Source organism: Engystomops pustulosus, chromosome 3, assembly GCF_040894005.1.
Source record: "Engystomops pustulosus chromosome 3, aEngPut4.maternal, whole genome shotgun sequence".
Classification (NCBI taxonomy): Eukaryota; Metazoa; Chordata; class Amphibia; order Anura; family Leptodactylidae; genus Engystomops; species Engystomops pustulosus.
In genome coordinates, this window is record NC_092413.1 from 148227498 (window position 1) to 148329532 (window position 102035).

Genomic DNA, 102035 nt, shown 5'->3' on the forward strand with positions numbered 1-102035 from the left:
GTCCCTTTTGCGCACAATCATGGTGGGGTGGGTCACTGCACCATGGCTGAGTGGCCATGCTGCAAATTATAGAGCAGGTATCTTTCCTTACCATATTGCGCCCCGGCTCCTACGGAGATGGAGAGGTGAGCAGTGCACTGTTTACACTGTTGTTATTTTTGAGTTGTTAGAGTAGTCCAATATCAACCAGGTAGAAAGTAATTAATTAAATAATATATTGGCCAAATAACATAGACACAAGCAAGTATAGTTGTATCCACGGAGATCTGATGAGACCTTCATGTATCTTTAATTTATACCCTTCTTAATGTATCAATTTACGTAAGTAACTCAAGACAGTATAATTGATTATATGCAAAAAAATTGCTAAATCGTAAGAAATAGAACATGGAAATGTGTTTCTCATTAAGACAAATATGTAGAAATCATCTTATTGTTATTGGACCTCGAATTATACTCCTCTTTCTCAGAAACTCAAATTTAAACAGAAGGCCAACTATTGTTCAAGAACCACAAACCACATTCCTCTATCTTATGCTGTTAGTGTGTACAAAGTTCATTCTTACATATAGTGAAGAAGCTGATAAGTTCAATGCTCTAAATTTTTATCTAATACAACTAAGTGAATTAAACTACTTTAACATTCCCCTCTTTTTATCAATTCTTCACTAGATACATGGACTGTTCATCTCTCCCTATCCTCAAAATCCTTGGGAAACGGTGTATAAGATCATCCTATCTACATGAAATGTGGGAATACCAATTCTCACAAATTGTGAAATGTCCAGCATGCATCCAAAATGTCCATATAAACTAGCGAAGATTAATGGGATGTTATTCACTTCAAAAGATTCCACTAAATAAGTCCATTATAAGTCCGTAATAAATCCATTAAATGAGTTCTTCATAGAGTTTTTATAACATAACTCCACAATAGATGCAATTGGCGAGATTCTCCATGACTTGCCGTCTACAGTAAATGCAGTTATACTGTGAGGCTGATAGTTTTGAGGTTGTTGTGTCTGAAGTGTTTACTTCAGATGATGACAATAAGGTATTGTCATCATCATAACCTGGGATGGTGAATCTTTAATGATGGTCAGATTGGCTGATTTTGATTTCCCTGGAAAACAGTTTGATTTTAGAATCCTTTTTAATAGTAAAAGAAAAACTTTCACCAGGATAAAGATAAGTAGAATTAGAAAACAACCTTGTGTCAACATGTGGAAAATTCCTGATATCCACCCTCTAATTGAACCCATTAAATGGATTAAGCCATGACAACCAATCTGGCCAGGTAAATTCAGGTGGTGCCAAATGGACGCTCCTGAACCCCTCTTTTAATTGATTGGCTGGGTTTAAATCATGAGTGATCTGAAACATGCCATTAAGATTAATAAAATGACAACATGCGGACCCCACGATCTGGCCTAATCCCCCTTGAGCAGCAGTAAGGTAAGCTATCACTACTGCATGCTGGTTAGTGACTATCAGCTGCTTCAAATATATCGAAGTAACAGCCACCCCATCAAAAAGGTAATCTGTAATATTATCAAATAATTCCCCCAAATCCTTAATTTCTTTAGCATTTCTGAGGATCCCTTCTGAAAGAAAGTAGCTGTTTATTACTGGGACATACATACCTACACTCTCAACCCAAGTAGGCTTTGCATGTATTAATTTAGTGGGATGTTTACATTTTCTCAGACATATCAGGCAAAAGAGGAGACTCTCTTTTTGACAACATATGTGCTGGTAAATGCTCAAATGGAATACCTTCCCACTACTTTGTGGATGATAATGAGTGTGAAAATGGCTTCTGGGCATCCCGAAAGAGATTCACACACTAGGACAGTGATGGCGAACCTATGGCACTGGTGCCAGAGGTGGCACTTGGAGCCCTTTCTGTGGGCACTCAGGCCATGACCAGAGATGACTCCAGGTATCTTCCTGCAGTCCCAGACAGCCCAGGACTTGCTGTGCACAGAGCTATTTTAAAGGGACAGCTCTACCTGGGACTATTTCTGCTTTATTGGTGTCCTCAGGGTGTTGGTATCAATGAAAACTGTGACAGAGAAGGGAGTATAAATCAAATTAAATTTCTGTGTTGGCACTTTGCGATAAATAAGCGGGTCTTTGTTGTAGTTTGGGCACTCGGCCTCTAAAAGGTTTGCCATCACTGCACTAGGACATTCATATGTGCCTACCCCTGGAAGTGAAATCAAATCTGTCTGCAGTCTCTGAAATGGGTACAATGGCTTTGGGGTGCACCGCAAAGGTACTTTAACAGGGCAATCCTCAGACGTCAGAAGCTGCATACCAAATTCAATTGTACTAAACAATCTTATAAGGTAAAGGCTTTGTTTCTTGTAACAAACCTACAACTTGTGTAGTCCCTAGACACTCACTTGGAATATCACGGGTAGCTTCCTCCATATTCAAAACACAAACCCCTTCTCCTAAGGCTGTTCAAAATCTCATTCATCCTACCCCTGCCTCTGTGCATTCCATCTCTTTCCCAATTTCTCCTTTCAATTTGCTGATTCCCTCCCCTGCTGACTACTTGTGCAGGGCTAGCAACTTGAGCAACAACCATCACTGGAATAGCTGCCTGTTGAGCAGCCTGCTTCTTTTGATTAATCTGGTCCTCTTAATCTCTAAGCAATCTCAGCGATTGCTCAATGGGAATGTGTATACATTCTGGGCAGATTGTCAACAGTTCTGTTATCAATTCTAGTCTTAAGCCATTTATAAAACACATTCTAATTATTCACCCATCCCTGCTTTCTGGACGAGATACATCAAAAATAGAAATCAATCTAACATAGTATCTGTATTAGTCATGACTGACTGGATATCTCTGTGATAACCACCTTAAGTCTCTTCATAAAGGTCTCTCCTGACTTGCTTACCCTCGCATTTGCTCCAGTTGGCACTGCATCTACATTATCTGTGGTAGGCACCCTTATAATCCTTTCAACAAAAGGAAGCCCTGCTGCTGCACCACACAAAGCATACAAATCAACCCAGACAGCATCATATGTTAGGCGTACCCTGTCTATGTTGTTATAGAATCTGCTTGGGTTTTTATATGGATTTGGCAATGTATCTGCCAACATCTGCTGCTCATCTTGGGACAAGTATTCACACATTACTAGTTGTGTAGCAGCTGAGACTACAGACCGGCAACAGTCATCCCTTTCCATAGTATTCTGAGTTATTATAGGAAAGGTTTCTAATGCAGGAGAGCTCACCCCAAGTTTACTCTGCCCATATGTTGGGCAAACAGAACTGGAAGCATAATTATGTAAAGGTTTAACCCATGTTGTGGATAAGAAATTTATCTTGTTTCTACCAGACTTCTCAGATTTCTTATCTGGCTCTGTTGCCACATTAGAAACAGTCATTCTCTCGTTCTCTTTCTCCTTGCTTATGGTATGCTAATTATCTCCCTCTCTAACTATACAGGTGACTGGTTGATCGTATTGGTTCCCAACAGACCCCTGCAAACTCATCCTTGATTGTCATACATTTTTCACATCTGTTAGCACTTTCAAGATTACAATTGCCACACTCTTTACATTCCCATCCATGCTCTCCCCCCCGGAAGAGAGACTTGAGGGAGACAATGGGGGTCATTTACTAAGGGCCCGATTCGCGTTTTCCCGACGTGTTACCCGAATATTTCAGATTTGCGCGGTTGTACCTGAATTGGCGCACACGCAATCGGATTGTGGCGCATCGGCGCCGGCATGCGCCCGACGGAAATCGAGGGCGTGGCTGAACGAAAACCTGACATATTCGGAAAAACCACCGCATTTAAAAAACGGAAAATGTATTGGTCGAGACGCGCTTACCTTCACTCAGCCGGCCTCGGTGAATTCCGGCGCGTTCAGATGCTTTTCAGCACAGAAAACGCGGCCGGACCCGAATCCAGCGCAGAAAACGCGCCGCTGGATCGCGAATGGACCGGGTAAGTAAATCTGCCCCAATGGGTTTGAGGGTTTCCATGTTGCTGCGCTCGTATACACTGGAGATCTGGAGTGAGCTCTCTCTAAACCTGTCATATCCCCATATTCAGTACTAGTACTGGGGGGGGGGGCTCAAATCCTTTAAGGGTGATAAATTTGAACCACTGGGCGCAGGTGCAACTGCGGTTCTTGGAGGAAGTGTATCTGAACTAAACCTTGCATGCCTTGGTGCTTGATTATGAGAGTTCCTCACTCTATATTCCTCCGCATCCCCATGAGTATAGTAAAGGGGATCATGCCTCATTGAGGTGCTTAACCACGCATGTACCTGCGTGTCATATCCATGCCTGTTTATTTATTCATTCTCCGCAACTAAAAATCTCATCCACCTATTGGCATCCAAACAGCCAACCTTAGGCATACCAGCATTCTTAAGAATGATTTTAACATTCTTAACTGCCCATCTCCCATGTTCTACCTTAACTAAATGCTTCATCGTAATCCTTGAGATGAAATGTTCCACTCCCCGTCCTGATTTAGAAAAGGTAAGTCCCATAGCAGTAGCTAATTGCACAGTGGGATATCTCACTATGTAAAAATCTGAGATTTAAAAAAACTTCTAGGTAGGTCAGACTAGATATCTGTCTGGTGACAAATCCTGCACCACAAGTATGTATTTACAAAGAACCACAAGGATAATCCTATAACAATAGCTATATACTCTTCATACTTTAGTCTCCGTGTTCACCACTCTGCTATCAATACTGTTCTATCAAGGCTAACTCCAGACCTCTAAGCAATGTATACTCACAGTGATCCTATACAATCTATTTTGGCAGCAAAATAGGGCAACGGGTCAATGATATCCTATATCAATGTGTTAGTAATTACGAGGATACAAGCAGTCTGCCTGCTCTCTAGCAGGCAAAGCCGTATAGAGAGTGTCCACAAACTCCACACTTAACACTGATTATTATAGGCAGGATGTGTTAATAGCAGATATAACATAAAACAAACTGATTCATGACTCGGTGCCCCTGGCGGACCAGGTTTCTCACTGAGAACTACAGAAGTCCTATCCCGACTCAATTGGACCTCCCCTGTTGCCAGGATCAGCCACTTCACTCAGGCTGCGTGGGACTAATGAGGTATCAACCCTTTACAGGGACAATTCAACAGAAACAATCACATGAACAATGTGCCTGGGTGTTTTCACTGTTATACTGAAATATTAGACTAATTGAAGTTTCAATACCTGCAACTTCAAATGTATTTAATTATACTACCAGACTGCTTTATATCAGTCAAGCAGAGCGTTATTACTTCAGCTCTTCATGCAGGGTTTTATGTATTTAACCCTCATACATACATTCCAGCAAGCAAGGAGTAGCATATCAAAGTAAATCAGCAAATATGGTATGATATGATATGGCCGTGTACAAAACTTCAGAGACATAAACCAAAATACAAAATCAGGGAAGGCGAAAGAAAAAAATTATCACCAAAAGCCAAGGAAAAAGAAACCTTATCACCAAAACCCTCCCATCAAAAAAATGTTATATCAAAAAGCTACAATCTACAATCTACCTGCGATGATGCCTGGAACCTTCAATCTGGACTGATCCACAGAGCACCCCTCGGCTCAGGACAGCAGTCACTGCTTACTAATCCTAGGTAAGTGAGTGCTTACCTGAGGGACTGCTCTTCCTGTTTAGTCTCCAGACCAGTGATCAGGATCTCGCTGGGGCCTCCAAATTATTAGAGTAGTCCACTATCAACCAGGCAGAAAGTAATTAATTAAATTATATATTGGCCAAATAAGGTAGACACAAGCAAGTATATAAGAGAAAATAATTCTTCAGCTCACCCCTTTAAGATGTCCGCTGTGCTGTAAGGCCGTTGCTCGGACGTGCTGTGCAGGGACCAGAAATAACTTCAGAGAAAGAAAAACGGGTTGTCGAGCATCCAGGCAATTGGCTTGTGAATTGATTAAAATTCCACTTTTATTGAATATTCTTTAAAATCATAAAGACGTCTAAAACATAATCAAACTGACGCATTTCGGACTAACATCAGTCCTTAGTCGTAGCCTAGTGATACGTTCAAGTATAGTTGTATCCACGGAAATCTGATGAGACCTTAATGTATCTTTAATTTATACACTTCTTAATGAAGGAGGGCTTATCAATTTACTTAAGTAACTCAAGACAGTATAATTGATGATATACAAAAAATGTACAAAATCGTAAGAAATAGAACATGGAAATGTGTTCCACATTAAGACAAATATGCGGAAGTCATCATATTGTTATTGAACCGCAAATTATACTCCTCTGCATCCTTTCTCAGAAACTCAAATTTAAACCGAAGGCCAACTATTGTTCAAGAACCACAAACCACATTCCTGTATCTTCTGCTGTTAGTGTGTACAAAGTTCATTCTTACATATAGTGAAGAAGCTGATACGTTCAATGCTCTAAATATTTCTCTACTACAACTAAGTGAATTAAACTACTTTAACAGAGAGTATCTATCTTCCCTTTATTAGATGCAAAGTTAAGACAGATAATTCATTTGGAGATAAGTTGTGGTGGTTATGTTGCAAAAACGCATGTCACAATGGTCTACTCTAACAGCCAAAATTTAAGAGTTTAGACAGCTTTAAGGGCTCTCTCTGCTTTAGTAAGGATTCATGCTAAGAAGCACAAAATGACACAGCACAAAATGATGTCACTACCATGTGATTATAAACACACAGTGGGGATTATCTATCATCTATCACTGGCCATAGGTGCTCCAGAGTACAATGAAGGTCCCGCCCCTATGGCATTTTATTTATATAAGGAGGCCCTAAAGAGGGCGTAAAGGGGGAAATTATTTCAGGTCTTGTATACCAGAAAACGGTTGTACACTCCCTGATAAATAACTCCCTGTATGTACACATAAGATTGCTCAGGTACAATCCAATTGCTTTTGTTCATACAGATCACTGACATGTGCAAAGCCTCTCCTCCATGGAATTTTTGTGGATAGGGGAAAATTAGATTTTTCACTTAAGTAGCTGGACAACCCCTTTAAGTCAGTGGTTGTTAGTATGCTAGCTATTCAGTAACATATCTACTGCTGATTTGACTATTTGACTCTGTATAGTGTAAATCTCTAGAAGTGTCTGCAGTATGACCCCCTTATCCACAACTTTCACATCCCCAATCTGTAATTTACTTTTATATTTTTTTATTTCAGTCCCCTTAGTGAATTGAAACCAAACATGTAGCCCACTCTAAAATGATAAAACGGTACATTTCAGTGTCCCATCGCCTGCTTCTTCTCCCAGCTCTTCTGTTGGGGACTTCTGTTGCTGCTGTCTCATTGCCAAAAACATAGATGCCTGTATTTCTGATGGGCAATTTGGGAGGCCAAACGCTGTGCAAGTTGACCCTTGGTGGCTGCCTACATAGTTTACATTATAATCTGCCATTGTTTAATAGGCCTTTTCTCCTGTAGGTGGCTTCAGATACACTTGGGGAGTCCCCGACCACTGCACCTAACATCGCTGACGATGGGCTCCTCCATCTTAGATGGTCACCCCCCCTGTGACATCATTGGAGGGTGGCAATTGTTTGCCATGGCAACCTACAGTCTCATAGAGTCTCATGGGCTTTCCATGTATAATGACAGTAAAATTTCTATATACAGGCGGTCCCCTACTTAAGAACACCTGACTTACAGACGACCCCTAGTTACAAATGGGCCTCTGGATTTTTGTAATTTACTTTACTTTGGTCACAGGATAAAATAAACAGCTATAACTGTTATCCCAGGCGTCTGCAATTAAGATTTATTGTTAATCCTGGTTCCTACGACAACCCAACATTTTTAAAATCCTATTGTCACAGAGACAAAAAAATATTTTCTGGAGTTACAAATATAAAATATACAGTTCCGACTTGCATACAAACTCAACTTAAGAACAAAACTACAGAACTTATCTTGTATGTAACCCGGGGACTTGTATATATATATATATACAAGAAAAAGCAAAAAAAAAGTTGCAATTACAGCTCACTAACTTTTCGCCATTTTCCCATCCATGAATCAAACGGTCATACAGTTCCCTAATTGGTATAAATTAAAATGCCAGTACGTACCATAAATATGTCCGTACACCAAAGTGTGAAAAAGTTATTGGCCTCAGAATTTGGCAAATATTTTTTTGTACAACAGATTAGAATTTTTCAAAATCTACTAAAACGTAATAAAACCTGTGTAAATTTGGTATCCCTGGGACTGTACCGACCCAAAGAATAAATAGATGTATTATTTGGAGCGCAGAATGAAAGCGTAAAAACAGAGCCCACAAGAAAATGCAGCAAATGTGTCAATTTCACTGCACTTGGAATCTTTTCCAGCTTTCCAGTACATTGCATGTAATGTAATGATGTTGGCTGTCAAAAACTTGTGATTGGGGTACTTTTTGATATACATTTATAGTCTGTTTTTTAGGTGTGTTTAAAGAAATAGCATAACGTTATTAAAATGCATAATTTATTAAAATTGCCATGTACATAAATAAGGCATTGAACTTTTTATATTAAAATCACAATTTCATGTTATGAAATTCCAAGTTCCAAGTACTATTGCATTGTTTTGTTAAATAAAACATTTAGAAGAGAAAATATTATATGTCTTTAATCAATATTTATGTAAATCTGATACAAAAATAGATTTCTTTTATCAGAAACGGCTGCAAGGAATCAGTGCATCCTAATGTTCAGAAACCCCTGCTTTTCTGTTCAAGTTTCCAAGACACAAATAACATAATTTAATAGATCTAAATTTTTTTAACATAAGAAAGGATAAAAAAAATTACTCCTGTACCTTCCCATTTAGCTATTCATGATTATATTCTAGTGATGCCTAGTTATGTCCAGGATCTGTAGCAGCCAGCTTGTAAACATCATGATTTGGATAAATAAGGAAGATTTATAAGTTGTTTATGCTCATTAAATCATTACAAATCCACATTGTTCAAACAATGTACAACACAAGACAACAGGCAGCATTGTGAAGGGTCCAAATACAATAAATAATTTCATTTTTTTTTACAAGGTGAAGTGCCAGGCTACACTTGGTGTGATATACAAACAGACACACAATCTTTGTTCTTTGCATGATGAATACATCTCAGTTTTAGATAATCTAAAACATCATAGAAATATATGCAGCTTGCTCAGATTTCTATTTTGGAATCTCATAGTCATTTCTGGCTTCTGGTCGTTTTAGCTTTACCTACAAAAAACATAAAAAGATATGTCATTGGTAAGATCAGTGATTTCCAACACATTTTTTTACATTTTTAATTTGATTGTTTCCAAGGTCAGCCTGGCCCACCAGTGTAACAGAGGAGGGTCTACCAGTGTACCAGAGAAGGGCCCACCAGTGTACCAGAGAAGGGCCCACAAGTGTACCAGAGAAGGGTAAGAAGAATCTAAGGTCAGAGTCAGCCCCTGACAAAATTGGGAGCTTTACTGGTCCTGTATAATACATACCTCATAGTCATTTCTGACTTCTGGCCGTTTTAAATTGACCTACAGGAAAACATAAATAGATGCCATTGGTAAGATCGGTGATTTCCAACACATTTTTTTATATTTTTAATTTGATTGTTTTCAAGGTCAAACTGGCCTACCAGTGTGACAGAGAAGGGCTCACCAGTGTAAGAAGGGCCCACCAGTGTATCAGAAAGGGTCAAAAAGTGTTCCAGAGAATGGCCCACCAGTGTACCAGAGAAGGGCCCACCAGTGTACGAGAGACAGGTCCACCAGTGTACCAGAGAAAGGCCCAAGAGTGTAACAGTGAAGGGCCCACCAGTGTACCAGAGAAGGGCCCACCAGTGTACCAGAGAAGGGTCCACCAGTGTAACAGAGAGGGGCCCTCCAGTTTAACAGAGTAGGGCCCACTAGTGTACCAATGAATTCTCCACCTGTGTAACAGAGTAGGGCCCACTAGTGTACCAGTGAATTCTCCACCAGTCTAATAGAGAAGGGCCCACTAGTGTACAAAAGAATCTATGGTCAGAGTCAGCCCCTGACAAAATTGGGAGCATTACTGGTCCTGTATAATACATACCTCATAGTCATTTCTGACTTCTGGTCGTTTTATATTGACCTACAAAAAAACATAAATAGATGTCATTGGTAAGATTGGTGATTTCCAACACATTTTTTTTATATTTTTAATTTGATTGTTTTTGAGGTCAAACTGGCCTACCAGTGTGACAGAGAAGGGCTCACCAATGTAAGAAGGGTCCACCAGTATATCAGAAAGGGTCAAAAAGTGTTCCAGAGAATGGCCCACCAGTGTACCAGAGAAGGGCCTACCAGTGTACAAGAGACAGGTCCACCACTGTATCAGAGAAGGATCCACCAGTGTAACAGAGAAGGACCCAAGAGTGTAATAGTGAAGGGCCCACCAGTGTACCAGAGAAGGACCCACCAGTGTACCAGAGAAGGCCCCACCAGTGTACCAGAGAAGGGTCCACCAGTGTAACAGAGAAGGGCCCACCGGTATACCAGAGAAGGGCCCACCAGTGTAAAAAAGGATCTAAGGGCAGAGTAAGCCCCTGACAAAATTAGGGGCTTCACTGTATAATACGACCCCATTTGGAGCCAGCTAGGACCCAGTAACTTGCCACTTAGGGTCTATTTCTTATTGTTCTATTGACATATAATGTACTTGACATGTTCTTAAGAAAAAGAACAGAGTACTGAGTGATCACTGCTCTTGCCTGTGAGTATTTGTATATGTTTTTCCTGAACTCTTTTGCGTTTCCTTATCATTCATACCAGGACTTGTGATAATGTGGTGGTGCTCTCTTCCAAACAAAGGGTAATGTCCATTTTCATTTCAAAGTAAAGAAAAAATAGAAACGGCTGTAGTTCACTTGTAATCATGCATGTCTCCTACCCTCCCCGTGTACGCATTTTAGTATATGAGTATTTTTTTTCCAATAAAGGAACAAACAAGAAGTACTTTGATGAGTGCAATTCTATTTTTTCTTCACTTTGAAATGAAAACATAATTTACTTGACCTTACTGCCTCCTGCATACACTGGCTATATTACAAGGCTCCAGTCTCATCATATATATGCAGTGCAGGCAAATTCCATACCAGATCCTGTGCTATAATAAGAGCCAATTCTTCCGCTATTGCTGCCATCTGGGGGCACAGTTAGCCACCGGGCACAGTCCCATTAAAACTGTTAGAGGGAATTTGAAGCAATTGCTGCTTCTTCACTAAACAGAAGTGCGTAACATCATTAACTGAAGCAATGAAAAATGGGTTGGAAAGCTACACATGAAATTAAACATAATTATTATAGTGCTACAAATATATACCATTAATGCAGAAATACATTTATGACTTAATACCTCTGTAAAACTGTTGACTTTTTCAAGGTGAGGTTTCCAGCTAACCAAATGTGGAATTTTAGTGTCTTTTTTTACGTTTGGTATTTCTGATTCTTCAAGCCGCTGAAAGGCTAAAAAAAATAAAAATCAACATTAGTTAATATTAGTAAAATGTTTAGATTGATATACAATTCTGATTAAAATGTTTCATTCGATCTGGTCCTATTTATTTACCCTATATTCACTCTTTTGTTTCTTAGAATTTAGGACATTCATGAACTTCTTTATTTATGTTATTTATATAGCATGCTATCTGCAGATTACACTGCATATATTATTATTCTTACTCTTCGGTCTCATGCACATGAACAGATAATTCCGGCTGTGTGCTTCCCTTACTGTACGGGTAGTACACAGCCATCTATTTGAATAGCCATATTGCCCACAGTACTGTGCCATGCTCTATCTGTTACTGTAAGTATGGCCAAGCTACATTGCTCCATATGGAGAGGGGAGGGGTGAGCAGCGCCCAGGACCGGGAGAAGCAAACGTGCATAGTTTTTAATATTTGGTAACATTTATAATAACATGAAGAACACATCATAAGTACTTACATGAAAATGGTGATTTCTTGATAATCCTAGATTCATACCTTCAGGTAAAGAAAATAAAATAAATAGCATTAAAAGATTATGCAAAAATTAAAGCATAACTAGCTTTGCATTCACAAATCTCTTGACAATAATAACCCTATATATTGTTATTATACATTAAATTTTGAGCAGTTTTTCTTCCTCAAGTCTCCATAATTTTCTCAGTATGCAAGTGGACATTATATACTATAATGTCTCCCATACAGCAGCCAGAACGTAGATGAGAATTTGTTCCATACAGTGACTCTCTCTCATACTCAGAAGCTGCAGTGGAATTGGTTGGAGGGTATCTCTCTCATCCTATCATTAGGCTCCTAATCATTTACTTCCATCCCCTTTCAAAAGAGATTTATTGTGCGTTATATGAAACCTTATAAACCTGTTTAATTACCAAAACTGATTCAATTCAGATTTTTCTCTATTCCCCACCAGTTGTTAGTTGTCATTGGCATTGTGACTGGTGGGGTTCTGAAGATAACGCATCTCCCTAAGACCTGAACAAAGACACTTTACTTCTACTTGCACTAGTAACTGCATCGTCTATAAGAAGGAATTAATTTGGATTTGCTGCTTCTTTGGATTTGCTGCTTCTTTACCAGACACATGGTATAAGTGGCAACTTTTTCACTCTAAATGCCATTTAGGCAACAATTCCAAACCACCCGCCGGGCAGTGGTGATCCTTCATTAGCATATTGGGGACTGAATTATTTAGAATTATTGGGGGAAAGAGAAAAATATTCAATAACACCATAATTAATGCCATCTAATGACCAGTCATATAACATAAAGGTTTTCTTTTTTTGCCATACATGTCAAGGTATTTCAATAAACATTTGGAACAAATTAATGAACCCCCCTACTCAAGAATGAACCCACTGACTGCACTAATTAGTGAGAGTGGTGCACAGATCACACAGTATGCCAGTATTAACTCATCTAGGACCCCCTGCTGACTTTAAACGTCAGTGGGTGCAGGACCCACAAAAAAATTTAAGGTAGTACGCAAAAAAAAAAAGTTATGGCCCTTAAATCGGCGCTTACAAAAATTCGCTAAAAATGCCCGGTCACCAGAGCCTTTTCAGGCCGCATCTCTAAGGGTTAATAGATCTGTCCCTATGTTTTCAAATTAGAAGCACAGCTGAAGGAGATGCTGTCTATTCGATGATGACCTACATTTGCTTTTAAAGCAAACAGTCATTGGTTACTTATCATCGTACATATGAAACTGGTATCTTTGTAGATGTAGTTGTCACTTACCAATTTGCAGCATTATTTTCCTGTTTTTTCCTCCTATAGTAGTATATTCCGAGCCCTATTCCCAGGATTAGTAGCAGGAAGGCCAAAGTTCCAAATAATAAGCCAAAGAATGCATTAAGGTTCATAGAGAGAGTGTCACATTGTGGTCCAGATGTGACATACATGGTGAAAGGTTTACAACTAAAATAAAATAGAAATATACAGTTTTGTGATTTATTAGTGCTGCTGTGTATGTCAGAATCATGACACTGTTATTTGCTATAAGCTTCATTGCACTCTAACTCACCTTTGCAAATACAAATGAGACAATAAGGGTAAACGCTGCCCTCAAAAGGGCAAATTTGTTGCTGCCCTCACCATAACTAAGTATAAAATAGTCTACATTGCAGCTTAAAACCTTGGGATATTTCAAGGGATATTCCCATTTTATCATTCACATTTAATTTAATTCATTTCCCACATATATGCATAATTTATCTGTGTGAAGATAATTTCCTACAAATGTAGTCATCTGTTCATGGATACAACCCCCTCTTCTGGAGTGTTTGTGCAAAGAAACACATTTATTGTGCATATGAAATGTCCCGGTTGTATCCAAGGACAAGTAACTGGTTTCTATGGAACAACCTGACTACATTTATGTGAAATTATCTTTATCCAGGTGCAGTGTATATATTTTAATAACGTGCCATTGAAGAAATATATATATATATATATATATATATATATATATATATGTACATTAAATTAAAAATTACATGTAAAATTACATTATTTTAAATTAAAAATATTCCCATATTAAAGGGGTATTCCACCATAGAGAGTTTTTTTTTACCTCTATTGGAAAAGCTAAATTGGTGGAGTTCTGAGTTGTGTGACCCTTACTGACTAAATTAGTGGGGGAGTTATGTTCTCTATTTCCCTCACAAAATTGTGGCAAGGAGGAGACTGAATGGGGCCACAGTTGTAAATATGCATCTCACTGCATCGCATCTCCTCAGACGCCCATCTTTGAAAGGACACATGTTGTAATGTTTCTCCATTCAAACCACTTCTACTGCAGTTGTATCTCACATTTATATTCATATTTAGTGAACAAGATGTTCCAGCTTCTGCTTCCAGCTGCATTAATGAAGAATCTTTGAGAATCTCATATAAACAAATTCTACTTTATAGTATGGCAAAGTAATCAAATCCATTATGGCTGAATGTAGTCTTTGAGCATATTTACATAGTGAGACAAAGTAACTGCTGCACCATTTTGCAGTGTGTGAATTGTTGCTAATATTCTCATTATCTAGAATTTATTAGGATGCATTTCTATCCCACACACATATTGGGTGAGATTTATCATTAGGCAGGATTTTGAGCAGTTGTCTATGGGTGGGTGGGGGGGGGGGGGGCGTATTTATTAATTCTGTCGCAACCAAGTCAGTTGGTATCTGAGATCCAACTTTTGAAAGCAAAGCCTGATGTATTAACGTAGCGCATGGCTGTAAGTAACTTATGTGCAGACAGAACTAATCAATCGGGCGCCATAAAAATGCTGACACAAATGAGATGTGCGCCAAAATCTTAGATGGGCTGCGCCTGTTTTCTTATTGTTTTGATTTCAGACCATTTTTTTCCTGGTCTGTTCTGCACCAAAAATTGCACCTAAAAACAAACCCTGCAAAAACGATGTTTGCACAAAAATTTGCGACAATTAGACACCAAGAAGCTACATAGGACTATTGATAAATCTCCCCCACTGTTTTTAATATTTGCAACCTCTGTTGAGAGCTACCTGCTAGTTCCAGTCCCTTTCAATATTGTACTAGTAACAAAATTTTAAGGAGAAAGAATTTCAATATTAATACAGTAAGAACATAGTGTATCTTGATTATGTACCTGCAGCTAATATTCCCATTAATAAGCACGCACGTGCCATTGTTCTTGCAGTATGAGGTGTTGTTGTAACACTTTGAATAACACATCAAATCACTTGAATTTACTTCATATCCCGGATAACCACAGCTTGACAACTTTGCCAATTCTTGAAGACTCACTGGGGGAAAAAGAATTGTTACAAAAAGGCACTGGCAATTATAAGGCACATGAGGAAAATTTTACAAATCTGCCAGAATCGTGGTCTGAAATGAAGTGCCAGGCCACACGTGGGAACAGCATTCAGTTTTAAGGGGCTGCACATGAACCCCTGTTCTCCAGATTGTTGGGGGTCCCAATGGACAAGCCCCCAGCAATCTCACACCTATCACATATATGTTGGGACAACCATTTTAAGTCAAAAACTGTGACAACTTGAATTGATAAATCAACAATCTATGGCCTGTTATGAATTTCACTTTATAAGTCAATAACATGCATAATATTATCAAATATAGATAGGTCCTATTTTTGATATATTAACATAGGGAAACACTTACATTTGTAGTCATCAACTACGTTGGAAATAGTAAGTTGATCTGCTGAACGTTTGCTTCTAGTTGTTTTAATAAGATTTGCCAGGTCGTTGTTTAGATAGTTTGCTAGTGTTACATTTGCCACATAAGACCATTTTGCTACATATATTGATTTGAAAGTGCCTGGCGCATACCTGGAAAAACACATAAAATATAAAGACTTGAGATAACATCAATTCAGTAGGGAAGTTTATTACATGTTAATTTCTCACAATACTTAGCTGATATGGTGCATACAAAACACAGCATTACCCGTTACCTTCATTTCTTTTGAGGAGGGCCTAAAAAGAACCACTACCTATAAACATCATTATAAGTTACATGCAAACTATTTTAAGTATACTGTATACATCCTGTATTGTAATCCCCTGTTGATGGAGGAACACATGTCCTACCTAAGAGGGGTTGGCCTACAATTTAAAGAAAATCTACCATCAAAAACAAACATGATAAACCAGGAACACCTACCATGGAACTGTTACCGTGGTAATCTTCTAATATTTGTTATTCATGACTTCAATCCTTCGAAAATAAACTATTACAATTATGCTAATGAGTCTGGGGGCCTCTGGGGGGTTGTTTCCAGAGCCCCTTAGTGATTTTCACTCAATGTTATAATGAGAAGAACATGTCTCCCCTCCCCCTGCTCTATCCCCCTCTCTCTGCCTGTGTAATCTAGCAATAGCAGGAAGCTATTTCTGGCGATCCCCCCTCATACTTCATACTTCTTGAGCAAACCCGTAAAGGTACTAAGTGATATATATATGTATACAGTTCATGTCACTTTTTTAATATAAAGATCACAGTTGTGGAGGTATTATTAATGGTATGTATGCATTTCTGTGGTACAATTTTAAAAGCATGAATACAACATTGAGTAGTAAATGAAAATAAAGAGTGTGGATTACTCACCCGAGGTTATCTATTTTACTGTTAGTTTTATCAAACAGGTTTATCAAAGCTGAACCATAAGTGGCCTTACTTAATATTTGGGAAATCTGTGAAAAATCAAATGAAAATAAAATAACTTTAAGCTTATTTAAAGTAAAGTGACTGTCTGAACTTAAGCTTAATCATAAAAACCCATGTGTCTCTCTATATAGAACTTCTCCTTGCCCAACATAGCTTAGCTCTCATTTAGCCTGTATGGGTCCCGCTGGAAAAAAGTAGAGGGAAATGTCTCAATGCTGTTCACCCTGTCCCACAGGCCGCACTGGAAATACCAAGTGGCTTTGACCTTTTAGTATATATGATGCACAACCATGCGACCAGTTCATTTTAGAATTGCAGTCTGCCGATGCAGGCTGTATATAGTGTGTCAGGCCACTTCACGACCCAGCAGGAGCCACTCCACACTCTTCTATGCCCACTTGCTATGGAGGTGGCCTTGGAGGAGGGGAATCGCACTTCCAGGGCTCCCATAGTCACCAATCAAATGTTATAAGCCATCTAAAAGTATATTTCTAGAGGTAATTATAGAATATATTTTTATGATAATGTTCTATGGAAGCTTAACATAATTGTATCCTGAAAATGTACAATATAAGCTCATATCAACATTAATCGAGTAAAATATATCCAAAAGCAATCCTTTTAGCCTTTCATTAGCTGAAAAATGCTTGGCATTCGTTGTAAAAAATTTTGAATGTTCATTAGTTAACAAACAATCTTTCAGCGAAAGATCCTTTACCGTTGCACAGTGTCCCTGAATGATTGTAAATGCCAACATGGAAACAATATGTATTCATGTGTTGTCTAAGCAACAGTTCACTAGACATTGTCCTACTTCAACCAACAACCTACCTCTATCTGGCTACTGCTAATACAAATTATATAAATGTCAATCATTACCAAAGGCATAACTTGAAGTTGCTTACCCACCGTGCAAAATCCGTACAAGGCCCCCCAATCAGTCTCAAGGTGTACCCCTGATAATTGCATGCTTTTTACATATATCATTTGAACCTCACCCCTGGATTTATCAAAAGTAAAAGTTCAATAGATGTGGAAATATCTACCTTGTCATAACAATCAGAAGAATTGATAGAGCTGGAAGAAGTAAACGTCACATTTATAGACCTTCGTTTTGTAGCTAAAGAAAACAAAGATACAGCATATCATTAGAGTTGAAAATGATTAGAAACCGATCAATAAATGTCCTACCCAATAAAGTGCCTATAAGCTAAGCATAATAACTTACCCGGACTCAAGACTGCCATATAGAAATCCACCGCATCTTTACATGTTTCACCAGAGAACGCAACAGGACATTGACAATGCTGAGTGCAAGATTGACCTATTCTTGTACATGTCCCACCATTACTACAGTAGTTTTCGTTACACTGGTCACAGGTACAGGTATAGCTTCCTAATGTATTTATGCATGATGCATATGATGAACAGGAATTGCTGGTCTGGCATTCATCAATATCAGCACAAAAGGTTCCATTACCTAATCAATACAAAATGTATCAAACATAAATCAAATGTAACGTTTCATTATTCAGCATCTGCCACCTAGGAGAATTAATGACATATAAATGTACTACTCTATTTTGTAATATGGTGACTTCTAAAGGAAATTTGACACACATGGGAGGATTTATCTTTGCATGAGCACCAGTTTTATGGCGTATTGTGTCCACAAATTGTGGCATTTGCCTATTTCCCCTATCTTTCCCACTTTCAATTCTCCTGACTTGTAAATTGTTGCACGACTTTACTCAGAATCACTCTACTCTCTTGCTGGCATAGGGAACTAGGGTTGAATGGATTGAGCAGAAATGTTGTACTTATTGGCAACATTTTGAAGAAAGTTGCAAAAAAATTCAACAGATCTGCCAGATTTAACACCCTGTTTAATACCCCACAAACAATCAAACAAACCTAGCCCCTCCCCCATCCCCAAAAAAGAAATGGAGCTAATTTCCAGGATAAAGGTAAATGGGCCCCATAATGTGTAACTTATCAGTTATGGTCCCTTCATTAAGAATAACATGGCAATTCTACAATTATACCGTATAGTTAAAAATGTGATCAGTTCATTTTCTTACCCGTGAATCCATTCTTACAGGTACAGGTATAGCTTCCTAATGTATTTTTGCAAAATGCATCTGATGAACAGGAATTGCTGGTCTGGCATTCATCTTTATCAGCACAATAGATTCCATTACCTAATCAATACAAAATGTAACTCATTTCTTAACAAACTTTTTATTAATCAGCATCTGCCAACTATAATGAGACTAAATTACATAGAGTACTTTATGCCAGTTTCATGGCATATTACTGTCAGTAAATTGTTGCATTTGCTGATTTGCAGTTTTTTTGCCACATTGCCACATTTCTATTCTCCTAGCCTGTGCCATATTTATTAAGAGAAACAAGATGGCTTAGGCTACATGCACACTGCCGTGTGCCCGCTGCACCGTGGCACAGCAGGCACACGGCAGCGCGGGGAGAGGAGGGGGAGGTGAGCGCCGCTCACCCCCGCCCCTCTCCATAGGAACATATGGGCCACGGCGCCGTAATACGGGAAAAGGTAGGACATGTACGGTGCCGCACGTGTGCTGCACCATACCGCACCATACCGCACCATGCCGTGAGCCCATAGAAGTGTATGGGGGACGTATATCGGCCGTACATACGTCGGCTGTATATACGTCCCCCATACATGTGCGTGAATGCAACCTTAGTCTTATTTATGATGTGAGACTTTCCCTAAACCACTCCAGTCCTCCCATGATGTGCGAAATTGTTTAGAACGGGTTGCTCAAAAATGTTTGACTTTTATGTGACTTTAAAAAAAAGATACACAAATACACTGTAAACTTTAACACCACACATTTCAATAAGGAAAACCCACTATGATAAATCAATCATACAGAAGAGCACCAAAACTAAAGCACAATTACTACCTAATGATACATGCCCGCCACTATGTGTTCTTTAGGCTTGAAGGGTACATTTGTACAATTTGCTAATTGTACCAGGGTATGATGGTGCCCCTGCCCCCCGACAGCTGCTGGATCTACGGTGGATCTCACGGTGGACAGCCTCCCTGATAAATGTGCCCCTCAGAATGCAGGATGCATAAATAAGCATGCCACACTTAGCAAGTTTTTAATGTACTAACATTTTAATCCCTTCCCGACGCGCGCCGTGATAATACACCACATGTCGGCTGCGGGTGGTTGGAGAGCCCTCTCCATAGCTGGCAAGTCTTTGCTGGATTTAACCCCATATAATGCCATACTGTATATATAAACAGCATATAAATTAACACTAAAAATCATAAACACATTAGGTATTGCCCGATCTATTAAAATATAATATAATAAAGGCGTTTAACCTATAGCGGAAATTAGCACTCAAAGTAAAAAATGGCACTCTTTAGCCATTTTGAAAGATATAAAAAAGTCAATAAAAATTGTTCAAAAGGCCATACAGTCCTAAAAATAGAAGCATTGAAAACATCCTCAAAAGTCGCAAAGAATGACACCACCCACAGCTTCGTACACTGAAGTATGAAAAAGTTATTAGCGCCAGAAGATGGCAAAATCGAAATAGTCTTTACACGACATTTGTATTTAGCCTTCAAAGACCTTTTTCAGAATACTGCTGAACCTCCCACAAGGCATAATGCTCATAATAGTTCCCTTTTAGATAAAGGTATGCACAGGAAACTATAACACTGCGCTTAGACAATATATTTCTAGTTTTATTATACAATATTATTATGAGTCATTGTAGATACATATTTTTGTCTTTGTCTTAATCGGAAAATCTAATATATAAAGCTGAGCTTGCTAAAGGAATCTGCATTTACAATCACCAGATTTTGCACAGCCGCTCTCTGTAGAGAGAACGTCATAGACTTGGTATTGAGCTGAAATGTTTACCCCGCGCTTTCCAAAATCCAGTTATTAACCACTATGTACAGGAGCCATTGTCTGCTGCTGCTGTGGCAGTTGGAAGCTGAGCCGTGACTGGTTGCTATTCTGCCACAGGTCATTAATATGAGCTCTGAGCTTTGATTGGTTACTATAGGCAATAAGTATAAGATGCTTATTTGTGAGGTAAGATGGATAGGGATACAGAGATAGGGAGAGATTTATCAGAAATGTCTGAGGTAAAACTGATCCAGTTGCCCATGGAAAATACAGATTAGCTGTAATTTTATAAACATCTGTGGGAAAATGAAGCTTGAGCTCTGATTCGTTGCCGTGGGGAACTAGAACAGTTCTGCTCTCAGACACTTCTGATAAATGTCCCCATAGACAAAAACAGAGATAGCCAGAGACAGACAGAGACAAACAGTGTCAGAGACAGACAGAGACAGTGAGAGAAAATTAGAGACAGTCAGAGACAGACAGAGACAGTTGGAGAAAGTCAGAGATAGTCAGAGACAGACAGAGACAATCACAGACAGAGATGGTCAGACAGTCAGAGATGGTCAGAGACAGTTAGTGACAGAGACGGTCAGTGCCAGAGACAGTTGTAAACAGAGACAGATAGACCCAGTCAGAGACACTCAGAGACAGAAACGTCCAGAAACAGACATAGAGAAATAAAATACAAATAAAATATTTTTTTGTTAACCCATTCTATTTTGTTATAGCAAAGAGCAGTTATTTACTATCTCGGGCAACGCTGGGGGCTACAGCTAGTACTTAATATAAGTTGATAAATCATGGCAATTCTATGGTAATACTAAGCAATTAAAAATGTGCTTATCTTATTTGCTTACCTTCAAATCCATTCTTACAGATACAGGAATAATTTCCTGATGTACTAATGCAGGATGCATTTGGTGAACAGGAATTCTGGCATTTATCAATTTCAACACAAGAGAATCCATTACCTATTCAATACAAAATGTTTCACAGTTAAAGTCGACCTCACCTTTAAACAAACCTTGCTTTTATCGGTAATATGATGTATATATAAGGTCTTTTATGGAGTTGAAAAATAGGGAGATAAGTAAAAGAAGGAAGAAAACTTTTCTCATAAGGTAATTTACGAAGTTTCTTATATTCATTTGTACAATCCGTCTGTCCATAAGAAGTGTTGTGTTTCAAAAGTTGTGAGTGTCGTAAAACTGATGTTTTTGTGACACAGACACTTTTGAAATCTGTGGCAGATTTCGAACAGACCCAAAAGTAAAAAACCCTGGATTGTCCAACAAGGAAGTGCAAAGCTATTATTAAATGTGCCCCTTTGTAATGGTACTGTTATATATGCAATATTATGTAGAATGAGAAAAACTGATTAGTCTCAGATCAAATGAAAAAGCTTGAGGTGAAATATATACCTCCTAGTTTTTTCACTACCTCTGAGGAATGCAGACTATTTTTGTTTCCTACTACTGGTCTTTTTTGGGCTGAAGCGTTTTGAGATAGCATCAATCCACATTTAAAGGAAATCTACCATTTGATTTCATGCATTATAGACCAAACATACCATGAGAATGCTGTATCTACACTGATCCACAAACATATCTTGTTTAATCCTTGAGCTGAGTGGTTTTGTTAAAAAAACTATGATAAAATTCAGGACTATGGGAAAGCTGGGTTGCATGCTGCCTGCCGTTCATAAACACAATACACAGAGCTACCTGAACTGTCCTGACAGAACTCATCAACGTGAGCTGGATGACTTATACACAGCAGCTGGGGGAAGGTGCAGCGGTTGATTACTTCTGCCTGTCAGGGACAACACAGTGATTACATCATTCTCTGAAGCAGTGCAAGAGGAGAAGCGGCGAGGCAGCCACAGGAGAGACAGAGTCTCTTTATCCTGAATCTTATAATAGTTTTTTCAGCAAAATCACTTAGCTCCAGGATTAAACAAGATATGATCCTGTATCAGTGTAGCTACAGCATTCTCAAGGTATGTTTGGTTCATAATGCAACAAATCAAATGGTAGGTTTCCTTTAACCCCTTAGCGCTCTGCGGGCGATGATTGCAGTCTTAGCGAGATATCGGACGCAGAACTGATGCTGGTTCAGCTCGAGATCTGAGCCGAACCGGTATCAGGACACTGCTGACTACAACCAACTAATAGCTGACACCCCAATGTAATACCCATGGTCAGATTGGCTCCGATTCCGGGTGTTTAACCCTTTAAATTCTGCGGTCATCGCGACCACGGCATTTAACCTGCCGGTCTTTGCCCCACAAAAGCCCCCCCCCCCCCGCACCATCTTCAGGGGGCGCCGATCATTGCTATGGCAGCCCTGGGGTCCGCATGTGCATAGGCTGGCACTGCTAATACCCTGCAGTACATCAGCATTGCAGAGTATTGTCATGAACAAGCTATATTTTTATGTCACAGTAGGCTTGTTGGCCATTTCTTACAATGCAATAGACAGCGTGTGATATTTTCAGGCATTCAGTGACGACTCACCTGTAAAACCAATATTGCATTCGCATGTGAAGTTCCCTTGTGTATTTGTACATGTAGAATTCATTGAACATTGGTTTTGTAAACATTCATTTATATCTGTTGATAGACATTACAGACAATACATTTCATTAGTGGTGTATTTTAGAATTGTTTACCATATAATATACAAATAGAGAACGCATATTTTACCTGAACAATGTAGTCCATCCCCAGTGAAGCCAGGTGGACAGGCGCCACAACCAGTTTTGTTGTCACATTGTACACCAGGGTAGCACCCTTGAGCACACAGATTAGGTGGGATTTCACAAAAATCTCCAGTGTTATTATTGTTGCAGTTGCAGCTTGTGATCTATAATTAATGTCAAGATAATGTTCAGTACCTAAAATCTAACACCTTATTTATATTTCTACATATTACAGATTTGCGCTGTCTTAATCATATTTTGTATATGGACATTGTTTTTGTAAACTTGTTTCCTATATCTCCTATGGTGTAAAAATCATCACACTGATGGAATACATAGTAGAGGATATACAGGCAGTCCCCGGGTTACATACAAGATAGGGACTGTAGGTTTGTTCTTAAGTTGAATTTGTATGTAAGTCGAAACTGTATATTTTATCATTGTAGTTCCCAACAAATTTTTTTTTTGCCCCAGTGACAATTGGAGTTTCAAATTTTTTTGCTGTAATAGGACCAAGAATTATCAATAAAGCTTCATTACAGACAATTTTAAGCTGATTATTGCAGTCTGGGACTATTTTAAAGCATCCAGAGAGCTTCACCAGAGGTCACAGTGGGCAGAGGGGTCTGTCTGTAACTATGGGTTGTCTGTAAGTCGGGTGTCCTTAAGTAGGGGACCGCCTGTATTGCCTTGAAGGCTATTTGTTGTATTATTATAATGTGCAATTTCTGGTATTGTGGAATGATTTTAACAAAATTCGATAATGTAGTGAAGCATTGTATAGATATTTGTGACTTTTTTGTGACTTTTCACTGCAGGTTTGTCATTGTTTCCCAGATGTTCCGTGCAACTTTTCACTTATGTATCACTTTTTTGGCTTATTTTTGCGACTTTTTAGGCACAAATCTGCACCTGGTCTAGAGCAGGTGTAAATTAAGGATTTTTTTCATGGACCCTACTTTAACATTTAAATTGGAATTATTTCACATGCTTTTAATGTTTTTAAATTTTGCACAGTAACCTGTTTTTTGAAAATCCAGAAATTTACATTTTATTAAATTTTTTTTCTACGGGTACGGTCATACGTAGTGTTTTAATTGCGCTTTAATTGCATTTTGAAACCTATTACAGCAGCTGAGGAGAGGTGATTTGCCTAATGCGTTAAAGTTAACATTTGCATTTACAAAATGCAATTTAAACATGACGTTAACACATGTGTTAACATCATGTTAGCATTTTGTGGATTTGAGATATTTGCAACAAAAAGTCTAAAAAAAAAGAAGCCAAAATTTGTGTCTGCCGGGACAGGAAAAACTGAACATGTATCACATGTAAAAAGACATGATCATACATAAGGCACGAAAAAGAGCTACCAAATGCCTCAAAAATTCACCACAGAGAGACAAAACTATGATACATGTCCTCCTTAGAGTCTCTTAGTCGCCTAAATACAATGGAACAGTAACATGAAATACATTTTATAAACTTAGATGCATTTTACACAGCAGTAAAGTCTACAGCTAACTGTACAATAATGGTATAATCACAAACTGCTTGAAAGAAACATAAATATGTAAACTATTTTCTTGCTACTTACATAAAGTGAACTTGCATTGACTTTTGATTTCTCAGCATAGTTACACTGGGAAGAAAGTTGACAACCGCATAGAACAAAAGTTATCAATAAAGTTGACGAAAGATTTTTGGAGTCAGTTGCTGTTAGAGTAAAAGTTAATTCTCCCATACTTGTTGGTTTCCATGTCAAAATTCCGTTTTCTTTTGTAGGAATTAAAAAAAAATGTGCATATTAAAATATATAATAATATACAGTAAGTATTCTATTCTTAGTAATATAGCCAAAGAGAAACCTGGCGATCTCTGATTTTGGAATCCTCATGATTTCTGATCCTCATGATTAACTTTGTACTTGCATACAATAGATACCATAATGTTATACATTTACACAAAAAGTCAAGATTAAGCCATTTAGTCAAGACCCTTTGATGCCCTGTTATCAGGATTTTACATTTCAATCTGACTGCTGCAAGCAAGAAAAAGTGGAGAGTAGGGTGGAGTTGGGAGCAAGATGGAGGGGGGGGGAGATGAGGGAGTGTGAAAGAAGATGACTCAATGACACAGGGACTTGGTGCACTGAAGCTGATGCCCACATGGTTCGATAGTGCTTGCTAGTAGGAAGCACCATTTTTGGAAGATTGATTATAAAACCAGTAATGTATATACTGTGCATTACACACACTTCTTCAGTCACTATAGAAGTATCCAAAAGGTGTTTACCAGCTGTTATTCTACACAAGGCTGCAGAAAGGGTTAGGTTTTGACCCTGCAGATCTGTTTTGCTAGTAGCAGCAGAACTCTGACAAATGGATTTATATTTCAGGATTGTAGCTGGACCAGGAGAAATACTGTATTTATTTATTTCTGCATCAAACTGCTCTCTACCACTTTCCCACTTCTGTTTTTTCTAAACAGAAGCTTGATACTGCTTTTTCGCAGATAAGAGGGGAGGAGCTGAGCTGGGTTCAGTGAAGAGGTCCCACACACCAGTGCACCTAAGTGTATCAAGTCCAGCAACAATTCTGTAATATAAATGCTGCAATGCAAAGGCCCGATCAAATAGATCTCCAGGACTAATACCTAACATGGTATGCCTGATTGCATGACATAATCTGCTGGTAGATACTGGACATATCATCATTGTATCAATGTCCACAGCAAAGTGTCAAGGTACACAGTTGTACCCACCAAACTAATGGATCAAAGAGAATAAATACCACTGCTTTGCTATACAGTAACATAAATGAGTGCATTAGCTGTGCTTGGACTCCAATGGGTACTAGCCTGAATCTTGAAGTTGACATAATTTTCAGATCTGCAGCAAGTAACCATTATCCTGTGCATCCACAGAGCTAGAATCCGCTCCCAATTTAATGTAATAGATTTACATGAAAATAATAATATCCTGCATAAAGCAACCTCTGCTTTTTCTGATCATATGCGTTTATTGAGTTTACTCACCAGTTAGTTTAATATCTGAATATGTATCAGCAGAGAAATGTACTCCTGTGCTGTTGGGCACACTGTACTCTACTGTAACAGTAGTCCCTAGGAAGGCTGTAATTGTTGTATTTCCTGAAATCGATGGAGGCTCAGCCTCTAAAAGTACAGAGAATGCATAAAATATAAGTTTGATAGTTACATTTCTTAATTGTTAAGATGTTTAGAAGACACAATCATTTATGTTAAATTAATACTATGTTTTATCGCTTCTTACATTGCAGTTACCGTACATCATGAGCTTTGGATGGCACAGCTTTCTATATGTTGTGTTAATAATTACACACTATTATGTTAATATTCTTATGAAACTATAGACCTATAGACTAGATGCTAGCACTGTTTCTTTTACAGTTCTTTAGATTTTAGCTATCAAAGTGAGATATATAGTAACACAACATGAATCATCTTTCTAAAATGTGTTCCCGCTAATTCGTCATGATAAAATACAAGATTAATTATAAGCTATAGAAGGAAAGTAAAGTATCGAAAAAAAGTTTCAGCTCGGATACTTACTTAAAAGGGTTTTGGTTGCGAACAGTTGTTCTGATACAGTCAGTGTTGCTAAGCCAAGCTGTGTGTTGTTAGTGCTCATAGCATCATAAATACATTCAATGTTATTGCCACAGGCATCCTGGAACTTTGCATACTGAGGCAAATTTTGGAGATCACTAAAGAAAATTGGTATAAATATGTCTCTGCCCATTACTTGCACCTGGGTAAACAAGCTAGTTCCTGAAACTGCCCCTGCAAACATAGAAAAGATATAATGTTGTATTCATGTTGTTATGCCATACTGGGGCACATATACTTACAGGGTCACCGGAGTTCACAGAAAGTGCATTGTCCGTGTATAATGCAGTGTGCGGCTATTAACTAAGATTGTGGGCCTGATCATCAATGTATTGCTTTCCCGCACAAATCCGACAGAGTTCACCATCTTTTTGGTGGTGCACCTTTAACATAGGGCGTGCAACACAATTTAAAAGTTAAAGGGGTATTCTCATCTGGGCATTAAAAAAAATTACCCCTGTGAAGATAATTTCTCATAAATGTAGTCATATGGTCCCTTAGAGACAAGACTGACTCCTCAGATACGGCCACCTCTGCTGGAGGGATTGCACAAAGAAACAAAAGGTTTTTGTACATGAAATGTCCGGGAGTTACTGCATGTCCCACAGCCGTCCTGTGGTAATGATTGCTGAATCCAGGTGCTCAGGCAGAGCTCTATAGCGCATGTCTGGCCACCACTGCCAGAGTGTGGGGTGGTCGTATCCGAGGAAGTTATCTGGTTTCCAAGGGACATCATGGCAACATTTATGAGAAATTATCTTCACACAGGAGCTTATTTTTTAATAGCATCCATTTGAAGAAATTTTTACCTATCGCAAATGGATAAAATTAAATGTGAATGCCCAGATGAAAATACCCCTTTAAATCCTCTCTCTGTCTGAATCAGTTGCGCAGGCCCCTAATTTGTGTCGCATGGAAGCCAGCGCAACTGCACCACAAAAGGGTCACGTGTGACACTGTAGCGGCGCATACACTTCTTAAACATCTGTTCAAGCCGTTTTATCCCCAAAAAAGGTTCACAATCCAACTAAAGTGTGCAGCGTGACCCATAGTAAATTAGCCCCATAAGTGTACAATCACAATCTAGACGTGATATCATTGAAATATGTTAATTCATTATATTGTGAGCTAAACCACGCATTGTGATCCTACAATGGAAATCTGTACAGTCACTACAGTAATAAGATATTACTTACAATCCAATCCATAGTAGAATATCTGGCTTTCAGAACTGTTGAGAGGAAGGGTTGTGCCATTCTTGAAACAGAAATCATCACTCTGATCATTGTTCCAGTTACCTACAAAAAGTTGCATTACAATTAATGGTTAGAATTCTGAGGTATCAGCACATAGGGACAAAATTACTAATAGAGGGTCCATGTTAGCAAATCTCCTACAACTAGATCCCAGATGCAAGACAGACCCCAGTAGCTAAGGGTCTTGCTGCCCCCCTTTATCAGTTCCTGATATTAGAGTGTATGTAAATGTCTGTGCTAATAGCTTCCACATTGATTGTTGAATTGAGGTATGGAATTAATTGGGGCCCCTTTATTGTTCCTGCTTTAGAGTTCTCTGTCTGTGTCATAAATGTACAACCCTGACTTGTACAAAATACATCCTATGATAATGATCTGTGAATAAAATGAAAGGAATTCAAACAATGTTATGCTAAAATTTGATATGAAATTACCAACTAGATTTTAAATGAAGCATCTGGAACTTACCCAGCAGTCCTTTGGTGTTGTTAAAGAAAGTATCCGGAAGATTGGTCACGGCAGTCAGCATGTCAAACACAGCTGACACTTCCACTGAAATAAAACCTTCAAAAGTTGCAGTGATCTTTGAGTTATCATTTTTGAGGAATACGGCTGTATTGTTGTTATAAATATTGGTATCCATGTCTAGAAATAAAAGTAGAGATTAAATAAGTTCCACCATGATCTTTCTGCAAGTTTTGTTAAAGAGACTAATTTCTCACGATACAAATACAAAGCATCATTGTGACATAGAACATGACTTTTGGATATGGGATAAACCCTGACTTCATATTAACCCTGCCGATCCGTATCTACTAAAAGGTTCCGGCCTCTTAGTACAAATAGGTGGAATCTCCACCAGGTTGGACATGGTTGGACTTGTTTAGATCAGGAATCTGTTTAGAAGGATAACACCAACTTCATGTCATCATAAAGCTGTCAAATGACAATATTCATAAAAAGTGGAGCACGAATGTATAGTATGCAACACAATTTGGTCCAGTTGCGGTAATAAATTTTAAGCACTGGAACGCCCCTTTACGGGCACAAATTTGTTTGCACTGAAAGAATGTACAAAGTCAGACAAAAAATTGGCACGGGACTTTAATAAATGTGGGCCACAGTGGAAAAGGGAAAGTCGGAGGAACAATTCCTCCTGTTCTTTTGGTAAGAGAAAGGAGAAGAGAGAGACAGGACACTCATTTGCCCCAACCCTTCTGACAGTACCATATTACACACCAGATACTCTGTCTTCTTAAAATGGACCCCCGTGTTAAATTAATTCCACCATATTGAATGCAGGTATTCTAGCCCCCCCCCCCCCCCCCCTTGCTTATGGCTCCGGGGGTGTCTATCCCCATCACAATAAATGTGCTCCAGAGCAAAGAAATATAACACATACATTTCCGGCTATATGTTTTTTTAACCCCTTTCATTTTTCACTCCCCACCTTCAAAAATCTATAACCTTTTTATTTTTCCATGCAGAGAGTTGTGTGAGGGCTTGTTTTCTGTGTAACAAATTTCACTTCATAGTGACAGTAGATTCTATTCCATGTACAGGGAAGCGGGAAAAAAATTCCACATGCATTTAAATGGGAGAAAAAATGCTTTCTTGTTGGCTTGGATTTTATGGCTTTCACTGTGTGCCCCAAATGACATGTCTCCTTCACTCGTTGGGTGGGTGTGATCACAGAGTTACCAAATTTATATTGATTTTATAATGTTTTCATACATTTACAAAAATGAAAACCTGTGCAAAAATTTTTTATTGATTTTGCCATCTTTTGGCGCTAATAGCTTTAACTTTTTTATACTACGTTGAGCTGTGGATGGTGTAGTTTTTTGAGACTTTTGATGATGTTTTCAATGCTACCATTTTAAGGACTGTACGACCTTCAGATCTTTTTTTATTGAAGTTTTTATATTTTTCAAATTGCCAAAAAAGTGTAATTTTTTACTTAGGGCGCTATTATACGTTACATAACATACCTAACACGTTTATGATTTTTACTGTTTATTTATATTTATATCAGTTCTAGGCAAGGGAGTTAATTTTTATATTTATATTTACTTTTTAAACTTTTTATTTGTTCTTACTATTTTTCAGACCCTAGGTTGTCTGATTGATCCTACCATATACTGCTATGTTATAGTATGGCGGTATAAGGGGATTTTAAACATTATCTATTATAATATGCAAATCGCATATTGTAATACATGGGTTAAAATCAGACAGCCTTGGGTCATAGTAGCTGACTTCACAAAGGGGAACAATCAAATCCAATATGGCAGCGCCCATGGGATTTAAAGGCCCCAGTCAGCTTTGCCAAAGGCATTTACAGGGTTAACGCCTGGGATCGTTGCCAACTCCAACCGCGAATGTAACCGGTGGGTGTTTGCAGGAATATGCAGCAAACGCCCACCTAGTATGGAGAGAGCTTAGCCCATGAGCACTCTCTGTACAGCAGGTGCCAACTTGTGAGGTACAGATACATCACACGTCAGTAAGTGGTTAAAGAGAACCCGTCATGCAAAATAACCCCCCTAGACTAAATATATTTTCATAAACTGCCATTAGAAAGCATTGCCTCTATCCCTTCATTGTCCCTCTACATGCCTGTAAACTTAAGCAATGAGGTCCTAAAGCTGTATGCAAATGACCTGTGAAATGTCCAATGAGTCATTAGCATATTCAAGCTGTTCAGCTTATTCATGAGTGGGAGGCACAGCCACACCCCCAGTGCTGACGTCTGATCGATGTAATGGCTGCTCCATGTGCTTGCTGGTGGCCATGCCTCCTGCAGCCTGTGTGTGCATGTGTGTGTGTGTATGTGAAAGATACAACAGCTCCAGGCAGCCATGTTATAGCAGAACATGTCAGGTACATGAAGCTGATGTGTATTAGGAGGATGCAGCATGTCAGCAGATGCAGCACACACACTAGCAATGCTTTACTATACATTACACACAGACATGAGCAGGGGGGAGAGGGGAGGGGTAACAGGGGTAACATCACTGCCTCTGACCATGTGACCAGCCTCATTTACATAATAAAGAATAGATGATTTTACAATGTTTAATGTATGAATTGACTAGACAAAGCCTGGGATGGGATCCTTGCGAGCTGCTCCAACAGGTAGTAGTGACAGAAATAGTGACAGAGACCTGATGACAGGTGTCCTTTAAAGAGGACCTGTCACCAGATTTTGAGTAACAATGCCTGCTGATAATGGGTTACAAATCTTCTCGATATCACCTAAAATTAGCTGGCTTTTTCTGAAATGCAAATTAGCTTTTGTGGTATCTGTCTGGTATCTGTGACTCTTCTCTCTCTCAGGCTGGCAGTGAACCACGCTCCATAATTTTGACTGACAGCTCTATGTCTGTTTAAATCACTGCTCTGGCTCCTTGTACTTAGGGGCTGTCTGCTAATATTCAAATACAGACATATAAAGTACTATGCACAGGTGGGAAATATTGGGGCAAATTTACTTACCCGGCCCATTCGCGATCCAGCGGCGCGTTCTCTGCTCTGGATTCGGGTCCGGCCGGGATTCATGAAGGCAGTTCCTCCGCCGTCCACCAGGTGGCGCTGCTGCGCTGAAAATCATCTCCACGCGCCGGAATGCACCACCTCGGACCAGGTGAAGGTAAGCGGTCACCAAGCGACACTTTTTCGGGTTTTAAATGCGGCGGTTTTTCCGAATACGTCGGGTTTTCGTTCGGCCACGCCCCCCGATTTCCGTCGCGCGCATGCCGGCGCCGATGCGCCACAATCCGATCGCGTGCGACACAATCCCGGGGCAATTCAGGTACAATCGGCGCAAATCGGAAATATTCGGGTAACACGTCGGGAAAACGCGATTCGGGCCCTTAGTAAATGACCCCCATTGTGTCAATTTTTTTCATGACATCTGACCAGTGACTTCATCACCGATCCTTTAGCCTTCTAAGAATAGAAAACTGTACACCATACATGTGATTACATGAAATCACAGCATGGGGAGGATTAGATGGGAGGGGCCAACTGAGCAGGGCACGACCCCTCTGATGCCAGGTAATCTATAGGAAACTGTCACTGGCTGTATATGTGCAAATGTGGTGACAGGTTCCCTCTAAAGGTGATCATGTGGAACTTGAAAGTCAGAAAATTAATGTTAAAACAAGAGAAATATAATACATACAGATTTCCCAGTTTAGACACACATGCATGAATGCAAATAGCAACATCAAAGTACATATGAGTTAAACTATGCCCAATGGTGAGGCCCAGGCATTAGAGTGTTCCAGCTGGTGATGCCTCCTGAGCAACAAGAGAACTGGAATGCTAAATGCCACATAAATGTAATCACTTACCATCCGAATAAAAGAATACCACGTTTTGACTATTAAGAAGTACACGCATAGTCTTATTAACCTCTAGATACCACTCCACCTGTGGATTGTGCAAAAAAAGAAATTATGTTATTCTCTAGAATATTGGTATCCATCAAAATAATATATTATCACCTTTGCTTTCCATGATGCTCTGAACGTGATACAGCTATGTAAAAATGCTATGAGATAATGGTCTATACATATTTCTGATTGACAAGTGCTTTAAGATGAAAGAAATCAGAGTGAAATTGTGCTTTTCAGTTGATACTAGAGACACCTTGATGTAAACATTGTAGTTTTTACTATTATCAACAGATAATTGTTTACTTACTATAACATTGGCACTGCTCGATATGTACTGCACTGCGAATGCCTGGAAGTTGGTAGCCATTGCTGTTCCAGTTTGAACTGTACGGCCTTGTAAGACTAAAGAGGTGCCTGAACCTGATGCATTAAGCAGGATGAAATCTCCAAGTCCATTGAAAGTAAAGCTGTAACCATCTAGAGTTGTAATGTGAGGATCTCCATACATCCATCCTGTAGTAAATAATCCAAAGATTTTATGCAAATTGTTCTATGTTGTTTCAAGCAACTGGATCATGGGTTTACCGTAAGTGAACTATGGATAATGGAGGTGGAAAAACCCAAGATGCCCTAGACCTAGAAGGTGAAGTGCTCAATGTGTGGAAATGTCAGGGCCAAGCTTTATGCTGTTATACAGGAAAAAAGTAACTGCTTATCTCAAATACTATATTGTATATTTTAATTTATCCTCAATGTTCACATGAATATTGCCTTTTAAGAACAGTCCAGGATTTTAGAGTTTTAATAGTGTTAGAGTATGGCAAACACATCAATAACAGACAGAATCTAGTCGAATTGGAATTCATGCCAGTGCACTAGAATTTATCAAAATTCTGTAACTTTGTGAAGAATGCCTAGGTGTTCAGAAAATATTACCGTATATACTCGAGTATAAGCCGACCCGAGTATAAGCCGAGGCCCCTAATTTTACCACAAAATACTGGGAAAACCTATTGACTCGAGTATAAGCCGAGGGTGGGAAATGCATTGGTCACGGCCTCCCCAGTATATAGCCAGCCAGCCCCTGCCCCAGTGTATATAGCCAGCCAGCCCCTGCCCCAGTGTATTTAGCCTGCCAGACCCTGCCCCAGTGTATATAGCCTGCCAGCCCCTGCCCCAGTGTATATAGCCTGCCAGCCTCTGCCCCAGTGTATATAGCCTACCAGACCCTGTCCCAGTGTGTATAGCCTGCCAGACCCTGCCCCAGTGTATATAGCCTGCCAGACCCTGCCCCGGTGTATATAGCCTGCCAGACCCTGCCCCGGTGTATATAGCCTGCCAGACCCTGACCCAGTGTATATAGCCTGACAGACCCTGCCCCAGTGTATATAGCCTGCCGCACCCTGCCCCAGTGTATATAGCCTGCCGCCGCTGCCAGACAGTTTGCACAGAAGATATACAGGGGTCGCCGGAAAGGTGAATTTAGATATATTTATTTTTTTGACTCGAGTATAAGCAGAGTTTGGGTTTTTCAGCACATTTTTTGTGCTGAAAAACTAGGCTTATACTCGAGTATATAAGGTATATTACAAGTTACCTTGTGAGTTATATGTTGCTTTTCCATATAAACAGTGGATATGTTACTAACTTACCTGGGTTTGGTGGCTTGTAGTCCCTGCAGTTAATGGATGGTCTCTTCTGCATGTACATAATGCAGAACCGAGGATCATCTACTTTATTACAGCACCAGTCATATGCCTGAAGCTCTACATGTAGTAGGAGATAAAACATAAACCACGTTCATTTACCGGCCTCATTTCCCAATAATAAGGGGTTGTTTCCATTGTAGTCAAATAGTCTTATATACCTGTATTTGGCGATGACAAAGGATTCCATTTTTCCTGGAAACCTTCTAAAAATTGATTCTTGTCTTTGTACACACATCTGACACCTGCATCGTTCCTGTTAAGAGATGTGCTGCGGAGAAGACTGACAGAGTTGGAGCCACCTAAAAAAAAACGAAGGAATCAAAGAAATCACTGCTGCCCGAGCAGGGAGCTTATGTGAGGGAGAGGATGGCCTAACACTGCACAGCAGGGAAGGTAAGCTAAACCTGCCATTTTACCAAGATGGCTACCTTCTCCCCTGCTATTGTCTCTGCATACTGGCATGGAGTGCTGGCCTGTTATTTACTGACTCAGGCACATCTGCTGTACACTTTGTTGGGGATCAACTGCTTGTTCCAAATTGCAGGAGGCAAACTATTTGCCCAGGAGACACCTCAGGAGAAGTACTATCCCTGAAACCTGACATAAAACAGGAAATCTGCAGAAGGGGAAATTTTATGTGCATATCTCACATTCAACACAGATTTATATATAGATAAACTTCCTATTTGAGTTTTCTTAACATAAATTTAGGTTTATAACTCCTTTTTCCTCTACCTGCTTTGGTGGTTCTGAAACGGGAATCATTCCGCCCTTGTTGGTATAAACAGGGACATGACAATAAATTAGAATTCCAACTTGAGGGATCAGGCTGAGCATTGAACCAATTGAGACAATTCATACGACTGTTGTCCATTGCTGCACTATTCAGGGGATAAATCCAGAGTCCTCTAACATCTGCGAGAATATGGTAAGAAACAATGTTGCAGTGTTTGACACAAAAATGTAGCTTGTATGCTTCAAACATAGAGAGAAAAAAAAAACAACTCTAGCATATCAATGTTTTACCAAATCTACCACCCTTTGTCTATTTTATGGTAAACCATACAAAAACCTTTGCCTACATAGGTTTCAAAATGAAAAAAATTCACTTACCAGAATTACTTCCAATGTAGAGGTTTGGACGGTTTATGTTTACAGCTATAGCATCATTTAAGAAAAACTGGTCACCTTTTCCACTAAACAAAGAAGAAAATATTAAATTAATTTTTAGCTAGACAATATTCTTGGTTAAGAGGTTAAGAGGTTAAGAGACTTTACTGATTTTAACAAAACCTTCTATTTAGACAAGGAATGGGAAGATTTATGATATGGGGCTTATTTCCATGCTATACTGTATAGATCAGGTAGCTTTCAATGTAGAATTTGATACATGATAGAAAATCATAGAAAATCATATTACTTATACTTCATTCTGTATTTAAAGGGTGTTTTTTCAAGAAATACAGAATATCTGTAATATGAATGTGGTAAATATAAGAACATTTGATATGTCTTATTAGATAGAGAACATTTCTCTTTCTCCACAAAGCCTCTTTCCTGTTCTCCTATGTCTATTAAACATTAAACGGCTCATTTCAAGACTGAAATTTGTCATCAGTAAAGACTCTGGTGGTACAGAGAAAATGCATCCTGGTTCAGGTAACACTAAAACCTTTATGACACTTTTTGCAGTTGTAACTTTTTTGGTGCATCTGTCAACTGTGGCAAAAAAATAAGTACAAGAAAGCAGATAATGTGGTGATAGTCTCCACACTTGATCTTTGCTCACATTAAAATATGCAAAAATCTGTATGTGAGCTGCTAACACTATTTTACTGAACAAAAAGGTAAGTATTAAATTGGCATTTGGGAGGGTGGAGGGAAGAAGGAAAATATGCTGTTTTTACAATGTTTCGTACATTTACTTTTGCATTATCATTGTAAGCAAATGCCTGATTTCCCAGATACTTTATGTTAGCTTTTTTGCTGTGAATATGGGCAATTTTTTTAATAAAACTGGAACAAAAGTTACACTACACAATAGCAATGGGAGAGTACAACTGAATAAGAGATATTGAGTAATGGTTACCTGCAATAACCAATCAGTTGTCTTGGGTTACGATTTATTGTATCCCAATTCATTCCACCATCCTTAAATAGAATCATGACATATGACTGAAATCCATCAGTGGTCAGCACAGCCTGGAATGTGTTGGTCTGAAGGATAAAAAACATACCGGTAATATTAATAAGCTGAACTTCAAAAGGAATCAAGATGCTTTACTCGTGTAACTTTTTTAATTGAGTAGAGCTCAAACCTGATAGTCATTTAGTTTTGCTGGATAAGCAGGAACATTCTCCCATGTAATCTTTAATGTCCACTGAGCTGTGTAGGAAATCTTTAAGTTTTTGTTGATGTTCTTCTCAACTTCCTTAACAAACTCATTCTCTCGTGATGTGTATTCCTAGAAAGTATAAGAGTGTTAATCAGATATAAATTACACATTGTGTGCTATAATCATAAGTACTGGGCTGGATTTAAAGGGGTATTCCAACAAAAACATATTTCTTAAATGTACTCAGGATAAAAAAATAGCACATGCTATAATTCCCTGTTATTAACAGAAATAAAGCATTTAACAGATATAATTCCAACCTGTCTCTATCTGTCCTGGTGTACACAATTTCAGTTTCCCCTGGGTTCTAAAACCTTGATCTTCTGACTTTAGAGTCGGCAGCCATCTTGCCTAATGATGTGGAGCTGAGATATTCTCTGCTCCCTGCAGTGGCCCCTCCCCCTGCATTCCAGGAGGGAGCTCACACTGATACACACTGACTTCCTGCTGGCAAACATCAGCAGCAGCGAGAGAAGAGCTACAAGTTACAGATAACTTCTTTGTATGGGGAGGGGAGCACATTAGATCTAACAGTGTCTTGTGACAAAGCAGAGATGTAGGAGATACCATGTAGCAGGTAAATGAACGTGTATATAAACCTTGAACCCTGATAATCTAACAACATTATCAGCACACAGCATAATAGCACAGAGGGATCATGTAGTGTCTGCTTAGAGAGTTCCCGCCCACACTCTGGAATATTACACTGACCATCACTGAGTAATAAGAGCTAAAACAGCAATATAAATGGTAAGTAAGGGGTTAAAATGATCTTTATTGTGTAAACATCACTAGGGGATTGCAATTTGAGAATGTTCTTTCATGGGCAAACCCCTTTAAACAAAGTCAGCACCAAGGCAAGGGTTGGCACCAACACAGAAATATTTCATTGCCAAAATCAGTGTAGACCATATAGTACAAAACTACAAAGGTAATGTCAGAAAAGGGATACAAAAATGGGCAGTGGTCAGCAGAAGCTATAAAATAAAAATGAATTTATTCTGTTGTACAGAGGCTGACAAGGTCACAGGTTACCAATGGTACTACTGTGCAGAACAAAAGCATCAAGAACTGCACACAATAAAGAGATATGAGTTTCATATTTGTTATTTTATAGCCCCCCCTGCAGATGGCTGTAACTTTTTTGATTCATTTAAAAATTTTCCTTTAATTAAAAATATGAATTTTTTGGTACATATGTTGACTAATTAAATATTCTAGTAAACCTACCATAAAGTAAGTAGCTCCACCTCCTTTGGATAAGTCTGCATCACTCCAAAACACAGCAATAGAGGCCACATCATATTCTTTACTATATCCATTGACTGGTGGGTTAGGATAAGAGATTTTGCTATTTTTGGATTTTGGGAACACAATTTGACCATTATCTGTGTACTAAAAAGAAAAACACCAAAATAAATGTTACTTTTAGATGATCATTGAATGATATAGATAATAAATCCCAGTGAACATTACTTACATAGATAAAATTCCTCAAACTGTTTCCGAAAGGAAAACTTATACTTGGCTGGAACACTTGAGAGGTAAAGTCTATGGATCCTGGGTTGTAGGAGGTATCATTTTTATATGGAAAAAGGGCCACAGCTACAATAAAAAAGATGCCATATTATGATAATATTCCCCCAAAAATCACTGAAATGTTTTAATTACATTATTTGTGTGTTCTAAAATATCAAAGAACATTAGTTTGTTCCATATTGCAGATACAGAGAAAGAGCTTTGTGATCTGAGAAATATATGTGGCATCATACATTTGGGTCTTTGTTATTTGCTTCATGGTTTTTTTCTAGTATTTCTTTCTAATAATGAAACTCAAGTTGCAAAAGGAATTTTTTTACCAAATTATTGATGTTATTTTAGTGTATGCTGCACATCACAAGTCAAGCTTATCCTGCTTCTCCACTTGTTAATATAAACACAATGTTTTCTAGATTACTGAAGATTCTTACAATCTATGGGGGTCCCAGCTGTAAGAAGCTAAAAAATCAGCCCTTTTTCCCTTATCCTGAGGATGTGGGATAGCATGCAAACTTTATACAACCCCTTTAAGTCGGCACTTTGGCACAAAAAGCTTAGATGTTCCCCCCAAAATTCAAGTACTTACCAGGAGTCAGACTTGCACTGGTGCTTGAAGAAATTGCAGTGGTAGATGATGACATTGTGGTTACTGTAGTTGATGATGTTGCAGTTGATGTACTGGGAGTGGTACCACTAGATACAGAATTGGTTGTTGGAATAGCAGATACTGTTAATTGTTTGGTTGTAGTTGTTGAATTTGTACTTGTACTAATGGCAGAGGAAGTGGTGGGAGCAGGTGTGCTAATGGAGGTCTGGTTGTAAAACGTTATTGGGCTCGTAGAGGCATTTGTACTAGGAGAGACAGTGCTTGTGTTAGTATCAGCTACATAATTGGCTGTCTGATTAGGAGATGCTGTTACACTTGTGGTGAGAGTTGTTGGATTTGCTGTAGTACTGATGGCAGAGGAAGTGGTGGGAGCAGGTGTGCTAATGGAGGTCTGGTTGTAAAACGTTATTGGGCTCGTAGAGGCGTTTGTACTAGGAGAGACAGTGCTTGTGTTAGTATCAGCTACGTAATTGGCTGTCTGATTAGGAGATGCTGTTACACTTGTGGTGAGAGTTGTTGGATTTGCTGTAGTACTGATGGCAGAGGAAGTGGTGGGAGCAGGTGTGCTAATGGAGCTCTGGTTGTAAAATGTTATTGGGCTGGTAGAGGCATTTGTACTAGAAGAGACAGTGCTTGTGTTAGTAACAGCTACGTAATTGGCTGTCTGATTAGGAGATGCTGTTACAGTTGTGGTGAGAATTGTTGGATTTGCTGTAGTACTGATGGCAGAGGAAGTGGTGGGAGCAGGTGTGCTAATGGAGGTCTGGTTGTAAAACGTTATTGGGCTGGTAGAGGCATTTGTACTAGAAGAGACAGTGCTTGTGTTAGTATCAGCTACGTAATTGGCTGTCTGATTAGGAGATGCTGTTACACTTGTGGTGAGAGTTGTTGGATTTGCTGTAGTACTGATGGCAGAGGAAGTGGTGGGAGCAGGTGTGCTAATGGAGTTCTGGTTGTAAAATGTTATTGGGCTGGTAGAGGCATTTGTACTAGAAGAGACAGTGCTTGTGTTTGTGACAGCCACATAATTGGCTGTCTGAATAGGCGATGGCATTACACTTGTGGTGAGAGTTGTTGGGCTTGATGTACTACTGATGGCAGAGGAAGTTATAGGAACCAGAGTGCTAATAGAGGAACTTGTATTAGTGGCAGCAACATGAAGGATAATGGAGGTTTTATTGTCAAAATCTGAAGTAACAATGCTGCTGTTAGTTATGGGGGGTGTGGGAGTGAATTGATTGTCAGACACTGTTGAACCTGTAATGGTAGTTTTTGTAGTTATAAAAGAAATGTCAGTGCTTGGGTTCACTGTAGTGGGGGTGGTATTAGAGTCAAAAAGCATTGGACTTTGAGATGTACTCTGAGATGTTACTCCAGAAATGACAAAGCTGACATTACTAATGGGAGAAGTGATAGCAGACTGACTATCAGAGAGCATTTGATCTGTAGTGGAAATAATTGACTTTGAAGCCGGAGTAACAGGGCTTGTGTTTGTAGAAGGAACTTCACTCACAATGAAGGTCTGGTTTTCAGAAACTGATGGATTGCTTTGGGGAATTGTTGCACTATTGCCAGCTGTGACCATGCTTGTGTTGGTTAGAGGAACTGGAGTGGTGATTGTAGTTTCACTTAGGTTCAGATCAGATTGTGTTGGAGTCAGATTTGAACTTGTAACATTTACATCAGGAGTGACAGGGCTTGCATTTGTATCTGCAGTTGCAGTTGCGGTGGATGGTTGGTCTGTGGAATGATTTGCAGAGTATGTTGTTGCAGTATCTGTTGCTGCTGTATTGCTGTTAGGAATTGTTGGGAATTCAGTTGTTGCATTATTTTCTGGAGTGCCCATGCTGGTGTCTGTCACTGCCACTGGAAGGGTCATAGTGGTCTCATTCAGGTTCAAATCAGACTGTGTTGGACTCAGGCTTGAACTTGTAACATTTACATCAGGAGTTACATGGCTTGCATTTGTAGCTGCTACTGGAGCAGTGGTCATATCATTTGTAGAGTATGTAGCTACAGTGTCTATTGCTGTAGTGTTGCTGTCTGGAGGTGATGTTGGGAATTCAGTTGTTGCATTATTTTCTGGAGTGCCCATGCTGGTGTCTGTCACTGCCACTGGAAGGGTCATAGTGGTCTCATTCAGGTTAAGATCAGACTGTGTTGGACTCAGGCTTGAACGTGTAACATTTACATCAGGAGTTAAATGGCTTGCATTTGTAGTTGCTACTGGAGCAGTGGTCATATCATTTGTAGAGTATGTAGCTACAGTGTCTATTGCTGTAGTGTTGCTGTCTGGAGGTGATGTTGGGAATTCAGTTGTTGCATTATTTTCTGGAGTGCCCATGCTGGTGTCTGTCACTGCCACTGGAAGGGTCATAGTGGTCTCATTCAGGTTAAGATCAGACTGTGTTGGACTCAGGCTTGAACTTGTAACATTTACATCAGGAGTTACATGGCTTGCATTTGTAGCTGCTACTGGAGCAGTGGTCATATCATTTGTAGAGTATGTGGCTACAGTGTCTATTGCTGTAGTGTTGCTGTCTGGAGGTGATGTTGGGAATTCAGTTGTTGCATTATTTTCTGGAGTGCCCATGCTGGTGTCTGTCACTGCCACTGGAAGGGTCATAGTGGTCTCATTCAGGTTAAGATCAGACTGTGTTGGACTCAGGCTTGAACGTGTAACATTTACATCAGGAGTTAAATGGCTTGCATTTGTAGCTGCTACTGGAGCAGTGGTCATATCATTTGTAGAGTATGTAGCTACAGTGTCTATTGCTGTAGTGTTGCTGTCTGGAGGTGATGTTGGGAATTCAGTTGTTGCATTATTTTCTGGAGTGCCCATGCTGGTGTCTGTCACTGCCACTGGAAGGGTCATAGTGGTCTCATTCAGGTTAAGATCAGACTGTGTTGGACTCAGGCTTGAACTTGTAACATTTACATCAGGAGTTACATGGCTTGCATTTGTAGCTGCTACTGGAGCAGTGGTCATATCATTTGTAGAGTATGTGGCTACAGTGTCTATTGCTGTAGTGTTGCTGTCTGGAGGTGATGTTGGGAATTCAGTTGTTGCATTATTTTCTGTAGTCCCCATGCTGGAGTTTGTTACTGCCACTGGAATGGTGGTCTCATTCAGGTTCAGATCAGATTGTGTTGGACTCAGGCTTGAACTTGTAACATTTACATCAGGAGTGGCATGGCTTGCATTTGTAGCTGCTACTGGAGCAGTGGTCATATCATTTGTAGAGGATGTTGCTGCGGTGTCTATTGCTGTAGTGTTGCTGTCTGGAGTTAATGTTGGGAAATCAGTTGTGCTTTTTATTGCTAAAAAATTAAATTGCAAGAACAGTAAGTCAGATACACATCAGGATAGAACTGCCCAATTCGATGATAGTAGTCATCCATACTTACCAATACACTCATGCATGCCATCACCTTCAAATCCTGACATACAATGGCAGGAGAAGTTCCCAGGTAAGTTAGTGCAGGTGGCATTCATAGCACATGGACTAGTGATATTAGCACATTCATCAATATCTAAAAGAAGTTAAATAAGTATTATGATAAAAATGTAAATATGTATCATTGAACAGAAATATTATGCAGAATTTATTTAGTACTATGAGAAACTGTCTAAAGGTGATGATACTAGGAGGGAGTCTATCAGATGTTTTGACCCCCTTTAAACTGTACTAGACAGCTTAGGGGTTACACAGTTAACCATGTTCCTGGTTACTAAAATAGGTTTTGATCTACCTCTTATTGCAAGTGTTTCTTTACTATGAATCATTCCTGGTTCTCTGCATTGAATGCTTACAAAATCCGTCTTGAGTGAGGGATCAAAACTGCAGAAAGACTGTCCTTGAAATTGTTCATACTCACCGATGCACTCAAAGTTGCCTTCACCTTCAAATCCAGGCAAACAATAGCAGGAGTAATTCCCTTGTAAGTTAGTACACGTAGCATTTCCAGCACAGGGACTTGTTATGTTTGCACATTCATCAATATCTAAAAGATAATACACGTAACTAAATATGTAGTCTAGCGTATTACACAAGTGACCGAATGTGTTCAAGTCCTAATATAAAACTTACAAAAAACATTAATAGTTAATTCATCATTAAAAAAATAAAACATAGCAGTAAAAGTTAAGAAAATGATAAAACTTATAAAGAAAACTGTGTGTATTGGGGGAGATTTATTATTGTGTTGTTGAATAGAGCAGTGCAGAGCTAAAGCACACAGTTCTGAGCATTCTAAGCAAAAGAAATCATTCCAGATGATAAATATTAGATAGCATGAGACTGTGTGAATCTGCATGAAGTTATTCCAAATTAATGCACAACTTATTTTTTTTGGCTCAAATTCACTCCCACTTTCCGCAAGACCCCTTTTTCATATGAGTCGGAAAAGTCTAAAAAGCCTAAAAAGGTCTAAAACCCGCAATAAGTGTGGCACAAGGCATTTCAGAAATTTCATGGCATATTAAATGGTGTCACTAGAAAGTACAATTGGTTACGCAAAAAATAAGCCGTCATATGTCTAGGGTTAAATAAAAAAAGATATGGTTTTTAAAAGGAGGGGAGCACAAACTGAAATGCAAAATAGAAAAAGGGCAACTGCGGAAAAGGCTGAAGACCTAAATTAGAGTGATGGATAAAAGATTAGGTATTAGATTATAAGTATACTAATGTAGAAAAACTTCTACATACAGGTATAGGGGGATATTTATCATACGCTGGTGCTTGTGCATCTTCGCAGCGGCATACATCAAGAGGCTTCCACGTCTTGATGTATTGAGGCGGGAGGCTGCGCAGCATTTATTCTACACCAGACAGGGCATGGCATAGAAATAAACACAGCGGCCAACTTTTCACATGTGAAAAGTCACCGGCAGCACCGAGTGCACCAGCGCGGGAACAGTAACGCCCTGCGGCGGCCCACTCCCGGCTGTGCCCTCCTCTCGGCCTGCCGCACAACCCTTTCATGCCCCTTCACGACCCACTGACGTGAAGGTGTCGGGGAGGGCTAAATAGTCGCAAGTGCTAGAAATAAGCTAGCATTTGCGATTATTTCAGGGCCTTTGCGCCACGCCAGGTCCAGATAAATATGCCCCATAATGTATACATCTATCAACGGGCCATATTTATTAAAAGTAGCACCCGTTGAGTTTGCAGGGTTCCCCAGATTAATTAATCTCGAGCACCCTGCACTGCCTGGGAAGTGTGCACCAACTTATTTTGGTGCCTCTTTAACATGCAACACACCTTTAGCGTGCAACACAATTCTGCCAAATCACAGCAATAAATGTGGTGCATGGTCTGACTCTGCACCACAACACCCCTTTATGTGCAGAATTTTGTGGCTTGTCGGACAACACAATACTGTGCAGGCACTTCATAAATACATGTGCAAGCAGTTTGCACATTGTTTTCAGTGCAAAGTCAGACAGAAAACTGGCGCAAGCGCTTTAATGAATGTGGCCCAATATCTGTAAAGACACAAAAACTCAAATAAGTATTTGAATGAATGTCCATATATCACAAAGTGTACCGTCACTACATAAAGTGTGTATCAACGTATAAAAAAATATATACTGTACCATCACACTTGGAGTTGTTCAGTTCATTCACTTTGTAGCCAATGTTGCAACTGCACATATGTCCACCCAGGAAACTTATACAGTTCTGTTCACAATACGTTGTACTTAGATGGCACTCATCAATCACTATAACACACACATATGGGCAGCTATTAGATTCTTACAACATGAGCTTAACCTTTTTTACCACGTCAGTTGTGAATAAATAAGGAATATTTTTTCAATAAAATCAAAATTTATTTACGTTAATAATTTTTTTATAACTATAAAGAAAAATCTATACTTTTGCTTACCTGTACAGTTAACCCCATCCCCTGTGTAGTTTGCCTTGCATGCACAATCATAGGATCCAGCCACATTAGAGCAGACAGCATTTACTGAGCAGTTATTCAAGTTAGGATCCAAACATTCATCAATATCTGACAAATAAATCAAATCAAGGTTTTTACAGAAAGGAAGATGATGACTTGACTTGCCAATAATATCAGGAGAAAAGCAAAATATTCAGATAATATCATATAAGAAATGCATTTTACTTCTATCACATTAGTCCATTTTTATATGCACATCTTGTGCTTCTGACGCTGTGCTGTAATAGCACGGCGCATCGAGAAGGGGTTAAAAATCGAAAAATAACTATCCCATATGGAGACGGGAAAAAATTTCCAAATGACTGTATCGACAATATTTTGCTATTTCACCACACACAAAAAGTTCTGTCTTTTGGAGTGCAGAGAGTAAAAAATTCTGAAGTCCTGAGACTTTTCTATTGATGATTATCAATCTACTGGTTAAAGGAAACCTACCACTTGTAGTGGCAGGTTTCCGATGGCAATACCGAGCACCAGCTCAGGGTGAGCTGGTGCCGGAGCTTATTTTAGTTAGTGTTTTAAACCGCGGTATCGCGGTTTAAAACACTTTTTAAACTTTATAGCCGGCGCAGGCAGGTACGCGCTCGGCGCTTACCGTGCACGCGGCTACATAGGAAGTGAATGAGAGCCGCGTGCACGGTAAGCGCCGAGCGCGTACCTGCCTGCGCCAGCTATAAAGTTTAAAAAGTGTTTTAAACCGCGATACCGCGGTTTAAAACACTAACTAAAATAAGCTCCGGCACCAGCTCACCCTGAGCTGGTGCTCGGTATTGCCATCGGAAACCTGCCACTACAAGTGGTAGGTTTCCTTTAAGGGTTTATGGGGTTTAGCTGCAAGAGCAGTTACTAACCTCCAGTGATTATAAGAAAATGGGAGGCTGTAGAAAATATACACTTTACCACAATTCCGTTCTCTTGGCCTAATAGAGTTCTGTATTCAGATATCTCTAACAGTTCTATAGAGTTGAATATGTTGTTGATTTAGCATGTGAGCTATTGCTCCATTCGCACAGTGAAACATGCAGCCTGAGCAATGCATTGTTGCTTCTTCTTATTCATATATAATGCAAGGAGTCCCTGTCTTCCACAGGATTACTGTCATATACTGTAACCATGGGCCAGATGTATCACTTTTCTGCGCTTAAGTGTAGTTGCTGCAACCTATATTCTGGCGCATTGTGGTGCCTGAATTATCAAAAGTTACAACCATCTGTGATGAGTTGAGCTCCGGCCTCTTATTAAGCACTTTACTTTAGGCGCAGTTTAGGCGCAATGTTAGATTCGGTCTCTTACATGTGATCAATCTACAAGCTCCTCTCTGCTTCTTTCCCACACCCCAGGATGGAAATGACCCTCACAGCAGAGCCCAGGCGTGTGACAAGTTGCACCCAGTGAGCTCCTCAGCAATGGCTTCTCCTGGAGGGGATCCCCCAGTGCTGATGTTCTGCTGCCCCCCTGTAATTCTAGTCAGTATCCTCCACAGACACCAGTGTGATCATCCTGCTACACGTGTGACACTTCTCTGTAGTATCTTCAAAATCCTACGAACTTCTCTTCTCTGCTGCTCTGAGCTGAGGCTTCTGCAGATTGTTTTGTAAATAGAAGATCATGAACTGTAAATAAAGGCTGCACGTAGTGTCTGTAGTATGTGCTGAGCTCTGCTACTGTTTGCTTCTCAGTTCACACCACCTTCAGACTGGAGTGTTTTTGCGCCCATTTTTGCGCCTGAATGAAAAGTCGCAAATTATGAATATTATAAGGTGCATCAAAACATCTGGACTGGTAGGATAAATGAGGGAAACATGGTTATTTTTACTGCGCGGCTAGTTTGGTGTTTAGTCGCAAAACTGGCGCAAAAAAACCCAGACAATATGTGACAGTATGAAAAGGTGCAAAAACAACAGAAAAAAATAGTGATACATCTGGCCCCATGTTTTTAATATAAGTAAATAGTCCCGCAATGAGGAAGGGGCTCCTGGTCTCATAAATGCTATGGTACTATTTATCTGGGTCTGTAAACGTCTTTCAGAATGAGAAATACATTAAGCCAGCTGGTTATGTTACACTGGCATAATCAGATTGGCATGGTCAATGAATTCCTGTAAGTGTTATTAAGATGATAGTAAACAGAATAATTTCATACTCAAACAGCAAAGGCTCTCAATTCTTCTTAGCACTTCCTGCATGACATTACTAGTAGTTACTATGATGTAGGTTTCACTGCATGACTTCACATGTATTATCTAAGCAATGTAATATATTCTAAATGCAAACAAATTTTCTTACCAATGCAGCTGTCATTGACCATTGTGAATCCTGGCTGGCAAGCACATGTAAAACTTCCTATTGTGTTCATACACAGTCTTCCTGAGCCTGAGCAGTATTCTGGTCGGGAACATTCATCATCATCTATGAAAAAAGATATATATTGTTTGTTAGATCCTGTAAGAATGACAAGTTACCAAGAATTACAGTGAAAGCTAAAGGAAGTCTGAGGGGCATGCCGAGAACACCCCAATCGACTACAGGCAGTCCCCAGGTTACATACAAGATAGGGTCCATAGGTTTGTTCTTAAGTCGAATTTTTATATAAGTCGAAACTGTATATTTTATCACTGTAGATTCAGACAAATTTTTTTTCACCCCAGTGACAATTGGAGTTTCAAATTTTTTTTTGCTGTAATGGGACCAAGGATTATCAATAAAGCTTCATTACAGACACCTTACAGCTGATCATTGCAGTCTGGGGCTATAGTAAAGCTTCCATAGAGCTACACACAGGTCACAGGTCACAGAGGACAGAGGGGTCCGTTTTTAACTATGGGTTGTCTGTAAGTCGGTTGTCCTTAAGTAGGGGAACACCTGCATATTACAAAAGGTCTAACGTAACTGACATGTAAAGAATATTGGTAGCTCTGTTATATAATAACTCCTACATTGTTTTATATGATGCCTTATATATGATAAATTATATTGTACTGTCGCTTTGTGACTGTATAGGAGACAGAACAGCATGTTAGTCATACGGGATCTTAAAAAAAATCCCCCATTTAACACAAGGAAAACATAAGATTGATAAATTACCAAAGAAGCAGACAGAAAAAGGACAGGCAAAAACTAGCCAAAACAGAGATAAGATAAATGACCCCCATTGTATCTCATGAGACAATTATTTATACACTAATACTATGATTATATGCTTATGGGAAAGACTATCCAATGCTCTTAGGTGCCAAGAGATTTAAGGTAAATGACAAGTTGCTGTTTTCCACTGCAATCCTTTTTGTGTTATAGAACTTTAATGTACAGGCGGTCCCCTACTTAAGGACACCCGACTTACAGACAACCCATAGTTACAGACGGACCCCTCTGCCCACTGTGACCTCTGGTGAAGCTCTCTGGATGCTTTAAAATAGTCCCAGATTGCAATAATCAGCTTAAAATTGTCTGCAATGAAGCTTTATTGATAATTCTTGGTCCTATTACAGCAAAAAAATTTGAAACTCCAATTGTCACTGGGGCAAAAAAAAAAAATTGTCGAGAACTACAATGATAAAATATACAGTTTCGACTTACATACAAATTCAACTTAAGAACAAACCTACAGTCCCTATCTTGTATGTAACCCGGGGACTGCCTGTAATGTGAAGAAATATATTACTGTTGGTTTTACACTTCTCTTACCCAAACAACTTCCATTTATGAGGATAAATCCAATTTCGCATGAACATTCATAACTGCCAATTGAGTTATTGCATGTTGCTTTTTCACCGCAAATGGAGGCATTTACATAACACTCATCGATATCTGAAAAATATATCCACAAAGATATAAGAAATTAAACTGTTGTCATAAAGGAAATTTGAACCCCTTAAGGACGCAGCCATTTTGTAGCTTAAAGGAAACCTACCACTTGAAGTGGCAGGTTTCAGATGGAAATACCGAGCACCAGCTCAGGGTGAGCTGGTGCCGGAGCTTATTTTTGTTAGTGTTTTAAACTGCAGTATCGCGGTTTAAAACATTTTTTAAACTTTATAGCCGGCGCAGGGAGGTACGCGCTCTGCGCTTACCATGCGCGCGACCGTGTGCGCAGCTACATAGGAAGTGAAGGAGAGCCGCGTGCATGGTAAGCGCCGAGTGCGTACCTCCCTGCGCCGGCTATAAAGTTTAAAAAGTGTTTTAAACCGCGATACTGCAGTTTAAAACACTAACAAAAATAAGCTCCGGCACCAGCTCACCCTGAGCTGGTGCCCGGTATTTCCATCAGAAACCTGCCACTTCAAGTGGTAGGTTTCCTTTAAGGCTCAGCCGCATTTTTTGTATTCTGACCTGCGTCTCTTTATATGGTTATAACTTTTGAACACTGTTACTTATCAAAGCGATTCTGAGAAAGTTTTTTCCCCACATGTTGTACTTCATTTTGGTGGTAAATGTTGGCTGATGTTTTGTGTTTATTTACATGAAAAAAGAAAAATTATGAATCTTTTGAAAAATTTTCTGTTTTCGAAATTCAAAATCATTGCGTTTATCAGGCAGATAGATTTACCACCTAAATAAATTGCTGAATAACATTTCCAAATTCCAATAATTTGAAATGTCTGGGTAACTTATTTTGATGTCACACAGCTTAAAATTCGAATAACGATTTCCATATTTTCAGAATTGACTGTTTTGAATGAAATTTTACATATTTAACATCAAAAACCCCTACATAATCAACCCATTTTCTGCAAATCTGCGCCCCTCAAACTATCGGAAAAAAATGTTTTTAGGAAGATTGTTAACTCCTTGAGATCTTCATAGTAATTAAGTCAAAATGGAGGTGAAATTTAGAATGGTCAAATTTTTTTTACTTTTTTTTTTGGTGTTCACCATTCAGATGGGAAGGAGCGCCCTGCAGCTGCCAAGATTTTAGTTTTCTCATTGGCTCCTTTTCTAGGCTATACCATTTTTTTGTTATTGGGGCCATGTGATGGCATTTTTTTGCGGGATGAGATGCTTTTTACAGTGTGACCATTTTTGGGTTGGTATTCTCTATTGTTGAAAATTTAGGAACCTTTTTTTGAGGGCAGGAGTAGAAAAGCATCAATTCTGTACTGGATTTTTTCCTTTTTTTGGGTGTTCACTGTATAGCCTAATAATCATGTTATTTTTATTCTATGGGTCAATACAATTACGGAGATACCAGACTTGAATATATTTTCTTACGTTTTACTAAATTTGCCAAATAAAACGCTAATGTGGGGAAAAATCTATAATTTTTGCATCGCCGTCTTCCAAGTGGCATAACATTTTTACTTTTATGGCTATGGAGCTGGTTGAAGGCTTGTTTTTTGCAAGACATATTGTACTTCGCAAGAGTATCATTCTGGAGTACATACGTTTTTTTATCACTTTTCATTGCATTTTTTGTGGGATTCATTAGGTAATTTTTGGTGGGTTTTAACAGTTTTTTTTAAGGCATTCATTGTGGGGGTTCAATAATTATTTACTTTTATTCTATGGGTTGTTACGGACACAGTGATCATCTGATTGCTTGTTCATGATAATACTCTGCAATACTGATGTATTGCAGGGTATTAGCTGTGTCAGCCTATGCTCTTGCATAGGCTGACACAGTGCCTTTAAGATGATGCCATAGACGCTATCTAACAGACACTGACCTCAGGGCTGCAGGGGAATGATCGGTGACCCCCCCCCCCCCCCGAAGACGGCGTGGGGGTGTGTGTGAATGTTAGGGGGAAAGGCCCCCAGAAGGCAGTTTAAATGCTGCGGTCGCGTTAAATCACTGCTCTCAGCGTCCGAGCTGAGCGCTAAGGGGTTAATAAAGGAGACAGTACTGCTATGGTTATGATTATATGTTTGTTTAAAATAAAGAAAAAAATTGTATTTCAATTGATATACTCACCAACACATTCTATTCCATTCCCTGTGTAACCATTCCGGCATGTACAGTCATAGGAGCCATCGGTGTTGGTACAGTTTGCCCAAGCACTGCAGTTGTTAGTTGTTGAACATTCGTCAATATCTGTGCAGTTCTCACCATCATACCCTTTCTGACATTTACAGTCATATAAACCAGGCATGTTTATACAGTGCGAATGCAGAGGACAGTCAGTGATATTTTCCAAGCATTCATCTATATCTGTGATGTGGCATAAAAAAACCCTGATTAAAGACCTTAAGAGCTGTGCCATGTGTTAAGTCAAATGCATAAGATGTTGTCAAAAATATAATGAAATAGTTAGTTAATTTTTTTTTGTAGTAAAACTTAACAGCAATAAAACACTTCTTGATGAGGATATTTGTTATGACAGAAAGCAATGTTTTTCTGTAATGATTATTCATATATATTCTTCAGTTGTTATCCGTAGGGCACAATAAGCATAATATTTGACATATGGGACAAAGTTAAAGGAAATCAACCACTTGCCTTTGGTAGTTTTTAGCCAAAGTCAGGGACACATCAGCTTGCAATGCATATGTAGGATCTTCTCTTCTTTTGGTAAAACTTTATTATTCCAGAGAAAACTTAGTTTTAAAATTATGCAAATTAGCTTCTGATGCAGAGTATCATGCTACTTCTTTCCCTAATTATTCACGCTGCCTTGCTTCGCTTATCAGCCCTCCCCCCTCTCCGGCAGAAGCAGCTGCTCTTACTGAAGACAGTGAGCAGCAGGCTGTGCAAGACTTTTTGAGAACCGGCTGGCGTCACCGGTTCTCAGAAAGGAGAATCAGTTGGAGGGGGAGGTCATAAGCGGAGCAAGGCGGAATTAATAATTAGGGAAAGTAGAAGCCAATTAGCATAATTTTAAAACGTAGTTTTCTCCAGAAAAATAAAGTTTTCTGCCTAAAGAAAAGAAGATCCTACGTTACATACGTAAATTACCAAGGCCAAGTGGATGATTTCCTTTTATGTCTAGACTAGAAAATATATGTTTCATGTTAATGAAAATGATCCCTCCTAATTCAGTCAGAGGATGAATGGCTATAAAAAGTGTCTTCTGCTCTGGAATAACCTTACATGCCAATGTATCCATTCACTAAAAAGTCTAAAAACTAAAGAAGCTTCCTTGAGTCATTGACATACCTCACCCATAGAATACAGTAAATTATCAGTGTCCGATCTGGTTACAACTGGGCCTTTCTGCCTTTGGTGTTACAGGGTCAATTATGGAAATTTTAAAGATATGCCCAATATCTATCTAGAACATCTTTCATTTAATCGTACCTGAACAGTTTATTCCGCGATATCCTTGTAGACATTGACATTCAAAAAAGCCATTAGCATTTACGCAGACTGACTGATTTGGACAAAAGGTTGTATTGAGAGAGCATTCATCGATATCTGTGGGAGAGTATAGTTATTCCATTAGTGGACTATAGAGCATATATTCAAAAGTAAAAAGGTAAGATATTTATATTTTACAAAAGATGTTTGCTAAGATTTTGAATATTCAGCATAAAAAATCTGTGTAGACAACACAGCATTTCCATACAAGTAATTTCAAACTACGAAATCAATGAAAGACAAGAGTTTTAAAGTAATTCTGAATACAGATCTATGCAGGAGTTTAAAGAGTTCCATTTCTCACTTAAAGGACTAAATTAGGATTGAAATTCAGTTTAGGATTAGCTTCATTTTTCCACAGCCTCAGCCTCACACTATAAGTATAGATGATATCTTTCCTGGTATGCATTGCCCTTCTAGAGATTGCTTGTGTCATAGCACAGGCTATTTATGCATAGTGTCAGTGTATCATTTCACTCTTTTAGATAAGATGAATAATTGTGATGGAAGAACAAAAAAGACAAATTTTACTGAATAATGACATGTATAAAACTGACGCAATGAAAGAAAAATTAGTTTTTCTTAAATCGATCTTACCAATGCAGAGTAAAGTTGGATCTCCTTCATATCCAGCTAAACATTCACAGGAATAATTTCCAGGTAAGTTTGTACACTTGGTATTATTAGCACATTGGTTTGTTCTATTGCACTCATCAATGTCTGGAAAGCAGAGCAAATAATATTTTTATAGAATTCTGATCATTAATAACCATTATGTTTTTGTCACCCAATTTAAGTGGTTCAACAACATCCCACTAAATCCCTTTTGTACAACCATGTAAATGGATAAGTACCGTTACACTGGAAGCTGTTCATTGCATCCACTTCATAGCCGGACTCGCAGCTACAGTTGTATCCACCCAAGTAATTGTTGCAGATTTGCTGACAATTTGATGTTTTATCATAACATTCATTGATATCTAGAAAAAAAATTGATGAAAAATTTGATAAATGAACATATTGATATCTGGTTATCGACTCTAAAGAAAATGGCACCATGTTTGTCATGAAGAATTAAAGCCCATCACCATTTAAGTAATAAGGACAGACTTCATGGAGGGGGATTGTTGTTACAAGATGTGCAAGATTTATGAAGTACATTTTTTTTTAAATTTAAATGTATGCACAAACTCACTCCAGTTCACCCGGCATAGGAAATACTTAGGAATTAGCATAATTCATGTACAAATGGTTTCTTAAAATATAAGCTAATATGTAATTAGTTATTTAAAATTTTGCTCCCCCTAGCAGAAAAATACTGTGGACATACACAGTAATGAAGAATTAAAATGCGCTGCCCTTCAATCAGTCATTGATTGCGCTGCCCTTCAATCAGTCCTTGATTTTCTGCATGTGGAGCAGACACAGATGGCCGCTGGTCACATGTCCACATCACATGTCCTACACCTGCCTGGGCAGGTCATGTGATCATCACTATGTTTGGCTGTAGTTGGTTGTTTGCAGTGCAGCCATTATGGGCAATGTTGTATGAGATGTCATCTCAGTGAGGCAGTTACAGACATCATTACTATGTCAACAGAGCAAGAAAGTCTATAACATCATCACTGGGAGCAGAGCACAAGAGGGAGGAGGAGTTACTGAGAACGGATCATGAGACTTGTAGTTTCCAGTGGCGGCCATTTTGGTGATAACTCCGCCTACTTTAAAAAGCCCATAACATTTTGTGAATCATAAAATCAAACTATTTAAGCTCCATTTAGTGACTAATGACATTGAGTTTTGTTATATTTATTGATAGCATTATGCATTTTTTTTATCAGACGTTCATATCCCCGGAATATCCCTTTAAGCCAAATTCAGATTCAAATTCAAATTCAGATCTCATATTCCACATTTATCAAGCAGTCTAAGCCACTGATATATCTGACATCCAAAGAGCTCCTAAGAGCTACTATTATGATAAAACATTTTTTTCAATTTTGTATAATTGTTTGACCTCTAATGCATTTCAATGCACAGGTACAGTATATCCAAAAGGGCTTCACATTTTGTTTCTTAATTTTTCCTCTTAGAGGCCAATTCCAAGCTGCTAGATAGTATGCCATGTAGTTCACAAAATAAAAGTTTGTACTAGGATAACATCTGCTTCTAACCTGTTCATTATCTAACACATCAGTATGATCTATTGTATCGGAAATCTAATGGTGTAACCCTTAATTTCAGTCTAAGCTTTTACCCACCTGTGCACGTTATTCCATCGCCGGTTAGATTTGGGGGACATGCACCACAAGTGAATCCTATCTGAGGTGCTTTTAAGTCTGTACAGGTACCGTTAACATAACATTTATTTTCTGCACACGCATCAAAATCCTTTTCACAGAACATTCCAGTCCATGCAGCAGAACAGTTACATCCGGCTACCTACATTACAAAACATATAATGATATATTGGAACTTGTGTATGATACAAATGATTAACATATGATTCACGACCCACTGTAAAATATGATGTCTATCGTTCAATATACCTTGAAGGTCGTTGTCTCATTTCCTACACTGGTGGCACTGTCATAAAGACAGCTGCCATTGTTTGTACAGTTGCAGAGCACCAGGGTTAGACTCACTGCAGTGGTGACTTTGGAATCATTGGCGGCTATGGTGGCATTAATAGGTGCTGAACTTGTAGGAAACCATACCAACATCCCATTAGCTGTATATGGGAAAGAACAAGCACAGTTAAAAGCAGAATAATGTGTTCATTGTGGTGTACATGAGAGGGATATACTTAATAATACTTAGATCATGGGAAATTATTAGCCAAAATTGGAGAATTCGAAAAGCGAGTGACAACTTGTTTTTTTATGCATCACCTGTAATATTGATGTCAGTGGAGTCTGTCTCCAGAGAGAAGATCACAGTATCATTGTTATCATCAGAAGCGGTGTAATACACAATTATAGGCTCGAAAAGTTTGGTACTGATGGTACTGGGTCCAGTAACATTTGGAGGAAAATTATCTGTAGAAAAAGTAGCACTGTTAATCAATCTAATGAACACATATAGACCATTTTAGATTTATTGTATGTTTATATACAAAATCGAATTTGCAAAAAGAAACAACTTGTCAGAAATGTATATTCATAAACTTAAAATTAGAAATATATAGATATAATTATTGAAAAATATAAAAAGATAGAAAAGAATTAATCTCACTCATTGTGCTGCTTTGTTCATTTACAGTGTTAACAGCGTTAAGCGTAGCCATTCCTAAAGCTTCATTTCCCGTACTCAGTATATCAAAAATACACTCATCATTTCCTTGACATGTTTGATTTGCCTTCTGGATGCTTTCGCTGCTACTTGTCCTGAGCAGCTCATCGTAAAATTTTGGCACAAATGTGTTATTATTGTAGGTGTACCAGGATTCGCCGTTCGTTTCATTGTACATAAAGATGCTGTTTGATGGTGTTGTTTTCCCTAAGAAACAAAGTCAGTGATAAATAGAGACAAACACTTTCTGACTATAAATCAAAATTAATATGCAATTTGTGGCATATTAAATCATTTCTATATCTCTATAATAACTAATAATAATAAATCATTTCTAATCTACAGTATATATTTTAGATCTTGTACACAGTATGCTCACACAAAGAGTGACTTTTCATCCATAAGAAAATATATCTATTACGCCTCTCTTAGTCTACCTGTGCATGAACATGTGCATTGTCGTGCCACTAACAACCAATCCATGGTCTGTTATTTGTGGCCCATGTGTCATTGCCTTATGAAATCCGTTTAGGCACTGAAGACAGTATAAAAGGCTGCTTGAACCACAAACTTGGAAAGGTATAGGACCTGCTCTATAACTTTCAGTTTCCTCAGTCGTCTCACACCACAGCCACTAGTGTAAGCCCACAGAACAACATTTGTTCATGTTGAATGAAAATCAGTAGTAGATAATTACATCTTTCCTTTGTACCTCATCCATGTTAAGTACACACAGAGAGCGAGTGAGATTCAGCTCACCTGGATACTGCCAGCCAATGCCCCAAAGTCTCCTAGCACGGACCAACCTCTGGCATACACACTGGATCCAACATTAGAAACAATCCCGCTCAAGGAAAACTTTTTAACATTAACCTTTCAATGCTTTTTTATTTGTATTAAAAAAAAACATAGAAATGTATCCAACAAATGGCCAGGCTTTGCAGGTTCTGTCTTCCCATTTGCTTGTCCTTTTCTGGATACATTTCTATGTATTTTAAATATAACGGATAAAGTGTTTAAAGTTTTATATTGAGAAGCCTTCCTGGAGCTGGATTGTTTCTATCATTTCATTCATGTGATGCCTCCAATCCTGGTTTAAGCTCACACAAAGGAATGCAAAATCTGAGATGTTTCTGAAGATTTCAATTCTGGATTCCAAAATATTTCCCCAAAAGTGTATGAGCCTTCACGTGAAGCAGTCTATGGGGACTAAATATTTACTTGACAATGTAAAAGTACAGCTTATTTATGTCTGTTGCTATCAGAAATTATAGTAATAAAAAACTAGATTATGGCACCACTCTCAAAATATAAAACCGTGCTAGTTTTATGTTCTTCTGAACTAAGAGAGACAACTACAAGAAGATAGATTGTGAGTGTGCAGCCTGAAAATATAAGAGGGGAGATCTGTGCTGCTATCTTAAGCTCTCTTCAGATCTGGGTTGGATGCTATTTAAGATTAAAAAAGTTAACTGTTTTGTCCAGGGAAAAATGCAACTATTAATAAAAACCCAAAGGGCTTTAATGTAGTATGTTGGGTTTACTGGGCTACTTGGTAAATGTGTTTTACAGAAATAATGGAAAAAGCCAAAACAAGTGTCTACATAGCAGAATATCATACAGAATGTCGTCATTTTAGCAGTCATTTTAGAAGGCAAAAACTCCTAAGATTTAAGTAAACACTTACATGTCATCCCAATTTCAAATATCAGGGATTCATTGGGAAATTGTACCCCATTATATTCCAATTTGGTCCCATTTGCTGCCATAAAATCATCTGTTTTATCATCGTTGAAGATTCCTAAGAAATCATTTACATCAAAGTAAGTTACACAAAAATAATTCAAATATTTCATTCAAAAGGTAGTCTTACATCTTACATTATCCTAGGCTATTTCTAGGTGTGCTACACAGTAATGAGACTACAAGGAGAATACATTAAAAACTATTAAGGAAAAAAAGAAACTGGAATGTATCTTACCCAGAAGGCCTTCAGTTTTGTTCTTGTAGGAAGTTTCTAACATTGTGACAAAGCTCAAAGCTCCCTGATTAGCAGAAACTGTAATCGAGATCCCACCATCAAAAGAAGCTTGTATGTCACCTGTGCTTGTCTTCTCCAGTGTGATTTTGCTCACATATGTCGAGTTGTCTTGAAAAAATACAAGTAGAGTAATTTTTTACATTCACACAAAAATAAATTACATACCAAATGAAATATAGGTTATTCAAAGTTTATCATGACATTCCTAAGTACCGTATATACTCGAGCATAAGCCAAGTTTTTCAGCACAAAAATGTACTGAAAAACCTCACCTTGGCTTATACTTGAGTCAAGGAAGAAAACAAACCTTCCGATGCCCCCCCCCTGTCAGGTCCTCTTCACTACAGCGATGCTCTGGCATCAGCTCCGTGTCCCCAGGCGGTCCATCGCAGGGATTGTGACGCTAGCCACACGCTGACATTCTACTATGTGCGTCACCATCGGCACACACTATGATGTCAACGAGCGGCTGACATCATGATGCCTGTGACGGGCCGCTTGGGGACAAGGAGCTAATGCCGGAGCATTGCTGTATAGGCATTATATTGGGGGCAGGGGCTGCAGGCTATATACTAGGGGGTTGGCAGGCTATTTATTAAAGGGGCTGGCAAGCTTTGTACTGCCAGGGGCTGGCAGAGTAAAGGAGCAGGGAGCACAATAAGAGCAAAGTAAGGCTACATGCACACTGCCGTTGCCCGCCGTACTGTAGCACGGCGGGCACACAGCAGTGCCGGGGAAGAGGAGGGGGGGAGAGCGCTGCCCACTCCTGCCCTCTCCATAGAAATATATGGCACACAGTGCCGTATTCCGGAGAAGGATAAGACATCTCGGAGCGGGACGGTGCCGCGCATGTATGGCACCATACAGGTCCCGTAGGGTGCCGTGCGCCCATTGCTGTCTATGGGCGACGTATATCGGGTGTATATATGTCAGCCATATACACGTCCCCCATATGGCAATGTGAATGTAGCCTAAGTGGAGAAAGAGGCTATAGACTCGGATACATTTAACTCCAAAGTTTTTTTTTTCACTTGTACTATTGATTTCATAAAAAGAGTAGAGTTAGAGACCTTTTAAAGTAGATGGAAAAAATTAAGTTGCAATCAACTTAAATAATTTGTAATGTGAAGTGATATCTTACCTGGTAAAGGGAATTGAGTGCCATTGAGTTTTACAATAGTGGAATTGCTTCCCTGAAGTATCCATTCAATCTGCGGGGGGAAAAACAACTATGTTAAATGTTGCCATAAAATCATTTAGTTTAGTTTTCATTCAGCTGTTTTCAAAATATATCATTCAAGCAAAGTGCACATGAATAAATATTCTAGACAAACTTTACCGTTGTCTCATTTTGAATGATTGCAGCCAGCCCCACAAAATTGGTAGCTTGCGTATCATTGCCAGCTCTAGCTGTACGCCCCTGAAGCCTGAAGATAACTGTATCATTTTCATCTCTGACATTAGCCAGAATGTACTCTCCCAAGCCGTTAAAAGTATACTTTACTCCATCTAGTGTGTTGATGTGAGGGTCACCAAATAGGAAACCTAAAAAAAGCATAGTGTATTCAGTTTATAATTTAAAAGAATTGAGAAAAATCAGATTGAGATCTTGTTCACCTCATGTAACTTACCAATACGTGGTGGAATATATCCATAGCAGAAATCATAAGGTCTTCTCTGCCGATACAAGGAACATAGAAATGAAGAGCCAGAGTACCTGCAGCAGTTATTGTAGGGGTCTATTTCATTTTCTGTATGTACAAGAAAAATTTAACATTAGGGTAATATGTTGGCATTTTGGATGTTATCTAGCAAAGAAATAAAACAGGTGCTGTTATACGAATTAACACAAACATTTTATCTGTTAAAAATCTAAAACAATATTATATTGCTTATATCATTCTCACGTATGCAGTAATATACTTTCCATTGTTGAGTATATTAGTGTTATAAATACCTTTGTATTGGGCACTTTGTTGTTGTATTTGAAATTGAATATAATTGTAATAATAGTAATAGTAATAGTAGGGGTTCCACCATCTCATCCAGCTGTTTTCATATTCCCAAGGGGTTGGTAAGTATCTTTCTTTCTCTCCATAAGACAAACTTCCCCAATAATTGTAGTAACATCTTGTGCCTCCTCCATACCATGATGAAAAGGAGGACTGAAAAGTATAGTAGGAACTATACCAATCTGAAAGAGCAAAATAAAAAAGATAAAGTTCACATTAAGTTTATCATCATATTATAATTTGGCACCACAAATAATTGAAGCATGGAGTAAAGCAACCTTCTGGTGAACTGATGGTTAATGGAAAACCACCCTTTCACCTTCAGAATAAGGTTTCTGTCACACCCATTATAGCGGAAGAACATGCTTCTAAACTGCCTTTAGTGACACATGTAGCATTATTTGCATGTTGGATTTTTTACAATCACTTCACCTTTTCAATAATATCTGTTTTAGCAAACATTTACTGTGCATACAATTACTAATCTGAAACATTTTTGACTTAGAATTCTGCCTTGTGTTCTTCCGAAATACATATATTTGTAAAACATATAAGTGCTGACATCAGTGCAGGCTAAATCTAAATCAGGTGGCTATCTACTACTGAAGTACAGTGCAGAGACAACAGTATGAGATGCCGGTGGCCAAATTGGATCTAGTTAACACCCCTGTTAGGTCTTCATTATTTCCTTCAGTTATTGTGAGATAAAACCAGGAGAAACCCATACAAAACAGTTGCTTTCCATTATACCTTTCATCTGTGTAGTTGCTGTAAAGACCTGGACCTGTGCTGTGTGTTCGACCACTCTTGGTTTTGGCTCACAATCACTGTACACCTAAATTGTCTTAACATTTTATTGATAGCCAGTCTAATCAAAATAACATTTTTATGGGTTGTAGAGAAAGCAGCATTATATTGAAATCTGGAATATTTTATAGATGCAGTAACATTTCACAGTATTTTTAAATTTTAAGGATAAAGTAGACTACAAAAGACATAACAATTGAGAGGTTCATCTGAAACCTGTTGCTTTCTATTAATAGATCTTATCTATTTTGACACAGATGTGTCACTTTTTAATATCATCACTGACCTGTATTTTTCTGCTGAAAGCCATAATACTGTAGAGAAGAGGCCTGTCTATAAGAAGAATCAAATACAGCCTGCCAGTACGAGCAGGGGCATGGGCGTGAGTAATAAATCCAGTATGGAAATGATGTAATGTCTTTATAATACCAAGCCAAACATTTCTGCCTGTAGTTTGTGGTATATGCTGTGTTGGATTCCAGACGATAAGACCAATAGCCTTTTTTGTCTGCCATAAGAAAAGCAAAGAATATGTTTTTTAGACATAGAAATGCACACAGCAGGAGAGCTTTAATATGTGCAACTTTAATCATAAAACTCTTGTAAAATTATACTGTAAAGCATTATCCACACTGTGTAAATAAGGAATGTTTCAGTTTTATAGAAAGCAAATTCTATATTTTTAGTACTCACTGGTATTTTGTCCAATGTATTTATCTGGAGTATATCTTTTCTGAATATCCGAATATGAGTTTGTTTGTGGATCATTATAAGAAGGGAAATTAGAAGCACTATAATAGTATGTTGGTTCCCCACTAAAGCCAAAAACATAGTAGATAATCGTTTTAGAAATGATGATGTATCAGGTAACATAACACTTCATGATAACAAAGGAACCACAAAGGAATATCCAACCTAAATGCTTATCACATTTTCTTTAATATTTTCTCCACGTTTATCTTCAATATTTCTTCATGTTTATATGTCAATAATACGTGTGGCGTTTCGGTAAAACACTGACCTTCATCAGACACAGTTTGCTATTGAACAGTGCATAAATGGCTGCTGTGCAGGCGAGTGGCGCTATGGGGAATCGCGGAAATCTGCTCTCTGAGGTAGAAGTGCTATATACAACACGGGGCTGGCTATATACTAAAGGGGGGTGGCTGGCTGTATACTACAGAGGGCTGGCTATATAATAAAGGGTGGTGGCTATATAATAATAGGGGGTCGGCTATATACTAAAGGGGGCTTGCTATATACTATAGGGGGCTATCTATATAATAAAGGGAGCTGGCTATAAACTAAATGGGGCTGGCTATTTACTACACAGGGCTAGCTTTGTACTACAAGGGAATGGCTGGCTATATACTAAAGGGGGACGGCTGGCTAAATATTGAAGGGGGCTATTTACATAATAAAGGGAGCTGGCTGGCTACATACTACAGGGGGTGGCTATATACTAAAGGGGGAAAGATGGCTATATACTAAAGGGGAATGGCAGGCTATATACTACAGGGTGCTTGCTGGCAAGTTACTGGGAGGCTGTGACCAATGCATTTCCCACCCTCAGCTTATACTCGAGTAAATAGGTTTTCCCGGTTTTTGGTGGTAAAATTAGGTGCTTCGGCTTATACTCGAGTATAAATGGTCACCATTTAATTAATTGTAAAATTAACATCAGGAAATCATGCAATGCACATTTCAAAAATATTTGAGGAAAAACAATACAATGCTATGAAGCATACATCATATATAGTACCTGAAGTAGCCCATTTTTGGTAAGTAATAATTTGGAAGTGAGTAATATCTCCAGTTCATTCCACCATCTGCAAATCTCATCAGGCAGAAAGAGAAGATGCCATCTGTGACTAATACAGCTTGGTAGGTGCTTGTCTGTAATAAACATTTTAGAGTTAGAATGACTGAAAAGCATTATCAATAGAGCTGACTTGCTGTTTCTGATCCCTGGAAAGTTGCTTCAATCTGAAGTGTTCTTCTCAGCTGTGGGTTGAGCAAATCAGGTCCAAGCCAGTCAGCTGCTAGGGGCAGACTATATTCTCAGGGCTTAGTTCACTCAGGGATAGTTATTGTTTCTTCAGTGGCCTGGCCCAGTGTACATTAGCCTGACCATATACTTCTGTGACCTGTGGTTCTGCTGAGCATGTGTTCTGCAGATCTGGGACCCTGTATCTGCAACCCCCTATCCTGAACCTGTTTCTGAAACCTTGTATCCTGAATCTGTATCTAGTACCTGTATCCAGTACCCTTATGTGGAACCACATATCCTGAACATGCATCTAGAACCCTGTGTACTGCCATCCAGAGACAGATTCCTGTGTACACAACACCTCATTTCTAATGACATGGCTATTGGATATCATGCACTATAACATATCATGAAGGGGCACAATTATGATGAACTGGAGCTAAGTGTGCCAGAACATGATGCTACCCCTCCCCTGGCAAGCACCAGATCTGGGTCTGGCCTCCTGATAAATTCTGGCGCACGGCAGCACAGCGCCAGCAGTTGCCATAGAAGTGTGCCATTGCGGCACCAACTGGTATTGCCCCCTCCCTGCCCAACCAGTGTAGAGGGTTTGAGAAGTCACAATTCCTGGCTCAGCACCCAAAAATGTTTACATTCATTGAAAAACTTTTCAAGAAACAAATGTCATTGTCCCTTGTTACTGTACCTCAAGGGAATTAAAATAGTATGCAGGATATGGTAAAACTTGATGCCAAGTTATCTTTATGGCCCAGAGAGCTTTGAAATTCAGGGATGAAAAAGATTTATTTATTTCAGATTCTAGTTCTCCTTTAAACTCCATTTGATTTAATGAAGCTTGGAAGTCATATGTCTGTAAAAGCAAAAAAAGGAAGAGTTAAAATATTCTAAAATTGCAAAAGGAAATAGGAAACAGCTCTTGACTTCATTTCTTTTATTGCCATTTATCACATTTAAAGAAAGGTTTTCATTCTAGTTAATTTATTTTAAGATCTGATTTCATACATTAATTAATTCTGAGTTTGCCAGGTACCATTATTCCAAAGGGAAATACATAGTAGAAACTGGAAAAATATCCAAGAATCTTTATCCATTCACTGTTCTACAATGTAAGGAGCATTATGCCTATTTATTTCTGGTATATTGAAATTGGAGTTAAAGGAAAAGCGTACCTGATAGTAAATTTCTCCCATTGTGGAGAGATCTGCATCTGCCCAGAAAACAGCAATCATGGGAGGAGTAAAATAGTCATAGTTATAAAAGTTATAAGGGTATTTCATTGTGTAAAATGGGTCATAAGAGTTTTTTTGAAAAACGATAACACCGTTGTCTGTGAACTGTTGAAAAGAAAATAGGAAAAATAATTAATGTAGTTAATTACGGTAATGCCATCAAGTATCAGTGTTCCTATTAATGAGAGTCACCATTAATATTTACTTCATAGTACTTCTACACAGGTTATAAGTATTATGGGTTTATGTTTAATAGAGAGTAAAAACACAAAAAAAACTGCTTTGCATCGCGTTTCATACATTGCGCACTTTCTCAAGCAAGCTATTATAATTAGCTCTGTATATAACAATGATGTAACTAATATATAGTGCACAAATACTTGCAAACTACCATTTCTAATAGGGACATTGCAAAAAAAATTTTAAGAATTTCTCTGTCTTTAAATATTATAAAAGAGATAAGGCATGAAACATCTTCAAAGCTTTCATAGATTGTCACTATGTGTGGTATATTTACAGTCACAGTTATTTATTGGAAATTGATTATACCAAACCCTCAATTTGTTGGTATGGTTAAGCTTTGATAGTAGATGCCCCAAATGCTTGGTGGAAAAAGCTGATTAATTTAATATAGAGTTGTCAAAACTGGTTTTGATTCAAGGACATGGTTATTGATTCTGTAAACATTATTTTTCATAATACTTTATTCATAATACTTTATTTCATTATACTTTATATGTAGGTGAAAAGGATTTTTCTACGCCTTAAAATATTTACGTTGGTCTCCGGAAAATATGATATATTATGTTCAATAAGGAGCTGGATTTTGGGAAAAAAGGAAATATTGGACGGTCAATCAGTGATGGCTACTTTGATTCTAGATTAAGATCTGTTTTTGCATTAGATGCATAAACTTCTGAATCCTATACAAAATCTGGCAACAACCTACCAGTCACTATTAATGATAATGGTGTTCTGTTATATGTAAAACTTACATATAAGGAGTAGTAAAAAGATGAACCGAAAGCAAAGCCTGTTGGGATATCAATCAGAGGAGAGGTAAAATCTTGTGTGCGCCGTGTAGCTCTGATACCATCCAGGTAATCAAACAATCTTTTCTCTGAAATAAAGATATGATAATGTTTATGGCAAATAAATCCCATATTTAATAACCAATAACCTACCATACACTTGATATGTACAAAAAAGATCAGATTAAACATTTACCTTTGCAAGTGAATCCGTCACCAATAAATCCATTTCTGCAGGTGCAGATATATGATCCTAATGTGTTTGTACAGGTGGCATCAGGGCTGCACCTACTACGTCCTGTTGCACATTCATCCACATCTGGAAAGCGTGAACCGATATAAAGGTTAAATGTAGAATGGCATTTTTATCTAAAATCCTGCAATCCTAACCCTCATAAACATCATACATTACCAGTGGTGCAAGTTAGCCCTCCCCAGTTAGGAGGACACATACAGGAGAAAGCGTTTATTGAGTCTATACAGATGCCCCCATGACCACATGATGTACTGGTGCAGTCATTGATGTCTACAAGAGAAAATATAGATATTATCAGTTGTAAAGGAAGATTAAAATACTGGATTCCCTTTATAATACAGAATTCCTCTCCATCAGTCTGGTACTCACTTGTTTCACAGAACCTGCCAGTGAATCCAGGAACACAGGAGCAAGAGAAACTGTTGACTAAGTTATTACAAGTGGCTCCATTCCTACAAGGATTACTCAGACATTCATTAATATCTGTGGGAAAAAACAACATTTATTATAATAAAATATTCAAATAATAATAACACATATTGTTATTAGTATTATTATTATTATTATTATTATTATTATTATTATTATTAAACCAATATGAATGAATTGATTACATGTTTTTCACCTAATTATTACCTATATGTACCAACCCTATGTGTAATATAATGGTAAAGGACTTTCTCTCACCTTCAGTACATTGTGCTCCGGTGTAGCCAGGAAAACAACTACATGCATAACTTCCAACAGTGTTAACGCATTTACCATTTGCACATGGATTTTGCAAACACTCATTCACATCTGAAGAAAAAAAATGTAAAAACTTTGTTATTTCCATGCATTCATCTTAATAGAGGGAAATGTATTAACAATGCAACTAGTACATTTGATGCGAGTTATTCCAGATGATTTTTAAATGCAAAACATGTATAAAAAATACATGCAAGAGGGGTAATTGTAAAATGCCCTTCTGGCTCAGACAGAATTTAAATAGGTTTATGAACCAAGACTTTTTTAGGTGGGTGGCAAAATCTTCTTTTACAGTATTTGTTATCAGTGTTATCCAGCCGGTACTTGTTTTTCTTCTTCATTAAAGAAGTACTTTTTAAAATTATTTGAATGAGCCTGAAGAGCTCCTGGGGGATGTTACCAGAGCCCATCCTTTCACAGGCTGTTTCAGTGTGCAGGAGAACTTCCTTACCCACTGGGTGCTGAAATGTCCTCTGTTGCAATGAGATTGCATAAGACAGAGGGAGGGGAAAAGTGCTGAGGGAGCAGAGGGGGGGGGGAGACATTGAAATAGCCTATGAAGCGGCAGCATGGAGTGCTCTGGTAACACCCCCAGGAGCCCTTCTGGCTCTTTAACATCATTTTAAAAGTTGATTTTAGAAGGAAGGAGGCCATGGATAACAAATATAAGAAGATGACCGTCATCACAGTGCCAGGATCTACGAGTAAGAGTCCCTGGTTTATCATAATTGATTTTAATCGTAGATTACCTTAAATTTAAATGCATTTTTTAATTACCATCACCTTTATCCTGAGTTTTCACATTGTGGTACATATGCCCTGTGGGGTACATACCATGTCTTAATGCTCTTGCTGCACTTCTAATGGGTATGACTCTCAAAGTTCATAGCCTTGGCGTACTTGTAATGTGTTTGGGCAGGGGAAACTTATCATAGCAACATGGAGAAAATCTGATCTATACCATGAGTGTTCAACCTTTCCAACTCAAATCTCTGTTGTTGATTTCCCCATGTCAGTGATGGAGAACCTTTTGGAGACCAAGTGCCCAAACTACAACCAAAATCCACTTATTTACCATGAAGTGCCAACGTGGCATTTTAAGCAGTAACTTACTGTTACCTGTTCTTCCACTTCTTTCAATTGTATCGGCAACTGTACCAATACAGTTGAGAGAAGGTGGGCAAATTCAGACTATTATTGTAGCTTCTCTCTAGGGTCTCACTGTAGAAGAAGAATGGTGGCTGTAGCCGGATGACCTACAAAGATAATGCAGTTCTATCAACACCTTCTCACTTTTCAAGCAGTTCCAAACAGTCAATGGAGTGTCGATGTAAAATAACGCCAAGAGCAGCAACTCTTAAGTTGCCTAGGACTGCAGGAAGATTTGATATATTTGGTCCTGTTTGGTGAACTCTGTCCTGAGGTGATGGCCTGAGTGCCCACAGAAAGTGCTCTGACTGCCACCTCTGGCCCCCGTGCCATAGGTTCGCCACCACTGCCCCATGTCATTGGCTGTTATACTATTGCTTATCATGCTTGAAATTTGATGGTAGATTTCCTATGTTGTTTTTGAAGAAGTTACTTAGCTTAAGTCTGACCTGAATGTATTCCTTGCAAACATTTGTTACTGTCATTTGTAAGGTTCAATGGCTTTGTAGTGATTCTTTGACATTATTGCATGATTACCTTCAGTACATGCTTGTCCTGTCCATCCTGATCTACATTGACAAATGTAAGAACCAAGGGTGTTAATACAGGTGCTTTGAAAACTGCAGGGGTTGTTTCTGGTGCATTCATTAATATCTGTTAGGGAAAAAAAAAATATAAAAACTAAACTTAATGACAATATGATGCAACATTGTATCCCTGATCCCAGGTGCAGTAACCTACATCTATGCTATAGGACAATATGACATTAAGTCTGCATCCACATCACGTTGTAAGGATAAGCCAGGAGGATTTCCAACATATCTTAACAACACATGGCTAGAAGCCGAAGCCAGTGATTGGTTGCTTCCAATGTTCAGGGTGTTTTCCCAGTGATGTTACTGTCCTTATATTGGCAGGTGCATCAATGGGGCCCTCCCTGAGTGTATTGTCAGTGGAAGCCAAGGGGGCATGCGGTACTGCAGCATCTGGCCTTCCCAAAGACTTCAATGGCCTCTGCCAACCATATGTGTCCCTCTGCAAAAGGAGCAGGATGTGAGGATGCAGCTGTGTCTTTCCATACAGTTTTCTATACAATATACAATATATTCTGTGCAGACAGGGGCAAATGTATGCCTCTCTCTGCCAGCATATGCAAGTTTATGTACATGCTGAGCTCTTCGGATGTACAGGGCAGAGCATATACAAACCATGTATTGTGGACCTAGCCTCACAAGGTCATGTTTAATTTTGAACAGCTTCTATTCTTTTACCTGTATTACAAGTTGTTCCTTCCCATCCACGGGGGCAATTACATGTGAACCCATATATTCCATTCTGGCACTGACCATAGACACAGGGGGAATTCTTGCAATAATTATTTTCTAGTAAAGAATAAAAAAAATATTATGATATTTAATAATCAAATATAAAGAATTGAACACTTTAAAAGCTACAGTATCCCTGTCATGAAATACAGTTGAATTTGTGCAAGAGAAAAAAATGGAAATTTATTTTCCCAAACCACTGCACCTCTGATTACAATATGAACATAAGTGCTGGAAAGTGTCCATTACGGGATTCTGCTAGCTTTTGATCAATAATCCCTCTCTAACACCTCCATGTTCATGCACATTTACATTTCAGTGGCAAACAATGAAAATTTAAGGGAATACTTGACCCTTCATCAGTTTAGGGAGGGATTATGGAGGCACAGCCAGGATACTTCCATAGATTGGCAATGCTCAATGGACACATGACAGCATGACATGGTAGATTGAATAAAAGTATAAAATCTTTGCAACCAATACAAACAAATTTATCCTTGTTTTTATGTAACCTATCCAGCGGTGTTACTGTAGATGTCTGGAAGGTTAATATTTGCTGAAAGACTATTAAATAATAGACTTTATTATAATCTCTAAATTACTCATGGATAACATGGCCAGAGTGTATCTAGCAAGTTTCTCCCAGAATTTCTATACCATGTGCAAATTTCCTATAGATTGAAACAATGGGGCATATTTATCATATAATAGCCCCACCACTGCTCTTGCGCAGCGCAATACATTAAGAGGCTTCAGCCCTTTTATGTATCCGGCAGGGACTTGTGGAACGTTTATTTCTATGTCAGGCCCTACCTGCCATAGAAATAAACGCAGCCAGTGACTTTTCACAAGTGAAAAATCGCCAGCTGCAGCGAGTGCGCAGGCGTGGGGACGCCCTGCACCGGCCCACTCCTTCACGCTCCTTCACAGGCATTAAGGTGGCGGATTGGGCTAAACAATTGTGATTATTTCAGGGCTTCTACACCACTGACCTGGTGCAGAGGCCCTGATAAATATGCCCCAATGACTTGAAGATGAGATGGCATCTCGGTAAGCCCAGATAAAACGAATTCATGTAAATATCCTGTATATAAAATTGCACAGTTCTATGGCATTTTGAATGTAGTTCACAATTAATTAGTAATAATACACCATTAATTATGTAAAATTGTGCTGTGAGAGTTCAATAAAACATAATCTTACTTATGCACTTTGTAGGGGAGCTAGAATCTGTAGAGTAACCGTCTTTACATGTGCACATATATCCACCAATAGTGTTGGAGCAAAATTGTTCACAGATATTCAGATCACATTCATTAATATCTGTAAAAAAAAAATATAAGGATTTGGTCAAATAAGATATAGATAGATAAATAATAGCTAGATAAAATAATTTGATAAACTCACCAATACACATTTTATTTGATTGCTTGGAATCGGGTGTATAGCCACTTGTGCATTGACATGCAGGGGTTGTAGTTCCAGTCATGAAATAACATTGTCCATGCTCACAAGCAAGATTGCAAGTGACAATTTCTATTAGAAGTAAATATTGATAAAAAAGCAGAGATGTAATACCATCAATCTGATATAATGCAGTAGATAATTATAACTTTAATTAAATGAGAAATTCTGTCCTTGTTATGTGGTGATTCAACTTTCGAAAATTTTTATAATAGATCTCTCTACAAAAATATGTCTTCATAAACATCGGGGTCATTTATCTGTTTTTTCTTTCTTTTTTGAGACATTTTTTGGCGCATTGCAATTTTTGCGCCTTTTTGAGATGTCCACCAAGCATTTGTTTTTCGTCAGTAAGACTCATTTATCTTCTATTCCAGATGTTCTAAATGTCGCAAATCACATTGATCATTTCAAATTTTCTTATATTTGCAAACATTATTGGTGCAAAAAAACTCCAGCTCAAATCATACTTAAGAAAGACTTAGAAAATGTAAAGAAATTACTTGTGACATTTGTGCAACATGTTAGCGACATTTGTAACTAATGTCTCAAAAAGAGATTTGAAAAAAAAATCATTTAACACAAGGAAAAAGTGAGATTGATAAATTGCCAAAGAAGCACAAAAACACAGATATAAGATAAATGACCCCCATGGTCTGTGAAAATAGCTATCTGTGTGAGTGAAACTTGTAATGAAACTATAACTGAGAGCAAAGACCAGTGTAGGAATCAGCGCCTACTTTTTTAACTTTCTATGTTTTATTATGCTATTTCTTTACAACTTTTTTAAGGTTGTAAATATACAGCATAACTTTATTCAAAACTGTATTATTCTGTGATCACCTGTGAGCTATTGCCATTTTAGATGAAATAGAATACTTACCAGGTGTTGTTATAACTGCGGTTGTAGTGTTGGATGTCGTTGTTAAAGGTCCAAAAGGTGTTGAAATACTTGTGTACTTTGTGTCTGTTGATATCACTGGTGCAAAAGATGATGTCATCGGTATGTTAGATGTTATAGTGCTATTCAAGATGCCCACAGATGTCAATGTGTTTGAGTGTCCAGTGCTTAAAGTAGACAAGTTTGGTGAGGATGATGCTGATGATGCTCCTGCTGATGAACTGGTACTTTGTACAAACGTAGGCTCTATAATTGTTGTGGCAATGGAGGTGGTTGATTTGGTTGTACTAGTAATATGGGTGGTTGTGGAGCTGATGAATGGTGTTGTAGTAGATGCAGTTGTTGCAATAGTAGTAATTGCATTGGACTGTGTTGTTGTTGATGGTTTGAAAGTACTAGTATCTGATAACTCACTGGTACTAGTGTGATCTTTTGTGGTTAAGTCTGATATGTCTATAACATTAGATGTAGATTTCTGTTCAGGCGTTGTTGGCACTTCACTTGCACTCATGGCTTTAGTTCCAATGCTTGTAACTACTTGTACTGTTGAGACAATTTCAGCAGTTGTATCCTCAGCCACTTTATCAGTGCTCCACACAGATGTTGCTCCATCTCCAGCTGTAGTTATTTGAGATGTTACTGTCTCTACTGTGCTGTAGTTAGGGGCAGTTGATATGTCTACAGATGTACTTAACTCTGGAGCACCACTTGCACTTACAGGTACTGTTGATACACCTCCAGCTGTACTTAAACTAACCTCCGTTGTAAAGCCTTCAGGTGAAGTAGCACCAGTATTTATTTCTGATGCCATAGTGTTACCAGCTGTATTTAATGGAGTATTACTTTGGCTAACAACAGCAGATGTTATGCTGATAAGTGTACTTTCCTCAGAAGTAATTGTAGTACTTCTTTCATCTGTGCTTACTTCTGTTAAACTAGTGGTGCTGGCATCAGGTGTTGATGTACTTTTATCTGTACTCACTTCTTTAGTTGTACTGATATCAGCTGCTGATATCACTTCTGTAGTTGCACTTGTACTGACATCGGCTGTTGATATAGTCTCATCTGTAATCATTTCTGTAGTTGCACTTGTACTGACATCGGCTGTTGATATAGTCTCGTCTGTACTCACTGCTGTAATTGCACTTGTACTGACATCGGCTGTTGATATAGTCTCATGTGTACTCACTTCTGTAGTTGCACTTGTACTGACATCGGCTGTTGATATAGGCTCAAGTGTACTCACTTCTATAGTTGCGCTTGTACTGATATCGACTGTTGATACAGTCTCGTCTGTAATCACTTCTGTAGTTGCACTTGTACTGACATCGGCTGTTGATATAGTCTCAAGTGTACTCACTTCTATAGTTGCGCTTGTACTGATATCGGCTGTTGATACAGTCTCGTCTGTAATCACTTCTGTAGTTGCACTTGTACTGACATCAGCTGTTGATATAGTCTCATCTGTACTCACTTCTGGAGTAGTACTTGTTTGGAAATCAGCTGTTGATCCACTTTCATCGGTGCTCACCTCTGTAGTTGCACTTGTACTGACATCGGCTGTTGATATAGTCTCATCTGTACTCACTTCTGGAGTAGTACTTGTTTGGAAATCAGCTGTTGATCCACTTTCATCGGTGCTTACCTCTGTAGTTGCACTTGTACTGACATCGGCTGTTGATATAGTCTCAAGTGTACTCACTTCTATAGTTGCGCTTGTACTGATATCGGCTGTTGATACAGTCTCGTCTGTAATCACTTCTGTAGTTGCACTTGTACTGACATCAGCTGTTGATATAGTCTCATCTGTACTCACTTCTGGAGTAGTACTTGTTTGGAAATCAGATGTTGATCCACTTTCATCGGTGCTCACCTCTGTAGTTGCACTTGTACTGACATCGGCTGTTGATATAGTCTCATCTGTACTCACTTCTGGAATTGCACTTGTACTGACATCGGCTGTTGATATAGTCTCATCTGTACTCACTTCTGGAATTGCACTTGTACTGACATTGGCTGTTGATATAGTCTCATCTGTACTCTCTTCTGGAGTAGTACTTGTTTGGAAATCAGCTGATCCACTTTCATCGGTGCTCATATCTGGAGCAGAGGTCGCACTTGTGGCAATGGTTGATATAATCACGACCCTGCTTCCTTCAGGGGTAGTTCTTTCAGTGATAAAAGGTGTCGATGAACCTTCATCCCCACTTCCTTCAGGAGCCAAACTTGTAAATATGTCAGATGAGCCTATGACTTCAAATGTGTGTTCTTGAGTGCCCATGGCAGAAATGACAGAAAATATGATATTAGAAAATTTGTGCATACAAGAAGTCTAATAACCTCACATTTTTATACCAATAGTATACTAATGTTTCCCAAAACATTTCTTACGTGTTTCTAATGTAACCCATATTGTACTATTGTAATAGCATATTGGCTTAGTAAACTGACTGGTAATATTTAATATTACTTTCATCATTTAAAGGCATGAATAGGTCAATATAGTAACTATGTGGAATTTCATGTGCACATATTTATTATTAAAAAGAACATACTAATATCTGGTTATTATGAGAAAAGGGGAAGCTGTAGAAAATATTCCCTTGACTACAATGCTGTTTACTTCTCTTGGCCTGGTAAGGAGCTGTTACCAGATATCTCCAACAGTCCTATAGAATGAAATATCTTGTTGATGTAGCATGTGAGCTACTGCTCCATTCATTATTAGTGAACAGACTGTCCTGGTGTTTGGACCAAAAAGATGTTTTGCCACTCTCCAAAGAGGAGAGTTATTAATATTGTATTAATATTATATTGTATGCTAAAAGCATGTCATGTGAAGTATAATGTATTAGAGTTTAAAAGTGAAGTTGGAGCAGATAAAAGATCAGTTGAATTTGCAATTAAACATTTGGTATTGATAACTGCACACAATATTGGTGAAAATATATGAAACTGTCTAAAAATGGTTTTTCTACTTATAGCAACCAAGCACTGCAAAACTTTCATAACATTCACAATGTGCTTGATGGGCAACAGTTCCTTTTTATTTTTATACAGTTCGAGAAGTTTGCCTGAACTCTTCTCTTTCCATTTCATTTGCAGTGTGCCCACAATAAATGTATTATTTATTGTGCTTGTATTTGTGGAGTATAATTGCAGCTATACCCCTTATGCTTGGAACCATACACTTATAAAGCCTTCACCAGTAGCTCGATACTCACTAATAGTAAAGTCCCAGGACTTTTTGTGGGTGAGGAAACGGTGAAAAACAGGTAACTGGTAACACCTGTGGTCAGTATTAGCAACCAATCAGATGATTCTTCCAAAAGCATGCGTGCATAGAGGAAAGCTTACTCATAGGTCCAGGCACTGTGGCTGTGATAATCTTTGTACATTAGCTATCCATGGCCTTCTCCCTTCTAAAATCAACTTTTAAAATATACTAATGAGCCTGAGGATTTCTCATGGGTGTTTCCATAGCCACTCAGTGCTGCAACTTCACAGGCTATTACAATGAGCAGAGCATGTCTCCCCTTCCCCCTGCCTATGTAAGTCTCTTTTTGTCACCACAGAAATGTATTTACTCATAAGTACTTATTCTTGGAGCCCGAGAATATCTGGGCTTTGTACAATACACTTGATAGAAGGTAATTGATTATTTTTTCTTACAACACAAGAAAACATGAATGAATGACATGAATGACCTTCATCTGACAATGAATGGATCTCTGTTTCTGTTTAACTTTCTCATGAATTAGTGTCCTTCTGGTAATACTGGTTTTAGGTTTGTTGCTTCTTTTCAACGTCCTATATAAACTTTATGGACTGTTAGACTCTTTATAAAATCACCAAAGCCAACACTAGACCAATACCTCAGTGTCCACAGTCTAAGGAGTATTATTTGGGAGGAAGCCTTTTCAAATAATTTTCACTTTCTAATTATTTCTATGCTGGTATCATTAAGTGGCTTTTCTTTATACAGGCAGTCCCCGGGTTACATACAAGATAGGTTCTGTAGGTTTGTTCTTAAGTTGAATTTGTATGTATATTTTATCATTGTAACCCCAGCCAGAACTTTTTTAGTCTCTGTGACAATTGGAATTTAAAAATGTTAGGTTGTCATAAGAATCAGGATTAACACTAAAGCTTCATTACAGACACCTGTGATAACTCTTACATCTGATCATTGTAGCCTAGGACTAAAGTAGAATAAATTACCAATATCCAGAGGTCCGTTTGTAACTATGGTTCGTATGTAAGTCGAATGTTCTTAAGTAGGGGACCACCTGTACATATTTATAAACAAGGGGGCAGATTTATCAAGTGTCTGAAAGTCAGAATATTTCTAGTTGCTTATGGCAACCGATCACAGTTCAGCTTTCATTTTACCAGTGCTCATGAATATTTTAAAAGTGAGCTGTGATTGGTTGCCATGGGCAACTAGAAATATTCTGACTTTCAGACACTTCATAAATCTGCCCCAAGAAGTTTCCAGAAGTTTTCATAAATTTCTATAAATAAGCCTCTGTATAGGGCAGCCGCACAAAGATACACTGCCAAAACATTGCATTAAAAACGCTTGGCTTTACTTTATTTTAATTTTATGGATTATAACAAATAATTTTTAGAATGAGGTTATTTTGCTTTAATATGCTGGTAATGTTTTCAGTTATTTATCTTTGAGAGAATCTATATCAAATCAAAAGAAGGACATCTTGGTGGCAACATATTCCATTAGCAGTGTCTGTGCCCTAGCTGTCTACTCACAGAAATCCTGCAGAAGAATTCTTTTTAGTTCGTTTTTAGTTAAATATGCTACATCTGACACCAGGGCTAAGATAAGGTATTTTAGTGCAACAGACAGACAAGCTAAATTTTACCCCCTCACCTATAAAATTGTAGCAAAAATGAGACAGAATTGTGGCTGATTCTGAGGGGAAAATTAAAATGGCTCCCTCCCCCAATTAAAACAAAAAGGCCCCCAGAATATAGGTATCCCAGCACATTCCCTTAGAATAAAGGCAGCCTAGCACTTTCCCCAGTATATTCTTAAACTAGCACATTCCCCCTGTATATAGGTAGCTCAACACATGGTCCCAATATACATAGCCCAGCACATGACCTCAGTCTATAGCTAGCAGTCTATAGGTAGCCCAGGACATGACCCCAGTATATAGATAGCCCAGCACATGACCCCAGTCTACAAGTACCCCAACACATGCCACCCAGTATAGAGGTAGACCAGCACATTCTCCCTGTATATATGTAAGAAATAGCATGCCACCAGTATATAGGTAGCAGAAAATAAAATAAAATGTAAACTCTCCTACCCACACTTCCAGCAGCCTTCTACTTGCTCCTGCGCTTCTTCTGACACAGAACACTGGGCAGTGTAAAAATCTTCTCTATGAAACATCACAATGCCTGCATCCAGTAACCAGTGGTATATGCATCTTAAAGGGGCACTTACCTATAATTGCTATTGAGGGCAGGAACGGTGCCCTCCCAAGGGTGGGTGGCGAGGGTGGCACTCTAGATGATCACCTACCATGCCTATCCCTCCTCCCAGCCTGATTGACACTATGTGAATAGATCCGTAAACCATATATTAAGAATTTTATTTAGTCACTAAAACTGAGTTCTGTAGGACGTGAGGATAGCCCTTTTAAGGGCTAATCCTCACATCCCCGCAATCTTTAAATAACTTTTAATCCCCTAATATGCAGATTTTCTAAAGAGGCTACTGGGGCATGGAGTAGCCAGAGCTGAGGCTACATGGCACGCTACTCCATGCCCCAGTAGCCTCTTTGATCCTCCTACCAGATATATTCGGCACGCAGCTACGAGGAGCTACGCACCCTCATCCACGAAGTCTGCCATCTGCGCGTGCGCAGAACAGCAGGCCCGCTGCTGCGCAGATTGCGGGGACATGAGGATTAGCCCTTAAAAGGGCTATCCTCACTTCCTATAGATGCACCTACCATCCGATCTACCTTTGTAGGTAGATCCGTGGTGGTAGGTTTCCTTATAACAGAGAATGCAAGTGTAAATAGATATACAATAATTCCATTAACAAGAAAACATTAAAAATCCCACATTATGATATAAGCTTATTTAACTATATCGCCGAACCATAATACATCTACAACTCATTAAAGAGTGTTATATTGTTAGTAATAAGCAATAGTTTATTGCATCACACTCGCAAGTGTGGAACAGACCTTACTCTATACACAATATAATGCTCTTTACTTGTCACTCACATAAAGCGTTCAGCCTTCAGTAATCTTTGCATTATGTTGCCCTGAGCTAGGACTATAAAGAGATGAAAAAATGTGGCCTGTTAGCTAAATACTATCTAAACAACCAAGAAAAAGGAATGTACAGTCCTGCATAATAAAAGACATACATTATAAAATGTCTTCAAGGATTGAAATAAAACTGAAAAGAATTAATGTTTCTGTCAAACAGAAGAGCCTTTATAATATAAGCAATACACTTCTGAAATGTCAAGTCATGTCTGTGTCAAACCTGAAAACTAATGAGTGATGAGACATAGGTATAGGTCATTGTACAAATTTGTCTTCATTACATAACATTAGGACATATGTAACATCACTTTAGCTTCTCTAGATTTTTTGGTGCTAAAGTATTGGACTGTCAAATTGATCTATAGTGATAAAGCAAATAATGACCTCTTAAGGTATGTCCTCACAGCAGGTTTGTTGTAAAAATAGATGATCAATATTTCAGAATGTGGATGTGCCCGCAAAATATGCATGGTCATCTAAACGGTGAAAAGAACACTCTTCCAGGAACTCATATAACAAATCTGTCTTTTGTCAATATAGCCTCCGGGTTTTACTAAGAGGAACTCTCTGACAATATAATTAGCTAGAACAAACTATCATAGTCAGTATTAGCAGGCTGCTTATTCATTCTGTCATCAGGTGTAACCCAGGAATCCAAAATCAATTTTTTTTCATGAAATCCTGCAACCATTTACAACACAGCAACACTTTCCAGCAATCTGATTCTATCAGCAAATATCATAAACTGTACTGAACTAGCCTTAGTTATTAGATTACCAATAATCAAACCTATCAAAAAAAATGATTTAATCCCTATCTTTTAAGGGTGTTTCTATATTGTACCTGGACAGCAGATGTTAAGAACATAAAGTCTGGATGCTTATTGGGATAAAAACTTCCCACTTACAGATAAGCCATTGTCAGGAATGGCTGGCAGCAGCGTATGCCACCTCCTCATTCATAATCCATGCATGCATGTATATGGGTCATCTGGAAAAATAGCTGTTGGCTAAGAATGTCCGATAAGAACATATTGGAAATATAAATATTCTAGATAAAGACTTGGTGACCAAGAAGGTTCCCTGAGTTCTACACATCTTTCTGAGAATGTTTGTTCAATTTTATCTCTTTCTGAAAAACGGAAAAAAACATTTAGTAATAGTGTACCAAGATACATGCATATTTTTCAATTGATGGCTTATGGCTGCACTAGATGCAGTACTGTATAATGGATCAATGCACATGTCTGTTATTTAATGAACCCATGGTCTGGGGTTAGATCATATTCTGGTCAGAACTATTTTAGAAGATCCCTCACAGACTATATTTTATGAGGATCTGTGAAAAATCAACTCCAGACTGATTAGCAGGATGTGATTGGTGGGGGTCCAACACCCAAATCTAAGTGGTGTGGTGTCCAAGTGTCAGACCCTCACCGATCAATTGCTGATGAGCTATCCTGGGGACTGGTCATTGATATGAATAATACAAAAGAGCCCTTTCAACTCCTTTGTGTTTGTATGGAATTGCTCTTTTAGCATGAAATTGTTCCTGAAAAAATGTTATCAATATGCACAAAATGTAGAAAAATGTCTATCCCCAACTGCTCATTAGAAATTTCTTCACAGATTCCATTCATATATGAATAAAATACACCAATGTATAAATACCGACTAACATTCACATACTTTACATACATAAGGTGTCTATCAGCTTTGTAAATTTAAGATTAGATAGTAAGACTTGGGTTCAAGCTCATTATCATTGGCATTTGGTACATTTTATTTCAACTATAATAATTGCCTTACGTACAAAAAGTACACATGTACACGTAACACAGCATCAAACTAACAGCATGTACTAAACTGTAAAAACTGTAAAAAAAAAAAATCTGTAAGGTCTGTAAAAAATAAAAGAATAATATAAATTAGGATATTCTTACCACTTGGAGAAATGATACAGCAGATCAAAAGAATCCAGATAAATAGTTTGCCCATTTTTTCTCCCTAATCCTCTTTCAAAGTTATAAATCCTTTATAGTCAGAACATAATGTTGTATTACTGATGTCCTGTCAGAAAGAAGTGTGTGACTCTGTATCTTCCACGCTGACTACCTGACTTCTCTATAAAGGGAGGGGAACAGGTACTGTTATTTATTGTACATCCACACCCAGATCTCCAGAGCATCCAATCTCTTCATTGACACTCTCTTTTTTTATTTTCTCCCCTTCCTGCTAGGTAGATATGTTAACTAGCCTGTTTTGTCAGTATACTTAAATAGTGGGATACTATATTAATATAAAACCAGAGAACAGGGAAGGTCATTATAAGGTGAAAATCAGTTTGACTCCAAATTATAGTTTTAGACAAATGAAGATATAAGGTCACCATCTGGAAGTTACATTTTTTGTCATGTAGTTGTATGAAAAATTTCTATGAAAAAGTTTCCTTAACCAGTGTCATATAAAATATATACAATTTACATCATTATACTCTACACTGGATCAGGCAAACCCAGATATATATTGTATAATGTGGGTGGTTGACCCCTGATGTAGCAGAAACACATTAGGAAATACATATTTTATAAGGAGCTCTGATAATGTATAAAACCAACTTTATTTTTATGCTAATAAATTGCAAAGGCACCCAATGTACTTTTCATCCACCTCCCTGCTTGTGTGCTTCATTGGCATAAAAGTAAAGTTAATTTGGGGTTGTCCACGTTCGGTAAATAACTGATATTGTTTGTATAATTAGAAGTCAGACAATTTTTCAATATACTTTCTGTATTAATTCCTCACAGTTTTCTAGATCTCTGCTTGCTGTCATTCTGTCGAAAGCTTCTATGTTACTTCCAGTGGATAGAAATCTGTCCATGGTCATGTGATGGACACACAGATGCACAAGCCATTATTGTCAGAGTAATCAGAGCCGTGTGGCACTAATTGTTTGTGTACCCAGTTGGCAAAACTTGAGTCAAGTTATATTTATCAATGAGAGAACTTTTTAAAGTTATATTCTCTTTTGAGTAAAATAAAGAACATTTTTAATCTTACCTGTGTTCAAACTGTGGTACACTATTGTTGGTTTATCTGTCTCCCTACAGTTAGCCAGAATGAGGAAGCCACCACACCACGTAAAAGAAACCTTCGGGAAATGGATCTGTTTCTGTGTGACATATTCTGCATTAGAAGTCCACTGCTCTGTGAAACTCCTGACCCTCATTTAAAATTTCTACTCTGGAGTTTGGTCTTTGTATCTCTCTTGGAGACTCTGTTGGAGTCTTGATTTTCACAAACATAGTAGTGGAAAATGATCATTATATAATTGTATTTTCAGTTGGCATTTGTCGACTATTACCTGTTTTATTTAGCTCCAGCTTTATTGCTATAGAAAAATGGTGATTTCACCCATTCTTTATACCAAAAGCTTTGTTTTTTCTTTGTAATAACATTTGGATTGTTAGTACTTGGTTTATTTTATTTATTATGTAACATAATAATACTATTATTATTATGTATTATTATATGTGACCTAATTGGCTTACCTGTGGTTTACCTGTTTGAATAATTTACTTTTTAACATTACAAAAAAAGATTACATTTTGAGTAATGGTTTTATTGTTTTTATCTGAAGGCTTTTATTGTTATTGTTGTGCTATACATGTTGTTGATTAGTTATTTGTGTAGTTTGTTTGCATACAGTATTTTTTTTAGCATTCTTAGGCTTTATTAGTAGTGCCCACTCAATTAGATTGTCTGTGGCTGAGACTAGTTCAGAATCAGTGGGAGAAAATCAAATATGATGAATTTTATTAGAGCTAATCCTTATTACCATCAGAGATTAACCTTTGCTACAGTTTTCTAGAAGTGGCTTTTTACTTTCCTATTCTCTCCTCTAGAAACTGACTGTATTTGTAGTAATGATAAAATATCTGTCAAATAACCAGTTTTTGGCCAACAGCTATTGACTGTGAAAAGATTGTTCCTCAGACAAGCCCTGGCCCAGTGCCATTCAATAATTATTGGAAATCATTTCTTATTTCAAAATAGTTCATTTTAAATTATTAAATACTTGGTTATCATCCACCCTTTTTGTTTTTGTTTTTGTGAATTTTTCTTACTTTTCATTTTCCATTAATATTAACAGTTTTACTCCTTTTAGGATGTTGTTTCCACCATGTCATCATAGACAATAGTGAGTACATTCCCAAAGTGTTTTTACAATAATCAATCTTTTTTAGTTCTATCGAAAACTTGTATAAAAATTTACCTGCCTCTCTTTATTCCCAAACTTCTACCCTCAGTACGTCATACCATCCAGCCACCCCTGCCTCCTCTTCTTGTCGATGGTCATGTGCAGATGAAGCAAGCCGGCCAGCCAATCCCTGCATTGGTCTGAGCATGCGCCGAACTACACTTGCGGTTGCCTGGTTAGTGAGGCGGGTACACAAACTCCGTAGCGTTCCCTTTAAAGGCTTGTGTGATTTTGTTAGAATCCTATGCTCTAATGCCTTTTTATCATCCTTTGTAGACTTTGTATACCATTATGCTCTTTCTTAGCAAAATACTGTAAATGTACCAATTACTGCTCTATGCACCTTGCCAGTCTTGACCTGTGTTTACTAATAAAGCCTTTTGAATGATTAAAATATTAAATCCTTGAATGAGCAATTATTATATATTTTGAATATAATTTATAAGTACTGTGTTCCCATGAGAAGCCAAAATAGAACAGGTGATTTTCTGTTTGTGTTAATATCCCAAGATAAAGTGATTTATGATTGGTAGTGATTTATTACTGGTATGTTTTATATATTATGCTTAATTCTATTCCAGGAAATATATATACTTTAATTAAATATATGAATAAAATAAATTAAACCCCCAGAAAACTGATTATATTTTCCCATCCAACTCATCCATTATTCAATCAACATCAATTTGAGTACAAAAGCTAAAGTGAATTTTACTTCCTTGTCTCTTTAAGGTGCTGTCCCAAGCCTTTGCCCTGCAGCATGCATTGTCCATGTAATGCTAAATATAGATATATACAAAGATAGCTATGTCCCTGGGATTTATCACAAGCTTTAAGCACAAATAGATAGCAAACTTTTAAACATCTATGCACCTATTAACTTGTATGGCGATCTTCCAGGCTATCAGCGGCGCCAATCACTCAGAATAATTCCTTATTCCTTTTCAATATCTTAATTCATAGGCTGAGTAATACGCGTTTTGAGCCCGGACCGGGCTCTTCCTCAGTTATATACAGCGCCTATTAACTTGATATATAGATAAATAGATAGATAATAGATAAATATATAGATAATAGATCATTTTACTCAGGGTGTAAAGTCATAGGGTCAACTGTTATTTTTACTTCCTTCATTCCTGTAAGATTCTGTCCCAAGCAACTGCCCTGCAGCATTTCCTGGGCACAGAGTGCTAAAATAAGATGTACACACGTAACTATGTATAAAGGTAAAATACTATAAGGATATGTAAATGTTAAACCTGCAGCATTTCATTTTAGTTTAATTAACATTTTAACCACAGATGATATAACTGTGCATCACAAGGCTATTAAAATGTATGGAGAGGGTCCACTGACTGAGCTCTCTTAATACATGGTTATTACTGTACAACTTCTACATGGCCATTCATATGTAAGAATATTTATTATAAAATTATTTTAACATATAGGGACATATGTATCACACGTTTTTTCTGTTGTTTTTGTGCCTTTTCATACTGGTGCACCGTTTTTGCGCCATTTTTGCGATTAAACGCCAAACTAGCCGCACAGCAAAAATAACCAGGTTTCCCTGATCTATCCTACAAATCCAGATGTTTTGTTGCGCCTAATGATATTCATCACTTGGGACTTTTCATTTATGCGCAAAAACGGGTGCAAAAACACTCCAGCCGGAAGGTGGCATAAACTGAGAAGTAAGCACTTTGCAGAACAGCTTATTCTTAGCAGCAGAGCTTAGCCAGACACTAGTACAGATAATACAGACACTACATACACTGCAGACACTAGTACAGATAATATAGACACTACATACATTGCAGACAGGAGCTGCAGAAAGTACAGACAAGTGTCCCCCGTGCAATTCTGCACAGTATCCCCCTCAAACAGTGTGTCTGAGGGGGATAATGTGCACAATTACAGGGGTGCAGCAGGAGACCAGCTAGGAGAAGCCCCTGCAGAGGAGATCACTGGGTGTCACACACCTGGGTGCTGCTGTGAGTGTTATCTTCATTCTGGGCTGTGGGAGAAGCAGAGAGGAGCTTGTAGCAGGATCACATGTAAGTGCCCGAATCTAACATTGTCCCGAAACTGCGCCAAAATTGTGACTAACCTGTGTTAAAGTTAAGTGATTAATAAGAGGCAGAAAATTACCTTTTCACAGATAGTTGTAGTTTGTGATAATTCTGGCAAAACAGTGCGCCAGAATTTAGGCGCAACTACTACACTTAGGCGCACAAAAGTGATAAATGTGGCACATAATGTACAGACAGTCCACTGTGACATATTCCTAGGCTGCAATGGTCAACTGTAAGAGTTATCAAAGGTGTCTGCAATGAACTGAAATCCAGTTATCATAGGGATATAAACCTGCACTTACCAAATATACCAGTTCTGATTTACATACAAATTCAACTTAAAGGGGTTTTCCCATGAAACAATTTAGGCCCTGTCCACAGGATAGGGCCTAACTTGCTGACAGGCGGATTTCTCAATGATGTAACCCCAACAGATCACGAGAACGGGGGTCGGATGGGGTCCACCATACCCCAGTTGGACTCCTTGTCATTCCCGAGATGAATGGAGCAGCCAGTCACACACGGTCGGACATCCTGTTCATTTCTATGGAGCTGATGGAGATTGCTGAGCGCTGTCCTCGGCAATCTCCGTGAGCGCCATAGAGATGATTTATAGTTTGCTATCTATTTGTGCTAAAAGCTTGTGATAAATTTCAGGGACATACCTATCTTTGTATATATCATAGTTACTACATTTCACGGACAACGCATGCTGCAGGGCAAAGGCTGGGGCAGTACATTTTAGAGAGAAGGAAGTAAAATTGACTTCAGCTATTGAACTCAAATTGTTGTTGATTGAATAATGGATATTGAGGGATGAAAAAAAATCAGTTTTTTGAGATTTATTTTATTAATATACAGTAACTTACAGTGTTTGCTATCTCAAAATGAATGAGATCATTACTCTTTAATTCATGTGAACATGTTTACACAGGGCAAAGTCCTCACAAAAATATTACATCTTTTATGCTGCATAAAAAATGTAATCTGCCACCTAGGGAGCTTCAAATGGCTTATCGGCATAGCCAAGTGGTGCAATCTCTATTGCAGTTGCTAATTACAAGTGGTTTCCAGGTTAATAACTGCTGGCTGGGCAATAGCTGGACAGTCATTGCAGTTGTTTTAAACGGAACCTGTCATCACACTGACCCCTCCCAAGCCCACAAACAGTACCTTATTATGTAATTTGTTCCCCCTGGAGGTGTTTTTAGCAAATTTCTAGGTAGCAGCATGAATGAGAAATAATATTTTATTCTTTTGTATGATGCAGTCAGGTAACCCCACCTCCTATAGTCAGATAACCCTGCCTCCTGTGGTTAGTTTGGTCTGCCTACTCCATGTATCTGGCATCCAAGTCCTGCCTCCTAGATTAATTCAGAGAATTACATCACAATTAGAAGGCAGGGCCGCCAAATACATGGAGTGGGCAGAGCAAACTGACTGCAGGAAGTGGGGTTACATGACTGCAGGAGGCGGGATTACCTGATTGCATCATACAAAAGAATAAAAGATGATTTTTTTCATTAATGCTGCAACCATGAAATATGCTTAAAAAAACCCCCAAGGGAATGTATATATTACAGAAGAAAGCACTGTTTGTGGGTTTGGGGGGGGGGGGGGGGGTTGTGGCAGGTTTCCTTAACTTAACTTGTATCCAGAAAATCACAGAGCAAGAAGCCTACAATGCAAATACTTATGAACTGTAACATTATAGATATATAAATATGCATCCAATTGACCTCATCGGTTGGCAACAGCATCTTTATTCCTCTCTATTCCTAATATTATCATTTAGAAGGACTCCTAGGAACATTTGCTTCTGATAAAAGCTCAGATTTAAAGGACATCTACCACCACATTTAGGGGTGGTAGACTGCCACCAAATGCATGCTTGTTACCTTAGGGGTGATGGGGGAGTCCTCCTGCCATGTTCCCGCACCTCTGCTACTTCGAAATAAAGACTTTATAACTTTATGCAGATGAGCAGAGCTCACCTCTCTGCTAGCCAAGCGCCTCCTGGCTCCATCGGAAGATAATTTATGCACGCTCCCTCATTGATATTCCCCCCACATCACCGACACCAAGCACTGCTGACAGCCGGTGTCGTAACCCAGCTTTTTGCTAAACTCAAAATGTGCATGAGCGAACTACGTTGCGCAGCTGGGCAGAGTGAAGTGTGGCTACGCAAGAGACACAGACGCGACTTTGTCTGGCCAAGAAGAGGAGATTTGCACACAGCCATGTGACGTCACCGGCTGTCTGCAACGCTTGCAGCCAGCAATGTGGGGAAATATCAATGAGGGGGGCATGCATAAATTATTATGCTAATTTGCATAAACTTACAAAGTCTTTATTTTGGTGTAGAAGACGTGGCAGGAGGAGTCCCTAAATGTGGTGGCAGATGTCATTTAAGGTATTCTCTGAGACCAAAGCTATTATGGTCTAAATTTCTAATTGAAACCAGTTTCATTGTCCCTACTCTTTTCAGGGGAGAAAATATTAACAATATAAAACCAAAGAGGGTAATTTATCATTGTTTTTTTCACACAAAAAAAAATCAGATTCTCACCACTTGTACATAGAACCAACAGAATTGTCATTGTCAGCTTGTGCAACATCATGTAGGGCTGGATATATGAATTGCAACTTTATATAAAGTACCCCCCAGTATATGCAAAATACAAGTTTTTGGCTTATTTGTGCAGTGATAAAGGATTCTATAAAGAGATTTCATTGGTCAATAGACACTCCTTAAGGAAAAAAAGAGCTTATTACTTTATTGGCTCGTATGATGTATAATTTTTAACTAGTGTAAAAGTTTTCTTTTAGATCAAACTGATCCTATGGTCTGTCAACAAAAGCATCTCCCCTTGTGCTTTCCATAGAAGTGAAAACTGAAAGGGAATCTCCTTAACAATAGCTTCTCCCCATACAGTTCTGACTCACTAGCCCCTGTAAGGACTCTAAATTCTGAATGCAATACTTTTTCTAATAGGAAAAAAGAAAACCTACCCGATATGTATGAATACAATGCAATGCCTCCCATCAAAGGAAGATGCAGGTTTTTTTCTGGGCTTTGCAACATGTACTGTACAGTCAGAGCAATTTCTCATTTACAAGTGCACTTAACTTTATTTGTCAATGTAACTCTTTGTTAAGTTCAAGCAATATGAGAAGCAGATAGCATCTTCACAGAGCTTCAAGAGCCCAGTGTTCCACTTATTTTCCACATAGAGACAATAGACGTCTCTAAAGTGACATGCCAGACATTGTGTTGTTTTAAGCTTCATGTTAAAGATAACAAGGATACATGCCTAAGTGTCTTAGTGTGGGGCTTATCTGAATACAAAAGCCGCCTTGGCTCAAAACATTTTTCTATGAAGCATGAAGGCACAGGGCTGTTTCGTAGGTGTGAAGGAAGGGCACAATAATAACTAGAAATTCTGGATTTTCTTTTTTTATACTGTTATGTGTGCTGATAAGCATCAGGTCAGACTTGGTCACGTCAATGCATTTTACATCATAGACATACATGTGACACAAGACATTATCCTTCTTAGTAGCCAAAAGTTCTTCTGCCAATGTAAACCAAAGCAAGTACATTTCCTTAGTATAGTCACATAAGACAAAACTTTTATTATGGATCTGAAACTGCAAGAGTTTCAACAGTAACCTAGCCTTAGCCTTTGATAAACTTAAAGGGGTTTACTCATTTGAGCATTGACATTTCATTGAATTCACCTATCATATAGATACATTTCTTCATATGGATGTTATTAAAATAAATGTACCTGTGTGAAGATAATTCCCCATAAATTTAGCTATGTTGACCATTAGAAATCAGTTGCCCTTCCATATGACCACCTCTGCTGGAGTGATTGCACAAAGAAACAAATGCATGTACTAAAGCCGTCCTGTGATAATGAATGCTGAATCCAGGTGGTTAATGCCTAAATAATGCATGCGTGGCCACTGTTACCAGGGTGCAGGGTTGATCATATCCAAGGACAGCTATCTTATCTCTATAGGAAAACATAGCTACATTTATGGGAAATTATCTTCACACAGATACATATTTTTAATAACATCCAATTGTAAATCTATCTTTATGATGAGTTAAATTAAATGTGAATGCCCAGGTGGGAACACCACTTTAATAACGGTAATTTGACCTGTTCCCTAGAAAATACCTTGCCAATAACAGAATGTTGATGGATTAAAGTCTTGAGCATTGGGATCATGTGTTCACTTCATTTACACAATACTAATTCCATAATTATATTTTTAATCCTTGAAGGGGTATTCCCATTAGGACAAATTTCTTAAATATATTCAGGATAACAAAATAACACATTGGGGCACATTTACTAAGGGTCCGCGGACCACGATTCTGTCGGGTTACTCAAATATTTCCTTTTTGTGCCAAATTGCCCATGCACACACGATCGGATTGAGGCACATTGGCACAGACTTGTATGCGACACAAATCGGGGGGCATGGCGTCGGACAACCCGCAAAATTTAAAAACGAAATTGTGTCGCAAGATCAAGCACTTACATGCACTAGGAAGAAGAAGGTAAACTCCGGCGGACCTCAGCTGGGGAAGCGACACATGAAGGAAATTGGACGCACAACCTTAGTGAATTGCGGCAGACTGGGTAAGTAAATTTGCCCCATTCTCTAATTCATTGTTATTAACAAAAAAAACAGCATTTCACAGATATAAGTCCAACCTGTCTCTATTAGTCCTGGTGCGCACAATTTCAGTTGCCCCTGGTTCCCGACCCCTTATCCAGGGAGGGGGAGACAGGTACATTAGATCTGGTAGTGTGTGTGTAGCTGACATGTAGCAAGAGCTGTAGAGTGTTATTGTGTGTGATATGCATCTCATGGATCTCATCATCTCTCATATCTGATACATCTCAATTCTCTTTCTATGTGTAAGATACTAGCATAATATTCAAAATGTTTATGAAGTGCATATCAAGCTGTACCCTGATAATCTAACCACATTTTCAGCTTACATAACTAGATGGATCATAATGCGGTACATTTACTTAGCTGGTCCCTGCGCGATCCCCGCTGTGCATTGTCCGCTGGAATGCCCATCTGCTGCAATTCATGAAGATCGTGCACCGGAGTTCCTGCATCTGTCGCTTCCCCGCTCAGGATCCGACGGAGATCATCATCTTCCTCCCGGTGCATGTAAGTGCTTGGCTTGCAACGCAAATTGATTTGTTAAATCCCGTGCATAGTCTGACAGCCTGCCCCCTGATTTGTGTGATGGAAAACCTGACAAAAATGCTGGTGGGGACCCTAGTAAATAAGCCCCAATGTGTCTGCTTAGAGAGTCACTGCCCACACCCTGGAATTTTACACTGACTATTACTGAGTGATAGGAGCTAAAACAGCAATAAAACTGAATAAAATTGTAAAGTAAGGGGTTACAAATTATCTTTATTGTGTTAACATCACTAGGGAATTAAAATTTAAGAATTTTCTTTCATGGGCAAAGCCATTTAATTATTCACCTTTTTGATTTAGGCTATACTATTTGAGTTCAGATGAAGATGTCCAATAACAACCGGCAGGCCTACTTTTAGTTCCAGATTTTCCATGGCAGGACATTGCATTTTGGACATTGGATTTTATTAATTATCTTTGTATGTCCCCCATGTGCACTCTCTGGCACTTTTTTCCTTTGTCCAGCCTTCACCAATATTTTTATAAATTATATCCATATCTGCCACTGCATATAATCCTCTAATTTGTGGTATCCAGTTTACACAGGGCCACTATCAAGGCAGTACTGGTCATATGGCAAAATGAGGCCTGGTCACAGCTCTACAAAAGGAGCTCCAGTATCGGGCCCCCATTTCTTAGACCATTTGCCTTTTACTTGATTTGGTCAGAGCAATGCCTATACTTTGACTGAAGAATTTCACTTCTGTTCAAAGAAGGGGCATAAGGGTTGGGGATTACTGTAACATTTGCAGCTCCTGGTCATTGTCCTCCTTCTCCCCTGCTCAGGCAATGAATTACACTGGCAAAACTAAAACTCCAGTACAAATCATTCAAAAGGCTATATAAGACCTCCATCTACACCAGGACCTGTTCTTAAGTTCCATAGAGAGAGCCTGAATTCCATGTCCACACCAGTGCCACTGTGAACACTTAGTATCCTGGTCTCCAGTTCCTCCACAAGCTGAGGAAAGTCAGCCGCTTGCTCCACTGTCTCTACCTAGTCCACCTAGTAGTTCTGCAGTACATCTGGCTTTGGCTTTCTAATCTGCTGGGGATTATATAGCCTAAATTCAAGTTGCTCATCCACCTGTTTCCTATAGATCAAGTAAAAAGTGACCTTATCATCCTGCGTGGAGGTTAAATGAAAAAAATTCAATCTAAAGCTATACAAGGAAACTGCTATATTGATTGTTGACATAGCAGCTTTTTGTGTTCTTTTAACCCCTTAACGCTCTGCGCCGTAGCTCTACGGTGCAGAGGTGTAAGGAGTGTATGAAGAGGGCTCACGGGCTGAGTCCTCTTCATACAAAGGTGGGGGTTTTTGCATATTGCAGAAAACCCCCACCGCTAACTAACCCCTCCGTTGCCGCCGGCAAAGTCGCCGGCGGCATTTAAAAGACGGCGGCGCCGCGCCCCCGAATGTCACCGGGGGGCGGTGATCGGTTGCCATGGTATCCTCGGGTCTTCGTTTGACCCGAGGATACATGGCTTCCGCATATCCATTACAATGAGCCTGTGGCTCATTGTAATGTATAGTGTGCAGAAATGCCATATACTGCGATACAGAAGTATTGCAGTACATAGTAGGAACAATCTGACTATCTAGGGTTAATGTACCCTAGATGGTCTAAAAAATAGTGAAAAAAAAAGAAAAAAAAAGTTTAAAAAATAAAAAAAATGTATAAAATATTAAAAATTCAAATCACCCCCCTTTCCCTAGAACTGATATAAAACATTATAAACAGTAAAAATCACAGACACATTAGGTATTGCCGCGTCCCAAAACGCCCGATCTATCAAAATATAAAACCGGTTATGGCCGGCGGTGACCTCTGAGAAGGGAAATGGCGCCCAAATGTCCAAAATGCGACTTTTACACCTTTTTACATCACATAAAAATGGAATAAAAATTATCAATATGTCACACAGACCTCAAAATGGTAGCAATGCAAACGTCAGCTCATTTTGCAAAAAATGACACCTTACACAGCTCCGTGCACCAAAGTATGAAAAAGTTATTAGCTTCAGAAGATGGCAAAAAAAATTTTTTTCTTTTTTGTACACATTCCTTTAATTTTTGAAAATGTATTAAAACACAATAAAACCTATATAAATTTGGTATCACCGTGATCGCACCGAACCAAAGAATAAAGCTGAGCTGTTCTTTTGAGTGCACAGTCAAAGTCGTAAAAACTGAGCCCACAAGAACGTGACACACGTGCATTTTTTTTTAAATTTTTCCACATTTGGAATTTTTTTTCAGCTCCGCAGTACACGGCATGTTAAAATAAATAACATTAAAGGAAAGTAAAATTTGTTACGCACAAAATAAGCCCTCACACAGGTCTGTACACATAAAAATGAAAAAGTTATGGATTTTTGAAGGTGGAGAGCGAGAAATGAGCAAAAAAAACCTGCGTCCTTAAGGGGTTAAACATTATGAGAGCAATCTTGCTGGAGGGTGCGGTGCAAGCTGAATTATGACTGTATACATCACTTCATAACTGCAGTGCATGTTTCAAATATGTGTCCTATCTTCTGCCATAGCCCTAGCTGTGGATGGATGGGCTCCTGCAGTCAAGTAGAGGCGTTTATTGTCACGCCACAAACAGGGACTTGAGTAGCTTATATTAGATAACCACTGTCATTGACTTTATTATTCACATAATGTCACATGCCTTGTTTAGATCTCGACTATGTATGTAATTCTGTAAAGCTGTATCAATATCTTCCACAGTGGGAATAAAAGCTGCAAATATCTTATGATGTGCATAGAATGTAGCACCTGTACTAGGCTAGCCCTATGCTCAAGGTATATTCCACACTGCTACACCCTGATCCACTTCACTCTTCTATCTCTAGAATGTCTCAATTCTGAGTATTTTCTAGAGGACGAGGAGCCTAACACACAGCTGATTAAGAAATTCCTTAATAAGAACGCATGTTTCTAAAGATAGCCGATTGTCTGGAGAAAAGTGACCAACGTGCATGTCAGCGCACTTGGTCACAAACTACAAAGACTAATAGTCCAATACATGGCGCCATTTTCGATCACACCTACGGGTAATTATTCCTAACGCATGACAGCGCACAAGTAGCAATAGTCACCATCGAAGTGTGTGAATAGTTGATTGTATAAGGGGATATTCTGAGTGCCTGATTAGAGCAAGAATTGTTTACAAGCTCAGAATGCTACACCACTACAGGAACCCATATGTGTAATTCTAGCCAAGATGTAAATATAAGATAAAATCCCATATGTACAGTATAATGCTCGGTCATTGCTCATTATACATAATGTACTGCACCCTCGAGTGTTCATGGTTATTATTAATTTGCACTACTCTGATTCATGTATATCGATATATATCCTGAAATCAAGACATCACCTGAACATCCTTTGAGTCTGATGTATACAATCAAAATACCAAGGCTTATTTAACATCAAATTTATTGAAGATATTAGTGTATATATGAAAAAATAACATGCGTCAGTCAAAAAGCGCTCATGTAAAAAATGAGTACAATGGTCAACTCAACTAGTATCACAGGTATATCACTAGTATATTGGGTATACAATATAGAGGAAGAGGCTCTGTTCAAATGACTAGAGCATAAGGAGTGACAAAGTCATCATTTTTATTAAATATGAGAGTTATAAAATTAAAGAAAGTATGTGTGCAGAAACGTACAACTTACAAGTACGCAGCAAACATGAACCCTTCATTTAAGCCAAGTGGGCTCAGGGATTTGAGCCGATGAATCCATCTGGCTTACCTGAGTGAAGTTGGCCCCCCCACCTTGTTCAAATCAAACAAAATTGGTGTCAAACGTTTGTGCTACGTTTGTGCTGGTTTGTGCAGCAGAAATTTTTGTTTGTGCCGCCATCGTTTTTGAGATTTTAATGAAAGTTTCCAGAGGTAATCAGAGGTCAACCAGCCCCCCCCCACATTGCCCAAATCAAACAAAACTGGTGCCAAACAATTCTGCTACGTTTGTGCTGGTTTGTGCTGCACAAATTTTTGTTTGTGCTGCTTTTGTTTTGAATATATGAACAAAAAAATAAAGTTCAAAAGTTCAAGCAGCCCCCCCACATTAACGGAATCAAACAAAACTGGTGTCAAACGTTAGTGCTACGTTTGTACTGGTTTGTGCAGCAAAAATTTTTGTTTGTGCCGCTATCATTTTTAAGGTATGTTCAGGTGTTTGAGCTAGCAAACACATTGTACTTTGGAAGAAATGAACTCTGATGACCTCTGCAAAAAAGTATGAATATATTAAAAATGATAGCGGCACAAATGAAAATTTTTGCTGCACAAACCAGCACAAACGTAGCACTAACGTTTGACACCAGTTTTGTTTGATTCGGTTAATGTGGGGGGGCTGCTTGAACTTTTGAACTTAAATTTTTTGTTCATATATTCAAAACAAAAGCAGCACAAACAAAAATTTGCGCAGCACAAACCAGCACAAACGTAGCAGAATTGTTCGGCACCAGTTTTGCTTGATTTGGGCAATGTGGGGGGGCTGGTTGACCTCTGATGACCTCTGGAAACTTTCATTAAAATCTTAAAAACGATAGCGGCACAAACGAAAATTTCTGCTGCACAAACCAGCACAAACGTAGCACAAACGTTTGACACCAATTTTGTTTGATTTGAACAAAGTGGGGGGGCCAAATTCACTCAGGTATCTGGCTGTACAACTGTAGGAGCTTCCGGTCAATATTTCCCTGACGGGGTCCTATTTTAGCTTGAGCGATGGCCCAGAATTTGAGAGTACTTGTGTCACCTCCATGGTTTAATCTTACGTGTCTAGAGATTGGAGTATCATAATAGAACTAATATGGCTAGTATTCTCCTCTCTAGTTGATGTTAAATAAGCCTTGGTATTTCGATTATATACATCAGACTCATAGGATGTTCAGGTGATTTCAGGACGATATACATGAAGCACAGTAGTGTGAATTAATAATAACCATGAACACTGGAGCCTGCAGTACATTATGTATAATGAGCAATGACCGAGTATTATACTGTACATATGGGATTTTATCTTATATTTACATCTTGGCTAGAATTACACATATGGGTTCCTGAAGTGGTGTAGCATTCTGTGCTTGTAAATAATTCTTGCTCTAATTAGACAACATTGCACTGCACTCAGAATATCCCTTATACAATCTACTATTCACACACTTTGATGGTGCCAATTGCTACTTGCGCTCTGTCATGCATTAGGAATACTTACCTGTAGGTGTGATCGAGAATGCCGCCATGTATTACAATTAGTCTTTGTAGTTTGTGACCAAGTGCGCTAACATGCGCTTTGGTCACTTTCTCCAGACAATCGGCTAAGTAACATGGGTGTTGCGACACTGTACCGATCCACACTATAAGCTGACCTCAGCCAGTTGGGCTGTACAGTCAGCTGACATCAGTCAGCTGACGTGAGCTATCAGCTGATATTTGATGCTGACCATGACATCACGATCTACGCCCGAGTCCACTGGACTTCGTTACACAAGACACCGTCCAGTATATCCTTGGTCTGGACGTTTGTTGCATCAGTAAGACTATCGGGTCCTATCAGCTGTTTTCGCCATCAGGGGGATGATGCCCGTTCTTCATTCTTATTTGCTACCGCTCACTAAATGGGAGGAGACTTATCTTTATATGTCCGGCGTGGTCTCACCGCAAACACTATTAGCCCAAAACCCTGAGGAAACATGGCAAAACATGTTGGGGAGCTAATGTTAGGAATTTCTTATTCAGCAGTGTGTTAGGCTCCTCGTCCACTAGAAAATACTCCGAATTGAGACATTCTAGAGCAGTGGTGGCGAACCTATGGCACTCCTATCAGCAATGTCCTACAGTCAGATTACAGCTGTGAGCTGTCTCTGGGAGTAAGGCTTCATTCACATGCGGTATGCCCGCTGTGCTGGCATACCGCCGTGTGCTGGAGAGGAGGTGGCTCTCCTCCTTCCATAGGAAGCAGGCTCTATCTTTTCCCAGTGTTTGGCTTGAAACGGTGCCACACATGTGGCACCGTACTGCCGCTGAGCGGCCATTGCTGTCTATGGGAACATATATGCGGCCGTGTGAATGAACCCTAATGCACATCACATTCTGCATGCAGTGGAATATCTGATCCCCCCTCCCTTAGTACATAACACTGGTTGGCTAAACGGGTTGCCAGCCAAGCCCTAGTTTTAGGATTAGGTTTACTTCCTCACAGATTGCTCGGCTTGTGGGCTGGTGTGGTGACTAGGACTTACATAGTACTAGTAGTCAGTACTATTGCCTATGCAAAATGAAAATTTTGAAATGCGTACCATTGTCTGGTATGCATTTCAAAATTTTCATTATTAATCTAAACCTTCTCCTACTTACAAGTTAGCCTAGCTGGCACAACAGCATAGGCAATAGTACTGACTACTAGTACTATGTAAGTCCCCCACCAGATTTCGCTCCCAGGGGCCTCCACATACCTGAATCCGGCCCTGTTCAGACATCTCAGAGGATTTAAAATAAAATGGAGGTTCTACTTGGAAAATATTGGCAAGAAAATATTATTTTAGCCCTAAATTTACACATTTCTGCTGGATAAAAGGAGAAGACAATACCCCCCATGTACATTTTACTTGTTTTATGAGAGCTCGACTGGGCCCATAAAAGCCCATTAAGCTTTTGAGGACACATTTTGAAGTAATAGTTTTCACATGCTATGAGACATTTGAAAAGTTGCTAAATGCTTCAGAGAATCTTACCAAGGGCCACAGAGAGCATTTTAACCCCACAATGTAAAATTACAAACAACATTGCTTTGGCCCAAAAATAATTATTTTTGGAAGAGGATGTAATTATTTTAGGCATAGTTTGTTACACTCGTTGGCCATAAACTGAGGTAGGGACACAAAATGGGGTGCAGAAGGGCAGGTGTGCCAATTTGTTTTTGGAGTTTGCTAAAACAGATTTCAGGTATGATGCCACTTTTACAGAGCCACTGAGATACAAGAACAATAAAAAAAAAACCCAACAAGAGACCCTATTTTGGAAACTTAACCTAACAAAGATTTTATCAAGGGGTATAGGGAGCATTTTAGTCCACGAATGTTGGATTAGTATATATTCTAGAAATAAACGTGGCAAAAAGAAAATCTATAAGTTTTTGCATAGTAAATTGGGTACACTAAATCTTGGTCTACTTTCTATAGGCAGTTCCCAAGTTACATAGAAGATAGGTTCTGTAGGTTTGTTCTTAAGTTGAATTTGTATGTAAGTCAGAACTGATATGACAAAGTACTTTTTTCATCCCTGTGACAATTGGATGTTACTAATTTTGGTCATGAGAGCAAAGATTAAGAATAAAGCTTTATTCCAGACACATTTCATGAACTTTACGTTGACAATTGCATCATGGGTCTAAAATTCAGCAAATTACCATCATCCAGAGACCTTCAACAGAGGTCACAGTGACGAGAAAGGCCCAATTTTAACTAGGAGTCACCTGTAAGTTGTACTGTCTGTACTAACCTCTAGGTTGGTGGGGGAGGGGTGGGCATTCTCAGAGTGCTACATCTTTTGACTTTTTCCACATAAAAGCTTAACCTGTGGTGTGCACTGATGTAATATTGTAATTAATGTAATATTGTAATGTAAATGTAATATTGTAATGTAATTTGGGGGTTTCGTAGTTGCACTTTACAAGGGATTAAATTTTTTTGTGAATATTATAAATATTATAAATTCTGGAATTGATATTTAAAGGATAGCCACCAAGAGGAATCTACCATCAGAAGTAGATCTTATGGTAAATTCCTCCTTTCTGTCTTTGCCATAATCTGTAATTTAATAATCCTGGAACCTAACCTAACTTGTTAAAAACTTTATTTTAGTAATATGTAAATTAACTGCAGAGGCTACTGGGGCGTGTACTATATGATAAATTATATGACGATATATGATGATGATTCGTCACTAATCCACTTTATACCACTCTACCAGGTATTAGTCTATGATAGACAACCTTGGTTCTTTTTTCCAGAGATTTTATTGGATTTCAGACCCAGAGACCCCCAGACAATGACAATGGTGTTAATATATATAGTCCAATCAGCCCCACATAGCAATCCTCTGTATGCTTTCCTCTCCTTACCTCTCCTCCCTACACCTTATACAGTCTTCTCTTCTTATATCATTTTCTTCACATGGACCAACATGGGGAGGATCTTACTGGTTGAAACAAAGTTTCCCACAGTTGCAATTGGCTAATTAGTATGCAAATAGAATCAACCCTGGAGGAAGCTATAAACTGGGCACCTAGATACAACTCAACTGCCACCTCATCCCGTCCAGGAGATGTTGTGCTTTCCTGTTCCTATCGACATCGCACCTAATTCGTAGGGGGTCATAAATGACTATCCCTTGTTAACCAATATTTTAATTTTTTTTTTAGAATTGGCTATATTTTTAACCAATTTTATATATAATGGGGCTCATTTACTAAGGGTCCAAAATGCACACTTTCGTCGGGTTTCCCGACGATTTCCGATTTGCGCCAAATTGCCCCGGGATTTTGCTGCATTGGCACTGGCTTTCTACACGACAGAAATCGGGGGGCGTGGCCGTCGGAAATTTAAAAAAGAATTTGTGTCACAAGATCAGCACTTACATGCACCAGGACGAAGAAGGTGAACTCCGGCGGACCTCGGCGCAGCAGCGACACCTGGTGGATATTGGGTGCACGGACCTTAGTGAATCCCGGCAGACCCGAATCCACGTCAGAGAACGTTGTGGTATTTTCTTAACTAAAGGTGAGATCATATATTTTACATTATCTAAATCATATTAAATAATGTCCACAGGTCAAGTTATAATGTTGGCTCTTATCATGTCTCCTTTGTGGTCATGATCAGTCCACTGGTCAGATTCACACACCACCCTATTTATAGTTGCGTGGCACTGTATTTGTTGTTGCCAAGTGAACATGGATACCCCAAAGCACATATTCTTTGTACATCTTCATCGATTATCTGTTTCCATCCTGTAGAACGTCTTTACGGCTGGACCAGACATCTCCTAGAAGTCATCCTCAACCTGTCCAGGTAAACAGAAACACAGCCACACTTGATAAAGAATTTCACAGCAATTGGGGTCAATAGACTTCCACACTTTGTTCTCCCTGATAAGAAATGTATTCTGCAGAAGTAGTTTTTAAATCACAGATGTATCATTGTCCATTTCAAGTTCTTCAAGCACAATAACCTTGTACACAGGGGTTAGTGATGCCGACCACACAGGAATGCAAGAATTTCTGACCAAACTGAGTACAAGCTGAGAGTCCATAATTAGAGATGAGCAAACATACTCGTCCGACGAATACTTCGCCCGCTCGAGAAAATGGCATCTCCCGCCGTTTTGCTTTTTGGCGGCCAGAAACAGAGCCAATCACAAGCCAGGAGACTCTGCACTCCACCCAGCATGACGTGGTACCCTTACACGTCGATAGCAGTGGTTGGCTGGCCAGATCAGGTGACCCTGGAATAGACTAGCCCCTGCCTGCGCTGCTCGGATCATTCTGTGTCTGGATGCCGCTAGGGAGAGAGCTGCTGCTGGTCAGGGAAAGCGTTAGGCTGTTCTATTAGAATTAGTGTTAGGCAGGAGTGATTCTACAAGAACCCAACAGCCCTTCTTAGGGCTACAATAACGTTATACATTTTTTTTTTTTTTATTTGCAGCTAGTACCATATTGTGAGGAATTTGCAGGGGGACTTACTACCGTTGTGTTTAGCTCTTAGTGACACACATATCCACCTCAAACACCAAAGTGGGACAATTTATTAGGGGTTTGATTTCAATTAGGCACAGTCTGCCAGTTTCTTTTTATTTTACGTTTATTTTTTCATAACTCAGCGTCATCTCATCTGGCATAGCAGTGTGCTTTCATACTTGGCTAGAAAATAGCCATAGGAGAATCCAAACGGCTTACTTAGGCCTACAATAGCGTTATATATTTTATTTCTGGTTGATCTGCTGGTGGCTGGCCTTGCTGTAGTGCATTTACTACCATATTGTGAGGAATTTGCAGTGAGACTTGCGACCGTTGTGTTTAGCGCTTAGTGACGCACATATCCATCGCAAAGACCGAAGTGGGACAATTTATTAGGGGTTGGATTTCAATTAGGCACAGTCTGCCAGTTTCTTTTTATTTTACGTTTATTTTTTCATAACTCAGCGTCATCTCATCTGGCATAGCAGTGTGCTTTCATACTTGGCTAGAAAATAGCCATAGGAGAATCCAAACGGCTTACTTAGGCCTACAATAGCGTTATATATTTTATTTCTGGTTGATCTGCTGGTGGCTGGCCTTGCTGTAGTGCATCTACTACCATATTGTGAGGAATTTGCAGTGAGACTTGCGACCGTTGTGTTTAGCGCTTAGTGACGCACATATCCATCGCAAAGACCGAAGTGGGACAATTTATTAGGGGTTGGATTTCAATTAGGCACAGTCTGCCATTTACTTTTTATTTTACGTTTATTTTTTCATAACTCAGCGTCATCTCATCTGGCATAGCAGTGTGCTTTCATACTTGGCTAGAAAATAGCCATAGGAGAATCCAAACGGCTTACTTAGGCCTACAATAGTGTTATATATTTTATTTCTGGTTGATCTGCTAGTGGCTGGCCTTGCTGTAGTGCATCTACTACCATATTGTGAGGAATTTGCAGTGAGACTTGCGACCGTTGTGTTTAGCGCTTAGTGACGCACATATCCATCGCAAAGACCAAAGTGGGACAATTTATTAGGGGTTGGATTGAAATTAGGCACAGTCTGCCATTTACTTTTTATTTTACGTTTATTTTTTCATAACTCAGCGTCATCTCATCTGGCATAGCAGTGTGCTTTCATAGTTGGCTAGAAAATAGCCATAGCAATAGGATAGCATCGTTTGGTTTTAAAAACTAAAAAACACAAAAAAAAAAAAAAACCACAAAAAAAAAGTTAAAAAAAAATTTAAGTTATAACTTTCATTTTCAAAATGTTTAACCCGAGGGCTAGGGGTAGAGGACGAGGGCGGGGACGTGGGCGTCCAACTACTGCAGGGGTCAGAGGCCGTGGTCCTGGGCGGGGTGAGACACCACCTGCTGATGAGGGAGCAGGGGAACGCCGCAGAGCTACACTCCCTAGGTTCATGTCTGAAGTTACTGGGACTCGTGGTAGAGCACTGTTGAGGCCAGAACAGTGCGAACTGGTGATGTCGTGGATTGCCGACAATGCTTCGAGCAATTTGTCCACCAGTCAGTCTTCCACGCAGTCCACCCATGTCACCGAAATCGGCACTCCTCCAGCTCCTGCACCTCAGCCTCCTCCCCCCCAGTCTGCCCCCTCCCAGGAAAATTTGGCATTTGAACCGGCATACTCTGAGGAACTGTTTTCTGGACCCTTCCCACAGTCACAAACCACTTGTCCGGTTGCTGCTGAGCAATTTTGCGATGCCCAGGTTTTCCACCAGTCGCAGTCTGTGGGTGATGATGACCTTCTTGACGTAGTGGAAGAAGTGTGTAAAGAGGTGTCCGACGATGAGGAGACACGGTTGTCAGACAGTGGTGAAGTTGTTGTCAGGGCAGGAAGTCCGAGGGGGGAGCAGACTGAGGGATCGGAGGATGATGAGGTGACAGACCCAAGAGACCGGGTGAACACAGTGCTTCTGAGACGGAGAAGAGTCCTCGACCAGAACAGGTTGGAAGAGGCAGTGGTGGGGCCAGACGGAGAGGCAGGGCCAGAGCTGGTGCATCAGCGCCAAATGTGTCACGTAGTGAAGCTCCCGTGGCGAGGGCTCCCGCGGCGAGGGCTAGATTTTCAGAAGTCTGGAGGTTCTTTAAGGAAACACCGGATGACCGACGGACTGTGGTGTGCAACCTTTGCCAAACCAGGATCAGCAGGGGTTCCACCACTACTAGCTTAACTACCACCAGTATGCGCAGGCATATGAATGCTAAACACCCCACTCAGTGGCACCAAGCCCGTTCACCTCCGGCCGTGCACACCACTGCTCCTTCCCCTGTGTCAGCTGATAGTCAGCCCCCTGCCCAAGACCCTGGCACAAAAACCCCATCGTCGCCTCCACGATCCTCCACAGCATCCACCAGCGTTCAGCTCTCCATACCCCAGACGCTGGAGCGGAAAAGGAAATATAGTGCAACCCACCCGCACGCCCAAGCCCTTAATGTCCACATCTCCAGATTGCTGAGCCTGGAGATGCTGCCCTATAGGCTAGTAGAGACCGAGGCCTTTCGCAACCTCATGGCGGCGGCAGCCCCTCGGTATTCGGTCCCCAGCCGCCACTACTTTTCCCGATGTGCCGTCCCAGCCCTGCACCAGCACGTGTCAGACAACATCATCCGTGCCCTGACCAACGCCGTTTCTGACAAGGTCCACCTGACGTGGACGAGTGCTGCCGGGCAGGGCCACTATATATCGCTGACGGCACATTGGGTTAACTTGGTGGAGGCTGGGACCGACGCCGAGGATTGCGGGGCCTACCTCGGTCCAGGTCTTTCAGGTCTACTATGCCTCCTCCTCCTCCCACCCCTACTCCACCTCCTCCTCCGAACTACCATCCGTGGGCATGGCGCCATCAGTCGCTAGCTCTAGGCACAGCAGCAGTGCCGTCGCTACGCGACAGCAGGCGGTGCTCAAACTGCTGAGCCTAGGCGATAAAAGGCACACCGCCCAAGAACTATTACAGGGCATCACGGCGCAGACTGATCTGTGGCTGGCACCGCTGAACCTGAAACCAGGCATGGTTGTGTGTGACAACGGCCGTAACCTGGTGGCGGCTCTGCAACTTGGCAGACTGACACATGTGCCATGCCTGGCCCATGTGTTAAATCTGATAGTTCAGCGTTTCCTCAAGACATACCCCAATCTGTCTGATTTGCTCACGAAGGTGCGCCGCATCTGTGCGCATTTCAGGAAGTCCAGCACAGATGCTGCCACTCTCAGGGCAGCGCAGCGCCGCCTCCAACTGCCCGCTCACCGACTGTTGTGCGACGTGCCCACGAGGCGGAATTCAACATTAACCATGTTATCCAGAGTTTACCAGCAGCGCAGAGCGATTGTAGACTGCCAGATGTCAACTTCCACCAGAACTGGTAGTCAGGTCAGTCAGCTTCCTCAAGTCTACAATGAGGAGTGGACGTGGATGTCTGATTTCTGTCAGGTGCTGAGTAACTTTGAGGAGTCAACACAGATGGTCAGTGGCGATGCCGCCATCATCAGCCTCACCATCCCGCTGCTTGGCCTGTTGAAAAACTCTCTGATCAGCATGAAGTCGGAAGCGTTGCGCTCGTCACAAGAGACGGGGGAAGAAGATTCCCTTGTTGAAAGCCAAAGCACCCTCAGGTCTGTTTCTCAGCGCATATCGGAGGTGGAGGAGGATGAGGAGGAAGAAGAGGAGAAAGTTGGCGAGACACAAGAGGGGACCATTGTTCAGTCCTTCACTGTTCAGCAGAAGAAGAGGAGTTGGAGCAGGAGGAAATGGGCAGTCAGGCCAGTGAGGGGAGTGAATTCTTGCGCGTTGGGACTCTGGCGCATATGGCAGATTTCATGCTAGGCTGCCTATCCCGTGACCCTCGCGTTCAAATAATTTATTCCAGCACCGATTACTGGGTATTCACTCTCCTGGACCCACGGTACAAGCAAA

The 102035-nt window shown here is 39.2% G+C and overlaps 1 protein-coding gene across 1 annotated transcript; it reads right to left on the reverse strand.

The window, feature by feature from the left end:
• Positions 1 to 8604: 8604 nt before the first annotated feature.
• LOC140122085 (uncharacterized) lies at positions 8605 to 78842 on the reverse strand. The gene is made up of 67 exons (XM_072142507.1): positions 78688 to 78842; positions 70414 to 72699; positions 69474 to 69602; positions 69270 to 69389; positions 68013 to 68123; positions 67279 to 67395; positions 65533 to 65643; positions 65215 to 65328; positions 65002 to 65115; positions 64786 to 64908; positions 64554 to 64678; positions 63499 to 63663; positions 63015 to 63179; positions 62081 to 62214; positions 61012 to 61133; positions 60605 to 60826; positions 59457 to 59693; positions 59131 to 59250; positions 58839 to 59044; positions 58641 to 58710; positions 57440 to 57607; positions 57146 to 57259; positions 55402 to 55665; positions 55059 to 55205; positions 54717 to 54898; positions 54429 to 54609; positions 53022 to 53147; positions 52765 to 52887; positions 52108 to 52224; positions 50785 to 51021; positions 48561 to 48683; positions 47163 to 47285; positions 44799 to 44924; positions 44506 to 44631; positions 42786 to 42911; positions 42315 to 42440; positions 38886 to 42227; positions 38241 to 38365; positions 37991 to 38155; positions 36683 to 36829; positions 36454 to 36581; positions 35478 to 35560; positions 35100 to 35279; positions 34523 to 34663; positions 34308 to 34421; positions 32963 to 33168; positions 32611 to 32689; positions 28721 to 28897; positions 28193 to 28294; positions 26940 to 27170; positions 26385 to 26522; positions 24946 to 25124; positions 23353 to 23512; positions 23164 to 23259; positions 21505 to 21618; positions 18809 to 18928; positions 17956 to 18207; positions 17774 to 17847; positions 16668 to 16753; positions 15720 to 15889; positions 15184 to 15340; positions 13294 to 13473; positions 11996 to 12033; positions 11403 to 11512; positions 10101 to 10139; positions 9521 to 9559; positions 8605 to 9260 (listed from the first exon to the last, which is right to left on the reverse strand). Exons 1-67 carry the CDS (start codon positions 78740 to 78742, stop codon positions 9210 to 9212), a joined length of 14478 nt encoding a protein of 4825 aa, XP_071998608.1. The 5' UTR covers positions 78743 to 78842; the 3' UTR covers positions 8605 to 9209.
• Positions 78843 to 102035: the final 23193 nt, after the last annotated feature.

Excerpts from the sequence above, each read along its gene's own strand:
- LOC140122085 (XM_072142507.1), bottom strand. The coding sequence starts at position 78,742 with ATGGGCAAACTATTTATCTGGATTCTTTTGATCTGCTGTATCATTTCT. Across the intron at positions 42,912-44,505 it reads GAACAACTCCAAGTGTGATG|ATATTGATGAATGTGCAAAC; the intron begins GTACAGTATATA and ends ATTATCTTTTAG. Across the intron at positions 23,513-24,945 it reads TCAATGCAAGTTCACTTTAT|ATCACAAGCTGCAACTGCAA; the intron begins GTAAGTAGCAAG and ends CATTAATTATAG.